Source organism: Trachypithecus francoisi, unplaced genomic scaffold (genome assembly GCF_009764315.1).
Source record: "Trachypithecus francoisi isolate TF-2019V2 unplaced genomic scaffold, Tfra_2.0 Contig00586, whole genome shotgun sequence".
Taxonomy (NCBI): Eukaryota; Metazoa; Chordata; class Mammalia; order Primates; family Cercopithecidae; genus Trachypithecus; species Trachypithecus francoisi.
In genome coordinates, this window is record NW_022680749.1 from 2,533,394 (window position 1) to 2,677,572 (window position 144,179).

Genomic DNA, 144,179 nt, shown 5'->3' on the forward strand with positions numbered 1-144,179 from the left:
AAAATATAAACTTCTAAAAATAAAAATTAATATTTTGAAATTTAACAAAACTTAATAAAAAGATTCACCATTAAACCAAACACCATGGAAGAAAAAATTATAAATCACAAGAAAGATATAAAAATTTTCTCATAATTAATCACATAAAGACAAATGAAAAATAGAGGGAAAAATGAGGCTATAAGATAAGAGGAATAGAATAAGGAAATAGTAAAATACAATACAGAAAGTCTGCTGTGATGGTTTTCAAAAGCTTGGAGAAAGCAGAGATTCATCAAGTAAAGTAACGATGCAAGAGTTACCATGTAGATGCCTAGCTGCTCTGTAACTATTTGTTGAAAAGTTTTTCTCCGTTTATCATCTTTGCTTTTTTGTCAAAAAGATCAGTTGGCTCTATTAATATGGGTCTATTCTGGGCTCTGTATTCTGTTCCATTGTTCTACTTATTATTTTGTCAATATCACACTGTCTTGATTACTATAGCTTTATAGTAAATCTTGAAGTTAGGTAGTGTCAGTTTAACTTTGTTCTCTTTCCATATTGTGTTAGCTATTATGAATATTTTGTCTCCCCATATAAACTTTAGAATTGGTTTGCCATATCCACAAAATATCTTTCTAGGATTTATATTTGGATTAATGAGTCTTCTTATCTATGAACATAGAACAGCTCTCCACTTACTTAGTTCATTTTTGATTTATTTCATGAGAGTTTTGTAGTTTTCCTCATGTAGGCTTTGTTCATTTTTTTTTAGACTTACATCTATCTAAGGTTTTTTTTTTTTTAATTTTGGTGTCAATATAAATATGATTGTGTTTCTAATCTCAAAATTAATTTGTTCATTGTTTGTATATAGGAAAGTAACTTACTTTTGTATATTAACTGTGTATTCTGTCACCTTGCTATAATCACTTATTAGTTAAGAGAGCTGGTTTGCAGACTCTGAGATTTTTTCCACAGAAAAGACTTATCTATGAACAAGGACAGTTTTATTTCTTCCTTCCTAATCTGTATTTTTTTATTTCATTTTGTTTGTCTTCTTGTATGTCTTAGTCATTCAGGATGCTATAAAAATACCGTAAGCAAAACTAAGTAGCTTATTAACAATAAAAATTTATTTCTCACATTTGTAGAGGCTGAGAAGTTCAAGATCAAGGCGCCAGCAGATTCAGTGTCTGGTGAGGGCTGACATATTGGTTTGTGGATGATTGTCTTTTTTACTATGTCCTCACATAATGGAAGGGGTAAATGAGCTCCCTTGTGCCTCTTTTACAAGGGCACTAATCCCACCCATTAGGCTCTACCTTCATGACCTAATCACTTCTGAAAGGCTCCAACTTTTAATGTCATCACCTTGAAAATTGGGATTTCCCATATACATTTTGAAGGAATGCAAACATTTAGATCACAGCTTTGTATTAGCTTAGACTTCCAGTAAAATGTTGGAAAAGAGTGGTGAGAGGGGTCATCCTGGCTTTTTCTTGATCTTAATGTGAAAGCTTCTATTTTCTCGCCATGAAGTATAATATTAACTATAGATTTCTTTGTAGATGTTCTTTATAAAGTTGAAGAAGTTTTCATCTATTGTTAATTTTGCTATCCATTTCTCATTGAACTTTACTCCCTTCTCATTTTATTTTTGCAACTGATACAAATGGACAATGGGAATAGGAGCCAGCATCAAAAATATTAAAACATAAGTACATGAAATAGAAGCATATGAAGTCAGCACCTAGATCTAGACTTTTCAAAAATGTGTTCCTACCAACACATATTTGTTTGCTTTATATATGATATTTATACAATATCTCACTGGTGGGAACAAAGTTGTGAGAATCCTAATTTCTTTCATTCATTTTATGTAACTTGTGCATCTGGAAAGTTAAAAGCTGACTACATTTTAATTCGCTTAAAGGTTAGCATAGCCTTCCTTAGTTTCTCTGCCTCAAAATGTCTACCCTAAGTTACATAGTAGGGCAAGAGAGAATTGATTAAGCAGTAGTATTCCTTAGTTGCTTTATTCGACAGGCAGGAGAATATCATTCGAGTGCTGACTTTAAGAAGAAAATGACCTTTTTCACCAAATCATACTTTAAGTTGTAAATTATCCTCCAGTTTGTAGAGAATGCACATTAGAGAGGAGAAAACAGAAGAGATAGCTTAAAGACCAAGAGCTGGAGCTGAAATTTCATGTAGCCAGTCTTGTGGGAAGAAAGTAGACAGCCAGAGTTTTTCAAACTTCATTGGAAGGAAGCAAGCGGTCCTGACAAATTGATTTTTCAACAATCTATACTAAAAGCACTTACTTTAAACAAATCCATAAACAAAGACTAGGCACATTCGGCCTCTAATAAGGCCTTAATAACAATGACTGAGAGCAAATTCAACACAACTATGTAGGGTACTCAATAGGAAGAAAATTGAATCCAGTTCAGATCAGAACGCTTTCCTCATTCATATTGGTTAAAGTTTATCCCAGGTGTTTGGTGAGGAACTGGAGACCGACTACACAGCTAACATAGATCCTCAATGGATCATTACATAAGTGCATGAACCTGTACTTAGCAATATACAGTCTGGAAGCCACACTCTTCACAAATTGTATGCACACTTTATCACACACACACATGCACATACAAAGAGACAAAATTCTTCAAGTGTTGTCACATAGACATGAGGGTACCGGGTAGAGACCACAGAGTCTGGTATCTAAATGTAGCAGCAAAATTAGGTAAGCACCCCTTCATGTGTAATCTTTATTGTTATTTTTTCCACGACTTTTCATATCTTGTCTGTGTGCTTGGTGTCATATAAATTTGCTGGATCTTTTAGAAATAGGCTAAGTTTGTCCAATGTAAAATAGCCAGCTACTTAAACAATATGTTGCATATAAAAAAACTGATTTTTTCCCATTTCTTTCTATTATTAGGTAGAAATAAATGTATAGTTATACAACTTATATATTCTTACTTAAAGCATATTTTTGATAGACTGATTTATAAAAATTGTTATATATTCTTAAGACAATTATGTGTAAATTCTTACTTAAATCATACAAATTGCTATACAAAGACAAATTACCAATTACCAATCAATTTTCAGAAAATAGAACTCTACTTGGAACAGAGTAGAAACATTAAGAACTTAATCTGTAGGACCTATGTTTATTACAGGAACACTTAAAATAAGAAGACAAAGTTGGGGGAAAAAACTCACCAGTGCATGAATGGACCTACAAAATTCAGGGGGAAAAGCTATTTTCAACCTCTTAGCTAAATGATCCTCTATTAACTCAAGGTGATTATAATGCTCATCTCTTTCAATTCATTGTTCCTCAGAATATAATTTTAAAGTTTAAAACTTTTATTCTGACTTATAAAAATAATATCCCGAATTTTTTGATGGTAGATTATGGCTTCACTTATTGTATCTTGCTGTTTATACACTGTATGTTTTCAACTTTTTATAAAAGTTGAAAACATACAATGTATGTTTTATAAAAAACACTATACAATGTATGTTTTATAAAAAACACAATCAAATTTCTTTTGTTGCTGTGATTTCAGAATGTTCCCAGGAGCACAATCACTCTAACTGACTCTCTCTCACATGCATAAGGATATCTCAGAACTTGTTATAATATATTTTTATTAATAATAAACCATGGGACCATTTTTAGGCTTCTTGAAAATCCAATTTGTAATTTTTACCTTATTAAGCCTTTCATAAGTGCAATTAGCACAATCACTCCTATTAACTCATGCTGCTTTTCTTGCTATCAGTAATCAAAGTAAGCCAAAAACATTTATAGAATATTATTGTCTTTTTTTAAAAAAATAATGTATTTCTACCTTTATAAAAAGATTGAGATGAAAATTTATCTTTATAAATGTGTAATATACGAATATGGCTCTATGAGAAATGTGAGAAGATACAGTTATAATACTGCCTGATGATAATGGTTATTTTACATATATAATACCTTGTATGATTCCAAACACTTTACATACTTAATAGACTTACTGCTTTTAAAAACTCTGATATATATGTAATTTTATCTATTTTTCCAAATGAGGCACTGCAAGCACAGAAAGGATGCCCAAAGTCATATAGCTAGTAAGCAGCAGAACCAGGATTCACACAGAGGCAGTCTGTTACTAGAGTCTTGTGCTCTCAATGTCTCAATGGCTACCTTACATAGCCTCTTTTTTTTTTTTTTGAGACGGAGTCTCGCTCTGTCGCCCAGGCTGGAGTGCAGTGGCCGGATCTCAGCTCACTGCAAGCTCCGCCTCCCGGGTTTACGCCATTCTCTCGCCTCAGCCTCCCGAGTAGCTGGGACTACAGGCGCCCGCCATCTCGCCCGGCTAATTTTTTGTATATTTTAGTAGAGACGGGGTTTCACCGTGTTAGCCAGGATGGTCTCGATCTCCTGACCTCGTGAGCCTCTTCTTCTTAAGATAGTCTTGATATACCACAGTTGAACATATTTTGAGAGTACGGGTAATATTTCGATACATATATAAAATGTGTACTGAGTAAATCAGGGCAATTGGGATATCCATCACCTCAAATATTTATGCACCACCTCTTCTGATGTGATCTGCATTCATACAATTCACTTCGCCTAACGTGATGTGAATGATCATGTTTCCTTTCTAGTAAAAAGAAAAATGTTATCAATGATAAAAGCAAAATTTAGCAAGATCTTTAGGGGAAAAAAGAAGGAAGAAAACTAAAATGAGATCAAAGAAGAGAGGAAGAGATAGAATGGCTAGCAAATTTACTTTGACATTCATTGGAAAATATATGATTATTTTAAAAATATTATAATGTAGAAAAATGTACCAACAAAAACATTACCATATTTTTGTACACCAAATTCTTTAGTGGAGAAATGTATAAAAAATCATTTACTTTTCTGATGTTGTGATTAACTATTATTTATATTAACCAAGAAATTAAAGAAAAACATTTTATAGTACTTACTGAAGATAACATTTAATCACAGCGATGGTGAAGGACAAATTAAAGAAGAGGAAAAACAACCCTCAAATCACTACAAGTCTTGATTTCATTAGAGGATTATTGTAATACTACTGGCCAACAGGTGCATGATACAAATATGACACATGAGTTTTCAGAATCACATAGAATAACAATTGTAGAAACATTCAGGAGTTATAAAAAATTGAAAACTATCTCTAAAACATCAATAACAGCAAAACAGCTAGATATCGTCTGAACAGGAATAAATAAATCCTAAGCTTCTGTATGAACTATCCCTAGTGTTTCAATTGAGTATTGAATATAATTAAGCTAGTATTTTGTTTTAAACGCTAAACAGCCTCTCAGATACTACACTAGAGAAAAATGTGTTTGCTAATCAGGTCTAATGTCTGATAAGAAGCCTCCATTTAGAGCTTTTTCTTTGTTTGAATAATTAGCATTCAGAGAATATATACAGGTAATTATTTTTCATTCTCCTGGCACCTCTATCCACCTTGGCGTAAGGGCACCTCCAAAGCTACTTCCGCCTGCCACTCCAAAATTTCCAAGCACAGACACATTTTTTTCTGAGGCATTACCTCTCACTCATCTCTTATTTCACACCATTTTGATAGTGCTCAATGTAAGTCTAGAGCTGATTGCAGCTATTTCCCACCTCATATAATATCACAGAGGGAAAGGTTTTCTGCCATAAAAAAGTGGAAATGAGGCCTAGATAGAAAAAAAAAAAACATTTTTCTTATGTCCCTGTTTTCTAATTACATGATTCATTAAATTCTAGTTTTTCCTAAAGTAGTCTCAGTTTTCTGTCACTTTTGAATGAAGGGGTAGGAAAAGAAAGGAGAAGATGATATTTTAATTCCAATGACAGAATTATTGAAAGGCCCTTGGCCAAAATAATATTTTATTGATCTTTCATCATTGTTTTGTTGTCTTTATAATCTAACATTGAGGAAATATGTTATATCCAAACTAAAAATGGCAGGAATTTAATCATAGCAAGATAAAATGTAGCATTAATTGCTACTCCCCCTTGACTGCACATTCTGAAAAATTTCAGGTTTCCACCAAATTCTGGGAAACCTCCAATGGAATCTCTGATGAGATACCACTACCACTCCAAACACTAGAGAATGCAGCTGAACTCAGTGTCGGCTTGTGCATCATGATATTTCGTTGCCTCATAATCCATAGAGCACATGTTTTAGATGCCATTAAAGCTGTAGTGTCTTCAAATAAAGTATCCAGGCTTCATCAGGGTATATGTCAAGCATAATCTGAAGAATGTGTTAAAATTATATATTCCTCATATTTTACCCAGACTTTCTGAGACATAAAATTTTGGGAGGTTAAATAGTTTTGTGATAAAGCTTCTTATGAGGCTGTAATAGATATTCACTTCTGATTAAGAATATTTGCCATATTTTCTTGCTACATGTTCCTCAGTAACGCGTAAAAAAAAAAAAAAAAAAGGCTAGCTCTACTCTTAAACTATCAAGAATCTGAAAGAAACTACATAACCTGGAGTTTGGCACAATAGTGACACTCAATAAATATGTATTTGTCTTAGTTCATTTTTTGCTGCTATAACAGAATACTACAGGCTGGCTAATTTAAAATACACAGAAATGTATTGACCCTTACTTTGGGGGTTCGGAAGTCCAAGATGAAACCTTTGGAACCTGATGAGAGCCTTCTTACTGGGTCTCAACTTAAAGAGAGGCACCGGAAGGGCAAGAGGTGGGAGAGGGGGCCACATTTATCCTTTTATGAGGAAGCTATTCCTTTAGCAAAGTCACGAAATCATTTTTGAGGGTGCTGCCTCCATGGCCCAAACACTTCCCATTAGGCCTCATGTTCCAACATCTCTGCACTGGGGATCAAGTTTCTAACACATGAACTTCAGGGGACACATTTAAACCATAGTGTTATACCTCTGGCCTCCAAAATGTATGTTCTTCTCACATGCAAAATAGATTCACTCTATTCCAATAGCCCCAAAGTCTTCAGTTTTTCCAGCACCAACTCAAATGTTCAATGTCCAGAATCCCATATAAGCTGGATATAGGTTCAACTCAAGGCATAATTTATCCTGAGGCAAATTCACTTTGGCCATCGAGTCTGTGAAATCAAACAAGTTATTTACCTCCAAAATGCAACAGTGGGACAAGCATAGGATATACCTTTACATTCCCAAAGGGAAAAACAGACAAGGAAAGGAGTAACACCCTGTTTCCAGGGTGGGATGCAGTGGTATGATCTTGGCTCTCTGCAACCTCTGCCTCCTGAGTTCAAGCAAGGCTCCTGCCTCAGTCTCCCGAGTAGCTGGGACTACAGGCATGTACCATCATGCTCAGGTAATTTTTGTATTTTTAGTAGAGACGGGGTTTCACCATGTTGGCCAGGCTGATCACTCCTGACCTCAAGTGATCCACCCACTTCGGCCATACAAAGTTCTGGAATTAAGGCATGAGCCACTGCTCCTGGTCCTGGCTCCTTTCTATAGGTACTCATCTCTAGCAAACAGTGACTTGACCAAACCTTTGATTTGCTCTCCTAAAGATGCTTTTTCACTCTTTACATGGCCATGTTGTAAATTTGCCAAATCTTTTCACTGTGCATCTGTTTTGATCATAAGGTGTGTCTTTAAATCATTTCTCTCTCCTCTCACATCTTTACCCTATGCAATTAAAAGTAGCCATGTAGCTCCTTCAATCTTTTGCTCATTAAAGATTTCTTCCACCTGCTATCCTAGTTCTTTTGAGCTCTTACTAGAATTGCCCTTCATGCTTTATTCATGGCAATACAGGCTTTCTCTGGCACTGCTTTTTCAAACTCTTCTAGACTTTCCTTATCACGTCATTCCAAAGACACCTATTTTCAGGTATTTGTTGTAGCAACATTCCACTCTCTGGTACCATTTTTTATCTCAGTCCCTTTTATGCTACTATGACAGAATATCACACACTAAGTAGTTTTAAAAGAATAAAAATTTATTGGCTAACAATTATGAATACTGGAAAATTCAAGATCAAGTTTCTGACATCTGGCAAGGGCCTTCTTGCTGTGTTATAACATGGCAGAAGGCATAACATTGGTATGATAAAGGGAGAGGAGGATGCCAAACTTATCCTTTTCTAACCCACTATCATAACACATTCACTTCCATAAGAAGGGTGTTAACCTCTATGGGGGGGTGGGTGCCCCTACGATCCAAAGACATCTCATTAAGTCCCACCTCCCAACACTGCCACATTGAGGATCTGACCTTTGAGAATACATTCAAACTATAGCAATGTTATATAAATAAATAAATTAGCTATATATTATAAGTCACCACTAAGGTGATTAAACTGCTTTTTTAATTTTTTAGCAACAAGAAAGCAACAAAATCTTGCTACTGTTAAGTGTTTCTATAAAATATAACACTGGCCCTAGAATAATGTAGCATCTTTTCAATCTTTTTTCAATCAAAATAAACTACTAGACTCTAAGCTACTTTTTAGTTTAACATGTATTTACTATTCACCTATTGGGATGATGCATGGTGGAGGAGTTGACAGAATTCAGGATGAACCAAGGGGCATAAAAATGGCTAAAATAAAGACAGTTCCTGCAGAGCTTATAATCATAACATTTATCCTCAGTTACTTTTATCCAAAATAGGCAGCTCTGGCCAGGCCTGGATGTGAATCATATGACCTAGGATGGAATGCACAGTGATTATTAACCACATCGCAAGAGAATGAATGTTAAACAACTGCCAAGGGAGAATGTTATGTTCAATTCAATTCAGAGAACTATGCGCAAATTATATCTCAGGGAAAGTGTACCTGCAGTAGTCTACTCACAAATCTGAGAAATAACTAATATTTCATTTCCCTTCCAAAATGGAATTTACCATGGTAAAATTTTAATCATGTAATTTGTAAGAAAATGATTCATATCTAAGACCACAACTTCCATCTCATATAATTTATTTTTTCATTCAACAAAGACACAGAATAGTAAGCAACTATTGGGTTTGCTTGTCAAGATACATAATCCATTCTTCCTTCTCATTTTTATTTGGGGAAGTAAACCTTCTCTTCTCTCAATGCCACCAGCGCCAAAAGTTAGGCCAGTACCAACGATTACAACATATTCATTGTTATATATAAACTGCAGCTGCTTGTGATGTTTGTCAGCATACTAAAGAAGTCTATATACAGAAGAAAGCAGAGGCAAGAGACAGAGGAGAAAGGGAGAAATGGACAGAGAAAGATACTATTTGAGGCTTTGGTTTGATTTTTATTTGTGCTTAGTATAGATTCCTGCCTTTAAATCTCTTAGTTATGTGAGCAATATTAAATTTCTCACTTGGTTGAAAGAATATTTGAAGTCCTGTTACTTGCAATAAATAGCACAAAGGTTTGGGGACTTGGCTGGATCTCAAAAGTAGTTCAGGATGTCAGTGTCTGCTTCTTGATTCCTGAAACTCTTTTATATAGTAAGTATTAAATTTGATACCTCTGGGGAAGATAATAATGTGAATTATTTCAATGATGCCACCAAATAGGGTATTATCCAAATGAGTACACTTTTAAAAGGAAAAAGCAACCTTAACAAACATTGCTTCAGAACAATAGGCACAAACCAAAACTATCCAAAGGGAAACCAAAATGTATAGTCAATCACTTTGGCACTTACACCTTTTGTTTTACACTCAGCATATGGAGATAAAACTTTTTCTATCACATGATTGTTATTAGGATCCAATGATATGCTGACTATGAACAAAGTTGAAAACCAAAGTGTTCCCTGTTACTTTTTATTTTACTGGATCTGATTTTAATAAAAAGCAAGAAATAGAAACAAAAATAGAGAATACATCATGAAAAGTGGCAGAGAGAGACTGTAAACACTGAGAATGATCTTTGATTGTCTTCAAGGCATCAGTAGTCTGTTTTGAAGACAATGAAAGTGCGTTGCAGGAGAGTATTGGCACAGCTCCTGAGTCTTTGTAATAATTACATTTTATAAACATTTCCCTCTGGGAAATTGATCATCAGACAGCAGGCATCCTGCACGCTTTATTACCCAAAGTAAACTCTGGACCACCAGTGATTCATATAACATTATGCCTTCTACCAGTGAAAATATCTATAAGGAAATCTTGCATTTTTAATTAGTTTTTACTTTCTTATCTAAAGATAGACTGGTGTGGATGGGGCAGGAAGAGGTCAGAATTTGGAACTGAGTAACCGTTCTGGCACTAATTACCTTCGTGAAACAACTTTGTAATCCTTGGTTTTTCAAGTAAAAACCTTGATTTTTCAATCCAAGGTTTCCTACGATGAAAGGGTCAGAAAACTGCAGTAGAGGCATACGAATAGATACTCTGTTGTCAAACCAAACGTATTTCAACATTTGGCTCCATCCGTTACCTGGGAGCATCATTTATGATCTCTAAACCTGTTTCCTCATCTGTGAAATGAGGATAGTAATAAAAACTAACTTCTAAATTTAAGTATTCAATGAGATATTACTTATAATGCATATTATATATACATAATAACTTTGTTTTTAAGCTCTTCAGGCCCTTTCCACCCATCACATTGTATTGTTCAATTTTATTGCAAAATGAAAAGTTAGTCTGAAGCTAAAGCAAATGATCATTATGTAGTTTTGATATATTCTTCATGTGACTATCAACCTAACAGGTACCTACTCTAGCTTCCTGACCTAAGAGAGGTGACTTATTTCTTATTACCTTGAAGACATGTTTCAATGTGCAGATTCATGACTCAGCATACATATATAGCTTTGGAATAGATCTAGTTAAATATCTAAACTTAAAACTAACATCCAGACAGAAACCACCTGTTCCATATTTTCTCCATCTCTTAATTCCATTCAAATTGAAATTTTTAGTAGAAATGGAATCAGTTGCCAAATTCATCACCTATTTACTATTTCCAAGAAAATTAATTCATTCAGTTTATGCTTATATAATATTGTTTAACAACTTAACTGAAGACAGTCCTCAATTTTTTAATGAAGTTGTTGCTTTTATTTTCTAGAAGTAAAGGGATTTTATGTTAAATAAGACTCATCAGCAGTTTCTTAAAACTGTCATTTTAGTATGGTTATATGATTAGTGATTATTTCATCTTCATTCTAAATTTTTAAAATTACATGAAATCTAGTGCAAATATAATGGCTCAAAATCATTAGACATGCATAAAACTAGCATAATGCAGGCTATTTGAATATTTTGTTCCTGTATTCCTCACCTATACAGCTTTGTTGATTCAACATTGATTCAGTAGATATTATGTTACTCAGAGCTGTGTGTGTATGATTTATCCCTAGTATATAGGACTTATTTTAAAGGGAGAAAGAAGAAAAAACAAACCAGTAAGAATTATGAGATTTTTTCCTTATTCTTCTAAGCTTGCTGTACAGAGCACACTCAACAATTTATAATTCTTTTCTTAAATGAAGAATTTTTATGGCACTTAAAATTGTAGGGACAAACACTAAATTATTGATTTAAAAATAAAATAAAAATTTAAAACAACGTGCCCCCCAGTCTAGAAGAAAGGTTACTTAAACGGACTCTACTTAAAATTATTTTTTTAAATTCATATTAAAAACAAGAAATTCTGAAACTTTGCAAAACACTCATACCAAAGAAGACCCTCAAACACTCAGTTTGGTTCCTTTGATGCTTTACAGTCCTTTTAAAATTTATTCTTATAGATATATACATTTGTAATGTTGTATATAAATTATGGAAAACAGTTTTCACCTATATCCATCAGCTTATGAATTATTTGACACCTAATCCAAAACTCATATAGACCTAAGAAAAATAGAAATACTGTGGTCAGACTAGAAAACCAAAAGCATCAAAATAATAAAGAAAAACTATCTGAAAGACACCAGAAAGAGTAGGGCTACTGTCACAACGAACAGATGCTGATAAAAAAGCTTAATCAAAAGCCGACAAAGGCATCACAATCACAGTGTAAATATGATCATATGCAGCTATGGCTGTGCAAAGATTTAAAAGTTGAGGGAACTGGCTTTGGAATTATTGAAGGTAGCCCAGCATGAGGAAGAACACCAATTTAGGAATTAAGAGACCAGGATTTCATGTCTAAGGTTAGGGCTAAATTGGAGTTTAAGCTAAGCTACTCATTTAATGTAGCTTGGCCCAGAATCCACACTCATCATACAATGAGTTGCATTTGGCATCAGACAAGCAAGTTGCATCATTCCTGAGCTAAAAGGAGAAGCCTCGGGGGTAGATAAAGGTTGATATGGGAAAGGATCCACTGCTTTTATCAAATTTTAAGGAGTCTATGATTCCTAAATGCTTAAGAATGACTTAATTTTTTTCATTCCTGATCTTAGAAATATTAATCCTATGTGAAAAGTTCATAACTAAACAATTTTTAATCTTTTAGCCATATTATGCAGTAAACTCATTATAATTAAACTGCATCATAAAGAAAAAGCAAGAATATCTGAAAGTCATTGAAAACCTGTGTAAGTAAAGGCAATATGCCATTTCAGAATCAATTGTTTTGTGCTGTTCTATGAAACAGTCTAGTTCAGTAAAATTTGATGTTTTCATAATTAACTGAAAACAGAAAATTAATGTTCGGTAAATGTTATGATTTTATTATTCACTGCAGCCATTGATCTTATTAGTTTAAAATATGTAAATAATAGGCATCCCATGACACTCCCAACAAATGTTTAGTGGATTTTCAGTTTGCAGTTACATCTCATCAAGAGGCTGACCTAGATTCGCAAATGTCTTAGAGGGTTTAAACAAATCTGTGCTCACCAGAATTGCGGGAGTCTCTGTGGCACTGTCATCATTTAATTCATTCTCATGGGACTCTTTGGACAGTGGGTTTCTTTAGGAGACATTTGACTAATTGGATGAGGCACTAAATTCATTGGTGCTTATCCAAAGCATTACTAAATCCTGCAAAATTATTTCTAAGCAACCACCCACCAGAAAACAAAAATCTGTCATTTTTCTAATTTGTATATAGAATCGATATTATATCATTTTCAGCTAGAGCTTTCAGATATTACCTGTCACTCTCATAACTTCAAAATGTACTTTTTTCATATTACTTACAGGACTACATAAATTATAGAACCCTTTGCTGCCTGAGGTGACAAGCAAAAGAAAGGATTTTATCACTATTACTATTTCACCCTTTGCTTTTCATATATCCTTGACCACTAAAAAATACTATTCTTTTACAGAATATAGCATGACATATATATTCCTTAATCTGGATGAAATTTGCTTTTTGTGCAAAGTCATCTATATGAGATGCATTTCATGAGATATCAGAGTGTAATTTTTAGTTACTGTATATTGCCCTATTATTTTTCAACTACACTTCAACAAGTACATTATTGCTTGATTGATATTTTAGCATATCTGTCTTACACACAATAAAGAAACTTACTTTTTCTTTTGAACTTCCTTTCATGTCACCCATCTAATTACACACATTATTCCCTGATCATGATATGTGTTCTGCTCACGTTGAGGGAAATCTTATAAGCACCATAGCCACAGGCTGGAGTTGGAGACACCGCTCCCCTTCCCCTCAGCTTCTCTACTCAAGAGCAGAGTTGGTTTAGGTACAGTCTTTCCAGGCCATTTATCAGTTACTCACATTTCTTACATTATACCAAGATCAATTATGAAACATGTTCTCCAGCCAAAAACCCTGGTGCAGAAATAATCTTCTGACTACGAATTGCTGCATTAGCGCTTTAAGAACTGTAAAGGTGACTTATTTCATTTCAACAGTAAAAGCATTTTTAATACAGGCTGTGTTCTCCCAGAGTATTGAAAAAGTACTAGAAGAGAAAAAGTCAAGTGAGGGGGAAATAAAGCATGAAAACACTGCTTTAGGAAGGATATTATCCCAGTACAGTTTTTACTAAAATGCTTTCCTTCACATGACAATACTCTTTTACTGGAAGCAAAGATGTAGGCTCCTCACTGGTTAAAAGCTGACCTCATTAATATGTCATTCAAGGTCCTATAGGAAGTGTCTTGAGCAAATTCCCAGGCTTTATTGTCTTTTGAAATTTCATATCATAAATCTTGATATGCACTCTCTTGCTTATGGATGATCAAACATACCTCTTGGTTTAATGGAAGAATGAACACTTATTCTATGCAACTCCTCCAACAAAGCATTTTGTACGTTTCACATATCTTTTATCTCTTTTCTTAAAATCTTGAAAATCCCCATTCTGCTTCGTCTACACGTAAACACAACCACCTTTCAAGATCCAGCACAAATATTACCTCCTTGAAGAAGATATTTTTACCTCATTAGAACTCACTCACTATCATGAGTACAGCACCAGGCCATGAGAGACCCGCTGGCCTGACCCAGACACCTCCCACCAGGCCTCACCTCCAACACTGGGATTACAATTCAACATGGGATTTGTCAGGGACATATGTTCAAACTATGTCAGTGGAAAAGTTCAATATTCATTATGTAAGTTTTCACTTTGCCCTGACTTCCACGTGGTCTTTAATGAGACTTTAAGACAACCCTCTTTTATCCAACAGTTATAGAGATCGTGGATGTTACCAATTCCAGGGCCTTTTGGGGACTGTATAATTAACTCAGGATTCAGCTTTCTTAGGCCTGTGAAGTCAGTCAATCCCTACTTCTGCTTTGCAGTTCCAAGTTGTCACCGATTTGTCCCATCTCCAGCTTTGTCCTTGTCAATATATATCATATAAAAAGTCCTTTTCTCTTCACTTTAGTGAGTTATCAGGACAAAAGTGTTTCTTTGATACCTCACCTTTATCAAGAAATCTTACTGTAAAATTCACGATAAGCCCATAACATTTGCAAGTAAGTTTGAGGACCTAAATCCATGACATTATAGCAGCGTGCCTCAGAAAGGCAGCATGGCTGCAACCATGCATTTCCCACAGCGCTCCAAAAAAAAAAAAAAAAAAAAAAATGTGGTAACCTCTAAGATGTAGATGTCAATCTTTAACTGAAACTTTTGAAATATCTATTTATTGAATAGTTTATTAGAAGACTTAATAAATACAGATATTTAGGATTCTTTTTTCTAGCAAGAGTAAGCATATTAGATTGGGAAAAGCTTGATTTACATGAAGCTTGTCAAATCCTGTACCCTACAGTATTACTCTTGAAAATTGAAACACCAGCTCTTAGTTCCAATTTTATTTCTTATAAAATGGAAGAGCATATATTCATAAACCTGAAATACAAAGTGCTACAAAATGTATAAAAGGTTGATAGTGCATTTACATGAGTTTCGAATATTTTTCATTTAGTGCAAACAGAAACTTCTGTGAGGTACATTTGTCACATGTTTTGGTCAATATCATTACTTTGAAGTTACGATTTATCTTCTGAAATACTATGCTGATAGAACTTCTAACCACAAGAAAGCAAATATAAAACCAGATTTTAGCTATGTGGACTTTAAAACTCTAGTCATTTCAGAAAAATAGTAATATCAATGAAAAAATAAAAGTTTCTCGCGCAGCAGTCATGTAAGACACTTTTTTAAACTTTCGTTTTCATTTTCACTTGATTTCTGTGTCTTGGTACACACAGTATAGTTAGCTTATAGATAAAATCTAGGCAAAACTCTAGACAAAAATATGCTGATATTTCAAATTACATTTCTTTTCCTTCTTTACTATGTGTCATCATCACTAGTAACATTCCTAATACAGAAAGTAAATTACTGAATATAATTTTCAACTATGATTTTGTGGTGAGATCTATACAGTATATTAATGAAATACTAAAAATAATTAAGAGGTAGGTATATTATATATTTTCTTGCAATTGCAAAAGTTGGTTTTAATTGCAAAGCTGGAAATCTCAGAATAAAATACTTGTCATTTGCATTGATGATATCTAATATTAGTGAAGATAAAATGGCAATCCAAAGGTTCTATGTGTTACCATAGGAACTTATAAAGAACATTTTCCATGGGATTCCTTTTTCTTGCATGTCAATCACATATTGCTTTGTAATGTATTAGCTTACCTAAGCTGGAATCACAGTCCCAAAGAATTTCCTTTCCTTTATGTTCTGAGTTGACTAAAAATACAATTGTTGAGATTTAGAAAGATGAAGCAGATTTACTCTCAGAATGTCATCATGATCAGTGACAGTAATTGTCAGATGCAGACCATGATGAGTTTCATCTTGTTCTCACTGTCCCATGGTCTACATCTCTCCTTTTTTTTCCCCAACTATCAGCCTTGATAGGAAAAGTGACCCCAGGCCCACCAATGAATGGAGAGGCAACAGTCTTCCATGGACTTCACCACTTCTCCTTTATGTTTCCACTCTGGGAATTCAACATTCCTGGCTTTGGGAACAAAAGTTAGTTGACTTTTGTCTGATCTTCAAATTCTATCTTCTGACACTGACACTTGCTTTTCCCACAGGTATGGGCTTTATTCTTTCAATAACTTTCTTTTTCCATTACCCTTATGTCCTAGTTGGTTCCGGCTGCTATAAAAATATCTTAGGCTTGGCAATTTATAAACAGTAGAAATTTATTCCTCATGATTCTGGAGCCTGGGAAGCCAAAGATCAAGGTGCCAACAGATTCGGTGTCGGATGAGAGTTCTTGGTTCACTGATGATGCCTTCTTGCTGTGCCCTCACATGGTAAAAGGATCAAGCAACCTCCCGTGGGCCTCCTTCATAAGGACACTAGTCTCATTCACGAGGGCTCTGCCCTCAGGACCTATTCACTTCCTCAAATTCCTACCTTTAATATTACTGCACACAGATTAGGTTTCAACATATAAATTTTGTGTGGTCACAAACCTTCAGACAGACCATAGTAGCTCAGAATAATTAAATTTCCCAATGGAACCCTAACAAATACAGATTTTTTTTTTTTTTTTTTTTTTTTTTTTTTTTGAGACGGAGTCTCGCTCTGTCGCCCAGGCTGGAGTGCAGTGGCCGGATCTCAGCTCACTGCAAGCTCCGCCTCCCGGGTTTACGCCATTCTCCTGCCTCAGCCTCCCGAGTAGCTGGGACTACAGGCGCCCGCCACCTCGCCCGGCTAGTTTTTGTATTTTTAGTAGAGACGGGGTTTCACTGTATTAGCCAGGAGGTCTCGATCTCCTGACCTCATGATCCGCCCGTCTCGGCCTCCCAAAGTGCTGGGATTACAGGCTTGAGCCACCGCGCCCGGCCAGATTTTTTTTAAAGGTACAAACTGTGTTTTACTCTAGCTGGGAAATAAATGTAATACATATTAACAAGTTACACCATCTGTAAATATTACAGAAAAAAATGTTTTGGTAGTTTGTAATTTATAATAGGTGTAAGGCTCTTTAAAATTTTGAAATAGCACACATGCTGACCCTATATTTTTCTAATTGTCAATTTGAACATTTTATGTTGATTTGTCCTTTATTTGCTTCTTGCAGTTTTGCTACTAAATGGTCATCTTTGTTATTATTTTTAAATTTGTTATGCTATGGCTAGTGTACACAGCCAGACATAAGCGTTCCCTTAAAAATTGATCCATATATTTAGTTCATATTACTAAGACAATTTTAGATGAATAAAAAATATGCCACCTTGTTGAAATTTCAGAAGTCAAAAATATATTACATGCACACAAGACATTATGTTTCTAAAAGATCTTCTAAAACCTTTGCTAGTTAGCATGCCATACTAGCATTCATCAACTGTTTCCTTGACTTTATCCCTAATTAATATGACAATTATGTGGTTTGCCTGCATTTTTTTCCTTCTCTTGCACCTAATTTCTTTCAGGTTCTGATGTAACTACTTTTTTTGAACTCTTGACCTCCACCACCTTTGTTTTTGGTAACGCTTGAAGGCCTATTCCTGCTTTATGCTACACCATTTTATTGAGTTATTTTTACAGTTTCTACGTGTCTAAAGTAATTATGTCTCCCACGATTCATAAAAATTTGCATTTAAATGCAGTTCCATAAGAGAAGAGCATTTTCCAAAAAATTTCGTTTTCTTCAGCTACAAAATTAAAGAACTATATTAACCACATAAGTTAAAGCATTTATTTAAATTTAATTTCATATTTTATAAAATGATTTTGATACATGACTAAAAAGTCATTACTTTTAATATATGATATATCAAACTAAGCCAGATCAGTGCTTTATAAATTTTATTTACTGTGGAGGGGTAGAGGGAAACAGCCCACCAAAAGAAGTTATATCCCACTGAAGACAGACCATCTTAAGTTTTTGTTTATAGAGAAAAGTAAATCTTTTGGCTATAATTGAAAAGTTATCAATTTTTATACTAATTTTACTTTTATCCCTTTTCAGTGGGCAGGCCTAGTAAATATATGCATGTGTACTTACATCTGCAGACAATAGGTGAATTCTAGATGCACCACTTCCAACCCCTACCTCTTCGCATTCATGCCTTTGTGTAACTAGCTCCTCTTGAATGTAGATAGACTTGTGACTTACTTCTAATTGACACAATATGGTAAAGGTGATGGGAAGTCAGTTACTCCAGTGATTATGTGATGTTATATAAGCCTCCATCTTGCTAGCAGATGTTGCCTTCTACCTGCCTTGAAGAAGCAAGCTGTCATGTTTTGAACTGCCAATGAGAAGTACATATGACAGGAAACTCCAGGAGGGCTCTAGGAGTTAAAAACAACTACTGTCAACAGCCAGTAGAAAACTAAAGCTCTCAGTTCTACAATGACAAAGAAGTAAATTCTGACAACCATCTAATGAAATAAGAAGCAGATTATTCTCTACTCAAGCCACCAGATGAGAATGCTTCCAGCCAATCAGGTAAGATCATGAAGCAAAGACCCAGCCTAGTCATCGCTGGACTGCTGACTCACAGAAACTTGAGATAATGTGTATTGTTTTAAACCTTTAGGTTTCTCATAAGCAGTCATACAGCAATAGAGAACGAATATACTTCCATATACACACTTCTATATCCATCCGTGAGTTCTTACTCATATCTTGTATTCCAGTCCTACAAGACAGATGATTCTAGCCTTCTTCCTTTCCTTATTTGTGATTTTTTATTTGTATTTCTTTTTGCATACAGTGAGAAATGCAAGTTTCATTAACCACAGTATATTTACTTACAAATTTATATACACATTGAGAAGTTTCAGAATGTCCATTTTATAAACCACATAAAATGTAAATGTATTACTAATTACAGTTTAATATTTGCATATAGTTATTTTTATCTTTAGCCTTAAAACACCAAATATTTTCTTATAAGGTTTACTAAGTTCATTTCTTCCTTACCTTGTTCACTGTGGTTATGTTAGTTTACTTGTAACACTGTTAGGATCAGTTTTTATATTTTGCATTCTATTTACCTTACATTCTGGTTGATATAAATTACTTATGTATATTTTGAATATGTGAAACATTATATAGTTCTAAGTGTTAAAGCTAGACAAAGAGGTTTCCATCACTCCCTCATTATTCCTACTATGTCATTCCCATGTCCCCGTTTTTGTGCCCCATTCCCAAGTAATTTCTACTAGTAATTCATCTCATTAGTTTCTGGATTATTCCCGTATTTCTCTTGCACAAATTAGTAGTCACAAGGGTATTTTCATGTATTTATTTGTTTCCAGCCTAACACTGACCATTTTGCACTTTCCTTTTAATTTAAGCTTAATATACCATGAAGTTTATTCCACCTCAATTCAGACATAGTTTCATTATTACTTATTTTTTGAGCGAGAGTCTCACTCTGTTACCCAGGCTGGAGTGCAGTGGCACAATCTTGGCTCACTATAACCTCCACCTGCAGGGGGTTCAAGTGATTCTCCTGCCTCAGCCTCCCCAAGTAACTGGGACTACAGGTGCCCACCAACACACCTGGCTACTTTCTGTATTTTTAGTAGAGACAGGGCTTTGCCATGTTGCCCAGGCTGGTCTTTAACTCCTAACCTCAGGTAATCTACCACCTAGACTTCCCACAGTGATGAGATTACAGGTATGAGCCACTGCATCTGCTCTATCATTCTTTTTTGTAGCTGTAAAGTAACCCACTGAGTAGATCTAGCATAGTTTAGTCACCTATTTTATGTATGAGTGCCTAGGTGGTTTTCATCGTTGTGGATTAAACAATACTGCAATAAATATCTATGTGCATAAGTATCCTTGTATTGTTAAAAATGTGTTCTCAGGGGGGTACTTTCCTAGAAGTAAGATTACTAAGCTAAAAGGTTATATACATACATAGATATTTTTAGGTATTATCAAATTCCTCTCCAGACGTATGGTGCCTGTTTTCTCTCAGATAATTTGGAAAATACCTACTTCCCTACAGCCTCACCAGTAGAATATTCTTGCAGTCTGATTAGGAGAGAAATTGTGTATATGTATGATTTTAATCTGTATTTCTCTAATTATGAATAAATTAGAATTTTAAAAGATTGGGGTATTTTCATAAACTTGTTGAGAATTATCTTATGTGTTTTTCCTATTCAGTTTTTGTTCCTTTGTACTTCATCCTTCAAATTATAAGATATATGTGTAAATGCAGATATATACACACTTATGTTAGCCCATAATCTTAACTATATGTTGCAAACATTTTCTTTCACTTTGACAGGTATTTTTTTGCTTTGTAGCTTAATTTTTTGTTATGCAAAATTTGCGTCTCTATATGTGGTCAAATTTATCAATTGTATGTTTGTCATTTGGGGGTCACAATACATAAGGCTTTACAGAACACTGAGATTACAAATCAGTTCACTTCTTTTCCTCCTAGAGCTTGATGATTTTGTGTATTTGATTTAGTTAACTAACATTAGGAATTTATTTTTGTGTTTTGAGGAGAGAAGCTCAGTTTATCTTTTTCTGAAAGGTTCAGTTGCTCAAGCACCATCTTACAGTTTATTCTTGCCACCATATCTTGAGATACCATGTTTATCATATAGAATCATGTGTCACTTAACAACAAATGCATTCTGAAAAAATGTGTCATCATTGGGCAATTGCATGATTATGCAAACATCACAGAGGGTACACACACAAATCTAGATGGTATAGCCTACTACACATATACATCTAGACTATATGTATAGCCTATTGCTCCTAAGCTACAAACCTATACAGTGTGTTACTGTACTAAATACTGTGGGCAACTGTAATACAACAGTATTTTTATATCTAAACATAGGTAAACATTGAAAGAGTACAGAGAAAATGAATTATATATGAGATTAGAATAGTACATCTGTATAAGGCATTTACCATGAATGGAACTTGCAGGATTGGAAGTTGATCTGAGCGAGTCAGTGAATGAGTGGTGAGTGAATGTGAAGGCCTAGGACCGTATTGTGCAGTCCTGTAGACTTCATAAACACTGTACACTTAGGCTACACTAGATTTTAAAAATTTCTTTCATCAATAGCAAATTAAAAACTGCTATCTGTAGCTTTTTTTGTATTATAAACTTTAATTGTTAACTTCTTGGCTATTTTGTAATAGCATAGCTTAAAACAGACATACAAGTGTACCTAAATATTTTGTATCTTTATTCTATGAGCATTTTTATATTTTAAAAATTTTTTATGTTTCAAACTTTTTTTTGTTAGAAATTAAGCCTCAGACACACACATTAGCCTACATATACACAGGTCAAGATCAACGTCACTGTCTTCCACCTTCACGTCTTGTCCCACTGTGAAGGGCCAATAACATACATGGAGCTGTCATCTTACAATAACAAAGCCTTCTTCTGGAAAGACTTGCTCGAGGCTGTTTTATAGTTCACTTATTTTTTTTAATAAGTAGAATGCATACAGTCTAAGATAACCATAAGAAATAGTACTGTATAGTAAATACATGAACTAGTAACATAGTTGTTTAATATCATCATCAAGTACTATATATTAGATACATAATTCAATGTGTTGTACTTTTATAGGCGTGGCAGCACAAAAGGTTTGTTGGCACCTGCATAACTACAAACACTTGAGTAACGTGATACAATGCAACCATTTGCTATAACATCACTAGGCAAGAGGAATTTCTCTCAACTCTATTATAAACGTATGGGACAACCATCATATATACAGTTCATCATTGATCAAAATATTTTTATGTGGTGCATGACTGTATTCAATTCCCACATGTATAGAGGCTCTAAGTGATGGCTTTCTGTTTCATTCCACTCTTCTGTCTGTTCATGGACCAGTACAACAATGTTTTAATGGCAGAGATTGTATGATACACTTTAATGTCTGGCATGGCTACTCTTTCTATGTAGTTTGGATTGTTCTGTTTTCTAGACTATCTGTGTATGTCTGATTTTCTCTATAAACCTTTACATTAATTTCTCTAACTTTATAAAAATGCATGTATGTATTAATTGGGATTACATTACATTCATAAACAAACTTAAAAAACCTTTATGTATGTAATGTTGATGTTTCCTATCTAAGAACAGAGAATGTCTTTCTATTTGTTATCAAAAGTCTTTAAAGTTGTTTCCATCTTTAAATTTTGAAAAGTTCTTATTAACTCCAAAATAGGTAATCTTGTTTTTTGCTATTGCCAATTGTTATTATATATGTAAATGAGGGCTAATTTTGTTGTTTCATTACCTTATCACTTACTTTATTCTTTTATCGTTAAATCTAGTTTTATCATTTTATTATTGCTTTTCTAGAGTTTTCCAAGCATATTATCACATTACTGGTAAATACAGATGGTGTTAACTCTTTAGCTATTATGCTTCTAATTTATCTTATCTAATTATACTGGTTCATACCTCTATTAAAATTTTAAATAATAACAGTGTGAACAGTTTTGCCTTGTTCCTGACATTAGGGGAAATGTCTCAAGCCTCTAGTGTATTTCCCCAATAATTAAGATTAAGGTATATGAGTTTGCATGTGTGTGTGTGAATGTGAATACACACACATATAAATTTTATAGTGTGTGTGTGTGTGTGTGTGTATATCTTAGTCTTAAAGCAAGTATTTTAATTATTATAACATGTATCATCTTTTAATTCCTATTTAATAATAGGAATAAATTATAATAATAATAAATAGTTGAATGTTTTTGTGAGAAGTAGGTATTGAATTCAGCACTTACAGAGGTAATTGTATTAAAGCTTACTTTAATTCTATTAATATCATATATGATATTCATTGAGATCCTAATATCAAGCCAACCTTGAATTCTAATAAATACTACTTGGTTAGGATATAGTCTATTCTTGATATGCTATTGAATTCTGTCTCCTAATATTTTATTTAATATCTTAAATTGATGTACATGAATGGTAATGGTTATAGATTTTTGTACAGCTTTATCAGATGTAAATGTAATGTTATACTTATTATGAGAATGGGAAGTATTATTTTTATATTCTATAGAATAATTTATTGGTCATTGAAATGAGTTAATCTTTTAAAAATTGGTAGAATTTCCATGTGAAATCATTATAGTCCTGTTAGTTTTTTTATTATTATTGATAGAATAATTCCCTAATTTTCCCTTTTAATATTTAAACAATGTCATCTTTGGATGGTTGTTTCCCTTCCTCAGAGCTTTGAGCACAAGTTAACTAGGGATAGGGCAGACCTAAGGAGAAATCTGTGTTGTTTCACTATTACACTGAAAAATTACTTTTAGATATAATTATACTCAATGTATTTTGCCATCTCTACAGAAAAGTTTATCCTTTATTTAAATACAGCATAGCCTTCTTCATACATGCCTAGACCATGAATTTACCTACTTGTCAGAGTTTAGGTTACTAAGTCTCTCAAAGTGTCTGTTCTTAGCTTTATTCTCAGAGGTTGTCATATATAGTCAGTGACTGCCTTTCTCCTGTAGAAGTCTGAGCATTAATAACTGAAAAATGATGTAGTATAAAACATCTAGATCTCAACTTAAACAAAATAAAAATATTCAAAATATATATTTATAGTTTTATCAACCAGCAGTACGTTATGTTATCCATTTTTTAAATCTCAAAAACATATCTCTTAAGTACAAATTGAAAATAAAAGCACCTTATAGATTTGGGCTCCATCTGAGGCATAGAAAGAATATGTTATATTTTTCAAAAGCTGTGTTTTCTTCCTACCTGAAAGTATTTCTGTCAGTGTATAAATCATTTAGGATATTGTTTTACTCCACTGGGTTGGTGGGGAAGAAACTAAGATGATTTGTTTATACCTCTTCATTTGCAAGTTGATATTGTCAAGCAAATACTAAGTTATCTGAGGAAAACAAAATGCAATAATAATGGGTAAAGTCAATTGGATTATTTACATGGTCCAATAGTAAGAGAATATATGAGAATATTTTTAAAATGTACTAATGCTCCTGTAACCTCGAACTCCTATGCTCAATCCTCCCACCTCAACCTCTCAAGTAGCCAGGACTACAGGCACATGCCACCATGCCCAGCTAACACCTTCTCTACCATCCTAGGACTCTTGAGAAACCCCTTCTAGTTCCTCAGAAACTTGTTATGTAGTAGGTGAGGATTTCCCACTCTTAAGCCAGTTACTTCTTTTGATAAAGACAAAATCTCAACCAAATTCTTGTAATCATTTGAAATCCTAACTTAATAACATATATTAAAACTAAAAATAATAGGAAAGAAATGTTAATTTGCTTTCCATACATACCTTTCTGCTATGAGGCCCTGAAGCAGTGTGCCTCAATCCTGAGCTGCTGTTGTCTTACTTTATTCATACAATCAGGGAGATAAAAAATTGTTTTGGAATGGGGAGAGTTATAAAATTGAAATAGAGGAGGTAGGTGCAAGGTAGGCTCATAATTTCAAACCAGAGGAGTAACTAGAATAGTGTATTTATGTATCCATAGATGAAGTTATGCTGGGCTGGACATGGTGGCTCATGCCTGTAATCCCAGCGCTTTGAGAGGTCAAGGCGGGCGGATCACTTGAGGTCAGGAGACAATTCTGGCCAACATGGAGAAACCCAATGTCTACTAAAAATACCAAAATATCTTGGCATGGTGGCATGCATCTGTAGTCCCAGCTACTCTGGAGGCTAAGGCAGGAGAATCACTCGAACCCAGGAGGTGGAGGTTGCAGTGAGCTGAGATTGCACCACTGCACTCTAGCCTGGGCCGTAGAGTGAGACTCCATCTCAAAAAAAAAACACCAAAAAACAAAAAACAAGGAGGAGGGGAAGGGGAAGCAGAAGGGGAAGGGGAAGGGGAAGGGGAAGGGGAAGGGAGAGAAGAAATACTGAAAAGCAAACAGACTTCCCACCCTCACACCATGATTAGACCAAGATTAGTGAGAGGGCATTGTGATGCCTTTTGTTAAAAAGCATAAGTCATTAGCATTCCTAATTCTTCAGGAACTTTTATTAGAGCACATTAAAAAAATGAAACCTGCTACCCAAAGCGCACAAATCTCTATCCAAACCCCAAGAACTTAAAAAGAAGTTAGGTCGTCCTAATCTACTCACCTGCCTGAATTCTATTTTTTTCTAAGATTCTGCCCTCTGAGAAAGCTGTTTTTAGAATTCAAACTTTAATAAAGTGGAGAAAATTAGATATGGAAAAGTAGATACAGAGTAGAAGTGATTATGCAAAAACAAACACTAAAGGATAAATTGAACAAGGTATAAGGTATTCATTTTATAAACTGTTCCATTGTGTCATGGAAAGTGAATCAGTTCCTCAATGAAGTGAGAGTGAGTTTTTTAGCATTTGGCAAGCTTGTTTTAAATTCTGACTGTGCTATTTAGTAGCTATTGGCAAATTAACCTGTTTGAGAATGAGTGTTCTCATTTTAAGTTCAAGTTAATGCTTATGTTGTAGTTTTGCTGCAATGTTTAAGTGAAGTAATGAATTTTGAAGCCAAGACAATGGCTTTACTCTTAAAATTATTATTAACATTCACATGTATAGCTTATACATAGTTTCTATATTCTGTGACTTGAGAGAATTAGAGACAATTTCAAACAAACATGGGCAATCTCGAGGTGATACACCACAGAGCACAGAAACAAATACCCCTATACTTATAATACCATTACTCAAATGCAGACACTAAAGGATCCAGATGCAGTTTTGATGCTTCATTGGCATGTAAATAAAGAGAAGCAATTTCATGAGCAAGAAAATGAGCCTATGTCTTAACGGCAAGCTATAGAGTTGCGAAGGATTCACCCTCCAAAAAAGCAAAGTTATCACTATATTGGCCACGTCCTGCAACCCACCTGCTCACCTTGGCTAGTTACATAGGCTGCTCTGACTATAAATAGGACAATGATGCTATTACAAAGGATTCATTTGAATCATTGATGTGAGAGGTGTTGAATCAAACAGCTTTCCTCAAGAGTACATGAGAAAATTAAATAAGGAGGATTTTGGCCTTGCTGTTTTAATAGCATGCTTTTCTTTATGCAAATATGAAGTATCATATATTTAGAAAATCATCAAATATCATCCACTCCTGCTACCTTCTCTAATTATAGTTCATGGCTTATGTGTTACATGATGCCAATTGAGATACTCTTCTGGTTTCTGCTTCACACTCTCCTAATTAGAACACCTATACTTATAGGACAGTTCTTCTCAGAGCCAGGGCTCATGGCTCATTCATAGGACTTATAGTAAAGCATTGTAAAGCAGCCTATTCTCATGTTCAAGCTTTAAATTTGGTACAGATCATTATTTCCTTTTGTCCTCATTATTACCCAGCTTGACCTTCAGTGTTATCTAACATGGTTCTTTATAAATATAAGCATATATTTGAATCGCCTACAGATTCTGATTCATAATGTCTAGTTTGGGTCTAAGACTGTTCATTTCTAACAAGTTTCCACATAATTTCCAGATAATACTGCTGGTCCAAGGATCACATTTTGAAAACTAAGCCCCTTCCCTTTGACTCTTTGTACTCTTAGCTGGCTCATGTAAGCTTTTGCTCCCCTTGGACAGCCACCATTAGACAGCCCCTTATTTTAGGCTTAATGAGAAGAGAGGAGAAGCCAACTCTTGCTCCTTTGTTTCTTTCACCCTTGCAAATTTTACATGGGTTAGTTTAATATTGTCTCAAGTCTAGATAATTTACCTCCAACACCAGTAAGAGCATGATCTTATTCAAATAAATGAAATTAAATTGAATCAATGAGTTGTTAGTTTTCAAATCTAAGAAAATCTAACATTTTCACTTTAATATCTGGTAATATAAGTGGATAATATGTACAAATTGACAATTTGCAGATATTTCATTAGTGGAATCACATATTTATTTTCAGAATACATTATGAATGAACACAGCTCCTCAAAGTAAAAGGAATATTTTGCTTAATGACTAAATATTAGTCTTTATGATTTAGAAAAATAAATTAAGAAATCCCTCATTACCTTTTACATTTCCAGATAATTCTGATATAGTTGGGGTTTCATGATATAAATTAAGTTCAAATTCAATTTGAAAATCAAAGACAAACTATAAAAAGGAACAAACTGATAAGACCTACTATAATTCTAGAGTTCTAAGTATCTAAAAATGTTGTGAGCCCACAGTTTAGTTGTAAAAAATTAAATTGCTCAGTATTTTAATGACTTCAGGCCCACAATTTAAATACACAAAAAATTCTATTGACATATTCTTAGCAATTATATGGGTATGCATTGTATTAAAATATTCTTGTAGGCAAAATAAACCATAAATTGTGACTCTATATATAAAAGTCAAAAATCAGTACACAAGTGAGTAAAGGTTTTAAAAAAGAAATGGAATAATACATATGTGAATTATTGTTCTATACTATACACATTATAAATATTCTAGCTCTTTCTAAAAGTTAATACCAGCAAATAAATTTTACAGAGTATTTATTTATTTACTTAATTTTGTTATCAGATGAAAAGTAAGCATAATTTGAAAAAAATATATGATAAGGGCACAAACTAATATTGGAAGATCAAGTGACACAATTAATTCCTATTTGTTACTTACCTGCAGCAATCCTCAATATATGTCTCTCTAAATGAGCACCTTAAAACTCTGTCAGTCAAGAAAAATCAAGTTGATTAGACATGATGAATTAAAGCAGAATGCTAGATTGTGTGTTGTAGTATCAAATAAAGAATACCAAAATGAGGAAAATACAGAGGAATAGAGGGTCTTAGAGATTAATGGAGGTAGAACTAAGGCATGTCTTGTAAGGTAGGAACCTGATTGTGAGTGGGCAGGATAAATAACAAAATAACTTTTTATTAATAGGGATAGTGAGATAAGAGTCTTGAAAAAAGAGCATCAGTGAACAAGATGTTAAGAATATTTTTAAGAATATAAATCCCTGGAATGCAAGGCTGGTTCAACATATGCAAATCAATAAACATAATCTATCACAAACAGAACCAATGACAAAAACCACATGATTATCTCAATAGATGGAGAAAAGGCCTTTGATAAAATTCAACACTGATTCATTCTGTAATCTCTCAATAAACTAGGAATTGATGTGGATCATATCTCAAAACAATAAGAACTATTTACAACAAACCCATCCCAATATATGGAATGGGCAAAAGCTGGAAGCACTCCCTTTGAAAATCAGAACAAGACAAAGATGCCCTCTCTCACCATTTCTATTCAACATAGTATGGGAAGTTCTGGTCAGAGCAATCATGCAAGGAAAAGAAATAAGGAGTAATCAAATAGGAAGAGGGGAAGTCAGATCTCTGTTTGCAGATGACATGATTGTATATTTACAAAACCCTATCATCTCAGCTCCTAAACTCCTTAAGCTGATAAAAAATTTCAGCAAAGTCTCAGAATTCAAAATCAATGTGCAAAAATCACAAGCATTCCTCTACATCAATAATAGACAAGCAGAATGACAAATCAAGAGTGAACTCCCCTTCACAATTGCTACAAAGAGAATAAAATACTTAGGAATACAACTTATAAAATGATGTGAAGGATCTCTTCAAGGAGGACTACAAACCACTGCTCAAGGAAATAAAAGGACACAAACAGATGAAAAAACATTCCATGGTCATGCATAGGAAGAATCAGTATCATGAAAATGGCCATACTGCCCAGAGTAATTAATAGATTCAATGCTATTCCCATCAAGCTACCATTGACTTTCTTCACATAACTAGTAAAAAAAAAAAAACTACTTTTAATTTCATATGGAACCAAAAAAGAGCCCATATAGCCAAGACATTCCTAAGCAAAAGAACAAAGCTGGAGGCATCATGCTACCTGACTTCAAACTATACTACAAGTCTACAGTAACCAAAACAGGATGGTACTGTTACCAAAACAGATATATAGACCAATGGAACAGAACAGAGCCCTCAGAAATAACACCACATATCTACAACCATCCAATCCTCAACAAACCTGACAAAAACAAGCAATGGGGAAAGGCTTCCCTATTTAATAAATGGTGTTGGGAAAACTGTCTAGCTATATGCAGAAAACTGAAACTAGACCCCTTCCTTACACTTTATACAAAAATTAACTAAAGTTGGATTAAAGAATCAAAGGTAAAACCCAAAACCATAAAAGCCCTAGAAAAAAACCTAGGCGATACCATTAAGGACATAGGCATGGGCAAAGACTTCATGACTAAAACACCAAAAGCAATTGCAACAAAAGCCAAAATTGACAAATGGGATCGATTAAACTAAAGAGCTTCTGCTCAGCAAAAGAAACTATCATCAGAGTGAACAGGCAACCTACAGAATGGAGAAAAATTTTGCAATCTATGCATCTGACAAACATCTAATGTCCAGAATCTACAAGGAAATTGAACAAATTTACAAGAAAAAAACAACACCGTCAAAAAGTGGGTGAAGGATATGAACAGACACTTCTCAAAAGAAGACATTTATGTAGCCAACAAACATATGAAAAAAAGCTCAGCATTACTGGTCATTAGAGAAATGCAAATCAAAACCACAATGAGATACCATCTTACGCCAGTTAGAATGGCAATAATTCAAAAGTCTGGAAACAGCAGATTCTGGAGAGGATGTGGAGAAATAGGAGTGCTTTTACACTGTTGGTGGGAGTGTAAATTAGTTCAATTATTGTGGAAGACAGTGTGGTGATTCTTCAAGGATCTAGAACCAGAAATACCATTTGACCCAGCAATCCCATTACTGGATATATATCCAAAGGATTATAAATCATTCTACTATAAAGACACATGCACATGTATGTTTACTGCAGCACTATTTACAATAGCAAAGACTTAGAACAACCCAAATACTCATCAATGATAGACTGGATAATGAAAATGTGGTACATATACAAGATAGAATACTATGCAGTCATAAAAAAGAATGAGTTCATGTCCTTTGCAGGGACATGTATGAAGCTGGAAAGCAGCCTCCTTAGCAAACTAAAACAGGAACAGAAAACCAAATACTGCATGTTCTCACTCATAAGTGGGAGTTGAACAATGAGAACACAGGGACACAGGGAGGGGAACATTACAAAATGGGGTCTGTTGTGGGGTGGGAGGAAAGGGGATGGAGAGCATTAGGACAAATATCTAATCTGTGTGGGGCTTCAAACCTAGATGACTGGTTGATAGATGCAGCAAACCATGGCACATGTATACTATGTTACAAATCTGCACATTCAGCACATGTATCCCAGAACTTAAAGTAAATTAAAAAATATAAATCATTCTACCAAAAAGACACATTCATTTTTCATATGTTCATCGCAGTACTATTCACAATAGCAAAGACACAGAATCAACCTAGGTGTGCAACAATGGTAGACTGGATAAAGAAAATGTAGTGCACCTGCATCATGGACTCTTACGCAGTCATAAATGAAGGAAATCATGTCCTTTGCAGCATCATGGATGTAGCTCCAGGCCATTATCCTAAGTGAATTACACAGGAATGGAAAGCTAAACACCACATATTCTCACTTACAAATGGGAACTAAGCATTGGGTACTCACCGACATAAACATGGGAACAATAAACACTACAAACTATTGGAAGTGGGAGGGAGGAAAGGGAGGCAAGGTTTGAAAAATTAAATATTGGGTATCATGTTCACTACCTGGGGGATGGAATCAACCATACCCCAAATCTCAGCATCATGCAGTATGCCCATGTAACAAATCTGCACATGTACCCCATGAATCTGAAATAAAAGTTCAAATTATAAGAAACAAGACTAATTTTATTATACAATTTTTAAAGAGATTTAAACTAGAGTGTTAGTTTGTGCACAGTCTTATATTCCAGGAACAATATTCCCTAGAGGAAATATCTAAATGTTTTTGTTTGTTTAGTCTCATATTATTGAAAATATTGATATAATATGAAAATATGCCTGATACAGTATTGCTTAACAGAGGCACAGAAAAGTATTCCTGGTCCCTTTACTGTTACTTTTAAAAATTGTTTAACAGTTTTGTAGAGCTATAAACCATGTAACAAAATTCTCCCATTTGAAGTATTCAGTTTAGTGATATATTGATATACTCATAAGGTTGTGTGGCTACCAATAAAATCTAATTTTAGAACATTTTTTCCATCTTTAAAATAAATCCAGTAATACCTTGGAATAGGACTCCCTCAATAACCTTTGATATTCCATGCTAGTGAGTAAAATATCTGATCATAGCCTTTCTGATCTCTTTAAGAACCAAATTCTCTTGCTCTTTCTGTTGAGTACTTAGTTGTTGATCTTTGGATGGGGCAGAAATCATGCAGTAACATCTGAGATCATGCTTCCTAGCAATGAAACAGAAAAAAATACTAAAAGAAAAAGTATGATCAGAGTCTCTAATCTACTTCTAAGCCAGATGTCACAAGTAAATTAATTAAGAACAGTTTTTTTTTCTCAATACTAAATTCCTATACAAAATATGAGGGTATAGATTTGACCAAATTACTAATTTTTATGTTTTATTTCTAGTTTTGTGTTTATTTTTAGTAATACTAATGATATTAGAGAGGTATATAGTGGTATAAATACAAACTTTTTCCTAAGGCAACATATGTTGCATACCAAGTGGCTAATATTATATTGAAGGAAAATTTATTTTAAATTGCCAACCTTACAAATGCATGAACCTCTCAGGTAAGAAATGTTATTGTATTAGTAACATTGTTAGTACTCTTACCATTTCCTGATATATTATCCTAATTCTGTAGGCTTCTTGTAAAGCATAAAATGAAGAGACTCTGGGACAAAAGAAAGCAGAGCAAAATTTCCCTTATGGCATTAAAGTTATCGCAAATAAGTTGTGTGGCTCGTTTTTTATAATTATTTAATTAAATTACTTTTGGATCTCATTTTTCCGTGGACAGGGATATGAAGGGCCAAAATATATCCTAGCTTGTATCAGGAATCATCCTGATTATAGATATCCATCCCTACCTAACCTGTTATTAGTAGCTAATAGCTTTTTGTGTTGCAAAGTAAGTATATGCACTATTGACCAACTGGTAATTTTTAGATGAAAGGGACCCTATGCAATTATTGAATAGTATTATAATATTTTGCAACCACTCATCGAAGTTGTGTTCCAGTGTCAAGTGATAAAATTTGGAGAAGAGATCTCATTGGTTATATCTAAATCAAAGGAGCTAGGAATTGAGCCTAGGCAGTGAGCCTTCCTTGTACTGTCTGTAAAACTGAAAGAGCATTTGAATCTGTTCTCTGGCTCTACTTCTGTGTGAGTTTGCTTTCAAAAACTAGCTCTTACAAAAGGTACCGTAGTGCTGTTCATGCAGAAATTGTATTCTTCATTTCTGTGTGCGTGATGTTAAAGAGTTTTAAACTCGATTGTTAGCAAAATCATATGAGTACAAAACCAATAATGGGTTTGGTTGCATGTTTTAGCAAAATCATAAGCAAATTGAAATCAGGTGTGCAATTTAAACCAAGGTATGACAAAGCAAATTAAGGATAGGATCTTTATAGCTATCATAGTTAAAAAATAATAGGTGTCTATTAACATGCTAAAACCAGAAGCCAACACAGAAGAAAGATAAACTTACAAATCTAGAAGATAAGCATTACAAATCATTGTGTTTGGTCATCTGGATCTTGTTTTGTGGGTATTGGGTGAATGCTATCTACCCCATGTCATTGTCCACTTGATTTTAAGATCAACTGAATGATTGCCTGATACTTCAGTATTCCTAAGAATCCTTCACTTGAAGTTTCTGGCTACAAAACTTTTCCAGAGATAAGAGTTGCATGTATCCTTAATTAAGACACCCCTTGGAGTTTTACTGCTATGCCAATTGTTAACAGTATCCAATAAAGTTTTTTTTCTTTGGAGTTTTAGGGTCATTTAATGATTTCCAGACATAAGGAAATGACATTAATATCTACCATTAGACTATCTGCCTTGTTTGGAAACATTTGCAGTATTTGACTATGGTTGCTTGTAAAAGGTTATAGTTCAAAATTTGAGATAACATTCCTAAGCACAGGGGCTCATTTATCATTAACTCATGATGGGGAAGATGATAAAGTGCAGAAAGAATTGATCACTTTTTCTTTAAAGCCAGTGATAAGACTCAGGCAATGAAAATTCAGGTGGCCCAGGTAAAATACGTGTGGTAGAAGTTGTTTTGTCTTACTCTACGATTTATTTTCTCTTATGAGCTTTTCTTTCTAATTGCACAACTTCTGCTATCTAGTGTAGGGAGGCTTTTTCCAAAGTTTCCCAGAACTAGTTAATAGGAGGAGCAGGTTGCATAAACAAACATATTAAGTAACCGTCATATTAAAGATGAAAATGTTAATTTTCTCTGGGAGTTTTTTGTAAATTAAAATATTCCAAATATCATGGAGATTATCAATTAGGGATGAGTAAAAGTGTTTCTAAAATGTATTTGACCATAAAGTATTATATTTCATGAAGAATCCTAGGGGATATAGATCCTGAAAAAGAGAGGAAAACAGTTCGATGGTTTGATCTGTTATAACCCATTCTCAACTTACCCATAACCCAAGACCGACTCAAGGCATGTACAAAGTTCTTGTGAGATTATTTTGGTCCACATCAACTTCTCCCTGAAATCATTTTCCAATATCACTTGGTTCATTCATTTTCTTGTAAAGAAGAACTAATTTAAAAGAATAAGCCCCTTTCCACTGATTATAAATTCCTTGATTATGTTGTATGGTTTAAGATTGTACTCACTCATCTGGATGCATATGGCATAGAATTCCATCTCTGTTCACAGACTGTCTTCTAGAGCAGAAGTCTTCAACTTTTTTGGCATGAGAGACTGGTTTTGTAGAAGACAGTTTTTCCACAAAAAATTAGATTGGGGAGATGGTTTCAGGATGAAACTGTTCTACCTCAGATCATAAGGAATGGGCAACATAGGTCCCTCACATACACAGCTGACAACAGGGTTCGCACTCCTATGAGAATCTAATGCCACGACTGATCTGTGGGTTCTTTTTGCTGTCTTTTGGTCCTGGATGGAATCCCAGAACTGTTTAAGTCAGATGACTGACTTTGGGTGATGCCAACTAATGCATCAGAACGCAGAGTCTAAAAAAATATCTCAAGCACCCATCTTAGGTTTTACAATAGTGATGTTATGTCTAGTAGCAATTGAGGAGAGAATAGAATCTTGTGGTCTCTGGCTACATGACTCCTAAACTGTAATTTCTAATCTTGGGGCTAATGTGTTAGTCTTACAAATACAGTCTGGTCCTCAGGAAAGAAGGGTGTTTGTTTCAGGAAAGGGCTGTTATATTTGTTTCAAAGTTAAACTATAAACTAAGGTTCTCTCGAAGTTAGTTCAGCCTATGTGCCCATGTTCAGGAATGAACAAGTGGCAACTCGGAGGTTAGGAGAAAGTCAGTTAAGTAAGATCTCTTTCACTGTCATAATTTCCTCACTGTTATATTTTTTGCAAAAGTGTTTTCAGTTAAAGCAGTATTGGGGTAGGAAAGGGATATAGGTTGAAATTCATCTTTTATAATTGAGTTTTGACAGCACATTTGTGCTCAGGAAACAGACCACATTCACACTCAAGTTGTCTCCAGCAAGAGAATATAATAAGCAGTGAAGACTTTGTAATGATTTCCTGTTCAGTCTATATGAGAGGACCAGAGCAAATCCAATTATTCAGAAACACTAGTGGTACCAGCCTTGATGTCAGTAATGCTTTGATTACATGATACAGTGAGAAAATAGTAGACGGTAAAATTCTGAGGTACAAGCAATAGGTGTAAATCATGAACTTCCTTTTTTAGCTGTTACCTGCTTAAATATTTTCAAGAAATAGAGGATCAGAGCAGAATGCACCAGACAGACCAGAGAAGAAATTAACTCAAGAATGTGATGAATCAAATGGAAAATAAAGTAAAACAACTGGTAGGAAGCAAAAGAAAAAAAAATTATTTTGGTCCTGCAGACCAGAACCAATAAAAAAGAATATAGCTCAGCAGAAAACAAAGGATGGCTTTTCCTGATTGAATTATCTAGTCAATAAGAGGCATTAGAAAAAGAACATAATGAGAGGAGGTGCCAGCTGGGCTTCCTGGGTCGAGTAGGGGCTCAGAAAGCTGTGAAACTCACTCATTTCCGGCATCAGGACTCACTTTGGTCCTGGATGACTAATATTGAAGATATATGCTTAAAATATTCCTAACATCAGAATTTGCACGTGTGTTTTCTTCCCCAAGAAAGTTATAAACAGCGAAAATTTTGTTGTAAGCTTCCTTATGTCCTCTCTCCCTTCCCCCCCTACCCTGAAACTAAAAGGAATGTTAAAAGTCTGTTTTTCTGTGACCAGCAGACCTTATCTATGCTCTCAATTCCAATTCCATGTAAACACAATTTGTAAAATCCTGCGAGATCCAGTCCCCTTTGCCATGCCGCTGCAAGGTCATAAAGTAGATAAAACCTAAGTTTCATTCCAGTTTTCCTCAAGATCTGAGACATGTTAATTGTCTTTGTTTCTCACTCTGGTAACATCTTCCCACCGCACGTATTTCTCGCCTTAGAGTTTAAAAGGTGATTAAAGAATCTAACACTGGCTACCCGTTCGGGACCCCTTCCACGCTGTGGAAGCTTTGTACTGTCACTCTGCTCAATAAAGACTACAGCTTTTTTTCTCTCCGTTCGATCAGTGTAGCTGTCTCACCTCAGGCTGCGGCTACACCAAATCTTTGGCATGGCTAAGGCAAGAACCTTTGGCGTTACAATAACAGAAATTTTATCTGGACTTGCCTTGATAAGCAATGATATGATATGATATGATATGATATGATATGAAAATTTCGGTTACTAACAAGCAAACAAGAAAGTAATCAAGTCCTACAATCACAGAATTATATTATAGAATGTATGAATGGAATAAAAAAAATTTAGAATTTATCCAACCCTACTTTCCACACATTTACAGTTCTCAGTCTTCTGTCCTACTATTTTTCCAGACTTCCATACTCATTAATGACTCATTTTCATATAGATAATTTTTTTGATGTAAGATTAAGTTGGTAACAATTTTCAAACATATTTTTCATAAAATTTAGAGCTACGAATTCAGAGAAGTGGCAGTTTTTAGTGAATTCAAAACTAAGCCAAATAATAGTTGGCAGGAAACATTAATTATTAATCACAAAGAATTTTTGGTTCAACTTCTTGAAGATGAGTAATAGTACAGTCATTAGGCATTGACTTATTCAATATAAGATGCAATACCGAGGCGGCAAGAGTAGAAGCTGGAGATAATTTGGGCAATGTCATTAATGATCAGTCTTAACCACAAAAACCTGCAAAGGAACTCGATTTCCAGGGCAATTATCTCTACTCAGAACTGTCTTGTCAGGGGAACAATGGGAGCTAGTTGTCTCTTTAGTCACATGTTCATGGCTGCTTAAATCCATGGCAGAAGGAAGGCAGTTCTTGCCCTGGAATAGTAACTATCTGCAGGTTGTAGTACCAATTGCTTCAAAAATCAATTGCCTATTCGCAGTCTTGTATAATAAGTTTCATCCCACTCAATCTGATCACAAGCCCTATTTTGTCCTGAATTATGAAACTGTGGCCTCCCACATAGCTTACACATCTAGAGGATGATTGCCCACCTATTATCATAACCATACTGCTATTCTCTGTTCAGGTTGGATCCGTGAAAACAGAACTCAGATTGCCAGTTCAAACACACATTCACTCTTGTTTGAAAACCTGACCTTTCCTGACTTGAGGCTCCACACAATAAACTTTTCCTGTCATTGTTTTCGAGCAAATGGAATAACTGTTGACTGAGACTCATTGTTGATAATAGGACCCCTCTCTAGATCAGTAACATTAATACTTTAAGCATTTTTAAAAATCAGATAAGTATTAGCAGCAGCCAATCATTACCCAAAAGTTCTTCATGAGAAGCCACTGTGTGGTGCATATTAAAAAGGCCAAACCCCAGGCCAAACTTAATGTATCCAAATATGTATGTCATCAGCTTGTTGGGATTCATAGGCAGATGGAGAATAATTCATATTTGTACTCCAACTATAGGCAAGATGCTGAAGATTGTGTGGTAAAAATTGGTAGAAAATTTTTTTTACATGAACCAAAGTAATTAAATACCCAGAGAAGTATAAAACAATGGCCGCTAGGTGCTCAGGCAATGCGATACATCATTCAAATATATTAATTTCTCAAAATAAAGAAAGTATTTCCTGAAAACAACATCTGGCATGAAAATAGCATACTGCTCACTGTCTAAGTAATGCAATTAAGTAGCATGTTAATCTACACAATCAGACTATCATTATCTTGAACAAATTTAGGGATATGAAAAATGACACAGGTTTGTCATTTAGCTCTTCAGCCTTCCTCAGTCTAATGCTGAATTTCTTATTTTTCTTACCAGCTTTATTGAGGTATATTTAACCAATAAAAATTGTATATATTAAGGGTGAATTTGAAGCTGAAGCTGGCTGTCAGATTTTGGCTAAAAATATCAAGGCTTACATTTGGTGTTTTCCTAATAATTTATTCAGTTTCCCTAGTATCAGTGCTAGAGATATAGTAAAACAGAAAAAAACAGACCTTTGCTCTCCTGGATGATATGGTATAGTAGACAAACTACAAATGAATAAAGCAATAATGAATTAATTAATTATTAGGCAACAAATATTTTGGATTGAAGTCAGGTAAGGGAAGATCTTGCTGAGGAAGAACCTTCAGAATGGGCTAAAGCTTAAAGAGTGAGAAGAAGCCAGCCAATATTTTGAAAATGAGGTTGTGGACTATTAATACTTTAAAACATGGCTTCTGCCATTTACTGAAATATCTGCATACAAGAAGACAGGACTAGAGTATGCACCAGCCAGAAACGGAATGACTTCATCTCACTTCTTTACACAACTGTTCTATGGATCCTTTTGCATCCAAGAGTAGAACTCAAGATCCCCCTTCTGCACTTACCTACCTTTCCAGAAATGGTTTTGAAACAATTTGGCTAGGAGGTCTTCCTACTGACAAGTAAATAAGCCTCTAGTTTAATTCCAACAAGTGTTCACATTCTGAAAGCAGGAATAGTAAGAGAAAGCAAGGTAAAATACAAATTTTAAGAGAGATTTAAATTTACTGGACATTTTTAAAAATATGAGAAGTCACTGTAAATAGAGTATTATAACTGAAAGGAGATATAAACATTTGAAAAGTAAAAACTGTACATGTTTACTTCAGTTTTAAGGTTTTATAATTTTTTGCATCATATTTACCATTAAGGAGGGATGATTATTTTATTCTTAATCCCCACAACTCCCAGAGATGTACAAATCTATAAATTTTTACCTATATATTTATTAGGCTTTTATATACATCCTAGGGAACTATGTGAACAGTTTATGGGACATAAGGTATGATAAAGCGAAGGAAGGCTTTTATGCCAGGCATTGCCAAACTACAACTGTAAACAATGTAAGGATCTTTGCCCTCCTACAGTAAGTGTAAGTTTAGCAGTTTCCCAATTTTTACCAGTATCCTATTATGTTTCCTGTGCTTCATGCAATTTTTTAAGACTTTGTTTCAGTTATTCTTGGATCCTTCATTTTACCTTCTAGGATAAAGCTGCCAGGTGGTATTTGAAACTAAAGGTTCTCTTCTAGATTTGGGAAGTGTTCAGTGGTTTCTAAAGTTTCAGTAAAACAAATCTCATCTTGTTGGATGTGTTTGTGGTTTAGTGCCCACAGATTTCTGGTAATGGCGAAGAACCTCTTGCAATAGAAAGCAAATACCCAGGGAAATGATTGAGAGACCATCGTCATATGAATGGTTAGGGGAAAAAAGTAAAAAAAGTGTGGAAAAACATGATGAGACACCCTGAAGTAAGAGAGAATTTAGCATGTTCAACATACCAAAAGAAGACTAGTGTGACTGGAGTATTGTCAAGGGATGGAGGCTTGCAAGATGTGGGGTTGTACCTCTTGATTGGCTCTGTTATGTGCAGGGCAAGGGAAGGGCTAATAGAAAACTATAGCCTGGTGCACACATTACAAGGTCTACTGTATACTTTTGAGGTAGGCAAGTGCAGAAAAAAAGGAGAACAGTATTTCTTGGTTTATCTCTCCAACTCCCTCCCCCATAAAAACAGACAGAACTCAAGTTGCAAAACAAAACAAAACAAATAAAGGCAACAAAAACAAAAGGGCATGTATATGACAAAAATATGTGATAAGATAGTTTCGCAAACCCTAAAATATGAGCAGGTTGGAGACAAATTAACTTGTCCAGAATCATCAGTATCTTGAGCAACTTCTATCTTATTCTTTTGACCACAGGTGGCCTCGGTAAATAACACAGCTAGGTTAAACATTTACTAATGATACTATGGAATAAATGAGACAGAGGGAAAGAAGGACTTGTAGAAGACTTCTCTGCTGAATAGTGTTTGAATATGTTTTAAAATTGATCCAGAAATATGCCCCATGAGTAGACTGATTGCAGCCAAATAGATTCAGAGTGGGAAGCTGAGGCAGCTCACTTCCACTTCTCCATAAGCTTGTTTCACTTCCCTATAAGCCAGAAGGAGAAATGCGGGATTGGGCCATTCATACAATCTTTGGTTCCATCTACCTGACTTGAAAGCTCATACTCTCACAGTTTTGAAATAAAGGGGGAAAGGTAGTCAATGGTAAATGTTTAAGATGAGGAATTTGTCAAAGAAGGAGAAAACCCTCATGAATATGATGCAGAAGGAGGTAAACCTTACTTTTCTTACAGTTTTCCTTTTCTTTTCTAGATTACTTTCCCTACAAATACTTTGTTGTCTGTACTACATGAAGCAAGTTTCTCATAAACTCATTCACATTAACATTTTGGAAAGCCATAATACCAAGGAAAAAATCAACAGTAGAAGTTCTGGCACCTACATAGATATTTTTGAATTAAGTGTTGTCTTTGACATCATGGAGTTCACTATGAAACCCTCCTGGAATGTAAATCACCTTCCTATAAATACTAAGAAGACAGAAAAACACAATTTTAGAGTCTGGAACTTTTCAATAAAACGTTTTATATGGTCTACGATTAGACTAGGCAGCATAGAGTAATGGTTAAGAGCACAGACTCTGGGCCTAGATGGCTTGATTAGAAATTTGGGGATTGTTCTGTAATAGTTGTGGTACTGAATCTCTCAGTTTTGCCAACAGTGAAGTTAGAACAATTACAGGGCACACCTCACTGTCATTTATGAAAATTAAATAAGATAATATTTATAAAGCACTTAAAACAGTGCTATGCAGGTGATGGTTAAAATATCAACTGGGTGACTATGTTGACTAACAGCACTGGCATGAGTTTTAGCACCTCAGTAGAGTGTGATACTATTTTTTAACCTCAATATAAAATTTTTTTATTTATATATAAAATCGGATATAAAAATCAGTTATCTCAAATTTTCCATCTAAGTCATGATTTTACTGTTGAACAACTAAAAGTCATAAAGAAATTTTGTTCATAATGCTACCAAATGCCCCCAAAAACAGTGGGCTAAGAATCAGGAAACCAAGTGTTTGTACAAGCATAGTCCTGATCATTTGTGCCTTTATGAGCAAGTCAGTAACCCTTCCACATGGAATAACTTATCTGTAAAATAGGAACGGTAATCATTTGGATTGCCAACTTCCAAGGAGACCACAAAAATAATTTGAGAATCATGTGAAGTTGGGGTTAATACCTACGACAGTAAATAACAATACCACCCGAGCAGAGTTTTAGATTTCGAAAGGAATAGGGGTCAGGGACAAATATTTATAGGGTTTGAGGATTAACCTATAGTGGTTTAAGTGGGCTTGTCAATGGATATCTGAGTGGGATTTGGCAAAATCATGATACAATAGTTTGGGATTAGTTAACACAGTGAAGTGAGGATCTTGATAAGTCTTAAAAAGAAAGACAACTCCTTGATAAGCAAACAGTTTTCCTATTAGAGCATTTATTGCTCTGAAAAGAGGCTGCTTGCCCAAATGAACAGCTATTGTTTTGAAAAAGAGAACTATTTGAACAGTCCATTTCCTGTATACATTGATTTTTAGCAAGTTATTGCAGCAAACAAGATATTTACTGGTTTACCATCTATCTTATCTTCCTGGGCACCAAAAAGTGTCACGCTGATGAAGGAATCCTTAGTTGTTAGTTTCATAGGTAAACTATGGATGCAGAGTCTCAAATCTCACTTGTTTAAAAAGGAAAATAACTTTAGAAGGCAGAACCACATAAAAATAACAGAATTGCAGTGTAATGGAACTTTAGCTATCACCTCATTCACATCAGTCTCATCACACTCCAATTGATGGTGAAGATGAAACTCAGAAAAAGCAAATTATTTCCCCACACTCTATCTCTAGAGTGACACGGTCATGTCACCCCCAAGTCAAGATTCTACTGATGGGTCCCTGACCTCATTATCTAATCAGAAGACATCATCTAAATTTAAGCTCACCAGACAATGTTGCTGTTCTTAAAGTTTCATTTCTCCCTAACTTCTATCAAGAGACAAGCTTCAAAATATTTATCTAGAACGGATCAAAAGTAAATTAAAAGCACAGCTGTGTGCAAATGGAGCCATATGCATGCAAACCTATCCAACAGGCAAATTCAAAAAGATTTTATAAGCCAGAGAATTAGATTAGTAAAATTTGCATTCAAATTAAACATAAAAATTTTCTCCACAATTTCATCATTTCTTTACCAACTAAAGAGCTGACCAACATGCCAAAGTTCGGCATATTAAGGAGCTTCCTTTAGCCCCAAATTGCCTACCAGCAAAACAAAGCAATTTGCACTCTGGCAGATTGTTTTACAAAATTATAGGAAGGAAAATTCAAACCACTAAATTATGCCTAATAATGTAATAGTTAAGTTTCCATCTTGATGATAATTAAGCTGATTATAAACAACCATGTGCTCTTGAGTATATACTTAAGGAAAGCCCAGCTTTTGTTTCATAATGCTGTTATGTAATTAGACCAGAAATGCATTTGATTCTAATCAGTTCTTCTTTAGACTCCTACTGTATATCTAAATGAAGGTTAAAATATTTCTATCTGGGGTATTTTTAAAAATTTGCTGTTTCTTTGTTTTTTAAACTTTGAGTGATTGATAAAGAAGTGTTGAGTAAGACACACTCTATTCCCCCCAGAGTCCTCATACATAGCAGTTAGACATAGGGTTCTAGATCAGCAGGTATGCTGAAAATTGTTTTTTTAAGTATTAGCCATGTGACTTTGGAAAACGTACTATTCTACCTGTTTCTTAGTTCCCTCATTTGTAAAATGAAGTTTCTATTGAAATTTTACATGAGAGAATACATGGAAAGCACGCAAGTATTCAAAAAATGTAAGTTATTGTTATGCGTATTAAAAGCTTTTATAGCAAAATAAAAATAAGTCTATGAAAAGGAGCATTTGCCAGTTATGTAGCACATTATACTGTAGTATTATGAGTTCCTCTGTTTTAAAAGCTCTACAACGGTTTTTTCAATAGATATGCTTCCAGTTTCCTACTTCAATAAATGGAGCATTGGCATGTACAATTCAAACATTTTCTGTAGTTATGAAATGAGTAAAATATCTGTCTTGCTGGTTTCTACATTTATTTTTATGAATATGTTACTTAGTGTTCAAAGGAGCTGTTATCAATGGAAGCATACAGTTTTGAAAGTATTACTTACTTCTAGAGGTGCAGTTTACAGTGCCTGACCTCCTGATGAGCTATGGACAGCAGTGAGGTCTCTGACTTCATTGTTACTTAAGACAGTCTAAACTTTTCATTTTGGCATTTACTAAGAGATATATACTAGGTGAAGTGTGTATACATACATATATATAAAATATATATAATATACATAATTATGTATGTATGCATGCATAAAATATTATATTTGTATATAATATACATATTTAATATGATTTTTACACAATATAAACTATAATGGCATATAAGAACAATAAGTTATAAAAGATCATTTTATATATTTTGATAAAAGCAGTTAAGTCATTTTGGCTTCTTTCCCTGCCACATTTTAGCCTATGCAATAGTGCCACATTTTAGCCTATGCACTAGTGCCACATCTAGCCTACGCACAAACACACACACACACACACTTTCTCAAATACAGCATTCTACCTGAAGAAGTAGGAAAAATTAGGAATTCTACCTGAAGAAGTAGGAAAAGGTCAGACTTATCTTTTAAAATTATTTTTTAAGTCAAAAGACTGTAACACCTTTAAGAAACAAAGTCCATCAGCTTCCCTAAGCTGTACTCATATGTTTTGAAACATCCATTAGCACAGCTAGAACATGAATTTTAGAAAGGTCAACATTAAAAGCAACTAGAATAAATGTCAAGTCTGTAGTCGAATTATGATAAGCCACTAAAAAACGGTTTATCTCACCTGAGTCTGACATTGTACCTGAGCTTGATTCTTTGAATTTCTAGATAAAACCATTTAAAATTCCTAGGTCTCCTTAAATAGTAAGATGGTATTCTCAATTATATTCTTATGGGGATGAACATAAAAATATATTTTACAACTATTAGAGCAAGATGAAAAGCAACAAGGTATAAGGGGGAATTTGAAAGCCAACTGCTTCCTGCAGTCAAAGTATGACATATCAGAATTTATTTAGATGAGCAGGTCTAGGGGACCCACAATGGCACATGCCATTGGATCATGGGATCTAGAATATGTGTCTGGAGAAGCTTTCAGAAATGACCAAATTACTGAAAACATTAAAAAACAGAGGTTATAGTTCCATCTTGCTAATGAAACCATTTTGCTTTCCTGTGTAACAACATATTTGTTTAATTTGGAACAGAATGTGGCATTGATATATGAATTCTACCGTTCAGCATTCTCGCAGTCAGATGGGTAGGCTCTGATAGCACTGAAATACAAGTGTAATGAAAGCATCATTTTATTATAAAGGTAATAATCTATAGCTACATACATCCAGCAAAGCAAATCAGCTTAAATAGACCCATTATGTTTTCCTTAAGGGATATTCCAATTACCTTTTGAAATATTTAAGATTTAAAGAAAGCCAATAAATATCAGTATTCAGAGCCTAGGAAGACATATCTATAAAATGCTTCTGAAAGCTATTACTCTTAAAAATAAGATCCTTGAGCTTCATTTTAGAAGAAAAATACTTTCTTGATGTGAAGTGTCTTGAAGTCTCAGTTACATCACTCAGACCTCGAAACACATTGGAAGGTTCACTTCTAATAGGTGATTTCAACCTAATGACTGTCCACTCTTTTTCATTTGCTCATTGCCACTCTACTCACACTAGTGATCTAGGACTTGAAGTCTAGAGGCTTTATTAAAGACAGAATAAGAAAACACATTAAGAATACCATGGCAGGTATAAAAGACTAAAAAGAAGAATATTCTATATGAAGGATAAATTACTGATTTGTTTCATATCTATATTTTATTTTTTAAAGTCTCAGATTTACATAAAGGAAAGATACATGTTTAAAATAAATAAAACAATATCAATGTTACACTTACATGAAAACAGTCCGAGTTTAAGAACTACAAAGTTAAATGAGAACTTTGAAACTTTAATGCACCAAATGAAAATGGGTTAAAATAAATCTATCAATGGCATTCCTCATCATTCAGAAATAAATATCTTTAATATTCCTTTTTAGCAGAGTGATGTCACTTCAATGATTTCCAAAAGAATCCTCAAAAGATAATCACTCATTAGCCTTTGATTATGCCAAAAGTTTTTTTAATCTTACTCATATTTAAAGGCATTAAGCTCTGTTTCTTGAATCAAATAAGCACTTCTTTGGTATTTTGTGTTCTAACTGGGGATAGACTTGACTAAAAAAGCAACAAGTGCTGGATTTTAACTGAAAATGAGTATTGCTTTTCTTCTCTCAAGTGCCATGGATTGTAACCAGTAAATATGAAATGTGTCACATAAATGCAACAATACTAGTGTTAAATTTTAATCTTTGCTAGTGCAGTCTTCTAGAATTTTCTAAACTTGTGACTATCATATAGCTTCAGTGTCAGTAAGACACATCTTCATTACACCTCTTCCTTGGATTTTCATGAAATTCTAGTTTTTGCTCCATTGTGTTGATTGCAGTGAATTCACTTTATTTGCCCTAGCTTCCAGGGCTTTGGTTATTTGCCATTGAAAGAGGCAAAATAAAAGATTATTCCGCAAAAGAAAACTATCAGTGGTTTTCATTTTCAGCAGCCTAAGTTATTTATACTTTCCTTTAAAATGAATACATATGAATATGGAATTGTGGTTCTTACATTTTTATCGGTATCTAGGTATACCCCTAACAACACATGGTACAACTTCCATGCTCATTCTCCACCAAAATACCCCCAAAACAGAAATTTGGGAGCTTGCATTTTTAGAATAAAAGTGAGTCAACAAGTTCTCAATGAGGTAAGCCATGAATTTGTTTGGGGCATTCTAATAACCTAAGTACAGATTTAAGGGAAAATTATTTTGACTAACCTTTCATTACTACTAGAATTTCTAAGAATGTTTTCTATGATTTGAGGTTGAATTCACACAAAAACTAAATAGTTAATATGATTATCTAATAGAGCAAAATGGCAAAATTAGAAAGCGAGTACAAAGAAAAATACAAGACAAAATTATGATAGCTATATGGTTAATTGGAGGTCTCATTAAAAAAGTGAAAAAAAAAGGTAATTGTAAATTGACAGATGTTGATGAATACTCCTCCCTCCACCACACACATAAAACAGGGGTTGGGGAAGGGAGAGATTTCATTCATTATTATAATTAATAACTGTGTTTTACTAAGAAGAAACTAAAAGGTGTTGAAATTCTCCAGATAGAAACGTGGTTTGACAATTCTGGTACATATACCTAGAAGAATATTATATAGCCTTTAAAAATGTTGTCTAAAAGGAGCACTTAGTCAAATACAAGATTTAAAGCCAACAAGTCAAATTCAAATTGTAGATCTGTAAGTGAATAAACATGTGATCATGATCAGTTCATTTGACCATTATGGATCCTAAAAGCAAAGAATAAAATTTATCCCGATTATTGTACTAAGAACTGAGACACTGTAGGGGTCGGAACAAGATGGCCGAATAGGAAGAGCTTCAGTCTCCAACTCCCAGCGCAAGCGACACAGAAGACCGGTGATTTCTGCATTTTCAACTGAGGTACTGGGGTCATCTCACTGGGGAGTGCTGGACAATCGGTGCTGGTCAGCTACTGCAGCCCGACCAGCGAGAGCTGAAGCAGGGCGAGGCATTGCCTCACCTGGGAAGTGCAAGGGGGAAGGGAATCCCTTTTCCTAGCCAGGGGAATTGAGACACACAATACCTGGAAAATCGGGTAATTCCCACCCCAATACTGCGCTTTAAGCAAACGGACACACCAGGAGATTATACCCACACCTGGCCGGGAGGGTCCCACGCCCACGGAGCCTCCCTCATTGCTAGCACAGCAGTCTGCGATCTAACCGCAAGGCAGCAGCGAGGCTGGGGGAGGGGCGCCCGCCATTGCTGAGGCTTAAGTAGGTAAACAAAGCCGCTGGGAAGCTCAAATTGGGTGGAGCTCACAGTAGCTCAAGGAAACCTGCCTGTTTCTGTAGACTCCACCTCTAGGGACAGGGCACAGCTAAACAACAAAAGGGGAAGCAGCAGAGGCCTGTGCAGATACGAACGACTCTGTCTGACAGCTTTGAAGGGAGTAGTGGATCTCCAAAAACGGAGGTTGAGATCTGAGAACGGAGAGACTGCCTGCTCAAGTGGGTCCCTGACCCCTGAGTAGCCTAACTGGGAGACATCCCCCACTAGGGGCAGTCTGACACCCCACACCTCACAGGGTGGAGTACACCCCTGAGAGGAAGCTTCCAAAGGAAGAATCAGACAGGCACACTCGCTGTTCAGCAATATTCTATCTTCTGCAAACCTCTGCTGCTGATACCCAGGAAAACAGGGTCTGGAGTGGACCTCAAGCAATCTCCAACAGACCTACAGCTGAGAGTCCTGACTATTAGAAGGAAAACTATCAAACAGGAAGAACACCTATACCAAAACCCCATCAGTACATCACCATCATCAAAGACCAGAGGCAGATAAAACCACAAAGATGGGGAAGAAGCAGGGCAGAAAAGCTGGAAATTCAAAAAATAAGAGCGCATCTCCCCTGCAAAGCAGCGCAGCTCATCGCCAGCAATGGATCAAAGCTGGTCAGAGAATGACTTTGACGAGATGAGAGAAGAAGGCTTCAGTCCATCAAACTTCTCAGAGCTAATGGAGGAATTACGTACCCAGCGCAAAGAAACTAAAAATCTTGAAAAAAGAGTGGAAGAATTGATAGCTAGAATAATTAATGCAGAGAAGGTCATAAACGAAATGACAGAGATGAAAACCATGACACGAGAAATACGTGACAAATGCACAAGCTTCAGTAACCGACTCAATCAACTGGAAGAAAGGGTATCAGCGATTGAGGATCAAATGAATGAAATGAAGCTAGAAGGGAAACCAAAAGAAAGAAGAAGAAAAAGAAATGAACAAAGCCTGCAAGAAGTATGGGATTATGTAAAAAGACCAAATCTACGTCTGATTGGGGTGCCTGAAAGTGAGGGGGAAAATGGAACCAAGTTGGAAAACACTCTTCAGGATATCATCCAGGAGAACTTCCCCAACCTAGTAGGGCAGGCCAACATTCAAATTCAGGAAACACAGAGAATGCCACAAAGATTCTCCTCCAGAAGAGCAACTCCAAGACACATAATTGCCAGATTCATCAAAGTTGAAATGAAGGAAAAAACGTTAAGGGCAGCCAGAGAGAAAGGTCGGGTTACCCACAAAGGGAAGCCCATCAGACTAACAGCAGATCTCTCGGCAGAAACTCTACAAGCCAGAAAAGAGTGGGGGCCAATATTCAACGTTCTTAAAGAAAAGAATTTTAAACCCAGAATTTCATATCCAGCCAAACTAAGTTTCATAAGTGAAGGAGAAATAAAATCCTTTACAGATAAGCAAATGCTTAGAGATTTTGTCACCACCAGGCCTGCCTAACAAGAGACCCTGAAGGAAGCCCTAAACATGGAAAGGAACAACCGGTACCAGCCATTGCAAAAACATGCAAAAATGTAAAGACCATCGAGGCTAGGAAGAAACTGCATCAACTAATGAGGAAAATAACCAGTTAATATCATAATGGCAGGATGAAGTTCACACATAACAATATTAACCTTCAATGTTAATGGACTAAATGCTCCAATTAAAAGACACAGACTGGCAAACTGGATAAAGAGTCAAGACCCATCAGTCTGCTGTATTCAGGAGACCCATCTCACATGCAAAGACATACATAGGCTCAAAATAAAGGGATGGAGGAAGATCTACCAAGCAAATGGAGAACAAAAAAAAAGCAGCGGTTGCAATCCTAGTCTCTGATAAAACAGACTTTAAACCATCAAAGATCAAAAGAGACAAAGAAGGCCATTACATAATGGTAAAGGGATCAATTCAACAGGAAGAGCTAACTCTCCTAAATATATATGCACCCAACACAGGAGCACCCAAATTCATAAAGCAAGTCCTTAGAGACTTACAAAGAGACGTAGACTCCCATACAATAATAATGGGAGACTTCAACACTCCACTGTCAACATGAGACAGATCAATGAGACAGAAAGTTAACAAGCATATCCAGGAATTGAACTCGTCTCTGCAGCAAGCAGACCTAATAGACATCTATAGAACTCTCCACCCCAAATCAACAGAATATACATTCTTCTCAGCACCACATCACACTTATTCAAAAATTGACCACATAATTGGAAGTAAGCACTCCTCAGCAAATGTACAGGAACAGAAATTATAACAAACTGTCTCTCAGACCACAGTGCAATCAAACTAGAACTCAGGACTAAGAAACTCAATCAAAACCACTCAACTACATGGAAACTGAACAACCTGCTCCTGAATGACTACTGGGTATGTAACAAAATGAAGGCAGAAATAAAGATGTTCTTTGAAACCAATGAGAACAAAGATACAACATACCAGAATCTCTGGGACACATTTAAAGCAGTATGTAGAGGGAAATTTATAGCACTAAATGCCCACAAGAGAAAGCTGGAAAGATCTAAAATTGACACTCTAACATCACAATTAAAAGAACTGGAGAAACAAGAACAAACACATTCAAAAGCTAGCAGAAGGCAAGAAATAACTAAGATCAGAGCAGAACTGAAGGAGATAGAGACACAAAAAATCCTCCAAAAAATCAATGAATCCAGGAGTTGGTTTTTTGAAAAAATCAACAAAATTGACAGACCACTAGCAAGACTAATAAAGAAGAAAAGAGAGAGGAATCAAATAGAAGCAATAAAAAATGATAAAGGGGATATCACCACCGACCCCACAGAAATACAAACTACCATCAGAGAATACTATAAACACCTCTATGCAAATCAACTAGAAAATCTAGAAGAAATGGATAATTTCCTGGACACTTACACTCTCCCAAGACTAAACCAGGAAGAAGTTGAATCCCTGAATAGACCAATAGCAGGCTCTGAAATTGAGGCAATAATTAATAGCCTACCACCAAAAAAGTCCAAGACCAGATGGATTCACAGCTGAATTCTACCAGAGGTACAAGGAGGAGCTGGTACCATTCCTTCTGAAACTATTCCAATCAATAGAAAAAGAGGGAATCCTCCCTAACTCATTTTATGAGGCCAACATCATCCTGATACCAAAGCCTGGCAGAGACACAACAAAAAAAGAGAATTTTAGACCAATATCCCTGATGAACATCGATGCAAAATTCCTCAATAAAATACTGGCAAACCGGATTCAGCAGCACATCAAAAAGCTTATGCACCTTGATCAAGTGGGCTTCATCCCTGGGATGCAAGGCTGTTTCAACATTCGCAAATCAATAAACGTAATCCAGCATATAAACAGAACCAAAAACAAGAACCACATGATTATCTCAATAGATGCAGAAAAGGCTTTTGACAAAATTCAACAGCCCTTCATGCTAAAAACGCTCAATAAATTTGGTATTGATGGAACGTACCTCAAAATAATAAGAGCTATTTATGACAAACCCACAGCCAATATAATACTGAATGGGCAAAAACTGGAAAAATTCCCTTTGAAAACTGGCACAAGACAGGGATGCCCTCTCTCACCACTCCTATTCAACATAGTGTTGGAAGTTCTGGCTAGGGCAGTCAGGCAAGAGAAAGAAATAAAGGGTATCCAGTTAGGAAAAGAAGAAGTCAAATTGTCCCTGTTTGCAGATGACATGATTGTATATTTAGAAAACCCCATTGTCTCAGCCCCAAATCTCCTTAAGCTGATAAGCAGCTTCAGCAAAGTCTCAGGATACAAAATTTATGTGCAAAAATCACAAGCATTCTTATACATCAGTAACAGACAGACAGAGAGCCAAATCAGGAATGAACTTCCATTCACAATTGCTTCAAAGAGAATAAAATACCTAGGAATCCAACTTACAAGGGATGTAAAGGACTTCTTCAAGGAGAACTACAAACCACTGCTCAGTGAAATCAAAGAGGACACAAACAAATGGAAGAACATACCATGCTCATGGATAGGAAGAATCAATATCGTGAACAAGGTTATTTATAGATTCAATGCCATCCCCATCAAGCTACCAATGAGTTTCTTCACAGAATCGGAAAAAAACGGCTTTAAAGTTCATATGGAACCAAAAAAGAGCCCGCATTGCCAAGACAATCCTAAGTCAAGAGAACAAAGCTGGAGGCATCCCACTACCTGACTTCAAACTATACTACAAGGCTACAGTAACCAAAACAGCATGGTACTGGTACCAAACAGAGATATAGACCAATGGAACAGAACAGATCCTCAGAAATAATACCACACATCTACAGCCATCTGATCTTTGACAAACCTGAGAGAAACAAGAAATGGGGAAAGGATTCCCTATTGAATAAATGGTGCTGGGAAAATTGGCTAGCCATAAGTAGAAAGCTGAAACTGGATCCTTTCCTTACTCCTTATATGAAGATTAATTCAAGATGGATTAGAGACTTAAATGTTAGACCTAATACCATAAAAACCCTAGAAGAAAACCGAGGTAGTACCATTCAGGATATAGGCATGGGCAAGGACTTCATGTCTAAAACCCAAAAGCAATGGCAGCAAAAGCCAAAATTGACAAATGGGATCTCATTAAACTAAAGAGCTTCTGCACAGCAAAAGAAACTACCATCAGAGTGAACAGGCAACCTACAGAATGGGAGAACATTTTTGCAATCTACTCATCTGACAAAGGGCTAATATCCAGAATCTACAAAGAACTCAATCAAATATACAAGAAAAAAACAAACACCCCATCAAAAAGTGGGCAAAGGATATGAACAGACATTTCTCAAAAGAAGACATTCATACAGCCAACAGACACATGAAAAAATGCTCATCATCACTGGCCATCAGAGAAATGCAAATCAAAACCACAATGAGATACCATCCCACCCAGTTAGAATGGCAATCATTAAAAAGTCAGGAAACAACAGGTGCTGGAGAGGATGTGGAGAAATAGGAACACTTTTACACTGTTGGTGGGATTGTAAACTAGTTCAACCATTATGGAAAACAGTGTGCGACTCCTCAAGGATCTAGAACTAGATGTACCATATGACCCAGCCATCCCACTACTGGGTATATACCCAAAGGATTATAAATCATGCTGCTATAAAGACACATGCACACGTATGTTTATTGTGGCACTATTCACAATAGCAAAGACTTGGAATTAACCCAAATGTCCATCTGTGACAGACTGGATTAAGAAAATGTGGCACATATACACCATGGTATATTATGCAGCCATAAAAAAGGATGAGTTTGCGTCCTTTGTAGGGACATGGATGCAGCTGGAAACCATCATTCTTAGCAAACTATCACAAGAACAGAAAACCAAACACCGCATGTTCTCACTCATAGGTGGGAACTGAACAATGACATCACTTGGACTCGGGAAGGGGAACATCACACATCGGGGCCTATCATGGGGAGGGGGGAGGGGGGAGGGATTGCATTGGGAGTTATATCTGATATAAATGATGAATTGATGGGTGCTGACGAGTTGATGGGTGCAGCACACCAACATGGCACAGGTATACATATGTAACAAACCTGCACGTTATGCACATGTACCCTAGAACTTAAAGTATAATTTAAAAAAAAAAAGAAAAGAGTTCTTTCTATAGAAAGAACATTTGCCCTTTAAAAAAAAAAAAAAAAGAACTGAAAATACTACATAACAATAGCATTAAACTAAGATTCAATAGACATGGGTTGTGGGATTATGAATATTTTTATAAGGTATAATTACTTTATGTCTCTAAGGCTTGGATTTGTTTTTACATATTATATGAGTAGTGTAAGGAGAGAGTGAATGTTTTTTCTCTGTTTCAAACATTTATAAAGAAACAATATCCACCTCACACTGGGCCATACACACTTGGCATACAAAAACTGTTAACTATATTAAATAATAAGGTTATTGTAATTCACTTTAAGGTTTGAAAAAGGGGAGATAGAGGAAAGAAACAAATATGATCGAAGAGGCCAAATTTAAAAACCTGGTGCTCTTGTTAAAACCAAATTAATCACAATACATATTGCTTATTTTGACAAGTATGCCAAATTCCTTGAGCCAATAACTTGAAATGTTTTATGCAACACTGAAATAATATTGTGCATCCCTTTTAGCTATCTTTGCATATATATATATATTTTAGAATCTACAATAAAAATAAAATTCACTAAGCCAGTAACATTTAAAATACTTGCCAGAATCCAATTATTCCTTCTGCATCCAAGATATTAAACTCATTATTACAAGCCTTGATCCTCTGGTAATACTATTAGTGAAGCTCAAAATTTTATCCTGTAGCAAAATTCTTTCTGATAAGAAGTTGAAGTTGATTGAAGTCAATGGGAGTTGGGTATGAGCACATGATGTCAGTCTTTGGTCTCAGATAAGACTCTATTTCCTCTCCACCTGAGGAGGTTTCTTCCCTGCTTTCATCTTAAGGCAAAGTGCTGAATACTGATGAAGTAAGCCTTCATCTAACCTCAGTGATTAATGTTTGGACAACTCACTTGGATTTTAAACAGAGTTTGGATTTGAATTTTGCATCGGGTCAGCCAATCTATCAAAACCAATAATAGTTTCCTTTCCACAGACAGAACATGCCAGTGAATTACCTCAGGTCCTGACGAGTTGCCTTATTGCGATATGACTTGTGTATTTTTAGTACTACCCTAACTACCTTTATGAAGAATGTGTATTGAAGTTGTTACCAAAGATAAAAGGGATAGAATTGAGTAACATTGAAAAAGTACAGAAAACAACAATAAATGGACCCAATACCACATTAGGAGAGATGAATTCAGGCTACTTTCAATCTTATAATTTAGTTTCCTAAAGGATCTATACAAAGGCATATACACACACACTTACCAATATTGTGGGGGTTCTTTCTCCTAACTTAATAGGAAATTTTAAAAATTATCTACATATCCTTTATTTTTTACAAAGAAATCATTTGTTTAAAAGAGCCAAGAGATATAAAATCATGGATAATTTGAAATGCATTTGTTTTCTGCATGTCAGGTGAATAGATGTATTGATGTATTGATGTTTGGGGGTATGGGAATATGGGTTATTGGGAACAAACACAGAGAGAGGGCATATGTGTAAATATACTCAATTGAAGTGCAGGATTTTTCTTTCCTTTTCTATCGTCCTCTAGTTCCCTGAAGTAACCCAGGACCCTACTGAGTGCACAAACACATAACCTTCAGAACACTAAATAAGATTTCTCCCAGTCATTACTCATTATGCCTCAATTATCCTTTATCATCAGATTATAAGCTTCTTATAATTCACAACCAAAGAGGAAATGAATTAGTCTGTTTTCACACTTCTATAAAGAATACTATCCAAGACTGGGTAATATCAAGGGAAGAGGTTTAATTTACTCACAGTTCTGGAGACTTAATAGGAAGCATAGCGAGGAGGCTTCGGGAAACTTAAAATGATGGCAGAAGGCACGAAGGAAGAAAGCATATCTTCCATGGTGACAGGTGAGGGAGCAAGTAATTGAAGGAGGAACTGCCAAACACTTATAAAACCATCAGATCTCGTGAGACTCACGCACTATCGTGAGAACAGCATTGGGGAAACCACACCCATAATCCAATCACTTCCCACTAGGTCCCTCTCTTGACATATTGGGATTACAATTCAAGATGAGATTTGGATGGGGACACAGATCCAAACCAGATCAGAAACATTCCATTCCCCCTACCACCCACCGCCAAAAAAAATAGCTCTCAGGGTGAGGAAGGCCTATTATTAGGAAAGTTGTGTCTTCCAAAGTCTCAGCAACTAAAATTGAACTTCTTTCCTGAGTTTCCTACCATTAAGGAGTGATTCTCAACAGGTGGTTCCTAGACCAACAGTACATATTGGAGTTACCTGTGGACTGGTTAGAAATGTAAATTTTCAGCCAAGACCTATTAGTCAAAAACTATAGGATTGGCTCAGCAATCTGTGGTTTAACAAGACCTCCAGGTGATTCTGATATCTGCTAATAGTGCAGAACACTGTCTGATGATGGAGCTGACAATTAACATTGAGTGGATGCCGCCAGGCGCAGTGACTCACACCTGTAATCCCAGGACTTTGGGAGCCTGAGGCAGGTGGATCACTTGAGGTCAGGAATTAGAGATCAGCCTGGGCAATGCAGTGAAACCCCATCTCTGCTAAAAATACAAAAATTAGCCAGGTTTGGTGGCAGGCACCTGTAATCCTAATCCCAGCTACTTAGGAGGCTGATGCAGGAGAATCACTTGAACCTGGGAGGCGAAGGTTGCAGTGAGCCTAGATCACACCACTGCACTCTAGCCTGGGTGACAGAGCGAGACTCCCTCTTAAACAACAACAGCAACAACAAAATTGAGTGGATGCTTGGGATAAGCAAGAAGTACATGCATTCTAGGAGAATGTGGTGCAAACAACAGAAAACTAACTCACAAAGGCTTAAATAACAATAAAATATGCCTATACTTGCAAACTATAAAAAAAAAAGTCAAAGCTGGCTAATCTGTTGGCTCAGCAATACCAAGGATCCAGTTTCTTTCCATTTATTATTTCTGCCATTCACCTTCATCTTGTCCTTTGCCTTCAGACAATTAAAAATAATAGCCCAAGGTTCAAAGATGCAGATAACACTCATTGTGAAAAATAATAGGAAGAAAAATCATATTAATGGTGTTGTCTCTAGTTAATGGAACTATGGATTATTTCTAGTTTCCTCTATTTATCATTTTGTGTATTCAAACATATTGCCAAGAATATATGTCACATCTATACTCACTAAAAGGAGAAGAAGGAGGAGGAAGATGAGGAGAGAAGGAAGGGAGGAAAAAAGAAAAGGAAGGGAGAGAGGGTAGAAAGAGGATTTAAAAAATCATTTTTTTCTCCTATACATTCCTCGGTAATATATTATCCTTGGCCTTCAGTAAGTCCTGTGGAAAATTGTTAGTATAGCCTATGGGATACAAAACCTAAATCTATGTGCCTATTTTTTTTTTATTATTATTACACTTTAAGTTCTAGGGTACATGTGCACAACTTGCAGGTTTGTTACATATGTATACATGTGCCATGTTGGTGTGCTGCACCCATTAACTTGTCATTTACATTAGGTATATCTATGAGCCTATTTTAAAACAGACTGAACATTAGGATGTGAAAAATGTTTGGGCCCTGTTCCTTTTCACTTGGGACATTTATTTTTATTTGACTATTCATCTAGCTAGTGGAATAATCAATAATTAAGAATTATTTGCAAAATTTTTAATTTTTACATTTACATTTGATAACCAATAGTCTTTCTTTATGTATACCAAGATTATTTTACACTCTTATTTCTTCTGTTTTGATATATAACAAAATTAGCATCTAGATAAGCATTCATGGATACCTCATGCAATTCAGTATTTATGTTCTTATATGTCAATTGTCCAGTAGGATTTCTCTAATAATAGAGGAGAATATAATAGGCTAGTGAATCATAGACAAGAATAAAGAGACAAAATATGTTATGCTGTGTTTCATGTAGAAATAATACCTCTTTCATTAAATTGTGATTTCATTATTACTATTACTACTATTATTATTATTGCTTCATTCTTTACAAAGAGAGACACCTATTCTCTTGTCAGGTCAAAATAGTGGAGGTTGAGACAGTATGCTGTGTAGTTGGGCCATCTCTGGACTTTGTTGCAGCTTTAGTTCAATTCAGTTCACCCCATTTTGACGACAGGATCAAGATGCTTTCCTCAGCAGGGCTTGGGATCTGAACACTGGTGAGTTTCCAGCAATGTGTAAATGTTTCACAGGTGAGCTCCCTGCCTTATGAATTGTGAGAAATGTATCACTTCTTTTGAACCTGATTGACAGTATTTTTAGGTCACTGGGATGTTCCCTTTGAGCTACACCCCTGCCCCCTACTTCCTGCACCTTGGGAGCTCTCTTTCAGTCCTGTTGCCCCATGCTTGGCCCTGAGGGGGTGGTTAGAACTGTAAAGCAGACCATGCTTTGTGAAGGCAAATATTTCCTCAAAGAGATTCCTCTCAGTTTATTCTTCCCTTTGTCTTCCTTGGCTGGAAGCACAGAGTACCTAGAGGAGTTTCTCTCAGATCTCCTTGGCTGCCTCCATTTGGAGGACAGTACTCCCAGCACTCACTGAAACCTGTGGGAAAGTGCTGGGGGTAGGGAGTGCAGATCTGTCACTCTGGACCATATGCTGATTTTTCCCTAGCTTGTACTACTAAGGAAGCCATATTTCCCTCTGTTCAGTCAGGGATGAGCACAGCAGTGGATGACTTCTCTCTTGTGAGCTTCTTGCCCCTTCCTAAATTTACTTCCTTTCCCCCCTCAGCTGTCTTTGATTCAAGAATAAAGTATAATTATGCCATTTAAATTGTTTGGGTTCCATAAAAACTCCAGAAGAAAATCTAGGCAATATCATTCAGGACATTGGCATGGGCAAGGACTTCATGACTAAAACACCAAAAGCAATGGCAACAAAAGCCAAAATAGACAAATGGGATCTAATTAAACCAAAGAGCTTCTGCATAGCAAAAGAAACTGCCACTAGCGTGAACAAGCAACCTACAAAATGCGAGAAAATTTTTACAATTTACCCACGTGACAAAGGGCTAATATCCAGAATCTACAAAGAACTTAAATTTACAAGAAAAAGTCAAACAACCCCATCAAAAAGTGGGCAAAGGTTGTGAACAGACACTTTTCAAAAGAAGACATTTATGCAGCCAAAAGACACATGAAAAATTGCTCATCATCACTGATCATCAGAGAAATGCAGATCAAAACCACAGTGAGATACCATCTCACACCAGTTAGAATGGCGATCATTAAAAAGTCAGGAAACAACAGATGCTGGAGAGGATGTGGAGAAATAGGAACACTTTTACACTGTTGGTGGGAGTGTAAACTAGTTTAACCACTGTGGAAGACAGTGTGTCAATTCCTCAAGGATCTAGAACTAGAAATACCATTTGGCCCAGTAATTCCATTATACACCCAAAAGATTATAAATCATGCTACTATAAAGACACAGGCACACGTATGTTTACTGCGACACTATTCACCATAGCAAAGACTTGGAACCAACCCAAATGCCCATCAATGATAGACCAGATTAAGAAAATGTGGCACATGTACACCATGGAATACTGTGCAGCCATAAAAAGGATGAGTTCATGTCCTTTGTAGGGACATGGATGAAGCTGGTAACCATCATTCTCAGCAAAGTATCGCAAGGACAGAAAACCAAACACTGTGTGTTCTCACTCATAGGTAGGAATTGAACAATGAGAACACTTGGACACAAGGCGGGGAACATCATATACCAGGGCCTGTCATGGGGTAGGGAGATGGGCGAAGGATAGCATTAAGAGAAATACCTAATGTAAACGATGAATTAATGGGTTCAGCAAACCAACATGGCACATGTATACATATGTAACAAACCTGCACATTGTGCACATGTACCCTAGAACTTAAAGTATAATAAAAATAATAAAATAAATAGTTTGGGTTACTAGAGTGAGAGTGATAGTCTCTTATGACCTTCTCCATCCAAAATGGAGTAAGCCTTCACAGTGTACTCTTTATTAAGAAAAGTTCTACTCTTAAAACTAAAAGTTGGTCACAAATCAGACCTACTCCTCATTTATCCCTCAACACGAAAAAATTAAGATAAGAAAATCTGTGAAAATAATCAAACGAGTTAAAGATAACAGATATCTGGAGCTTCCGGAGAGCTGAACATGTGGAATTTCTTGGAGGATGTCTTACCCAGAGGAGGGTGTGGAACCTCTATGTCCTTTCCTATACCTTGGCCTATGCATCTCTTCATCTACTGGAGGATATAAAATGATCTTGGCATCTGAAATAACCACGGTGTCTCAGGTGATGTCAGAGAAACACTCTAATGGGAATAGTGCTGCCCAGAAAAATTTGGTAACACAATAGAAATGATTTATATAGGATCATGCTACTTGGCAAGTGAAAACAGGAGATCCATACAAGCAGGGAGCCCCTTTTTTCCTATGTCAGCTCTCCACTGACAGACAAAGAGCTTCTTAGTTTGTGGATGGCACTTCCGGGGTGAATGGACAGTATTCTATTTGGAAGGGTGCCACTCTAAACAAGGAAAGTAAAATTGAATCATTTTGGTGGGCTGAATCGCATGCTGTTTTCCAAGTGGTGGCGGAAGAATTGAACAGTGGTAAAAGTCCTTGTGTTTGGGTTTTTACTGACTCGTAGGCAGTGGCCAATGACCTGACCGCATGGTCAGACAATGGAAATCTAGCCTTTTAAAGGGATGTTTATAAGGGGCACAGCACTAGGGAAATTTGAGGGGCATAATAAGGTAGGACATGTGGATACCCATAAGAAGAGTGCTCTTCCAAGTTCTGAAAGTGACTGAAATTGACAAGCAGATATCCCCATGTGCTCATTTGAGTGGCCACCTTGGTCCATGAAACAAGTGGATATGGGCCTACTGCAGCAATACAGAGATGGACTGAGTCTAAACACCAATAAGAACTGTTCTGTTTGCCAGCAAGAGAGACAGACCGCCAGTGTTTCTGGAGCAGATTTTCTGGTAGGAAAATACTGAAAAAACCTGCTAAGTGAGACTGATGCTGGTAGCCCTTGGGGGCCACAAATGGCTCTTGACAATAATGGACACTGATTCTGGACTGGGCTATGTTTACCTGTTGGAAGATGCAAATGGTCAAAGTGCTATTAAAAGAAACAAAAACAAAAACAAAACAAAACAAAACAAAAAACACTAGAACATAATCCCAGCACTTTGGGAGGCTGAGGTGAGCAGATCCCTTGAGGTCAGGAGTTTGAGACCAGCCTGGCCAACATGAAACCCTGTCTCTATTAAAAATACAAAAAAATTGGCTGGACATGGTGCCGTATGCTTATAATCCCAGCTACTTGGGAGGCTGAGTCAGGAGAATCACTTGAGCCTGGGAAGCAGAGGTTACAGTGAGTCGAGATAACATCATTGCACTCAGCCTGGGTGACAGGAGTGAAACTCCATCTCAAACTAGAACAGAAACTATTGCACAAATTTGGACAGCTGACTGTCATTTATTCAAAGCAAGGAAATAAGGAACACACAACAGCTGATAGTGTCTAAAAATGGGCAGAGAGATCTCTTCAGAGTAATTGATAGAGAAGTGGAACAGGCAATTAAAACTGGTTTTATAAGGTAGGTGGAGATGAAAGCATGAAGGTCTGGCTTACAAGTCTTCACAAGTATGTGTGCTCATGGAATGTCTCCTTCATTTTTCTGGTTGATCTGGGGAAGAATGGATGAGGAAGGATGCTGGTATTGCTATGCAATTCTTAACAAGGCAGGGGTATGCTGGTATAAATGTTATACTTTTTGTTTTCTTTCTTTCTTCTCACATCACCTCAACTTTTTGTCTTTCCTTCACCTGATGCAGTGATCCTAGGATCAGAGCTGCAAGTGCAGGTAGAAGCAGAGATGATTCCTAAGCAAGAAACTCTGTTTTTAAACTGTATGCCAGAATTCTTAAAGGCTTGATGGAGGTGGGATGTGCAAAAATACGGTTAACAGTAAATGAAGTTATACTGCCTGGTGGTAAAAATAAGCCACTAGTTTGGCACCTATGTAGCCTTACCCTACCTAAATGGGAGGGGACTGAGAAGGAGGCACTATCCACACTGGTATTGGTTCCTGTAATCTAGATCAGCACACTGGTCCTTCCTATATCCCTTCCAAAATTTATTAATGAAAAGAATAAATATTATCTGAAGGTAAATCAATAAATAATGGTTATGAATTCAGGGCAATCTAATATTACATTAACACCTTGAAAGAGGCTCAGAGAAAGAGATAACATTGTCTCTTAGATCAAACATACAAGTTTCTGAGTGGATGAAGCTACATGTTTGCTGAAACCACTCTTGCTTTAGATGGAAGTGATACCTGCCAACCGCAGTGTCCTCACCCTGGGAGACATTTATATAATATGGTGGACTAGGCTAACGATAAATGTAAAAACATGTTTTGAGATTTATATCCTTTTAATGTAAGGCATAAGGGCTCAATGGATGAGCTGGGTGGGGACAGTGATATTGTAAAATATGTATTTGGTCTTTGATCAAGTTTCCTGTCCTACAATTCCTAAAATCCTTGGAATCTCCTGAGTAATGTCTTTTTGTTTTTGTTTTAATTTTTTGTAGACATGGGATCCTGCTATGTTGCCCAGGCTGGTCTCAAACTCTTGACTTCAAGTGATCCTCCTACCTCACCATCCCAAAGTGCTGAGACTCCAGATGTGAGCCACTATGCAGGCCCAGTGATATCTTTTCCCATGCTGATGATGGACTGAAGGCTGGCAGCCTCTAGGTGGCATCAGGATGGGAGTTGGTCAACAGAAAGACCATCAAGGCATTTGTAAAGACTTGGAATTTTGAGCCCACCCTTAATCTCCAGGGAGGGAAGAAGAGCTGAAAGTTAAGTTAATCACCAAGGGACAGTGGTTTAATCAAGCACATCTGTATAATGAAGTCTCCACAAAAACCCGAAAAGACAGGGTTAGGAGCGCTTTCAGATAGCTGAACACATGGAAGTTCCTAAAAGGTGACACATCCAGGGGAGGACATGGAAGCTCTTGACCCTTCCCCTAGACTTAGTCCTATTCATCTATTCATTAGTATCTTTTGTAATATTCTTTATAATAAACCTATATATTAAAGATTTCTCGAATTGTGATTTCCAGGTGAGCTAATGTTGACTTTACTGAAGTTGGATAAAGACTAGGCAGATAAAGAGGAGAATAAAAAAAGAGGAAGGGGAAAAGGAGGAGGAAGAAGAGAAAAGGAAGGATAGAAAAATGAAGATGGACACTGGTTATATGTCAATCAGTCATGAACATGGCAAAGATGTTTGACTTTTGTATCTCAACTCTGGGACAAGCATAAAGGCCACAGGCATATGCATCACCATTTCACCATGTTCATGAAGGATATGAATTAACAAGCACTATTAATGATTCATATGGGTAAAATATATTTGAATGGGTAAAATATATTTGACTGTAAACTTTAAAAATGAAAAATATGGGCTGGGCATGGTGGCTCAGGCCTGCAATCCTAGCACTTTGCGAGGCCGAGGTGGGTGGATCACGAGGTCAGGAGATCAAGACCATCCTGGCTAACAAGGTGAAACCCTGTCTCTACTAAAATTAAAAAATAAAAATAAAAAAAATTAGCCGGACATGGTGGTGGGCGCCTGTAGTCTCAGCTACTCGGGAGCCTGAGGCAGGAGAATGGCGTGAACTTGGGAGGCGGAGCTTGCAGTGAGCCGAGATCACAACACTGCACTCCAATCTGGGCGACAGAGCGAGACTCTGTCTCAAAAAAAGAAAAGAAAAAGAAAAATATGTACACTTTTAACAGACTCACCCACTGATTTTTGGCAGAGCTTTTTATGTTCACAGGATTTCAAAGGGTAGAAAGTAAAACCATATGTTTCATCACCAAAACAACTAAAAAATACATATGGAACACAATAACTCATCATAGTTACTAACTCACTTATATAGTAAGCCAGAAATACATCAATGTGACATTTCATGAAGTGAATGCTGCCTACAACATACACGTGGCATGTTCAAACTACTTACACCTAAAGTAGCAGAAGTTAAGAAATACAAAAGCAAATTCTCAAAATATATCATCCACTGAGACGGGAAATACAAGCAGGTCCTTTTTCTGCTGCTTTCTGTCAAAGGTAAGACAATGTGAAGTTCAACAGCAATATTATTCTAACTCTATCATTTATCATTTTTGACTCCCTTCACTAATGCAATTCTTTTTGAAACAATGGAGTTAGAATGGGAGTAGAGGCCAGATCTGAAATCCTGGCCAAATGTCTACTTGCTTTTCTGCCTTTGTTCACACTGTTCAACATAAAAATGTAGGTATGGCCAGGTGCGGTGGCTCATGTCTATAATCCCAGCACTTTGGGAGGCCAAGGAGAGTGGATTGCCTGAGCTCACGAGTTTGTAACCAGCCTGGGCAAAAAGGTGAAACCCCATCTCTACTAAAAAAATACAAAAAATTATCCAGGTGTGGCAGCATGCATCTGTAGTCCCTGTTACTCAGGATGCTGAGGCAGGAGAATCACTTGAACCCAGGACAAGGAAGTTGCAGTGAGTCAAGATCACGCCACTGCACTCCAGCCTGGGTGACAGAGCAAGACTCCATCTCCAAAAAAAAAAAAAAAAAAAAAAAAAGTAGGTAAATTAGTTCTTGGTGACACATGGTAATTCAGTTATAAGGAGGAAAATGTTCAGGAAAGAAGTGACTTTCTTTTAGGTGTTAAGTTTGAGAAGCAATTTTAGGTTTTTTTTCATACTGTGGAGGCATTTTAGTTTTTCAAGAAATGTCTTTAATTTCAGCTGGTTTCCTGTGTCTTAACTTATTTTCTTGGCTATTATTTTATATATGTTAGAAAAATCTGTAGAGTTGTTCTTCTCTATTTAATTTACACCTTGGCTCCTGGCAGCAAATTTGATGAAACACTTAATAGTATTTCCCACTTACTTGGTTTTAAATACAAACCCAGTTTTAAACATATGTGGTAGTTTCTCTCAAGTGGTATGTTACTTCATCTTACTTAATAATGACAAAAATGAAATGTGATAATTAAGCTTAATCTCTTACTGACATTAGTCCATATAGCACTTTAAGAAGCCATGTTGCAAAAAAGAAAACATCTTATATAGCAAGTAAAGAAGTTTTACTTCAGTACACTCCAAAGACTGTGTGCTGAAATGCCAGCATGTACAAGGCCCTGTGCTTTAATCCTCAGATATTAACATGGGTGCAACTTAAGGGAGTATATCACATCTACTCTAATATATGATAAGTTGTAATTGCCCAATTTGTTTTTCCCATCTGCTGCACAGACAAAATCAATTCACTGAGATCATGGTATTACAATAAAAAAGAGTTTAATTGACATGAAGCGAGCCATACAAAACATGGAGTTATTTCTCAAATCAATCTCCCTGAAGGCTCAGAGGTTAGGGTTTTTCAAGGCCAGTTTAGTGGGCAAGAGGCTAGGGATTAGGTATTGCTAACTGGTTGCGGATTCCATCATAGGGGTGTGGAAAACTGTCCTTGTGGGCTGAGTCGGCCTCTAGGTAGGGGGCTACAGGACTGATTGAATTATGAGTCACAAGTCCAGACAGGACCCATTGGTTGCCAGAATGAAAAAGTCTGCAAAAACATCTCAAACAGGCCGGGCACGGTGGCTCAAGCCTGTAATCCCAGCACTTTGGGAGGCCGAGACGGGCGGATCACGAGGTCAGGAGAGCGAGACCATCCTGGCTAACACGGTGAAACCCCGTCTCTACTAAAAAAATACAAAAAACTAGCCGGGCGAGGTGGCGGGCGCCTGTAGTCCCAGCTACTTGGGAGGCTGAGGCAGGAGAATGGCGTAAACCCGGGAGGCGGAGCTTGCAGTGAGCTGAGATCTGGCCACTGCACTCCAGCCTGGGCGACAAAGCAAGACTCCGTCTCAAAAAAAAAAAAAAAAAAAAAAATCTCAAACAACAAATCTTAGGTTCTACAATAGTGATGTTTTCTATAGGAGCAATTGGGGAAGTTATATATCTTGTAATCTCTGTAATAGCTGGTTATTGATTAACTATGTCTGCATCTTAGTGAAATTCAGAGCCCTCTCATAATCCTAAGCTTGAGGATTTTCATTAGATTTACAAAGGTGGTTTAGTTTTGGAAAGGGCTATCATTATCCTTGCTTTAAGTTTAAACAATAAACTCTATTCCTCCCAAGGTTAGCTTGGTCTCTGCCCAGGAATGACCAAGGACAGCTTGGAGATTAGCAGCAAGATAAAAGTATACGAAGTCAGATTTCTCTTACCGTCATAATTTTGGACAGGCAGGTTCCAAGTCACTTGGGAGACACCATACAACTATAAAATACAGTCTTTACGATAAAAAAAAAATCCTAGAACAATTTTGAATAAATAGAATAGTCACATATGAAGTAGTAAAATAACAATATAAAGCCATTTTAATATTAACAGAATAAATATCCAGATGGGTAAAATTTATACTAATTGCAATTCAACATTAAACGTTTGAAATAGGTTGCTTTAAAGAGGGCTAAAATTTATATAATACAACTTTTATGAATGAATTGTAATAAATGGATATGATACTAATACATGAATAGAGAGGGGAAAAGGCATTCTACTTATTCATCAGCCCTACACCCTACAAAAGGGCTCCTCTGAGCTACCAAATATTATGGCTATTGGTGATATATATCTAACTTTGAGCCACCAAACTTAAATCTCCTCACTGGACTCACTGGAAGGAATTTAAGTTGAAGGAGGACACAAATCATATCTATCTTTGTCATTATTGCAGCCCCAGGATTTAACTCAGTGTCTGGCATATAACAGATGTTTAAGATTTGTTGAATGAATGAAATCTTAATTTCATAAAGGACTTTCCTGCACATAATGCAAAAGTAATTATTTTAGCAAAAAAGCAGTATAATGTAACACTGTTTTATTTAATCTATATTATTTTCTTATTCTCTTTGTGCCTTAGTTTCCCACTCTATTAAGTGAAAATAATCCCATTATATGCCTTATAGGGTCATTAAGTAATTTAAATTAGTTACTCTATGTAAAATGCTTCAGAATGTATCTACCACACAGAAAGAACTTTATATCTGTTAGTGTACGTCAGCTAAGGCTGCCATAACAAAACACCCCAGACTAGGAAGCTTAAAAACAGAAATTTATTTTCTCACAGTTCTGGAGTCTGGAAGTCCAAAATCATGGTGTTGGCAGGTTTGGTTTCTCTGAAGGCCTCTCTACCTGTCTTGCAGATGGCTTCCTTCTCACTATGTCCTCACATGCCTTCCCTCTGTGCCCAAGCACAAACATTCCTGGTGTCTCTCTCTTCTTCTAAGAACACCAGTTGTATTGGATTAGGTCCCCACCCTTATGACTGAATTTAACCTTTATTATCCCTTTGAATGCCCTATCTCCAAATACAGCCATGTTGGGTAATTAGGAATTCAACATATTAACTGAGGGTAAGAAGGGGGGGGTGCAATTAAGTCCTTAGCAGCTAGTCTCAAGTTTATCATTTCTAGGAAGAGAGAATTTTTTTTTTTTTGGTTAGCCAGTTTTTTAATTTGCAAAAACTCTACATGGATAATACTTATAGTGATGCCTTACCTTTGGCAAATGAGCAAATGTTCTAGGCATTGCTTAAGGTGAAGAAAATAAAGACTATACATTCAGCAAGGGGAAACTAACGATAAACATAAACTTAATAAACAAAAACTTTATGTATATGTTAAACGTTTGTAAGTATTAAAAGTGATGGCAAAAACCATGATTACTTTTGCACCAACCTAATAATATAGAAAAAATAAAATTGTGACAAAAAGGATTAGAAAGAGTGACTGATAGACAACTAAAAATGTCAGGGTAGGTTGGTCTCATTGACATGGTGATTTCAGCAAAAAATTGAAAGACACAGTGGAGTTAACCCAGCAATATCTTGAGGAAGAATGTTTCAGACAGAGGGAAAAATGAGAGCAAAGTGCCACAGGGAGCTTGCCTGGCATGGTTACATAGTCACAAGGAGTCTGGTATGGCTGGGGCTGGGTAGGCAATGGTAAGAGTAATAGGAGAGCATATGGGAGATGTCATAGGAAGCTAGATCACATAGAGCATGTTGACCATTTCAAAGACTTTAACTTTACTCCAAGTGAAGTTGCAGGATTTTGAGCAGAGGAGTGACATTAAAATCAAAACTTTATGTAAAATAAGTTTAATTTTATTTAGTAATTAAAAAAACATGATGGAGAAATTGAGTCCCACATGGGTGGGCACTAGGATTCCTCTAATGGAGAGTGTCAGATCTGCAACAAATACTTGAGTAACTGCTTAAGTGGAACACGTGGCCCTCAATGGCATAGGTACTGTGTGACACCAAGACTTCAGAGTAAGAGGAAGCTGCTTGACATTTAGGTGGAAATTTACAGCTCCTGGAGCAATGAATAAGAGAGTATAAAAGTCAAGAAATAGGAGCAGAAAAAAAATAAGAGAAAGCCGTGAGAAAAGAGAAGGTATGCCCTGGATTATGTAAACCCTACTAAGGAACCCTGCAAACAATTTACTAGATCCAATTAAATTGTTTGATGTTCAGAATATTAGTTTTCTATTGCTGCTGTGACAAATTGCCAAAAATAAATGGCTTAAAATAGCCCACAATTCATTATTGTGTGGTTCTGTTAATCAGAGTCTGACATGGCTAAGATCAAGGATCTGAATGGGCCAGGATTAAGGTGTCATGAGGGCTGCTTTCCTTTCTGGAATCTCTGCAGGACAATTCACTTATTTGCCTTTTCCAGCTTCTAGAGACCACTTTGCTTGACTTATGACTGCCTTCTTCCATCTTTAAAGCCAGGACCATTTGGCAAAGTCCTTCTCACACTGTCATCTCTCTGTTTGTCCCTTTCTACTTCCTCTTACACATTTATGGACCCAGAGGACTATATTGGGCCTACCTACCTAATTCAAGATAATCTCCTTGTCTTAAGGTCAGCTGATAAACAACCCTATTTCCACATGCATCCTAACTTCCTTTTGCCATGTAACCTACCTATTTAGAGATTCCTGAAATTAAGACATACACAACTTTGGAGGGACATTATTCTGTCTACTACATTTGGTATAAGTGTTTTTTATAAGAGAAACTCAATAAAAGGCTAGGAATATAATGTGATAATAATAGTTTATTGAGCATCATAAGATGCCAATAATGATGTTTGATCTGCATTACGTCTCTTTTATTTTTCCCCTCAAATTCTGTGATCTGATAGAATCATCCATATTTTTAAAATGATAAAACTGAACTTAAACAAGATTAAATAAATTGTCTAAACTCGCATAAGTTGCTTGGCCTGCACTAGTATATAGATAACTAGCTGGACTCAAACTCACAAAGACTCAGCCAACCCTTTACTCGGTTATATTTTAAATGACTGAAAAATGCCTAAGCCATATTGTTAAAATTATCCACACTTGACCACAGTTCTTCTTTACTAGATATGTCCCATAGACCAGTGAGAAATGTAGGCAAGGAGCAATAATTAATTTAGCATTGTTTTTTCTTTTTTGTTGTTAAAAAAGAAATGAATTTCCTTCTAAGAAATGTTTAAATTTCCAAGAAAACTAATGAATTACAGGTGAATCCTTTCAAAATGTACTAGAAGATAATCCAGCATAAAACTTATTATTTGTCTAAGAATTCAGTAATTACTCAGTTGGTAATTATTGGCTAAGGTTTGGGAGAAATGACTCATTAATTTTTTATTTGCAGAAGCATGCAGCTTCATAGTTAAGATCACAAGTTTTGGAGTCAGATCTCTGGGGTTTGAACCTACATTGATGCATCATAGTCACATATAGGCTATAGCTTATATTAGGGTTCACTCTTGGTGTTGTACATTCTATAGGTTTGCACAAATGTATAATGACATATATCCACCATTATAGTATCATACAGAATAGTTTCACTAATCTAAAAATTGTCTGTGCTATATCTATTTATCCCTCCCTAACAGCTGGCAACCATTTAATCTTTTTACTATCTTCATAGTTTTACCCTTTCCAGAATGTCATGTAGTTTGATTAATATAGTTTATATCATTTTTAGATTGGCTCCTTTTGTTTAGTAATATGCATGTAATTCCATGTCTCATCACAGATTTCATAGCTAGTTTCTTTTTAGTGTTGAATAATATTTCAGTATGGATTTAACACAATATGTCTATTCACTGAGTGAAGAATACCTAGATTGTTTCCAAGTTTGGGCAATTATCAATAAACATGCTATAAACATTCATATGCAGGGTTTTGTGTGGACATAGTTTTCAAATTATTTGAGTAAAGAAATATCTAGGGCCAAAATACATGAATTTTATTGTAAGAGTATATTTAGTTTTATGAGAAACTGCCCAATTGCCTTTCAAAGTGGGTGTGCCATTTTGCATTCCCACCAGCAATGAATGAGAAGTGCTGCTGTTCCATATCCTTGCCAGCATTTGGTGTTAGTGTTTGGGATTTTTGCCATTCTTAAGTGTGTGTAATGGTATCTTATTGTTGTTTTACATTTTGATTTCCCTAATGACATATAATGTTGAACATCTTTTCATATACTTATTTGTCATCCATGTATCTTCTTTGGTGAGGTATCTGTTCAGACCTTTTGCCCATTTTTTAATTGGATAGTTTTCTTACAGTTGACTTTTACAAATTTTTGTATGCTTTGGATAACAATCCTTCATCAGATATTGTCTGATATCGTTTGGCTCTGTCTCCACCCAAATCTCATCTAGAATTACACAATAGCTCCCATAATCCCCACAGGTCATGTGAGGGACTCTGTGTGAGGTAATTGAATCATGGGGGCAGGTTTTTCTCATGCTGTTCTCATGATAATGAATAAATCTCATGAGATCTGATGTGATTTTTTTTTCTTTTTAGATGGAGTTTTGCTCTTATTGCCCAGGCTGGAGTGCAATGGTGCAATCTCAGCTCACTGCAACCTCTTTCTCCTGGGTTCAAGAGATTCTTCTGTCTCAGCCTCCTGAGTAACTAGGATTACAGGTACATGCCACCACGCCTGGCTAATTTTTGTATTTTTTAGTAAAGACAAGGTTTCACCATCCCGGTCAGGCTGGTCTCGAAATCCTGACCTCAGGTGATCCGCCCACCTTGGCCTCCCAAAGTGCTGGGATTACAGGCGTGAGCCACCATACCTGGCTGATCTAATAGTTTTATAAAGGGTGCCTGGCCAATCCGATGGTTTTATAAAGAGCAGTTCCCCTGCACACGCTGTATTGCCTGCCACCATGTAAGGCATGCCTTTGTTCCTTCTCTGCCTTCTGCCATGATTGTGAGGCCTCCCTGGTCATGTGAAATTGTGAGTCCATTAAACCTCTATTTCATTATAAATTACCCAGTCTTCATAGCATTTCTTCATAGCAATATGAAAATGGACTAATACATTGTCTTTCTTTTGTTAATGTTTTCTCTGAGACTACTGGCTTGTATTCTCATTCATTTGATAGTGTCTTTCACAGAATAAAGTTAATTTGTATTGTTTTTAGTACTAAGTTTGTAGTAATTTGTTACATCAGTAATAAGAAACTAACACAGCAAATTATTTGAAAATGGCCTAATTAAAATCCCTATTTAAACACCCTATTGTGTCAAAGAGTATCTTCTTAGCTTAACTCATGTGCACATTTCTCTGTTTCTCTGCAGGCATTTCTCGGCCAACAGTGTCAATTTTATGATGAGATGTTATATAGCAAGAAGAATGCTTGAGGTTTGCAAATTTATTCTTGTCTTCCTTTTGCTTATCTTGGCTATATTTGTAAATTGCTTATTTACAGTATTAGTTTTGTTCCCAGACATCTTTGGATATCCTCGCTAATTTAAATTAGCTGTGCTAATTTTCATTCTGTACAAATGCAAAAGGAAAGAAATTTATCTGGACTTTATATCAAAATTACACTTTGAAGTAGCACGGCCTACATTCCTAACCTTCTATTTTAATCTCTACATTGTTTGTTTCACTTCTCAAATAGCATATTTATACTTCTGGTACAGAATATGCCAGAAATTCAAGTTTCTAAAAAAATTATTTGTTTTCTGTATGTATTTTTAGTTATGGAAAATGTTACTATTAGATATACTTTTTGGTGCATTAAAATGGTTTGGTGTGTTAAAATACTTTCAACCATAGTGAATATTTTAATGTTTAATATATAATAAAAACAGCAATAAAAATAACTGTCACTTAAACATTACAACAGCTGGAAACACATGAGAACCCAAGCAGAGATAAAAATTAGACACAGTATATCTAAATGTATACTTTTTATTTACTATAGCAGTAAAATCTTATAATTTCAAGAAATACATGATTAAGACCTGGAAAAATACTTAAGGACACTTTCTGAGGCAGATCTGGGCAATTTTGTGAATTGAGAATTTGGTTTCCATCTCTATATTTCCTCTTACTTTCTTATCCCTTTAAGGTACCTTTTGGCATTCCCTTGACATGTTTTCCTGCAGGATAAAAATCTGACCCTGTCACAGCTGTGCTTTAAAACATTACTTATCCTAAATTATATGCAGAATGCTGGACTCTATACAAATTATTAATAGTTCTAATCTACCCAACCAACCTCGTTTTTTACCACTGTTCCTATCTTTAACCTCTACTCTCCATAATATAGAGTGACTCACTCACTCTTCCCAGAACACACGCTGTTTTCTCATTCTTCCATGTACCCTCTTGAATGCACCTCTTCTCTTGTTTTCCTGGTAAATTGGCATTAAATTGAACATCATTTGTCTAAGATTTTATTCTGTGAAAATTTCTTGATCTTTCCGAACATAATTAATGAGCATCTCCCTTAAATTCTATAGCATTGTAATCTACTCTGTTAAATTGTACTTTTACATAGTGCTGTTTACTATTTAATAACATGTTCTACCCCACTAGATCATTATCTCCTTGATATCAATAACTATATATATTCATATTTGAGTCTGTAATACCTAACAGTGGATCTTCTACCTCATAGACTGTCATTAAATGTTTTAAAAACTACTTGTACCTCCAGACTTTCCTCCCCCAATCTCATATTTGAGGTGTCATATCTAAAATATGAAACAAGATATGTGAACTCAGCACTCCACAGCCTCTCTCAAGGATGTCTTACAAGAGATTCCTCCTTAGGTTCATTCTATTTAATTCACTTTATATGTTCCTCTCCTTCCATTAACATCCAATAGGACTTGTACACACTAACTACACAGGTTTTCTGAGTGAAATATTTCCATTTTCTTTGACTTAGCTTCTCTATTTTGACTTTCATTATTTTTATGTATTATTATTATTGTTATTATTCTTATTAATAGAGACAAGATCTCACTGTGTTGCCCAGGCTGGTCTGGAACCCCTGGACTGAAGCAATCCTCCTGCCTTGGCCTCCCACAGTGCTAGGATTACAAGTGTGAGCCCCACCTGGACTCTATTGACTTTCAAGATGACAATTAGCTTAATATATAAGCAGTGCTTGTTTTCTAATAGAGGAAACTAATTAAAATCTCAAGGTTTTTCTTCTCTATAATTTTGTGCATGTCTTTTAACAGTGGCATTTTTTGAGGTTCTGCTATTGTTAGTATTGCCAAACCCATTTAGTTATTCTAGTACTGAGAGCTTCTAACCTGGCCAGGAGAGTCACATGGTGACTTGTGCATGAACTATTTGGAGTAAGCAAGGTCTTTGTACCATTCAAACAACAGTAAGTAGATGCCTATTCTGTACTTGTGGAGGCTTCGATAAAGAAACTCAGTGTCTGAAGGAAATTGGGTCAAACTGAATAAAAAGGCAAATTTGGCATTAGAAAACAAAATACTATGTTGACTTATGCAAAAGGATATAATATGCAGAAATACCATTGTTTTGTTTGTTTGTTTCTTTGTTTGTTTGTTTTGAGATGGAGTCTCGCTCTGTCACCTAAGTTGGAGTGCAGTGGCACCATCTCGGCTCACTGCAACCTCCGCCTCTGAGGTTCAAGCAATTCTCCTGCTTCAGCCTCCTGAGGAGCTGGTAGTAAAACCAAATAATTCACTGATTTTCATACAATTAGAATTTTAAATCGCTTGAAATTTAAAAATTGTGAGGGATTACTTGACAATCAGTTTTGCTCAAAACATCACATTTTTCTAGAAAGACTGGAAGAAGGTGAGCCTGAGAAAGACAGCAGGAGTTACCAGTGAGATACTTAACAAGAAATATGGCTTGCAAGGAATGTCAGCCTTATCAGGTTCAGAAATATTTGACCATTCTAATAATAAACAATTCCCTCTAACACTATTGCTTCACATTCTGGCTAGGATATACTGTTTTTCCGAGCCTGCTTCTCCTTTCCCACTTAAAAGTAGTTCTCATCCAAATAGGAAATACATTATAATTTCATAAGTCCTCTGTAACAAAGGTCACGTTAAAACTGAAATTAGATCTCAAATTAAGCTGTTTATTTAAACTCTTCTCCCTTTAGCTTTATAGAGATGGTAAAGGTCACAGCTCTTGTTTACTTGATGGGTTTTAATTTTATTTAAATTAACCTCGAAGTCTTTTGTTCAAATTAAAATTTCATTTGGTTTATGCAAAGTTTTATATTGCTGCTTTAATTGATTTTTTTTTTTTTTCCTGTAGCTATTACTCTTTGACGCTGCTTTTATCCCGTGTGACTCTGGACTCATTTGAAATTTAAGAGACTGAGAAAACTGTTCCATTATACTAGGTGCAGATTCAATCATTTCTTCTAAAATCAACTACATTCCACTTCCAACCTGTTTCCTCCTTCCTGAACCTTCCACATATTTTTGGTAGCAATTTATTCCTCATATATTTAATAAAGGAAGTGATAATTTTCCTTTTTGAAGGACTCTGAGAGGAGAGCTGAAAAATAATCTTTCAGGGAAACTTCATTTTTTGTTTTGTTTTGGTTTTGTTGTTGAGACCGGGTCTCACTATGTCACCCAGGCTAGAGTGCAGTAGCTTGATCATAGCTCACTGCAACCTTGAACTCCTGGGCTCCCACCTCAGCCTCCCAAATAGCTCGGACCACAGGTATGCACTGCCACAGCTTAGATAAGTCATAAACATTTTTGCAGAGACAAGGTCTTACTTTGTTATCCAAGCTGATCTAAAACTCCTGGGCTCAAGCGATCCTCCCACCTTGGCCTCCCAAAATGCTGGGATTGCAGATGTGAGCTACTGCACCTGGCCAGCTTTCCATTTTTAAGATGATTTTAAGATTATATTAATAGTGAATAGAGGCAGTGGCTCTCACCTGTAATCCCAGCACTGTGGGAGGCCAAGGCAGGTGGATAACCTGAGGTCAGCAGTTCAAGATCAGTCTGGCCAACATGGTAAAACCTTATCTCTACAAAAATCCAAAAATTAGCCAACCATGACAGTGGGTGCCTGTAATCCCAGCTAATTGGGAAGCTAAGGTGGGAGAAACACTTGAACCCAGGAGGCGGAGGTTGCAGTGAGCCGAGATCACGCCATTGCACTCCAGCCTGGGTAACAGAGTGGGATGCCATCTCAAAAAAAAAAAAATAGCGAATAGTGAAAACAAACTAGTAAAATGGGAACAAACATCTTTTCCCAAAAGACAACATGTTGTCAAAGTTAATGGAGAATACATCTCTGACCACATTTATAAGTTACGAAAATACAGTTTTTATTGTTTTAAAGAAGCCTTGAGATTAATTTCAAATAATTCTCTACTCAGAAAAAAATGTTCATTTAAAATTATTTTTACGTTTTCTAATATTTTATGTCTCTTTTTTATTCTCTTAGGATTTGTGAGGCTTATTATTTGTGTGTGTGTGTCTGTGTGTGTACACATGTGTAATAAGTGAAATGAATATAAGTTTTAGCCTTATCGTCTGCCTGTCAGTAACTGTTCAGCTAATGTTAACCCCCCTTCTTAAACCCTCACTTAGTCCTCTTTTTCTCAATGACCACTCAGTTGGCTCCCATCATAACAACTGCTCTCAGGTAGTAATAATGGTAGTGTTCCTTCATATAGTACTAAAATACAACAAATATTATCCTATCTGCCTTACTCATTTAACCCTCACAACTACCATACGTGATTGGTACTTTCTTTTATCATCTTCATTTTATAGAAGAAAGCAAGTCACAGGGATGTTAAATAATTTTCTTCCTAAAGTTAATTTATGTTTTCTGTCATTTTCTGTCTAGGCAAAAGTCTATTCATTGTATATGGGGAGAAAAGATTCTTTCAAGTGACACTGTCTTTAAGTGGAAATGGGATACTAGAAACACATCATATTTAATGGCTGTGTGCGTATCGCTCTCAGGATGTCAGCAGTCTTTATGTTTACATGACTAATTGGGGAAGAGTTTGAAAAATAAACCTCAAAATCACATAGTTTATTCAGCTAAAATTAAGAGCTTAATATCAAAAAAATATGACAGATGACTATCATACATGTCAACAATATCTGTTAGCTCAAGGCACAGACTAAAAACTTAGAATTACCTTTCTTCTAATTCTCTACGAAGTTATCTTTGACTATAATTTCCACAAAAGGGCATTTCTTTGTGTAGTCTCTGCCTAGGGTATTCTATTACCTCAAAAAGCGTTTAATAGCAAAATACAACCTTTCATTCCATTACCAATAACAATTCTCCTTTTCAGAAATATACCATCTCTACCTCTTGAGTTCTTGCTATGGCTAATATCAGAGAATTTATCTACTGCTCTCATATTATACGTGAAGTTTTTCATCCATAATGTTTCGTTCACTGTTCATGACCTTGACCCACCTTTCTGAGGAATCCAGGAAACCTCCAGACTAAATCAACATTACTTGTTTCTGAGTTAGTTTTACAACTTCCATATCACTCTATAGTTACTAAAGGCTGATAAGAATTGAGTCCAAAAAGACAATAAGTAGAACTGAACAGATTCAAACCTGACAGCGGTATGGCTAGCAATGGGCCCACTCCATACCAAACCAAATGTTGTAAGCAAGCACCTTGTTTTGATTCAGCCTGACAAACAGCCATTGAGAATTTTCTATCTGTGAAAAAGGAAGTATAGAACTCCTCTTCTATCCCTAGCATGTGGAAGCTACTGACTTGTTCTTTGTTCATACAGCTTTGCCTTTCCTAGAATGTACTATAAATGATATCATTTGGGTATCAAAGAAGTAACCATATTATAAAGAAGCACAATCACTTACTCCCTTGAGAAAACCCTACATTTTTCTGCACCTGTTTTCCTCACGTAAACTATATCATAGAACTATGAAAATTAAATGAAATAAATAATATTTTACATTTATTCTGTGGTACCTACTAGGCAATCCATCCATATATATAAGAGGAATAAATGTAAACAAGTTACAAATTTGTAAAGCTGTCGGTTATCTACATTCATATTTTCTCTCCCTTCTGCGTCCTCTGTCTCTTTCTCTTTCACTTTCTCACAAAGCAAGTGCTTATGGTAAGCTGACAGAGTGGGTTCAATGTCGCTGCATTATATTAAAATTCTTGAGAAGAGTCCCCACTTTGAAATGGGTTAAAGTGTCTCTAGAGGGCCATTTTTGTATTCACCTGTGCCTGTATTTATTTTGTGAAATTCAGATTATATTGTAAGCATGGGTTTTTACACTATCTTTTTCACTTAAAACACATTGTAGTAAAAATATGAATAATTATCCCCCATTTTTATATATTCTTCCATAAATAAATTTTGTTATTTCTTAAATTTACATGTAGTAACTTTTTTTGGCATACAGTTCTGAGTTTTGGCACATACATAGATTCACGCAAAAAATCACAATCAAGAAATAGAACACTTTCTTCACTTCTCAAATTGTCCTTATGCTATCTTTTCATAGTTCACTCCTCTTCTATCCCTAGCATGTGGAAGCTACTGACTTGTTCTTTGTTCATACAGCTTTGCCTTTCCTAGAATGTACTATAAATGATATCATACATGAAACATATAACCTTTTGAGACTGGTTTCTTTTACTCACTGTGATGTATTTGAGATTCATCATTAATACACACTGTGCATATTAATGTGTGTTTCTTTTAATTGCTAAGTAGTATTTCGTTGTATGGATATACCATAGCTTGTTTATACATTCAAATATTAAAGAACATATGGGCTCTTTCCAACATGTAACAATTATGAATAGAGCTGATACCAACATTTGTGTAGAGATTTTTGTGCAAGTATAACTTTTTATTTCTCTAAGATGAATACTAAGGAATGGGCTTGCTGGTTTACAGCAGATTTTGAGATTCCTAATATCCATGTGTTTTCTTCTCATCTTTGCTTTATGTAGAATCTCTTTCTTTATGACTCACAACACGCTTGAGCTAACAGACATTTTTCTTTCACGCCAGGCCCCAGTGTACCCATTAGCCTGTCTTTATTTTATTTATCTGCTAGGAAATTTGGTCAAACTATTTATGAAGGAAACACAATTTGTCAATAGGGCTCTAAGAATCCAAAATGTACAATCAATATTTGGTTAACCTAGCTCCAGTTTACACATCTAACAAGTAATCAAGCTAATGTTCAAATCCAGTCTACCTTCAGAGCACCCACACTTAAGTACAGAATATTGATTTTTTGTTAATAGTGATCATTATCATAGTGAAGCAGATTAACTCAGAAAGATGCATATGTTTTATTAGTTTACATTTCCTTAGAAAACTATAGATTATATAATGTTGCAGGAAAATTTTTACAGTCAATATGTTCATCTTTTTTCATATAGACTTCGAAGTTAATTCTACTTCAAATTTTCCCTCAGAAGTAATTTAATAGACTGTTACTCTTAAATGCTTCAGTAATATCATGATAATATGACTGATTCAAAAATGAAAATTAAGATTTTCTTAACTATAAAGGGCATGCTTATTGGTGCAAATTGCAAAAATAGCTTTTTTCCGCATCTCTATCCTTAAAGACATTGAAGCTCAAGATCATTGATAAAAAAACTCCTTTTGATTAGCAAGCAGTCCCTGGCAAGTATAACTGAGACCTCTTTATCACCATAGTGGCATAACACCTCCTAAATATTTAATATCATTACTAAACTTCGCCAGCCTGTTTTTCAAAACATTGTAATAGTGACTTGTGAAAACAGAAAAAAAATCAATATATTTTGATGAGGTATGTTTGTTGTGGGGAGTCTGGAAAGGAGAAGAAGTAAGTGTGTACTTTATGTTGCCAAACAAACACTGGGAATATACAAAGAAAAGAACTGCAACTCTCATAAGCTTCTTGGAAATTCATTTCAGTCAGTGTTTGCTTTTCAAAAAGCCTATTTAGAAAATGTTTCATTTATAAGACAGCAATTAAGGTTGCAAAAGCATTAGCTGATAATCTATCCATCCACATAGATCGCTTTCCAAGTGCATTCAAAACAAAATTTGACTTTTACTTGGCTTTTCAGAGCAAGGTTTTATGACAGAGTAAATCTCTAGCTAGCAGTTTCTACCATTCATTGGGAAAATGATTCATACTTAAAAATATACTCAAAGCAAGGCTCCTTACTGGTCAAGAACAAATAGACCATGGCAGGGCTATCACAGGATTTCAGCAGTGTTCTGTCTGACTCATTATACAAAACCACAAGGTATAACGGTGAGAAGTAAAACATGGCCTAATTTTCAGAGGCTTACACAGGAAGGGTGAGTCCATGGATCGAGAGGGGCACACCTCTCTTCCCTTTCAACTGGCTGTATCTGTGCCTGCCCTGATAGGAAGCCTCCCCAGTGGGCCAGCTTTAAGGTTTCTAATCTATTTAGGAAAGAGTATTAATACAAATAAAGATTTGCATCAGCTTAATTTGTATAAAACAGTCAGGTTAGGCTGAGAGCAAAATTCACTGATCTCATAAATAGAAACTTGTAAGTTCAAAAGGATTTAGTATCCTCAAATTAGAATCTAGGGAAATAGCTCACTTTAATATTAGTAATTTTCAACCTTTTTGTCTAGTAGCTTATGAGATAAACTTGCTCCAGTATTATAGATAATCTTGTCCCTTAAAAATGTCCTTGAAACGGTATGTGGATTGATTACTGTATTACATATGAGGTGAAGATGATTAGAGTTAACTAACCATCATTCTCAGCAAACTATCGCAAGAACAGAAAACCAAACACCGCATGTTCTCACTCATAGGTGGGAACTGAACAATGACATCACTTGGACTCGGGAAGGGGAACATCACACATCGGGGCGTATCATGGGGAGGCGGGAGGGGGAAGGGATTGCACTGGGAGTTATACCTGATGTAAATGATGAGTTAATGGCTGCTGACGAGTTGATGGGTGCAGCTCACCAACATGGCACAAGTATACATATGTAACAAACCTGCACGTTGTGCACATGTATCCTAGAACTTAAAGTATAATTAAAAAAAAAAGAAAGAAAATTATTTAACTGCTACTGCATTTCTAGACAGAAATTCTAGCAAAGGTTTCTACCCCCACAGTGGTGAATTTGGGATGATTATAACCCACTTGAAAATTTATGATTGAGAGGTGTTATTTCTTTTTCTAATTTTGAGTATCATTGCAGATACTGAATTCCCCCTAGAGACTACCTGTAGATTATCATTTAAATTACTCACGGAATTACATATATCAAAGCAATAACTAATGTTATTTTTAACATTTAGCATAAATGTTTATATCATTTCAATTCACTTGAATAACGAAACATTCAAAGTATAATAAACATAGCTTTAGATAGAAGCAATTTCTTTTTATTATTATTATTATTATACTTTAAGTTCTAGGGTACATGTGCATAACGTGCAGGTTTGTTACATATGTATACCTGTGCCATGTTGGTGTGCTGCACCCATCAACTCATCAGCACCCATCAATTCATCATTTATATCAGGTATAACTCCCAATGCAATCCCTCCCCCCTCCCCACTCCCCATGATAGGCCCCGATGTGTGATGTTCCCCTTCCCGAGTCCAAGTGATCTCATTGTTCAGTTCCCACCTATGAGTAAGAACATGCGGTGTTTGGTATTCTGTTCTTGTGATAGTTTGCTAAGAATGATGGTTTCCAGCTGCATCCATGTCCCTACAAAGGATGCAAACTCATCCTTTTTTATGGCTGCATAGTATTCCATGGTGTATATGTGCCACATTTTCTTAATCCAGTCTGTCACAGATGGACATTTGGTTGATTCCAAGTCTTTGCTATTGTGAATAGTGCCGCAATAAACATACGTGTGCATGTGTCTTTATAGCAGCATGATTTATAATCCTCTGGGTATATACCCAGTAGTGGGATGGCTGGGTCATATGGTACATCTAGTTCTAGATCCTTGAGGAATTGCCACACTGTTTTCCATAATGGTTGAACTAGTTTATAATCCCACCAACAGTGCAAAAGTGTTCCTATTTCTCCACATCCTCTCCAACACCTGTTGTTTCCTGACTTCTTAATGATTGCCATTCTAACTGGTGTGAGATGGTATCTCATTGTGGTTTTGATTTGCATTTCTCTGATGGCAAGTGATGACGAGCATTTTTTCATGTGTCTGTTGGCTGTATGAATGTCTTCTTTTGAGAAATGTCTGTTCATATCCTTTGCCCACTTTTTGATGGGGTTGTTTTTTTCTTGTATATTTGCTTGAGTTCTTTGTAGATTCTGGATATTAGCCCTTTGTCAGATGAGTAGATTGCAAAAATTTTCTCCCATTCTGTGGGTTGCCTGTTCACTCTGATGGTAGTTTCTTTTGCTGTGCAGAAGCTCTTTAGTTTAATTAGATCCCATTTGTCAATTTTGGCTTTTGCTGCCGTTGCTTTTGGTGTTTTAGACATGAAGTCCTTGCCCATGCCTATGTCCTGAATGGTATTACCTAGGTTTTCTTCTAGGGTTTTTATGGTATTAGGTCTAACATTTAAGTCTCTAATCCATCTTGAATTAATCTTCGTATAAGGAGTAAGGAAAGGATCCAGTTTCAGCTTTCTACTTATGGCTAGCCAATTTTCCCAGCACCATTTATTCAATAGGGAATCCTTTCCCCATTTCTTGTTTCTCTCAGGTTTGTCAAAGATCAGATGGCTGTAGATGTGTGGTATTATTTCTGAGGAATCTGTTCTGTTCCATTGGTCTATATCTCTGTTTTGGTACCAGTACCATGCTGTTTTGGTTACTGTAGCCTTGTAGTATAGTTTGAAGTCAGGTAGTGGGATGCCTCCAGCTTTGTCCTTTTGACTTAGGATTGTCTTGGCAATGCGGGCTCTTTTTTGGTTCCATATGAACATTAAAGCCGTTTTTTCCAATTCTGTGAAGAAACTCATTGGTAGCTTGATGGGGATGGCATTGAATCTATAAATAACCTTGTTCACGATATTGATTCTTCCTATCCATGAGCATGGTATGTTCTTCCATTTGTTTGTGTCCTCTTTGATTTCACTGAGCAGTGGTTTGTAGTTCTCCTTGAAGAGGTCCTTTACATCCCTTGTAAGTTGGATTCCTAGGTATTTTATTCTCTTTGAAGCAATTGTGAATGGAAGTTCATTCCTGATTTGGCTCTCTGTTTGTCTGTTACTGATGTATAAGAATGCTTGTGATTTTTGCACATTAATTTTGTATCCTGAGACTTTGCTGAAGTTGCTTATCAGCTTAAGGAAATTTTGGGCTGAGACGATGGGGTTTTCTAAATATACAATCATGTCATCTGCAAACAGGGACAATTTGACTTCTTCTTTTCCTAACTGGATACCCTTGATTTCTTTCTCTTGCCTGATTGCCCTAGCCAGAACTTCCAACACTATGTTGAATAGGAGTGGTGAGAGAGGGCATCCCTGTCTTGTGCCAGTTTTCAAAGGGAATTTTTCCAGTTTTTGCCCATTCAGTATGATATTAGCTCTGGGTTTGTCATAAATAGCTCTTATTATTTTGAGGTACATTCCCTCAATACCGAATTTATTGAGCGTTTTTAGCATGAAGGGCTGTTGAATTTTGTCAAAAGACTTTTCTGCATCTATTGAGATATGGTTCTTGTCTTTGGTTCTGTTTATATGCTGGATTACGTTTATTGATTTGCGAATGTTGAACCAGCCTTGCATCCCAGGGATGAAGCCCACTTGATCATGGTGATAAGCTTTTTGATGTGCTGCTGAATCCGGTTTGCCAGTATTTTATTGAGGATTTTTGCATCGATGTTCATCAGGGATATTGGTCTAAAATTTTCTTTTTTTGTTGTGTCTCTGCCAGGCTTTGGTATCAGGATGATGTTGCCTCATAAAATGAGTTAGGGAGGATTCCCTCTTTTTCTATTGATTGGAATAGTTTCAGAAGGAATGGTACCAGCTCCTCCTTGTACCTCTGGTAGAATTCAGCTGTGAATCCATCTGGTCCTGGACTTTTTTTGGTGAGTAGGCTATTAATTATTGCCTCAATTTCAGAGCCTGCTATTGGTCTATTCAGGGATTCAACTTCTTCCTGGTTTAGTCTTGGGAGAGTGTAAGTGTCCAGGAAATTATCCATTTCTTCTAGATTTTCTAGTTGATTTGCGTAGAGGTGTTTGTAGTATTCTCTGATGGTAGTTTATATTTCTGTGGGGTCGATGGTGATATCCCCTTTATCATTTTTTATTGCATCTATTTGATTCCTCTCTCTTTTCTTCTTTATTAGTCTTGCTAGCGGTCTGTCAATTTTGTTGATCTTTTCAAAAAACCAACTCCTGGATTCATTGATTTTTTGCAGGGTTTTTTGTGTCTCTATCTCCTTCAGTTCTGCTCTGATCTTAGTTATTTCTTGCCTTCTGCTAGCTTTTGAATGTGTTTGCTCTGGCCTCTCCAGTTCTTTTAATTGTGATGTTAGAGTGTCCATTTTAGATCTTTCCAGCTTTCTCTTGTGGGCATTTAGTGCTATAAATTTCCCTCTACACACTGCCTTAAATGTGTCCCAGAGATTCTGGTATGTTGTATCTTTGTTCTCATTGGTTTCAAAGAACATCTTTATTTCTGCCTTCATTTCATTATGTACCCAGTAGTCATTCAGGAGCAGGTTATTCAGTTTCCATGTAGTTGAGTGGTTTTGATTGAGTTTCTTAGTCCTGAGTTCTAGTTTGATTGCACTGTGGTCTGAGAGACAGTTTGTTATAATTTCTGTTCTTGTACATTTGCTGAGGAGTGCTTTACTTCCAATTATGTGGTCAATTTTGGAATAAGTGCGATGTGGTGCTGAGAAGAATGTATATTCTGTTGATTTGGGGTGGAGAGTTCTATAGATGTCTATTAGGTCCGCTTGGTGCAGAGATGAGTTCAATTCCTGGAAATCCTTGTTAACTTTCTGTCTCGTTGATCTGTCTAATGTTGACAGTGGAGTGTTGAAGTCTCCCATTATTATTGCACGGGAGTCTAAGTCTCTTTGTAAGTCTCTAAGGACTTGCTTTATGAATCTGGGTGCTCCTGTATTGGGTGCACATATATTTAGGAGAGTTAGCTCTTCCTGTTGAATTGATCCCTTTACCATTATGTAATGGCCTTCTTTGTCTCTTTTGACCTTTGATGGTTTAAAGTCTGTTTTATCAGAGACTAGGATTGCAACCCCTGCTTTTTTTTGTTCTCCATTTGCTTGGTAGATCTTCCTCCATCCCTTTATTTTGAGCCTATGTATGTCTCTGCATGTGAGATGGGTCTCCTGAATACAGCAGACTGATGGGTCTTGACTCTTTATCCAGTTTGCCAGTCTGTGTCTTTTAATTGGAGCATTTAGTCCATTAACATTGAAGGTTAATATTGTTATGTGTGAACTTGATCCTGCCATTATGATATTAACTGGTTATTTTCCTCATTAGTTGATGCAGTTTATTCCTAGCCTCGATGGTCTTTACATTTTGGCATGTTTTTGCAATGGCTGGTACCGGTTGTTCCTTTCCATGTTTAGGGCTTCCTTCAGGGTCTCTTGTAAGGCAGGCCTGGTGGTGACAAAATCTCTAAGCATTTGCTTATCTGTAAAGGATTTTATTTCTCCTTCACTTATGAAACTTAGTTTGGCTGGATATGAAATTCTGGGTTGAAAATTCTTTTCTTTAAGAACGTTGAATATTGGCCCCCACTCTCTTCTGGCTTGTAGAGTTTCTGCCGAGAGATCTGCTGTTAGTCTGATGGGCTTCCCTTTGTGGGTAACCCGACCTTTCTCTCTGGCTGCCCTTAAGGTTTTTTCCTTCATTTCAACTTTGGTGAATCTGGCAATTATGTGTCTTGGAGTTGCTCTTCTGGAGGAGTATCTTTGTGGCGTTCTCTGTATTTCCTGAATTTGAATGTTGGCCTGCCCTACTAGGTTGGGGAAGTTCTCCTGGATGATATCCGAAGAGTGTTTTCCAACTTGGTTCCATTTTCCCCCTCACTTTCAGGCACCCAATCAGACGTAGATTTGGTCTTTTTACATAATCCCATACTTCTTGCAGGCTTTGTTCATTTCTTTTTCTTCTTTTTTCTTTTGGTTTCTCTTCTCGCTTCATTTCATTCATTTGATCTTCAATCGCTGATACTTTCTTCCAGCTGATCGCGTCGGTTACTGAAGCTTGTGCATTTGTCACGTATTTCTCGTGTCATGGTTTTCATCTCTGTCATTTCGTTTATGACCTTCTCTGCATTAATTAGTCTAGCTGTCAATTCTTCCACTCTTTTTTCAAGATTTTTAGTTTCTTTGCGCTGGGTACATAATTCCTCCTTTAGCTCTGAGAAGTTTGATGGACTGAAGCCTTCTTCTCTCATCTCGTCAAAGTCATTCTCTGACCAGCTTCGATCCATTGCTGGCGATGGGCTGCGCTCCTTTCCAGGGGGAGATGCGCTCTTATTTTTTGAATTTCCAGCTTTTCTGCCCTGCTTCTTCCCCATCTTTGTGGTTTTATCTGTCTCTGGTCTTTGATGATGGTGATGTACTGATGGGGTTTTGGTATAGATGTCCTTCCTGTTTGATAGTTTTCCTTCTGACAGTCAGGACCCTCAGCTATAGGTCTGTTGGAGATTGCTTGAGGTCCACTCCAGACCCTGTTTGCCTGGGTATCAGCAGCAGAGGTTGCAGAAGATAGAATATTGCTGAACAGCGAGTGTACCTGTCTGATTCTTCCTTTGGAAGCTTCCTCTCAGGGGTGTACTCCACCCTGTGAGGTGTGGGGTGTCAGACTGCCCCTAGTGGGGGATGTCTCCCAGTTAGGCTACTCAGGGGTCAGTGACCCAATTGAGCAGGCAGTCTGTCCGTTCTCAGATCTCAACCTCCGTGTTGGGAGATCCACTGCTCTCTTCAAAGCTGTCAGACAGAGTCGTTCGCATCTGCTCAGGCTTCTGCTGCTTCCCCTGTTGTTTTTTTAGCTGAGCCCTGCCCCCAGAGGTGGAGTCTATAGAGACAGGCAGGTTTCCTTGAGCTGCTGTGAGCTCCACCCAGTTCGAGCTTTCCAGTGGCTTTGTTTACCTACTTAAGCCTCAGCAATGGCGGGCGCCCCTCCCCCAGCCTCGCTACTGCCTTGCGGTTAGATCGCCGCAGACTGCTGTGTTAGCAATGAGGGAGGCTCCGTGGGCATGGGACCGTCCCGGCCACGTGAGGGATATATCCTTCTGGTGTGCCCATTTGCTTAAAGCGCGGTATTGGGGTGGGAGTTACCCGATTTTCCAGGTGTTGTGTGTCTCAGTTCCCCTGGCTAGGAGAAGGGATTCCCTCCCCCCTTGCGCTTCCCAGGTGAGGTGATGCCTCGCCCTGCTTCAGCTCTCACTGGTCAGGCTGCAGCAGCTGACCGGCACCGATTGTCCGGCACTCCCTAGTGAGATAACCCCAGTACCTCAGTTGAAAATGCAGAAATCACCGGTCTTCTGTGTTGCTCGCGCTGGGAGTTGGAGACTGGAGCTGTTCCTATTTGGCCATCTTGCACTTACATTTTTTACATTGCATCCTTATTAAATTACCACAAGTATAGAAACCTTATTTAATACCAACAGCTACCACTACTGTAGGTAATATTATTACTGACTTTTGCAAATTAGGAAAACAAGACTTAACATATTTAAGTAACTTACCTAAGCTTTCACTACTAATTTTTGTTGAGTTCAATTTAAACAGTGGAAGTAGGAATTCAGATACACACCTTTAACCACTCACTATGTGGTTGGCTGAGCTTTTAACTCTCCAGCAATTAAATGTCAAACTGCTGGTCAAACTGAGATGACACTTTGATACAGTCACAAAGAAGATTAAATACTAATTGCTACAATGATGCCTAACCTGCCCTTGACAGTGATTCATTATACTCTGCCTCCTCCTGTACTTTGCTTTCTATAAAGTATCATTTTTATCTTGTCTCTCATAAATTTCACACAAAGGTAATAGTTATAGTTAACATTGACAAAACTCTGTACTGTGAGTGATCAAATGATCAATATTGAACTACATAATCCGTAAATATGACAATTTTAACTTTAATAGTCTACTAGTAGGAAGGAAAAAAATTGAACATGAGTACAATATCTTATCCATACAATGATTACTACTAAATTTAATAATGTGAAAGAATTCAATGCCATAATTGAGCATTTGAGAAATGATAACTATTATTTCTATTAACTTATAAATGGACTTTGGATTTCAAATGCAGTTATAACTTAGAATAACCAAAACATTTCATGCTGGTTTTACTCAGAATTTAAAAGGCACTAATAGTAAAGAATTGTTTGGAGATAAAGAGCAGCTTAGAGATCTTTAACTGTAATATGAATTAAAAATTAGAGAAGAAAAATATCTATAATCACAAAAGATTATCATCTTTTCACTCTTTTCAAAAGATGTATTTCTTATTTGATATTTGAAGTTAAATAATAAATTCACCTTTGTCTTGATTGCAAGAACAACTGTTTTAATAGATTATGGAAGTTTCTATATTTTACTTTACTGTGGTAAAGGGTGCCACATTTCTAATTTAAACACTTCCTTTTAAGGAAAGGATGAAGGGGGAAAGAGAGAACAGAAGGACAGGAAAGAACAAAGCAAAATAATCCAGCCTTATTTCCATAAAATACTAGAAAGTTTATTTTGTAAGAAAAAAAATAAAAGAAACAGGGACTAGTTCCTTAGTCTATTTTCTGCTGCTGTAACAGCATACCACACACTGGGTAATTTATAAAGGAAAGATGTTTATTTGGCTCATGGTTCTGGAGGCTGGGACGTCTAAGAGCATGACAACAGTGTCTGCTAAGGGTCATCCCATGGCCAAAGACAAAAGGCAGAAGCAAGTGCATGAGGTACAGGGAGGCACCAGTAGCTGGACTCATTTTATTTCTTTGTTTTTATTTTGTGGGGACAAGGTCTCACTTTGTCACCCAGGCTAGAGGGCAGTGGCAGGATCATGGCTAACCACAGCCTCTAATTCGTGGGCTCAAACAATCATCCCACTTCAGCCTCTAAAGTAGCTGGGACTAGAGGCATGTGCTACCACACTCCGCTAATTTTTTAACTTTTTGTAGAGACAGAGTTCCCCCATATTGTCCAGGCTGATCTCAAACTCCTGGGTTCAAAGAGTCCTGCTGCCTTGGCCTTCCAAGTACTGAGACTACAGGTGTGAGCCACCATGTTCATCCTGGTCTCACTTTATAACAACCCACTTTTATGATGAATAACCTGTTCCCATGTTAATGACATTGATTAATTCAAGAGGATTCTGCCCTCATAACCTAAACGCCTCTTGTTAAGCCCCATCACCCAACACTGTTGCATTGGCAATTACGTTTTCAACACATGAACTTTTAAGAGATGCACTCAAATCATAGAACTGAAATATGATTTTGTTTTTATTTCTAGTTTGACTGAAAATAAGAAACATAAACAAGAGCACATTCTTCTAAAGAAACAGAAGACAAAGAGATGGAAATACACAAGAATCTCCAAAGTAGTTCAGAATCTCCAAATTAGTTCAGATTTTTATTGTATTATAGTTAAACAAGAGGACAAAACCAAAACTTTATTTATTTTTTTATTTCCATAGGTGTTTAGGGAACAGGTGGTATCTGGTTACATGAGTAAGTTCTTTAGTGGTGATTTGTGAGATTTTGGTGCACCCCTCGTCTGAGCAGTATACACTGAACCCAAACCCAATTTGTAGTCTTTTATCTGTCACACCTTCCTACCCTTTCCCAGATTCCCCAAAGTCCATTGCATCATTCTTATGCCTTTGTATCCTCATAGCTTGGTTCCCACTTATAAGTGAGAAAATATGATGCTTGATTTTCCATTCTTGAGTTACTTCACTTAGAATAAGTCTCCAATTTCATCCAGGTTGTTGTGAATGCCATTAATTCATTCATTTTTGTGGCTGAGTAGTATTCCACCATATACATATATATATATATATATATATATATATATATATAGTGTGTATATATGTATATATGTGGTGTGTATATATATATATACATATATACACCACAGTTTCTTTATCCACTTGTTGATTGATGGGCATTTGGGCTGGTTCCACATTTTTCCATTGCAAATTGTGCTGCTATAAATTTCTATAAAAATTTACATGCAATATAAGAATAACATAGATGTCAACAATATCTTATGTAACAAATTTAAGTAATGTCAATAGATTCTATGTTCAGCTTGGTCATAAATGAACTTTTGACCCTGGGAAGTCATTGTACATAACTAAGCCTCAGTTCTACTGCAATAAAATAGGGTATGATGGCAGAGGACAATACATCTCTTAAATTTCTGAATAACTCTGAAAAGATAAAGCAAGAAAAATTGCTGTAAAGTTTACATTATCATGTCTATTCTCCTAGATTATTTTATCATAATATTATATTTTGCTATATCATAAAATTTTCTATCCCTTGCTCCTACTGGCAAATATTCCTCATTCAATAAACTAAAATTTAAACAAGCATTGATTAATTGACTAGTCTGGGTGCCTGAGACTGTCAAGAAACATAAGAGATTCAAAAACAGAGTGGGCTGAGTGCAGTGGCTCATGCCTCCAATCCCAGCACTTCGGGAGGCAGAGGTAGTCAAATTGCTGGAGCCCAGGAGTTTCAAACAAGCCTACGCAACATGGTGAAATCCTGTCTCTACAAAAAAAAAAAAAAAAAAAGAAATTTGGCATGGTGGTGTGCACCTGCAGTCCCAGCTACTCGGGAGGCTGAGGAGGAAGAATTGCTTGAGCCAAGGAGGTGGAGGCTGCAGTGAGCTGAGATCATGTCACTGCACCCCAGCCTGAGCGACAGAGCAAGACTCCATCACAAAAGAAAAGCAACAACAACAAAAATGAAATGAAAAAACCCAGAGTGAATAACATTTTCCAGTCTCAATGTTCTGACCATAACTCTTAGAAAAATGAGAAAATACAAATAAACATAGCAATTAATGCAGAAGATAGTAACCAAGTATCAAAATAATTGGCAGAGACAAATGTAAAAGTCTGAAAAGGATACACTGTGGTGAGATTGTTTCAAAGTATTAATTGGTATGTTTACCTCCTGCCTTATTGACTACCCTCAACCATTAGTAGCTGGCATTTTGTCTTTCTGATTTTACCCTCAATGCCATTTTAATGAGCTGCTCTAGTTTTATCTTATAAAAACTGTTGATGGTTCATTGTGCTTGAAAATTATACTATTACCCTATTGACTTGGACCACCGACTTGCATAAGTAGCTCAGGGAAATCAAAAGAAGTCATGTCCATCTTTTTGAAATATATCAGTTACACATGCATGTGTGTCTGTTCTCCAGCCTACAAGTGAGGCTGAAGGAATGCATGCCTTCTGGCAGATATTTAGAAAATGCTGATGCACCAACATAAAAATTTATTCTGTTTTTTTCTGACTCCCAATGGTTGCTTGACTTATATCAGCAATGGATGATAAATAGCAGGAAAGGAATAGTCAGACAATCATATGTCTCTCCAAACTAATTGAAAGATCTGAGATTCTCCAAACAAAAATACTAATTTTTGTTCTGACTCTGCAATCTTCGCTAATGATGCCATTGTGTTCTTAGACTTGTCAAAAAGTGGGCTAGATTTCAAGAATAACTGTACTCTGAAAGGAGGATATATTCTCATCTTTCTGAACTGATTTAAATTCATATAGCTGGATGCAGGAAAAAAGGGTAATGAATTATCACATAATTTTTTCAAACTTTTAAATGTAATTTTAAAAAAATTGTTTTAAACACATAAAAACAAGTTCATAAATTATCTGAATAAGGTAGAAGGTGCATGAGTGAGACAATAAAGTTACCTCAAATAACTTGAAGTTTAAATGACCCTCTGAACAAAATTGTGCACAAACAAAATGCTTAATAACACATGGAGTAAATAAAGTGATTATCATTGCATGTGGGATGACCAAAAAATTGTGAAACCTCAGTAAAATTATCAAAATATTCCAAGTGTTATCTCATGTAAGCAGAGTTAAAATGCATTTTTAGTAATCGGAAACCTCATCATCCACATTGCATTCTGCCTAAATAAAACATACATAAATAAGAAAAAAAAAAACCACACAGAGCCTAAAAGTTAGAAAAAGGAAGCTCAACAGCTGCAAGGTGTCATGGTTGCTCTGAAATAGTTCAGACTGAAAGACACCAAATCTGATAGGCAATACACAGCCCTTAGCAATAAGAACTTGGTTTACAAAAAGAAATATATAATTGAGTATCACCATGGTCTAAATGAAAAATCCCCTGTATTAGTTTCCTTTCCTCTACTTGCATCCTACAGTAGTTACTAAGCAACCTTACATTTATTAACGTAGTGACATGAAAGATATATCCTAAAAAGGGACTCTGAACACTGTAGTTAATAGAAAAGAATAATCTTCATTGTCAATTAATACATTGGGTTTACTGTTTATTAACCAGGATCTTGTAAGCTTATTTTTAATGTGAGTTGGCATCTTCAGTCATTATGGAGTGTTCTAATAGACCAAAAAATGAATCATAAATAAATTATGCAAAATATTTGCATGCAGTGGTACTATCCTATCCTAATAAACCAAATTCATTTTGGTCAACATACAATATATTTTACTGAAATGCAGTATATATATAAAATATTCACAAATCCACATAAATAGACTAAGCTTTATTAAATTTAATATGCTGAATATGTCTCTGTAATAAGAAGTCAGAAACAGAAAGCGATTGTCACTCTGAAGTTATCACCTCAAACTTTAAATGATAAAAGTTGGAGGTGACTGACATCATAACTACCCTGATTTGACCTTTATACAATGTACGCATGTATGAAAACATCACACTATATCTTATACAGGTGTATTATGTGTCAATCATGAACACAATTTTTAAAAATCAGAAGAAAGTTAAAAATAGAAGACATAAATTTTTACTAGGTTATGAAAGATTACATCATATTTTCAAGCATTCTTTTAGTAACTTTTGTTAGAAAATTATAAAATTCCTAATTTCATTTACCATGAATGTAAATGAAATGTAAAAATTCATCTACAGTTAACAGTGTTTAAAAGATCACCTTAATTTTTAGAGCATAACTGTTAAAAAGTGAGTTTTTTAATCTGAAAATAAGTGCTGGGGACAGTTACGCATAATACAGGAAATGAAAGTTCCCAAGGGATTTTTATCCCATCTTTATATGATCAAAGAATGCATTTCCAAATCAAACTCAGCATTTGTAACTATGTTCCTGTAATTCTTAAAACAAAACACAAAACAAATGGTTTCTGAAGTCAATCTAAAACAATTGTGACCCCTCTTGTTTATAACTATTTGCATATTTGGGTTTTCATTACAAAATTCAGTATCATTATTAAATAAACATTCTTTAGTATACACTGACAATGACCACTAAGCTCCATATCAAGACATGATCTGAAAATAATGCTGCTTCTGCTTTTGAAGAAATAGAGTATCCAGTAAATTGTGGGAACAAAAAGTGTAAGAGCATTGATTAAGTAGCACTTTGCTTTTCCTCTAAGTTTTCTCGTAAACTAGCCAAGGGCATTTTACCTATCTCTCACTTCCATTTTGTATAGTTTTATGCATTATGGGTAAGAATAGAGTGTACAAATAATACAATGATATTTATACAATGATATGTTAACATTAAAATAATATTTTAAAAAATGGTTTGCCCATAGCAGAAGCAACCATTAGATTGATTGGCTCTTTTAAGTTACCCTAGAAGGTTCTAAGGAGGGAAATGACACAATCTGGATTTCATTTTATTAAGATAATTCTCACTATTGTATTGTGTATAGAGCCCATGGACAGGATAGCGTGGAAACAATGATACCCTTAAGGAAGCTGATGCAGTAGCACAAGGGAGAGATGATAGTGTGTAGTCTGGATAGCAGTAAAGGTAGCAAATGCAGTCAGCTTCCAAATTTACTAAAATGAAAGAGCAGAAATAATTTTGAGAAATAATCTGTCAGATTGCATATTGAGTTATGAGAGTAAAACATGACACAAGAGGGACCCCAAACTCAATCTGAGCAGTTGGAAAAATAGGACTGCCAATAATTAAGGAATAGGGGAATGAGGGGGAATGAGCAAGTTGAGGTGGAATAACCAAATTTTGTTTAAATGTTAAATTTGAGATGACTTTTAGATGCTTAAGCAGGGAATTCTGGAAACATGTATATGTGAAATCTGACTTTCAGTTAAAAGTCATTAATGTATAGTTGATATTTATATAATGACTGGCTAAAATTCCAAAGAGATTAAATATAGACAAAGAAGAGCAGAGACCCAAGGACTGAGATCTGTGCCCTTACAATATTAGAAGGATAGTGAGAAGAGAAACAAGGTAGATAACAGCAAGAAAGAGCAGCCGGTGAGTCCAGAGTCAAAACAGTAAGGGTAGGGCACCTGAAATGTAGTTTTAGAAAGAAAAGAGTCATCATCAGTATCAAATCTTGCTGATAAATCAAGGAGAAAGTAAGAAATGACTTCTGGATATAGCAAACAGTTTCATAGAAGTGCTCGTTGTGTTGAAAACCTATTTAGAGCATGTAAAAGAGAGATGGGGAGGATCACAGGAATAAGGACAGTGAGCAAAGCCACCTCTTTTGAGAAATTATGCTCTAACAAGATGCAGAGGAATGTGGTAGTGATAGGAAAGAGAAGTGGGGTCAAGAGCATTTTAAAGTTTCTGCTGAGAAATCTGCTGTGAATCTGACAGGTTTGCCTTTATAGGTTACCGGATGCTTTTGTCTCACAGCTCTTCAGATTCTTTCATTCATCTTGACTTTAGATCACCTGATGACTATGTGCCTAGGCGATGATCATTTTGCGATGAATTTCCCAGGTGTTCTTTGAGTTTCTTGTATGTCAATATTTATATCTCTAGCAAGGCCAGAAAAGTTTTTCTCAATTGTTCCCTCAAATAAGAGGGAAATCTTTTACATTTCTAAAAGTTTGGAAAAACTTATAGATTTATCTCTTTCCAATTAATCTTAGGCTTGGTCATTTAACATAATCCCATATTTCTTGGAAGCTTTGTTAATTTTTCTATTCTTTTTTGTCTTTGATTGATTTAATTTGAAAGACTTATCTTTGACCTCTGAGGTTCTTTCTTCTACTTGTTCTAGTCTATTGTTAAAACTTTGCAGTGCGTTTTGTATTTCTCAAAGTGTATTTTTCATTTCTAAAAGTTATGAATTGTTTTCCCTTATAAGATCTATTTCTCTGGAGGACTTGTCATCCATATCCTGTAATGTATCTTTAACTTTTTTTGTTGTTGTTGTTGAGACCGAGTCTTGCTCTGTCGCCCAGGCTGGAGTGCAGTGGCATGATCTCGGCTCACTGCAAGCTCCACCTCCCGGGTTCACGCCATTCTCCTGCCTCAGCCTCCTGAGTAGCTGGGACCACAGGCGCCCATCACCACTCCTGGCTAATTTTTTTTTTTTTTTGGTAGAGACAGGGTTTCACAGTGTTAGCCAAGATGGTCTTGATCTCCTAACCTCGTGATCCACCCGCCTCAGCCTCTCAAAGTGCTGGAATTACAGGCGTGAGCCACCTCACCCAGCCCTTTAATTTTTTTAAGTTGGTTTTCACCTTTCTCTGGTATCTCCTTGAGTAGGTTAATAATCAACCTTATGAATTATTTACCTGTCACAGCCAACATTATACTAAATGGGAAAAAGCTGTAAGCATTCCCCCTGAAAAGGAGAACAAGACAAGGATGTCCACTTTTACCACTTCTGTTTAATATAGTACTGGAAGTCCTAGACAGAGCAATCAGAAATGAGGAAGAAACAAAGGTCACTCAAATCAGTAAAGAGGAAGTCAAACTGTCACTGTTTGTTGATAATAGAATTGCATACCTAGAAAACTCTAAAGACTTATCCAAAAACCTCCTGGATCTGATAAATGAATTCATAAAGTTTCAGGATACGAAATAAATGACACAAATCATTAGCACTGCTACACATCAACAATAACCAAGCTAAGAATCAAATCAAGAACTCAATCCCTTTTACAACAACTACACAAAAAGTAAGATACTTAGGAATATGCCTAACATGGGAGGTGAAAGATCTCTACAAGGAAAAACTACAAAACTGCAGAAAAAAACTATTGATGACATAAACAATGGAAACACATTCCATGATTATGAATGGGTAGAATCAATATTATGAAAATGATCATACTGCCAAAAGCAATCTACAGACTCAGTTCAATTCCCATAAAAATACAAATATCATTCTTCACAGAAATAGAAAAGAAGTCTTGAAAAGTCACATGGAACCAAAAAAGAGCCTGCATAGCCAAAACAAGACTAAACAAAAAGAATAAATCTGGAGGCACACTAGCTGACTTCAAACTATGCTACAAGACTATACTTACCAAGACGGAATGGTACTTACAGAAAAATAGGCAGGTAGACCAATGGAACAGAATAAAGAACCCATGAATAAAGCCAAATGCTTATAGTCAACTGATCTTCAACAAAGCAAACAAAAATATAAAGTGGGAAAAGGACAACCTATTCAACAAATGGTGCTGGAATAATTGGCAAGCCACATGTAGAAAAATGAAATTGGATCCTCATCTCTCAACTTATACAAAATTCAACTCCACGTGGGTCAAAGACTTAAATCTGAGACATGAAAGCATAAAACTTCTAGATGATAACATAGGAGAAACTCTTGTAGACGTTGACTTAGGCAAAGATTTCATGACCAAGAATCCAAAAGAAGATGGAACAAGAACAAATATAAATAGATAGGAATGAATTAAACTAAAAAAGCTTCCTCATAGCAAAAGAAATAATCAGCAAACAGACAACCCACAGAGTGGGAGAAAATCTTCACAAACTATGAATCTGACAAAGAACTAATACCCAGAATCTGCAAGGAACTCAAAACAAATCAGAAAAATAAAATCACATCAAAAAGTGGGCTAAGGATATGAATAGAAAATTCTCAAAAGAAGATATACAAATGGCCAACAAACATGTGAAAAAGTAGTTAACATCACTAATTATCAGAAAAACACAAATTAGAACCACTCATTGTGAATGAGCGTGAATTAAAACCATTCACATTGAGTGGTTTTAATTTGTATTTCTCTGATAATAAGTGGTGTTAACCTTACTTCTGTAAGAATGGACATAATTTAAAAATAAAAAAATAATAAATATTAGAGTGGATACGGCAAAAAGGGGAACACATTTACACTGCTGGTGGGAATGTAAACGAGTACAACCACTATAGAAAACAGTATGGAGATTCCTTAAGGGACTACAAGTAGAATTACCATTTGACCAGCAATCCCACTACTGGGTATCTACCCAGAGTTATATAGCATGGAATATTATTCAGCCATAAAAAGAATGGAAATAATGGCTTTTGCAGCAACCTGGATGGATTTGAAGACCATTATTCTAAGTGAAGTAACTCAGGAATGGAAAACCAAATATTTTATGTGTTCACTTATAAGTGGGAGCTAAGCTACGAGGATGCAAAGGCATAAGAATGATATAATGGATATTGAGGACTCAGGGGAAGGTAGGAGGGTGATAAGACATAAAATTGGGTACAGTATGCACTGCTCGAGTGATAGGTGCACCAAAATCTCAGAAATCACCACTCAAGAAGTTATCCATGTAACTAAGAACCGCCTATTCCCCAAAAAGTGTTGAAATAAAATAAATTTTTAAAGAAGACCGTTTTTAAAAGATGATAAAGATAACATGTTTATGCAAAAAAGAGAAGCAAGAATAGTTGGAGCTGATTTCCTGGGTACACAAAATAAATGAAGTGTACTGTATACACAAGTGGAGGCATTAGCCTGAGATGGGATCATGAAAACTTCATTCAAAGTAATAAATCATCACCTGTGGGGAAGGATGGAGAGAAAATATTGAAGATTTGAAAAGGTACTAGAACATCCAACAGAGTGAAAGAGTAAATTAACTAGGGAAATATAGTGAAATATAAACTCAAAGAACCCCCTTGAGTTTAGTGATAGTTGACGCTAAATAGTTAAAGTTCTACCACACAGCACTTATTGTGGGTTTTTCACTAGTCTTGCCTAGTGACACATATAGAAACACAAGGAAGGCAAATATTTGTATTTAATCACGGTTGACATTTTACCTTGATGGCTAATTTATTTTTTTTCATTCATATATTTAACTCCTGAGTGCATATTTTCATAGTGCCTACAAAATAAAGCACATATTTTAAAGGTAAATTACACTGTATTTGTAATTAACTGATTTTTGTTTTTTAAATAATGATTCACCTTAGGGATACTTTGTAATACTTTGTAGCTATACAATGCATCCTGAAACATACTGAGCTCTCACCTTTCATTCTTAAGGTTTTAAAGAATTTATATTATTATCATTTTTAATTTTCTCAGCTGAGTCTGCTCCGTTTCCAAGCCACAAATTAAACAGACCAACAACAACAACAACAAACTCAAGGAAGTGAATATTCTTTCCTTTCTTAATTGTTTTAAAATACCCTATAGTATACTGTAAATACCTGTGAAGCTAATGTCATTTTATTATCAGGAGAATGAAATGTTTAACCCCAGTAGAACACATTTATCTTCAAATATTCTTCAATGACTTCTAGATTGCTCTGCTATTCCTTCCTTGCCTAGTGATAATGGGTTAAAGGCAGCAGGAATTGGCTATATTCTAATTAGGGAATATCTAGGGGAAATATTCTCAAATACATCAGGACATCAGACATTACTGAGTCTCACTGCAGCTACTCCTTCAAGAGCAATTGAGATCAAAGATCTTCAAAGCTCCTTCCTCTTTCACCCATGAGATATTAAAAACCAAGGTACCGTATATTCTTAACTCTGAAGGTCATTTTACAGTTTTAGTTTGAATGTCAAGTTATAAAAATAGGACAAACAGTTTCTTTGTAACCCTCGGCTTTGCTTAGAAATATCAAATTGACTTTAGATGGTTAAATTTACATGGCATATCAGTTATACTCAGTATATGGATGAATAAGGCATCATGATAAGAACTTGAACCCAAATAAAACCCACAAAATTATATTTACAAAAGGAAATACTTACTATATTCACAGTTTCCTAATAATTTTTTTTGCCTTACTTTTCTAAAGTTAAAAATAATAGCAACAGACTTCCAGTTTCCATTTCTACCTGTAAGGAGATTGAAAGTTGCCATTTCCATCCTAACAACAAGTAAAAAGCTGAAGAGAACGAATAATCAACCATTCTTCTTGTATCCTTAAGAGAAGTGAAGACACATAAATTGCTGTCCCCAAGATTGTGGAGAAGAATACAGGGAGTCAAGGAATGAAAACTTACATAGGAACCAACATTAAAGTAGGAAGATCTGAACAGTAACTGATGACTCACTAGAGGCTCAGTGTGGGCAAGTCTAAGAGGTTAAAACTCCAGGGCATCCAGTTGTAAAGCAGTCAGTCCCCCATGTTTTGTGAGTTTTATCTCTAGTGGTTTGAGCATGTTCTTATAGTGAATATAAGAAAAAAATATCATGTATCTGGCAGAAGAAGAAAAATCAATTTCCAAATTCACCAGAATACTCTATTCTTCTTAACATGGGCTTCCCTCAAGAGAAACTGTAAGCTGAGTTTGACCTACTGGGTTTTTTTCAGAACCTGACTGATCTAGGAGAAGTAGCCCACTCTAGCCCATCTCTAGCCACTCAGTTCCACCCAAGGAACAATGTCTGAAAGCACTTGTGAAGTTCACAGTCCAAAGGCCCAGACTCACTAAAAGACGGAAATCTAACCTTGAGACTCTAGAACACTTCCTTTCCCCCACACTTTACCATAGCATTCACAAAAACCTTTTTATAGCTATTTCTTTTGTCCAGTACATCATGTCTGTCAATCAAGAAAAAATTACATGGCAGGTTAAAAGACAAAAAAAAAAAAAATGCAACTTGAAGGCATCAGAACTTTACTAAGGTTATTGGAATTATCAGATGGGGAATTTAAACAACTGCAATTAATATACCGAAGGCTCTAATGGATAAAGTAGACGGTATAAAAGAACAGATGTGTAATCTTAGCAGAGAGACTGAAATTCTAAGAACAAACCAAAAAGTAATGCAAGAGATCAAAAACATTGTAACAAAAATAATGTTTTTGATAGGATTATTAGTAGACTGAACACTGCTAAAGAAAGTATCTCTGAGCTTTAGGATATACACGAAAAAATAAAAACTGAAGAGCAAGGAGAACAATGAAGAATAAAAACCACTAGAATGGAATATCCAAGGACTGTAGGACAACTAAAACAGGTAGTCATATATGTAATGGGAATAGCAGAAGTAGAAGAAACAGAGAAAAAACACAATCATATTTGAGATAATAACAACTGATAATTTTCCCAAATTAAGTTCAAACACCAAACTACAAATTCACGAAGCTTAGAGTACACAAAGTAGGATAAATGCTGAAGGTGGGCTAAAAATAAAAAAGGAAAACCAAAGCTATACTTAGGCATATCATTTTATAAATACAGAAAATCAAAGGAAAATAATCCTGAAAAAAGCTAAAGAAAAAAACATTACCTGTAAAGGAATAAAGTCAAGACTTATATCTGACTTTTCCTCACAAGCCACGCAAGTAAGAAGAGAATGGAGTAAAATATTTAAAGCATTGAGACAGAAGGAAAAAAAATTGAATTCTGTTCCATGCAAAATTATCCTTCAAAAGTAAAGGAGAAATAAAGACTTTCTCAGACAAACAAAAATTGAGGAAATTTATTCCAGTAGACCTGCCTTGCAAGATATGTCAAAAGGCATTCTTTTGAGAAAAAGAAAATAGTATAGGTCAGAAACTTTGATCTTCACAAAGAAAAAAAGAAGAAACTGGTAAAATAAAAATTTTTATTTGCCTTATTTTTAATTTATCTAACACATAGCAGTTTTCTCAAAATAATAATAGCAACAATGTATTTTTAAGTATTATGTATATATGTACATGTACTAATTTGATTATGTATGCTTCCATATATATCACATAAACACATATAATAATATATATTACATATAATCTTATGTATTTCTATATATAAATGAAATAAATGCCATCAGTGATACAAGGAACAGGAGGAAGCAATTAGAATTATTGTATAATTATAAGGTACTCACATTACTTCTAAAGCAGTATTGTCCATTTCAAAATGAAGTTAGATTTGTTGTAAATATATACTTGAAATTCTAAAGAAATATAAAGTATAACTGATATGCTAAGAAAGTAGAAAAATGGAATTTTATCAGATGCTCAACCAAAACAGTAAAAAGTAGGAAAAGAGTTGAAGAAAAAAATAAAAATGAAAAACTAGGTCAACAAACAGAAAACAGTAATAAATATGGTAGACATAAATTCAAATATATAAGTAATCATTTTGAACACAAATCATCAAAATATACCAATTAAAAGATAGAGATTGTGAGTGTGGATCAAAAATTAAGATGCAATATACTTGTCTACAAGAAACCCACTTTAAATATAAAGACAAATGTAGATTAAAGTAAATGGATGAAAAAAATATATACCATGGAAACCCCAATCAAAAGAAAGCAAGACTAACTATATTAATTTCTGACATAGGAGTCTTCAAAATAAGTAGAGTAATTAAGAACAAAGATAGACTTTGCATGATGAAAAAGGGCTCACTTCTCCAAACAGACATAATAATCTCAAATGTGTACCTGCCTATTAAGAAAGTTTCAAACTCTGTAGGGCAAAACCTGATAAAACTGCAAGGAGAAATGGAAGAATACACTATTACAGTTAGAGACTTCAACACTCCTCTATGAGAAATGAACAGATCCGGCAGGCTAAAACCAGCAAGAACATAGTTGAACTAAACAACATCATTAATCAACTGTATATAATTGACATCTATAGACTATCTACCACCCAACAACATCAGAATGCACACTGTACTCAAGCTCACATGGAACATTCACCATGATACACCACAGTTGGCACCATAAAACATTATGCTTTAGGCATTCACTTCTATTCAGTAAACAGTCACAAAGAAAGTGACCAAATTTCAACCCAATTCAGCACTACACAAGAAGAATCCATCATTCTAGAGTTTAGATGGCATCAAGGGAGAACAAATCAGGTCAGGGATAGGACTGGTAGAAATGTTTCTAGGGCTGGCATTATAGAGTAAGTGTAAATAGGTCAAAAAATAAGTGAAGAAGTTGAAAACCAGAAGTTTAAGGAAGGAATCAGGAGGTAAGCAAAGTTAAGAATGCCATGAGGGCAATTTATTACAGGAATAAATTTGGTTTCATGGATCAGAGCAGATAAGGACCATATGGTTAAGCATAAATAGTTTCATCTATTCTCCTATGCATTTGTGGGGACAAAGAAGTGATCCTGACCCTAGAAAACAAATCACTTGCCTCCATTCATACATATGATAATTTAGAAGGAAAACTATAATACTAAGTCTTTCCTCATAGTTTGCTCAGGGATTGTAGTATACTCATTCAAAAATACATGTAGAAATATTCACCACTTACAACGCATGTGCCTCTTCTAGAGGCAAGAAAAAAACATGATGTTGTTCACGAAGGAGGTCACCATCTAGGGAGACATTAGGCTCTCTATGCTAGTACAAAAAGCAAAGCAAAGGTTGATTTTTGGAAATTTTGAAGAGGTAGACATGGGCATTCTATAAGTTGATCTCTTAATCAATTGGACATATTTAACAATAAAATAAGCAGTGTGAAGAGGTTTCTATCTTTGGAAATGTATAAAGGCTACAGTATGCTTTGGAAGGAGCACTTGAGGGTGGAGCTGATGAAGAATAAACTAAAGAATCACCCATTTCTCTTCCAACATAGACTGCGTGATTCTTTAACTTCCCTCTCCTCTTTGTTTCACCAATGTCTAAGAATTTCAAAAAACACTGATTAATCGCTTGCAGCAAATCTAAAATTACTTCTCAGAATTATTTAATAAGCAATATCTAGACATAAGTGACTCTCATTTATAAACAAAATTTCTTTGCTTAAAAAACACTCAACCCTTAGAGAATAAGAATGTAAAGCTGAAAACACAAAACAGAAACACACCTAAATTATAAAGCATTTTGTTTGGCATATTTTAAAATCCATTATTTGATGGATAGATAGATAACAGATAGATAAATAGATAGATGATAGATAGATAGATAGATAGATAGATAGATAGATAGATGATAGATAGAGATAGATAGATGATAGATAGATATACTTCTTTATATAGATTTTACATTCATCCCATCAGGTTCTATAATATGGTAGATTTATTTAACAGAATTTTTTTTCTGTATTTTGCTTTGCCTACTCTATCGTATTTAATCTCCCCTTTTGGTTTATCATGCAGATAAGATAAACATTACTGTTACGTTTATCTTTTTTTCCCTAAATGTGAAACTACTGAGAGTTTTGCTTAGTTTATCAATATATTTAATGTCATACAATGGTTCCTATTGAATTTTGATAAAGGAAAGCTGCTCAGGCAGGTGATAAAAAATTTTCTGGAAAATGTCCTTCTCTAGTAGCATATATAAAGAAAGTACATCTTTCACAAAAGAAAATATAAAAAACTAGAATATGGGGTTAAATAAACTCATCTTGGGAGTTCTTTACTGTTCAGTTAAGAACATTAGGTTAAATTCCTTAGTTCTAGCTGTTATAGTTTAATCTGTGCTGATTTAATCTTATTTAAGCTAGAGAATATCACTAAACACCATAGTTCCTTAATTATGCCAGACATTAATATTATGAAAAAAATGAGAAGAGATTTTTTTTCTGTATTGAATTTTTTTAATCTTTATGAGCTAAAATTTATTCTGAGAATGAAAGATGATTATGCTTGGATAGTCTGAGTCCAGGCAGTCACCTCCACTTTTCATCACTTGCTGTTTATCATCTAATATTGTTGCCTAGAGCAAAGTCTTTGTACTGGACAGACTCCAATATATGCCTCAGTGACTCCTGCACCCTGGTATTTACACCCTTGTGTAACTTCCTCCCACGGACTGTGGACTGTACCTAGTGACTTGCTTTTAACAGATAGAATATGTCAGAATCATGGGATGTAACTTCCGAAATCTTGCTTTCTCTGTTAGTCCCTCTGAGGGAAGCCAGTTGCCAAGTTGTGAACTGCTCTATGGAGAGGCCCACGTGGCATTGAAATAACGTCTTCTGCAACAGCCAACAAGGAGGGTCTTAGGTCTGCCAGCAGCCACATGACTGAGCTTGGAAGTGAATCTTCTGAGCCCGCCAACAACCCGTGTAAGTAAGCTTGAAATGGATCCTTCCTCTTTCAAGACTTTAGATGAGAGCAGCTCCAACTAACAACTAGATTTGAGCCTTGAAAGAGATCTTAAACAGGAGGACAAGCTAAGCTATAACTAGGCTCTTGATCCAGAAAAACTGTGCAATAACAAATGCTTGTTGTTTTAAAATGTGAAATTTTGAGGTATTTTATTACCTGGCAACAGTTATCTTATACAGTCCTGAAATCTACATCTATATAAAAAGGTTCTCCATTTTATTCTGACCTAGAAGAGCCACTACTTTTTGCAGTCCTTTTGGCAAATGCTGGTATACGTACATTCTGAGTTTTCTGAAAAAATGAATTTTTTTCCCTAGACTTCCTAATCTCTCCATAAATAGCTTCCACCATGTTCTGGAAGTTATAGGAGGCAAGAGTATACTATAAAATCCCCTTAATTCATTTTATTCTATGTACATTTTTTTCAGTGTTTTGCCGCCAACTTCATGAAATCAACTTTGGCAATTTCTGCCATTGCTGTTCTATGCTCTGAGAAATCTTCCATGTATCTCTCTTATCCACAATGCCAATAAATCTCATTCTTCATACTTCTTGACACTTAACCTCTAATAAATGCTTTTATCTACTTTCTAGTAAAGTAGTATCAATCATATTCAAAGATTCTCTTAGGTACACCACATCATATGCTTAACCCTTTATGTTTAGTTCTAGTTGCCAATCCTTCTTATATTACCTTAATTTTATTCAAATTAGCCTTTTAAAAAATTTATAGAATAAATTTATGAATGTAAAAAACATAGGAAGAGACACAGTCCTTTCTTCTGATCCCACCTTTTTTTTTTTTCATTTCCTGATCATGGCCTATCCTTATGGAACTTTAGTAATTTATGGTACTTTAGTAATTTATGGTTTATATATTTTGGTCTGTGTTATTTCCGAATATTAACTACCGTAACATTTATTTTAGCTTTCACCTTTTAGTAATGCATCACCGCATTGCAATTTATATTGTCTGTCCCTCTAATCTTCTCTTGAAGCTCAATTTTCTGAATTTTAGACATACAGGTTTTTATTAATCCAGCCTACCTGCTGATAATGCCAAGTTTCTACATTTGAAATACATGCTCTCAGGTCTACACTTCCCAGAGTTTCAGAGTTTAAATGCACAACAATCACCTTCTTGTCAGATACAAATGTCACTATACCTTTTGATAACTATGCCACAGTGTTATGACTGGTCTATATTCTGGTCTGCTTTTGTGTACCTCCTCCTGTCTTATTGATTCATAATTTCTATAATTCCTATTCAGAAACTATGCTTCTATATAGTTATATGTGGCATTTTTTAAGTGAGTCACCTTGGGATTTTTACATGCATGTCTGTGAATTCGTTATTTTAGTAAAAAGAAGCCAGAAAGAGATGGGGGTGAATGGAGAGAGAGAGAGTGAAAGAGAGAAAAAAAGTCTACACCTATTTTGAAGAGTGCCTCTTCTCTGCTCTGAAGAATAATGAGGACCAGTGAAGTTACGACTAAAGAACAAAACTTTAGGAGGTGGAAGAAAATATTTGTTCCAGAACATAGGAACAGGATAACTTTAAGACAGCCAAAAGAGCCTCACATGCATATACAGAGTTCTAGGATCCCAGTCATAAGTTCCTGCTAACTAACCTGAATGGCTCAACACTACATTTCAGCATATTACTCTCCCATATCCTTACCTCATTTCCCATGTTATTAGAAATTCAGAAGGAATTTGAGAATTTCTTTTCTTCTGAATGATGTTTTTGAATTCCATATTGCCAGAAGAAATACACAACTCAATGATCCCAACCCTTACTCATGCATCCACTGAGAGTCTATGTAAAATGCTGTAGTACATACTGGGAAGAAATACAGGGGTATGAAAAAAATTGTGTGCCCTATTTGACCTTAAAATCTATATAAAGGCAAATTAAACACAACTCTATTTCCCATACTTCAGTAGCAGAATTCTAATTTCTTGACAAAATCACATAATTGTACTAATCAAGAAATTATCCAATTTAATACTCAGATTTCATATATGTAAAAATTGAAAACCAGAGGTTAGGTGACTCATCCAAGGAAGGCTACAAATTTAGAAACAAAGGAAATAGATTCTAGAAGCTATGTCATCTGGAAGCTAGTAGAGTTTACGGTTTAGGAAAGTAAACCTTCAATTTGACCAAACTCAGATTTAAAGTACAATTTTGATTATTAGTATTGCTTATCTTAAAATCATTTCCTCACCTGTAAAACAGGATGATATTACTCTATAGCTCGTAAAAATGCTGTGTGAAATAAATGAGATGATACTTGTAGAACACAACTGAGCTTGGTACCTTGCCAACATTCAATAAATATTAATTGCCACCAACTTCTAATATTAGTCTGACTTCCAAGTCAATGTTCTACCTAGAAAACAAACAAGTCTCTTGATAAGCTTAAAATTTCTAGGCTATTTTATAGATAATAGATGGAAAGAATACTGTCCCTCTTGCTCATTCACACTTTTAGTACTTAGCTAACTAAAATTTGAATGCCTTACTGCTTCAACCATTACACCTCAGAGTGGATTTGACAGATAAAACAAGACAGGCCACTACATTTGAATTTATTAGAAATTCACTTTTCACTGGGTGTCTTGAATTTTTCTTTATTAAATCTGGAATCCCTACCTCAAAGACTACTCAAATATAATGGTACCAATACATCTTCCAAATTTCTGTCACTGCTATGTAAGCACAAGCAATTTCAGTCAAATATCAGTTAAAGATCTACTTAAAGTTTTTCAATATTATCTCAGATATGCTTTCTCAATATTTCATTATTTGAATAAATTTAGGCACAACAAACTTAGACCTCAGTGTGTAAGCATATCCTTAAGCTACAAATCTCATTTACCAAGATCAATGGCTTTTTTTTTTTTCAAAAACCAATATTAGTGATTCAGAAGAGATTTTTAGCTCATGATGTCCTTTTTATTTCCCCCTAAGAGCTATAAAGGTGGATAAAATTAAAGATAGGAGGTTTAATGCTGCTTGTTGAAAGCATTTATTTTAGAAAACTTTTAATTAAGTTCTTTCTCTGCTTCTTTGAAATTGATGTAAATGATTTTTAAAGCTAAATAAGCCCCTTGCCAGATTGATGACCCAGGAATGTCTCAGTCAAGGACCTGGAAACCACCTCTTGAAATGTAATCATCAAGGAAGACAGTGCCCCTACCTCCCAATTTCTGTAGGGGGGTAGGAGTCTAACTTTGGCCAATGCCTTGCTCAAAACTAACTCTTGCCATAAAGATATGGGAAATGTATTTTTTTTCCTTTGGATAAAGCAAGTTAACAAACTCAGATGACCACCCCAATTACCAGGGGTGGTCATCCATGTGAATGGTGACAAATGGCGCTGTCAAGTCCTCTTGAGAACTAGATATTGTTTATCTCAAGAACATGCATATAATAGGTTATATCTGCTTTGCTATATAAAAAGGAAAGATGTCTTTTTGTCTTTGCAATCTTTTAGTGGATTGCTTGTGCTGTGTATCACATTCTGGGTTAACGTTTATTCAGTAATAAAATTGCTTTCTTTCGTTTCTACCCTGTGGAGAGGTTTTCTGAAGTGAGAGGGGATTTTGTTTTAAATTATATTTCTCCAACACTTCAATTCCAGGTCACAGTGAATCTGGACTGGTTCCTCTGGTTTGTAACAGTGATTTTTGGTTTAAAAGTCAAAGAGAGGATGGCATGTAAATTTGTTTCCAAAATGAATAAATAAAAAAGAGGTTTTCACAAATTAATGCTAATTTTCTGCGTAGTCTGGTCCATTCACACCACAGGAATAATCTTCCGCTTCCTTACTTTCTATCTCTGTTTTTAATAAAAAGTTTCAAGGATATAAAATATCTCTTGCTCAATAAGCAGTATGGACAAAGAAATACTGTAAATGATTTTGAGATCCATGTGTAAATATCTATTGGTAACTGAAATTAGAAAACTCTTCTTGAACTAATCAAGAAATGAAGTGTTCAGCAGATCATGAGCCAAAAAAAGTAATTATTTGCAACGAAGAAAATTTTTTTAAAAGACACTAAATTTTCTGAACATTTCAGAGAAAATTTTTTTCTTATTTACCAAAGTTCTTTATTTTAATGGTTTCTTCTACTCCACATATAAAACAGGTATAACCTTGCTGAAAAAGCTTATATAAATAACAAATATTGATGATATTCTTGAAATCATGTTTTGATAATGGTATGTTTTACTTAGAACAAAGCAATTTCCACAACTTTCATTCAGAATCCTCCAGACAAAACTGATTTTTGCTCCAGTCTTCTGCTAATAGCAAAACAGTAGGTTGTATGAAACTTTCTAACTTGAACTAGTAAAATATTTGAAAATTATTGGTATAGCCCCCAAAATTGTAATGATATTACACTTCAATTTGCCCATGTGTGTTTCTATTGTCTACTGTCAATAGCAACACAAATTTTAAAATACTGCCACTTTCATCATTTTCTCAGCTTATATCAATTAATATAAAAAGCTTTTCTTCATCTGCCTGCATTGTGGTCCTCCACATTAAATAGCAATCACCTAAAATGCAAAAGAGCGATCATTATAAATTGACCTAACATTCATTATGGCACGATTCATTCTCTAGGAGAACATCATAACAGCTCATAGATTTGGTATGTAAATACTAACCTTTGTTATTTTTCCAAAGGAGGGGTATCAGACTATGTGATATATATACATATACATATGAATATATATTTCTTCTCCTTGAAATAAAAGTTGTACAATTTTATTAAGCTTTTATTTTATAAAAGGCAAAATCAATAATCTATGTAGCCAAGTGAAAGGCAATTTCAAACAATTTTATGTGAAATTAAATTTTTATAGCTTTTTTTCTCTCCCACAAGTTCTAACAAGAAAAATAGTATCCTCTCAAATGTTAAGACAAATATTAAATGTCGAATCTTGGCAGGCTTTCAAATACATGATATAAAGTCTTGACTTTACACTTGTATAATTGTCTAACCAAAAATATTGCTTTATTCAAACCATAAGGCAGTTTTTAAGTCAATATATTATTGGCATGCCTTAAAGCTAAAAATATGTGGTTTCTCTTTTTAAGCAATTTTATATAATGACCTGAGAATTATAACCATTTTCAGTGTTATTATATGTCTGTTACTGACCACTGATGTGAAAATAATGATAGGATCATTGATTTATCTATATTATTAATGGCTGTCTCCAAAGATACGCAAAGAGCTGAACAAATGAAAAGTAATATCAGTAAGCCAACTATTAGCTGTCCCCAAAGTAATTTCTGCTCAGAACAGGTTTTTACAAGTAGCTCAAATTGCTCACATTTTAAACATAATAATATTAACATCATGTCCACTGTCAAGTTTAACTTGACATATTTTAATTTTTAAAGTTACATTTTCTGAAACGTTAAAGTTGCTTTGTTAAGTCTTTATATTTGATTAATATGTTTATGAATATATAATTTTAGGTTTAAAATTATTTTCCCATATTACTTTGAAGGGATTACTACCACTAAATTCTGGTATCCTATATTGTGAACTACCTCTTCTTTGTGGATGATATTTTTTTCAAAGTTTTTCAGAATTATGTTCTTTACACTTAAGAGTTTGGAAACTCTACCCTACCAAGTCTAGAATTGGATTTTTGAAAATTCTCTTTTAGATCTAAACTTGTGTGCCTAGGCCAGGCACAGTGGCTCACACCTGTAATCTCAGTACTTTGGGAAGCCAAGGTGGGCAGATCACTTGAGCCAAGGAGTTCAAGACCAGACTGACTAGGCAACATGGTGAAACCCCGTCTCTACAAAAAATACAAAAATTAGCCAGGCGTGATGGCATGCACCTGTAGTCCCAGCTACTTGAAGGCACAGGTGGGAGAATTGCCTGTGTCCTGAAGGTCAAGGCTGCAGTGAGCAGATTGTGCCACTGCACTCCAGCCTGGGTGACAGAATGGGATCCTGTCTCTAAATAAATGAATAAATAAAGTTGTGTGCCTTTCTTCAACACCAGGAGGTATCCTGTCACTTATTTAATTAAGTCCTCACTTTTATTTTCTTTGTTCTCTCTTTTAGGATCTCTAATTGGTAGAATCTTGTACTTTCAGAATAGACCTCTCAAAATTATCTTTTCCTCATCATTTTCAACTCTTCGTGTTTTAGATTGATGTTCAGAAAAGTTTCCTAAACTTAAAATGTAAACTCATATAAAACATGTTTAAACATTAGCAATTATATTTTTAATTTTAAAGAAATCCTATATATGACTTTTTCTTAGCATATTATGCTTTTTATGAATGCAATATCTTCTCAAATAACTGAGGGTAGGAATTAGGTTGTATTTCTTTTCAGTTTTGCCAGTCTTATATGTTCTCTAAGGTAAGTTATTCTGTTTTATTTTAACTTTAATCTTTCTTGTATGCCTGAAGATCTCACACTGTTTTCATGTTATAAAGGAAATTTTAAAAAAAGATTATTCTAGATATCTGATTTGTGTTTCACTTGCTGTGGTATAAGTGGCTTTGTTTCCCTTGTATACCTCTTCTCTGAATGGAAAAGCTGGAGGGAATGTCCGAGAACACATGGGAGGACTCTCCTACACAGGGAGGCTTACCTTAGATGCAGGATCAGGAAGATAGCTGACAAGTCAGCCGGCTCCTACCACCCCAGGCACCACCTGAGGAACTATTTACTCTAAGGTGGCAATACCCAAGCTAATATCCCTAGTTCTTCCAAAGAGGTTATTTAAATCTCTTTAGTGAGAAGGACTCTTGTTCTTTTTAATCTGTTTGTGTTTGTTTTTGTTATGTTGCTTTTAATGCAAGGGCCAGACTGCATGAAGAAAGGAGGAAAGGGAGACTATATAAGGTAGTTAAAGCACACAGCTACCTTTGCTCATAGAGTTTCAGTTAATCTCATTCTTACTAGTCCCACCTCTTACTCCTATGGTTTGAAATCAATTTACATCAAGCCTAGATCTTCTGTGGGGTTCCTGAGGAAGATGGGCTCCCATGCAACATCTTTACATGTACTCTCCGCTGTTTCATCAATTAAGTTGTCTTTATGGGATCCATGTCTTTGGAATTTTGGCACCATTCTCTAGTATTGAACTTCCTTCAAGCCAAAATGGTGCAAAAAATACTTTGTTTACACTATTATTGAAGTATGTTAATAGGCAGGAGGTCCAATCACAACATTAGCCCCAGAGACTCAAGAGTTCCTCAGATGCTGTTAAGTCATCTGATGAATGGTGAGGATGGTTAATTCATCTGTTAATTCATCTGAGGACAGTTGAGCCATGTTGTTTTCAGCCATCTCATATTTGCCCTTGAAGAACTGTAGTGAATTCTAAACAGTCTTGTCACTTTAGTAGAATCTCCAGTTCCAAGTGTCTCTAATTTATTCTAAGGAAGTTATTTAACCTCACCGTGCTGAGTTGTGCTCCCTTATTGTGGAACCACATATTGCCGTGTTTTCAACACAGACCTGAATGTTAGCCTTATTTGTACCTCTTCAGGTACAGAAAAAGTATAACAACTCCAAATGAATTTTTATCAAAATAATATAATAAAGTATCACTATTTAGAGAAAAATTACTCAATTCATCCAATAAACAGCCACTTGACCCTATAATATAGTTATTGAAATATTATGTGGTCAGTCCCAAAAAGTGAACTTTCTTGCCTTCTTCAGTGCGGAAGATCAAGTTCACATATGGACTAAGGAAAAGAGGGTCTCCTCACAGTGATGAGAAGTCTGCAAAAAAAATTATCTAAAAAGAATAATTTTTTTCTGTTACAACTCTCAAAATTTCAGAGAATTATGTGACGGCTGCATTTGGAACCAACTAGAGCTGGACTCCATATTGTCTTCATCCCTGGATCCAGCATGTGGGAGCATTCTATCTGAAGCATCGCTGGTCATCAGGACAGCAGGAAAATGCAACATAGGATCATGTGCTAGCTCTTAAAGGTTCTTCCATTTCTCAAGAAAGAGGATTTATGCATTCTGTGAATAACCTTTAAAATCCCTTTTATTCCAGAGATTCTGTGTTCTACAAGTTGTCCAAGGTCACACAGCTAGTAAGAGGCTATAAAACATAAATGTCGCTTCCAAAGAACTGACCTCATTTACAAGAAGAGAAAAACAGACTCCAGTTTAATCTAATATTCTAGTGTTCAGGTGACATTATTGTAAAATTCAAATGTTAAAAAAGTTTTATTATGTATCACTGTACAATCAGGATACAGCAAGATTCTGTTCATTTGATGACTGAAATGCTATGGATTATTACTGTTACCATATCAACTTTTCCAAATATCCTAGAGATTGCTGTACTGACGTAGTTATGAATAAAATATAGACCATTTCATTCATTCCCCAGAAATAAACATTTTCTAGAGTTGCATAATAAATAAACAAATGTTCTAAGAGAGACTTAAAAACCAGTATTTAAAAAAAAAAAAACCTCCTTGAATTGAAGACCTATATTGAAGCCTTCCTTTCTGAAGACATTTTAGGATACTTTGTAAAGAAATAATTCATTACCTGATGACACTCCTTTCTTATCACATGCTCCTAAGGGTTTTATAGCTGTAAACACTGTGTAGTGATATGATTCTAACATGGTTATTTCACAAAGTGATTTGAAATTTTACCATTTTTAAAGTAAAAATGTAATAATAAACATGGGAATTAAACCTAATTTTATTCTGTAGATGTAGCTTACATAAAAAAAGAAAAAAGAACCCTGATTTTAATATTAAAGTTATTGTACTTTTAAAACATTTCTCATTTTCATTTAATAATTCACAATTAACAAAGCTAAGTCATTTACAAAATGCAGAATGATACATATTTGCTTATCTTAGATGTATTGATTTATTCATTATTCATATTAGGAGCCAGGGAATAAAGACTTTAGAACTAAATAAAATAGCATTTTGAATACATTTGGGAACTACATAAAATGGCATATTCATCTTCTGGCACAAATAAAGATTTGGCGATTTAGGTGTCACAGGCCTGACAACTAATTAGAAGCTCATCCAGGGCAGCTCATCCAAGGCAGCTTAAAACATCAATTTGCTTTTTTTCTTGTAAATTTGTTTGAGTTCTTTGTAGATTCTGGATATTAGCCCTTTGTCAGATGAGTAGATTGCAAAAATTTTCTCCCATTCTGTAGGTTGCCTGTTCACTCTGATGGTAGTTTCTTTTGCTGTGCAGAAGCTCTTTAGTTTAATGAGATCCCATTTGTCAATTTTGGCTTTTGCTGCCGTTGCTTTTGGTGTTTTAGACATGAAGTCCTTGCCCATGCCTATGTCCTGAATGGTACTACCTAGATTTTCTTCTAGGGTTTTTATGGTATTAGGTCTAACATTTAAGTCTCTAATCCATCTTGAATTAATTTTCGTATAAGGAGTAAGGAAAGGATCCATTTTCAGCTTTCTACTTATGGCTAGCCAATTTTCCCAGCACCATTTACTCAATAGGGAATCCTTTCCCCATTTCTTGTTTCTCTCAGGTTTGTCAAAGATCAGATGGCTGTAGATGTGTGGTGTTATTTCTGAGGACTCTGTTCTGTTCCATTGGTCTATATCTCTGTTTTGGTACCAGTACCATGCTGTTTTGGTTACTGTAGCCTTGAAAAAACAAACAACCCCATGAAAAAGTGGGCAAAGGATATGAACAGACATTTCTCAAAAGAAGACATTCATACAGCCAACAAACACATGAAAAAATGCCCATCATCACTGGCCATCAGAGAGATGCAAATCAAAACCACAATGAGATACAATCTCACACCAGTTAGAATGGCAATCATTAAAAAGTCAGGAAACAACAGGTGCTGGAGAGGATGTGGAGAAATAGGAACACTTTTACACTGTTGGTGGGATTGTAAACTAGTTCAACCATTATGGAAAACAGTATGGCGATTCCTCAAGGATCTAGAACTAGATGTACCATATGACCCAGCCATCCCACTACTGGGTATATACCCAAAGGATTATAAATCATGCTACTATAAAGACACATGCACACGTATGTTTATTGTGGCACTATTCACAATAGCAAAGACTTGGAATCAATCCAAATGTCCATCTGTGACAGACTGGATTAAGAAAATGTGGCACATATACACCATGGAATATTATGCAGCCATAAAAAGGATGAGTTTGCGTCCTTTGTAGGGACATGGATGCAGCTGGAAACCATCATTCTTAGCAAACTATCACAAGAACAGAAAACCAAACACCGCATGTTCTCACTCATAGGTGGGAACTGAACAATGACATCACTTGGACTCGGGAAGGGGAACATCACACATCGGGGCCTATCATGGGGAGGGGGGAGGGGGGAGGGATTGCATTGGGAGTTATACCTGATATAAATGACGAATTGATGGGTGCTGGCGAGTTGATGGGTGCAGCACACCAACATGGCACATGTATACATATGTAACAAACCTGCACGTTATGCACATGTACCCTAAAAAAAAACATCAATTTGCACCACTGTGTAACCAAATGAAATGCTTTTCAAGCTGGTCACTAGCCCGTGCTCCAGTAAATAACCCTCTTCAAATCCAGATCATTGCAAACATTTAAAATGTATTTGGGGAGAGAAACACTTTTGGAATTTAAGTTGTTAGAAACCATGAAGTCCAGAAGACAGTGCAATGACACATTCACAGTACTCATAGAAAAAGACCTGTCGACATGGAAATTAAACAACACAATTCTAAATAACTAATAGGTCACAGAATCAATTATTAAAGGAGTTAGAATATACTTTAGAAAAAATAAAATACAACATAATAAACTTGTACAATATTTTTACAAAGCTGTACTAATAGGAAACTTATTTTTGTGAAAGTCTATATTAAGAAAGAAGAAAGATCTCAAAAAACACAAATTCCACTTTAAGAAACTGGAAACATGTTTGCTAAGTAAACACAAAAAAAGCAAAGCAAATAAAGAAATATAAAAGCAGAAATAAGTAAAATACAGAATATTAAAATAATAGAGGGAAACAATGAAACCGAAAGGTAGTTCTTTGAAACAATCAACGAAATGACACACCTTTAGCTACACAGCCCATAAAAAGAGAGAGAGAGAAGGATTGAATTACAAAAATCAGAAATTAATGAGGGGCTATTACTGTAAAACTTACAGAAATAAAAATAATGATGAGAATACTATGAAAGAAATTGATAACAAATTAGATAAATAGATGAAACAGACAATATCCTAGAAAAGCCCAAATCACCCAAAAGGATGCAAGAACAAATGAAATTTCTGAACAGACCTGTCACACATTAAGGGAAATTAATTAGTACCCAAAACTTCTGCAGTGTAAGGTTTAAAATTAAGGCTCAATACTATGTGCTTCCTTGGTATTTGGTAAACTCTGGAGACCCTTCAATGATACGACTGCGATTTCCCTCCTCACTCTACTCCTGGAGATAAAGTCTCTAGCCCAACAACTTTCACTATCAAAGAGGCAGGCACATTTCCTGCTTATTCCTGAGTGCTGAGTTTTGGTTTGCTTTTGGCCTGTGGAATTGTTCCAGCAAGCCAATCCCATCCTTTCTAGGAAGCCAGGGAGCACCTCACCCTATTGATACTATAGCTGCTGGTTGCTTACACTATTCCTGAATGTAATCCCCTTGTGGTCCTGCATGAGGTGAGATGTCCTTTTCCCTCAGGATGTCGGTCTATCTGATTACTAAACTGCTGTAGATCTCATTTTCCCAGTGTTAGGTCTCATGAGTTCAGCTACCTCCAAGACACTAGAACAGGAGTCTAGTCCTATTCACCAACAAGGTGAACAGGAAAAGCTTAAAACATCTTCCTACAAAGAAAAGCCTGCGAAGTGATGTCTTCACTGGCAAATTCTTTAAAATATTTGAAGGAGAAACAACACCAATTCTTCACAACTCTTTCCAAAAATATTTGTAAATCATATATCTAATAAGGGACATATATCCAGATATATAAAAATATTTAAAACTAAAAAGTAAGAAGATAAGTAACCCAATTAAAAATCGAGTAACTGATTTATAGAAATCTCTCCAAATAAGATATGCAAATGGAAAATAAGCACATAAAAAGATGCCCAACATCATTAGTCATTAGAAAAATGCAAATCAAACCCACAAAATACCACTTTACAACTAGTAGGATGGCTACAATGGGGGAAAAAGGATAATACAAGTGTTAGTAAGGTTGGGGAAAAATTAAAACCCACATACATTGCTGGTGGGAATGTAAAATGGAGCAGCTGTTATATAGTCCAGATATTTATAAAAAATAAAATTAAATTAAAAACTCAAAAGTAAAAAACAATATACTAGCAAAATTATTTGAAAATATTAAACACAAAGGAGCAATTTCTAGTATATGCTTCTTCAAATTAACAATTTGTTATTTCACTTTTTTGAAATTAGATTTGTACACATTTAAAATATTTGTTAAAATCTAGTACTGATAACATGTAAAGAAATACTGTTCTTTGGAAGCCAATTTATTCTATTTTTCAAAATGTGAAATGCATGTGTGACCTATAATCTAACAATTCTGTATCTAGGATTTTATACTGTAGGAATACTCACATATTTGCCAAAGAAAAACTTTTTTTGTTTTTTTGAGGCAGTTTCCCTCTGTCACCCAGGCTGGAGTGCAATGGCAGGATCTCCCCTTATTTCAACATCTGCCTCCGGAGCATAAGAGATTCTCATGCCGCAGCCTCCTTAGTATCTGGGATTACAGGCATGTGCCATCATAGCTGGGCTAATTTCTGGTTTTTTTCCGTAGAGACTAGGTTTTGCCATGTTGGTCAGGCTGGTCTCAAACTCCTGGCCTCAAGTTATCTGCCCCACTTGGCCTCCCAAAGTGCTGGGATTACAGGCATGAACCACCACACCAAGCCCACAAACTACTCTTTATAGCATTGTTTGAAATAGTAAAAATATAGAAATAACTTAGATTCCCATTAAAAAAGGACTAGTTACATGATATGAACTTCTATATCAGAAGCAAAAATAGAATGGCATAGACTTATATTTACAGACAGAAATACCTTTAAAATATATCATAAAATAAATAATGTAAGTTGTATAACTATATATGATGTAATAATAGTTATGAAATATGTATATATGTGTTAATATGCATATACATACATTTATACATAAGTATGTGTGTATTAAAAGGCATAGAAAAAAACTGATACATGTTTCAAACTGTTAGCAGTCATTCCTTTATAGTACGCAGAGTGAGAACCGGTAAAGGTTGAGGTTTGTTTATTTGATTTTACTTTCATCCATGTTAAGTCTTTTGATTGGTTTAATCTTTTTAAGGATCAGCAAGTTACAGGGTAATTCACAAATTGAACACACAGGAAAGATGAGTTCTACCATCTCCTCTCCCTGAGGTTCCTTCCCACTCAGGTAAGACAAGGGAAGCAATGAGTATATACCAAATATCTTACACATTTACACACATGGCCCAGTAAGTAATATTTTGCAGATCTGGGGAACCTAAGAATACTCCAACATACCGGATCAGCATTCTCACTTTAATTTCCAACCCCAAGACCAGCCCTATGACTATACTTAAAACAAATAATAAAATAAAATAACAGCATTTATTGTGACCTGATGATCTAAATTTAATCAAAACAATAGGAACAAATATTTTAGAATGAACTCTATTTGCAACAAAGGACGCCTTAAACAAACAAGCAAACAAAAATGGCATTGCCTCCTCAACAATTTCTCCCTTCATTGATCATTTCTCTAACAGTTGGAGACACTTTATACCAGAGCAATATCTCATTTTAGCATAATGTAACCTAGTTGTTTTCTTGACTGCTTTAAAACAATCTCTTCCACATCATCTAATGCAAGGTTCATATGTTAATTGAAACCAATGATATAGCTCATTATTTGCATGTTTATTTGCTTATAGAGCCACCCAGGCACTATTTTGCAAGTATCCGAAGTGAGGTTTGGGCTGTGGCATCACCTTCTGTACTTTGTGGCCCTGGTCATGGTATGCCATGGTGAAAGCTCACAAACACTACACTCTGGGTATGCTTTGTCACTTTTCTCAAACTCATCCCTAGACTTCTCACCCTTACTCTCTCTTTCTTTACTGTATTTGATTTTACTGTGGTTGTGTTAACACTTAGTCATCAACAGCAGGTTGATAACCTTCAATAACCTTGATGAAAACATCTGTTCAAAATTTTAGTAGTCTGCAGTTTGCAGCCCTTCCTTATTTTAAGCAATTTAAGCATAAAATATACAGTTCTTTTTAAGTTTTTAATTTTTTCCACATTATCTCCTTACTATTACAAGACTTTCTACCAAACATTTATTTTTAATATTTATTTATTTTTAGTATTTGTTTTTAATATTTTATCTTACTTTAAATATGCATGATATCTAAATGTATGTAATTATACATTTAAATATTCTATAAATAACATTTAATCATTATAATATGCAATTATATATCCATACATGTAATTATTATATATACATATACATTTTTTATTTGTAAAATGTCTTGTAAATAATGAATTGACCTGAGAAAAAACAAAATTTTGCGGGAATTGCTTTAATAAGAAAAAACTGGACTGTTAAAATTTGTGAATTTTTAAATTTATATTCATATACATTTAAAGTAAAATAAAAATTAAAATTAAAATAAAAACATACACACTGTATATATATCATGATATACTTCTATTATTAGCATTATGATAGCAAATTCTTATAATCAGAAACAAAAGGAAATTTTTCATTTTGAGGCAGTAAGTTTATGTATATTATTTATAATTTGATATTAGTTTTGAGTGTAATGTGTCTGGTTCTTAGAAAATAAAAGCTCAGTAGATAATTTTGTGCCAAGTTTGGAAACTAACGATTTATACAAAGAGCTAGTACTAATGTTAGAAAACTTTTGATAGTACCAAGTTTGAAAACTAATGATTTATACAAAAATCTAGGACTAAAAACAGAAGAAAAGAGAATGTATTCACAGGGAGAGGAAGAGAGGGTAAGTTCCCAAATTTTTCAACATTAGAAAACTCATCATCAACTCCCAAAGGGACTGCTATTATCTCACTATTTATTGGCATTATGTTAAATCATTCTAGTAAGCTTTTACTTGAATTATCTTTCTTAATTCTCACAACATATGCTGAAAACTATTATTATTCCCAAATAGAGAAATGGAGGCTTGAAAGTTTAATAACTGAAAGCTCATACTCTTAGTAATGGTTAGAATCATTCTTCAAATACTGCTTCTCTGGCCTTAGGACCTGAGCTTTTAAACATATTTGAAACTAACTTTTGACAATTTGGCACAGAAAAAACACCAAAAATTTGGATTCAGAAAATCTAGCTATAAATCTCAGATTTTCCACACAGAACATTGATGAGCAACTCATTAATGCCTGACCTTAAGTTTCTCGATTCATAACATAGTATAATATGCAATTAGACATGAGAGAATCTACCCCTGAAAGTAACTGTGGCTGCTCCAACAGACTCTGAGGAGTCTGTAATTTAACATAAAAAAGTTTCATTCTGATTCCCTGAATTCTAAATTGGCATCCAAAAATGGTGAGTAGTTCTCCTCCATGTGTGTATTAGGGACCCAGGGTCATTTTACCCTGTGATTCCATTATCCTCAATTCATAGCTCATAACATAGCTCTAAAATTTGCCCCTATGCTAGACAAGACAAAACAGAGGTTCTTAAGGGTATGTATCACCCAGGCAAGTGGCCACAGCTTACATAAGAGACACTGGAAAACACAGTCCAATTTCATACTCGGGAAGAAAAGGAATCAGACTGGCTGATTAGCTAACAATCTCCCCCTGTAAATATGTATTTACATATACAGACATTATATGTAAAATTACTATTTTAAGTATTTAGTCTTAGTCATTGCCATTCCAGACCTTCCATTCTTGAAGAAGCCTTAGCTTTAAAGAAACGCATGTGGGGCTGGGCGTGGTGGTTCACTCCTGTAATCCCAGCACTTTGGGAGGTTGGGGTGGGTGGACCACCTGAGGTCCGCAGTTCGAGACCAGCCTGGCCAACATGGAGAAACCTCATCTCTATTAAAAATACAAACAATTAGCTGGGTGTGGTAGCAGGCGCATGTAATCCTAGCTACTCAGGAGGCTGAGGCAAGAGAATCACTTGAATCCAGGAGGTGGAGGTTGCAGTGAGCCGAGATCATGCCATTGCACTCCAGCCTGGGCAACAAGAGCAAAACTCCTTCTCTAAATAAATAAATAAATAGAAACACATGAGATACATGAGCATTAACCTATGTGTCTCGTTATTATATAGAAGAGGGTTGGTCTGTGTTGAACCAAACATCTCAATATGAAAAACCAAAAGATCCTCTGGATAGTTTATGACCTTCAGGAGACAGCTGCATGCACCCCTTCAAAGAAAAACAGATTTCTGTATCTAAACTAGTAGTGGGAAAATCACTTTAATCTAGAGAGAATCCCCCTGCAGGAGACTATGCTATCTGAAATGTTTTTCTTTTTTCTTACAGAACATCTTTCCATTTCAAGCCATATAAGATCTAATTCAGGTTTGGAGAAAAAAAGAGAGGAAGATAAATTTTAATTTTGCATATAATTATCTTTGAACGAAAAAAGCATGCTTCCATACTTTACATATGTTTTATCTCTTTCTAGATCCTTTCACTTTTTCTATCTTACGATGTTTTAAATTCCTCTATTAGAATACTTATTCATTGCATTTTAATAATTAATTATTACTGACCCAAAGTGCAGGGTATATAATTTTTAGAAATTTATACCAATGTCTTTAGTTGTCATGCATATTTTTTTTATTTTCATAGCAAAGGCCTTGTTCTGTTGACCAGGCTGGAGTACAGTGGCATGATAATGGCTCATGCCTCCACCTCCCGGGCTCAAGTGATCCTCCCACCGTAGCCACTGGAGTACCTGGGACTTCAAGCACATGCCATCACACCAAGCTAATTTTTAAAATTTTTTGTAGAGATGTGGCCTCACTATGCTGCCCAGGCTGGTCTCAAACTCCTGGGCTCAAGTAGTCATCCTGCTTTGGCCTCCCAGAGTGCTGGGATTACAAGTATGTGAGCCACCACTCCTGGCCTTGCGTGAAATTTATGAAGAGTATAACTACTCTGCATTGTAAGTGAGACATCTCTTATTTCATCATCTTTAGATATATAAATTACCTTGATTATTTGGACAAATCAAAGGATCAGAGGCAACAGAACATAACAGTTAAAAGAACAGACTATAGTCTCCCTCCCTGAGTTTGAATGCATGACCTTCGGAAAGCTGTTTCACCTCCCTATGCCTCAGTGTCCTCATAGTAACTAGAAATAAAATTAGTGTAGATTTCATAAGATTGCTGTAAGTTAATATTTGTAAGTTGCTTAGAATAGTTTCTGGTGACAGGTAAGTGGTTGTCATATAAATAAAATAAACTAGAAATTTAAACTAGAGAAACTGAGATATCGAGAGAAACTCCAAAATCTAAAAATGTTCTAATGTATCTAATAACTAATATTCAAGAGATATTAGTAATTATTTTATCATCACTTTGTAAGTGTATGAATTTGGATATATTAATTACTATTTTTATACCTAATTTGCTTCATCTGTAAGAAAATTATAAAAATAGCTACCACTTCATTGGATTATTACAATAAAGGAACTGAAGTTTAAAGGCTTTAACTAAGTGGTGCTTGAACAGTTGAAAAGACATGGGAGAGGGGCACTGATTACATAATAAAGGAAGCATTACATGGTTATTTGAACATATGAATTACCCAGTAAATGGTGATGAGGCACCTGAACAATAATATAGGAAAAAGAATTGGAATTCCACTATTACTTCTTATGTCAATATGAACCTATATATAAAAAGTGAAATACTTAAAATATTAGGCAAAAAATAGAAATGAACAAATTATATAATCTCACTAAATACATAACATTACAAAGAAAAAATGTATTTTATTCCAGTAACCTAATAAAACTTATGTACCAGATCAGAAGAATATCTGTTGGCTTGTAAGCATGTCATATTATTCTCAGATTCTACAAATCACATCTTCTGCCTTTTCGGAATTTTTATTTAGCACATGTTTTCAAATAAATTAACTTGTGAACAACTATAAGCAAGACCAAAAGATGCGTTAAATCAGGAGTTCAAGTCGTGTTTTGTCAATTCTAGAAAACAAATGAAATTAGACTAAAAGTTGTTGAGAATAATATTAATTTCTATTTGTGACACATTACCCAATGACACCAGGCTATACTTGCTTAAAATTACATAAAAATTTTACTGTTCCTTAGGAAATAAAGAGAATTATTTACAATGAGTTGAATCAAACATTTATGCTGTTTCCTACTTCTTGATCCACGTAATTTTACATATCTACTATTAGACCCAGACATAAAAATGGCTCTCTAGGTTGTCCTTGCCAAATAACAGGAAACTGCAAAGCTGCTACGTAATCCCATTTGTCAGCATCTTTTATGATCCTCTCAGACACTGCGTTTCATTTATTTTAGGATTTACTTTGCTGTGTCAATTTGGATGCTAATTTAATTTTCTAAATAGTTAATTCTGAGTGATTCCTCAATTAACTTGCCAGATTATTGAAATATGAATTATGCCATCAGGGAATGCTGTCTACGTGAACAATCATGTTTTTGAAGCATTATACGGTCTGTTCATTCTGGCATAACAAATACAGCTTATTGAGTCATCAAACTTTTGGATGTTATTAACTTAAAATATAAAATCAAGAATCTAGAGTTTTGTCCGTTATGACAAAAGATCCCATAATGAATGTTAAGAAATGGCAACACCATGCAAGGTTGCAGCGGTTTGGTTAAATATGCCAAGTTCTTCATAATCATCTATATATCTGCAGATACTTATATTACTTCCATCTTCCCAAATTAATTTCATTTATATTATTTGATTTTGCTAAACTACGCTTATCCTAGATACTTTATTCTTATTATTTTCTCTGCCTGAAAAATGTACTTAGAATCTTCTGTGTTCTTTTTATTCTTCAGGTCCTAGCTCATTTTTTATATTAATATAAAACCTCTTCATTTTAGAGCAATTTTAGATTTACCAAAAAATTGCAAAGACAGTACAGAGAGTTCTCACATTCTCCATACCCACTTTTCCCTATCATTACATCTTCCATTACTGTGGTACATCTGTTATAGCTAACGAACTAATACTGACACATCATTATTAACTGAAATCCATACTTCATTCACATTTTCTTATTTTTTACCCAATATATTTTTTGTTGCAGTTTCAGGATCTCATCTCAGATACCTCATTACATTTAGCCATCGTGTGTTCTTTGTCTTCTCTTGACTGTGACAGTTTTTCAGGCCTTTCCTGTTTTTGATTACATTGCTAGCTATGAAGAATCATGGTCAGGTATTTTATAAAATATTCTTCACATGAGATTTGTCTGTTGATTTTTCTTATGATTACTTCAGGGTTCTGGGTTTTTGAGAGGAAGATGACCAAGATAAATTACCAATTTCATCATATACAAATGGAACATAATATTGACATGACATCACTGTTTATGTTGACCTTGATCACCTGCTTGAGGTAGTTTGTCATGTTTCTCCCCTGAATAGCTATTCTTTTTTTATATCTTTTCCTTACTGTACTCATTGGAAAGAGGTCACTACAAGCAGCCCACACTTAATACTAATGCAGCATAATGTCTACCTAAGTTATTTGTAATTCTTCTGCACAAATTTGCCTCTTTTCTTCCATTTATTTACTTATTCAATTATTTATATCAGTACGGACTCATGGATATTCATTTTATACTTCTGTTTATAATCAAATACTACAATTACATATTTTGTTCCTCAAACTGTTTCAGCTTTGGCCATTGATAGCTCTTCTGGTTGGCTCCTGTGTTCCTTTGACACACTCTCAGTATTATGAGCTTATTTTTTATTTGAGAACTTTCTTCTTTCAAGGTCATCTTAAATAACTTTTCTTTCTCAATCCTGGAATCAGCCATTTCTCTACAAATTCCCTCATTCCTTTTTTTAAAGAAAATATTAAAAACCAAGATTTAGGCACTTGGTGTGGTCACTGATACTGGAATGTCATTGCCTCTGGGGTTCTCAACTGACAGAGCAAGGAAATATATGTGTGACTACTAACTCATGTATGCATACATATCGATAAACATGTCTAGGTGAAACTATCTCTATTGAACTAAACATAAGTTTATATGTGGGCCCCTAACTGGAAAAATTATATTATCACATGAATTATTCTAGCTTCCACTCAATACTTACCTATAAACTAACATTCCAAAAATGAGAAACCTGGCTCTCACAATTCACCATTTATGTATTTAATTGTTCAATCATAGCACATATAATTATATACATGGCACATATATATAATTATAGATATAGGGTTGTTTATACACTATTACATTATCATACAGATTAGCTTTACCACTCTAGAAAAAAAAACTCCTATGCTTCACCTATTCAGCTCACCGTTCCTCTCCTAGAAGTCCTAGAAAAACACTAATCTTTTTACTATTTCTATAATTTTGCCATTTACAAAATGTCATAGTTTAATAGTAAAGTATGTAGTTTCTTCAGATTGACTTCAATATAATTTATTCATGTCTGTTTGTGGCCTATTTTCTCTTTTTATTGTTGAATCATATTCAATGGTAAGGATGTGAGAGTAGGTGCCAGCTGGGCTTCCTGGGCCGAGTAGGGGGCTCAGAAAGCTGTGAAATGCACTCATTTCCTGCATCAGGACTTACTTTGGTCCTGCATGAATAATATTGAAGATATACGCTTAAAATATTCCTAACACCAGGAGTTATGCATATGTTTTCCTCCCCAAGGAAGCTGTAACAGTGAAAATTTTGCTGTAAGTTTCCTTGTGTCTTCTCTCCCTCTCTTCTTTCCCCCTCCCCCAAAACTAAAGTAAAAGGAATGTTAACTGCCCATTTTTTCTGTGACCAGCGGATCTTACCTATACTTCCAATTCTAATTCCTCGTAAAAATACTTTGTAAAGTCCTGTAAGATGTTACCTCCTTTGCCATTCCCTGCAAAGTCATAAAGTAGATAAAACCTAAGTTATAATTCCAGTTTTCCTCAAAATCTAAGACATGTCACAAAATAATTTACTGCCTTTTGTTTCTCACTCCTGTAACAAGCTTCCCACCTCACGTATCTCCCGCCTTAGTGAGTTTAAAAGGCAATCACCCAAACCAACAGTGGCTACCCATTCGGGACCCCTTCCACCCTGTGAAAGCTTTGTACTTTCACTCTGCTCAATAAAGCTTATAGCTTTTTCTTGCTCTTGGTCCATGTCTCTATCACTCACCATGGTCAGCTTCCACACCAGTTCTTTGGTGTAGCTAGGCAAGAGCCTTAGGCGTTACATCTTGGTGAGCCAGACAGGAGACTCCAGGAAAGGCATCTAGATCATCACACAGTGAGCACGATTGAACCTCTCTCGCTTGCTATTCAGTCCTGTACTTCCTTAGACTTAGGAGGCTAAATACCGGGCACCTGTCAGCCACTTAAAGGTGAATAGCACGGCCACCTGACTAAAGACACGGGTGTCAGGCTGTCTTGGAAAGGGCTCTCTAACACCCCCGACCCCTTGGGGTCAGGAGCGTTGGTTTGTCCGGAACCAGTTCTAACTCTTTTGCTTTCCTTGGTGGTCCCGAAGTACACCTGGGAGTGCTCCATAGAAGTCTTGTTCTCCCAGATATCCTGGTTGAGACCATGGCCCCACTAGAGGCTCCCCCTGCATGGGTTACTGAGCATGAGATAGCTACATCTTCTGACTCCTGCTTCCTGGGTCCTATTGTCTGCCAGTTAAACTTCTTTCCTCACCTCGTAAGCAAAGTTATTCCAGCTAGGCAGGATCAAGATTCCCTGTTTAGAAGTCTTAAATTCTTGGGGTAGTGCCCAGAAGATCCCTGTTCATGGTGCCCTCCAAGATTTAGGCAGGTGTCACCATTTGATGGCTCTTTTGGAGGGCCAGTTCCCCACCATAGTGTATGGTCCCCCACATCAGGACAATTTAAAGACAGGTCTGTAATTTTCATATGGATAGTAGAAGCCTTAGGGCATTTTCTCCATTACTCCCCAAACAAACTTTCCCCTTCCTTGGGGCCTCTCAAGTACAATCTGAGGTGCACAGGCACGGGTCTTAGAGCCGTTGTATTGCTGTTTCAACCATTCAATAATTGGTATTGGATGGAAGAAAACATAGTCAGTTGGGACACAGGATACTGGTACCGCTTTGAGAGGGGGGGCTTACTCTTTTGATGGCAAGTGGGGACAGAAGGCTGTTCTGTACAGCAGCTGTTCTCTCAGCCCTGACCTAGAGGACATCCATACCCTCTTTAAGCTTACTAAGCCTCCTGTCGCTAATTCAGAGATTTCTACTTGAAGGACAGTTTTGTGGCCAGGCCCACATAAATTGGGCCTCAGCATGCAAGCATCATTGGTGCCTCTGACCCAGGCCTTGCCACTCTGGAACAGGTAGGATGCATTGGCAGAAGGACCACAATAAATCAAACAGTCCTTGTGCCCCGTTTAGTGGTCAATGGCTGCACAGCAGGGGAAAAGGGAAGTTTCCATCCCTCAGGTAAGCATGGTTAAATCCGGTAGACGGAGAGCTCAGGAAAAGTAGCCATACGCTTTGAGCATAATTGGACCTGACCCTTAGGGAACGCTCTAAGGGAAGATGAGTCCCAGGATGAATCAGGGGTGCGGGCATCCCTGTGTTTAAAATTCCAGATGGGCACCACACCTTCAAAACCGGACATTTCCTTAAGATGTATCCTGAATAACCAGGACAAATTCAACATTGAAACCTTAAAAAAGAAGTGGCTGATTTTCTTCTATACCACTGTCTGGCCACAGTATTCCTCACGAAATGGAGAAACTTGGCCCCTGAGGGAAGTATTAATTATAACATCCTTCTACAACTAGATCTTTTCTTAAACAGGAAGGTAAATGGAGTGAAGTTCCTTATGTACAGGCTTTCTTTGTCCTTTGTGACAATACTGCCCTGTGTCAAGTCTGCAAGCTTTGCCCAAATGACCGAGGCCTACAGTTGCCTCCATACTCAGGGCCTCTTCCCTCAGTCCCACTCTCCTCCCCTACTGACTCTCTTCCATCCGGCCCCATCAAAGTGTTAAAGGCACACTGGAAAGAAAATGTAAACTCTGCAAGCCAGGCACCCAAACTATGTCCCTTACAAAACAGTAGGAAGAAAATTTAGACCCATTTACGTGCACGCCACTTTCTTACTCTCAGATTTAAAACAAATAAAGGCAGATTTGGGGAAATTCTCTCATGATCCTGATAACTATATAGATGTCCTGCAAAGATTAGGGCAGTCATTTGATCTAACATGGAGAAATATCATGTTACTTCTTGATCAGACCTTAAGTCCTACTGAAAAGGAAGCAGCTTTAACAGCAGCCCAGCAATTTGGGGATCTGTGGTACCTTAGCCAGGTAAATGATTGAAAGGCCCTGGAAGAGAGGGAAAAATTCCCCACAGGGCAACAAGCAGTCCCCACTGTAGACCCTCACTGGGATACTGACTCAGATCATGGAGACTGGAGCCACAGGCATTTCCTAACTTGCATTTTAGAAGGGTTGAGGAAGACTAGGAAAACACTCCGAACTACTCAACGCTATCCACAATTACACAGGGAAAAGAGGAAAACTCCTCCGCTTTTCTAGAAAGGCTAAGGGAGGCCCTAAGAAAGTACACCTCCCTAACTCCGGATTCCCTGGAAGGCCAACTTATTCTAAAGGATAAATTTATCACCCAAGCAGCAGCCGATATTAGGAGAAAATTCCAAAAGTGTGTCATAGGCCCAGAACAAAATTTGGAGGCATTATTAAACTTGTCAACCTCGGTGTTCTATAACAGGGACGAAGAGGAATAGGCCAAAAGGGAAAAGCAAGATAAGAGAAAGACTACAGCCTTAGTCATGGCCCTCAGACAGGCAGACCTTGGTGGCTCAGAGGGAACCAAAAGAGGAGCAGGCCAATTGCCTAGTAGGGCTTGTTATCAGTGTGCTTTGCAAGGACACTTTAAGAAAGATTATCCAAGCAGACACAAACCGTCCCCTTGCCCATGTCCAATATGCCAAGGCAATCACTGGAAGACACACTGTCCCAGAGGATGAAGGCCCTCTAGGCCAGAAGCACCCAACCAGATGATTCAGCAACAGGACTGAGGGTGCCCAGGGCAAGCACCAGCTCATGCCACCACCCTCACAGAGTCACGGGTAAGTTTGACCATTGAGGGCCAGGAAGTGGACTTCCTCCTGGACACTGGCACAGACTTCTCAGTTTTAATCTCCTGCCCCAGGTGACTCTCCTCAAAGTCTGTTGCTATCCAAGGAATCTTAGGACAGCCTGTAACCAGGTATTTCTCCTGCCTCCTCAGCTGAAATTAGGAGACTTTGCTCTTTTCACATGCCTTTCTTGTTATGCCCTAAAGTCCCACACCCTTATTAGGGAGGGACATATTAGTCAAAGCTGGGGCTATTAGCTACATGAATATGGGGAACAAGTTACCCATTTGTTGTCCCCTCCTTGAAGAAGGAATCAACTCTGAAGTCTGGGCCTTGGAAGGACAATTCGGAAGGGCAAAGAATGCCCATCCAAGTTCAAATCAGGCTAAAAGACCCCACCACTTTTCCTTATCAAAGGCAATATCACTTAAGGTCTGAAGCTCACAACAGATTACAGGATATTGTTAGACATTTAAAAACTCAAGGGTTAGTAAGAAAATGCAGCAGTCCTTGCAACTCCCCAGTCCTAGGAATACAAAAACCAAATGGTCAGTGGAGACTAGTGCAAGACCTCAGAATCATCAATGAGGCAGTAATTCCTTTATATCCTGCTGTACCCAACCCTTATACACTGCTCTCTCAAATATCAGAGGAAGCAGAATGGTTCACTGTTTTGACCTCAAAGATGCCTTCTCCTTCATTCCCCTGCACTCTCCCAGTTCATGTTGCTATTCCGTTAATCAGTCGGAAATCATTATTGAAAATGTCAAAGAAATAAAAGAACAGATGAAAAGTAGGAAAAATAAGCTTAAACACTCAGGACCCTGGAATGTGTTTAACCGATGGATACCTTGGCTCCTCCCCTTTCTAGGACCTGTGACAGCAGCCCTACTATTACTCGCCTTTGGCCCTTGCATTTTTAACCTCCTTGTCAAATTTGTTCCCTCCAGGATTGAAGCCATCAAGCTACAAACGATCTTATAAATGGAACCTCAAATGAGCTCAACTCATGGCTTCTACCGAGGACCTGTGGATCAACCCACTGGTCCCTCGATTAGCCTAGAAAGTTCCCCTCTGGAGAACACCAAACTGCAGGCCCCTTCTTCACCCCTAACCAGCAGGAAGTAGCCAAAACGACTGCCGCACAGTTTCCAACAGCAGTTGGGGTGTCCTGTTTAGAGGCAGGACTGAGAGGAGGTGCCAGCTGGGCTTCCTGGGTCAAGTAGGGACCCCAAAAGCTGTGAAACTCACTCATTTCCTGCATCAGGACTTACTTCAGTCCTGGATGAATCATGTTGAAGATATATGCTTAAAATATTCCTAACACCGGGATTTGTGCATGTGTTTTCCTCCCCCAAGAAAGCTATAAACAGTGAAAATTTTGCGGTAAGTTTCCTTGTGTCCTCTCTCCCTCTCTCCCTTCCCCTTCTCCAGAAAATAAAGAATGGGCCGGGCGCGGTGGCTCAAGCCTGTAATCCCAGCACTTTGGGAGGCCGAGACGGGCGGATCACGAGGTCAGGAGATCGAGACCATCCTGGCTAATACGGTGAAACCCCGTCTCTACTAAAAAATACAATAAAACTAGCCGGGCGAGGTGGCGGGCGCCTGTAGCCCCAGCTACTCGGGAGGCTGAGGCAGGAGAATGGCTTAAACCCGGGAGGCGGAGCTTGCAGTGAGCTGAGATCCGGCCACTGCACTCCAGCCTGGGCGACAGAGCGAGACTCCGTCTCAAAAAAAATAAAAAATAAAAAATAAAAAAAAAAATAAAAGGAATGTTAACTGCCCATTTTCCTGTGACCAGAGGACCTTATCTGTGCTCCCAATTTCAATTCCTTGTAAACATACTTTGTAAAGTCCTGTAAGATCCTGTCTCCTTAGCCATGCCGCTGCAAGGTCATAAAGTAGATAAAATCTAAGTTGCAAATCCAGTTTTCCTCAAAATCTAAGACACGTCACAAAATAATTTACTGCCTTTGTTTCTTGCTCCTGTGACAAGCTTCCAGCCTCACATATCTCCCACCTTAAAGAGTTTATTCTCTTTTTTTTCCTTTTTTTCTTTCTTTGTTTCCCACCTTAAAGAGTTTAAAAGGCAATCACCCAAAACCAACAGTGGCTACCTGTTCCGGACCCATTCTATGCTGTGGAAGCTTTGTACTTTCACTCAGATTAATAAAGCTTACAGTTTTTTTCTCGCTCTCGGTCCATGTCTCTATCACCTGCCGTGGTCAGTCACCACACCAATTTGCTGTGGCTAGGCAAGAATCTTAGGCGTTACAGATACACCATAGTTGTGTTTATAAAAATTCACTTATTGAAATACATCTTGGTTGCTTTCAGTTTTTAATGATCATGGGGGAAAAAAAGCTGCTGTGTACATCCATATGCATATTTTTGTGCAGAAAAACACTTCCTTTTTTTTTTTTTTTTTTTGAAATGGAGTCTTGCTCAGTCTCCCAGGCTGGAGTGCAGTGATACCATCTCTGCTTACTGCAACCTCCGCTTCCTGGGTTCAAGTGATTCTCCTGCCTCAGCCTCCCAAGTATCTGGGACTACAGACATATGCCACTACACCTGGCTAATTTTTTTGTATTTTTAGTAGAGACAGGGTTTCACCGTGTTAGCCAGGATGGTCTTGAACTCGTGACCTCGTTGTCGGCCCACCTCAGCCTCCCAAAGTGCTGGGATTACAGGCGTGAACCATGCACCCAGCCAGAAAAACATTTTCAAATCAATTGGGTAAATACCTAGGAGCATGATTGCTGTGTTGCATGTTAGTACTATGTTTAGCCTTGTAGAAACTGCCAAAGTGTCTTCCAAAGTGATTGGAATATTTTGCATTCTCACCAGCAATGAATGAGGGTGACTCTAGGCAATTGATAAATAATAAGAATTTTTGGATTTTAAACATTATTTTCAACATACAGCAGTACCTTTTTATTGTTTTAATTGTAATTATCTAAAGACAAATGATGAAAAAAGTTGTATGCTTATGTGCTCTCTTTACATCTTTTTTGGTGAACTGTCTGTTCAGATATTTTGCTCTTTTTGAGTTTTTGTTTACATAATGTCAAGATTTAATTAATTAATTTATTTATTTTTTGAGATGGAGTCTTGCTCTGTTGCCCAGGCTGGAGTGCAGTGGCGCGATCTCGGCTCACTGCAAGCTCCGCCTCCCAGGTTCACGCCATTCTCGTGCCTCAGCCTCCTGAGTAGCTGGGACTACAGGTACCCACCACCATGCCTGGCTAATTTTTTTGTATCTTTAGTAGAAACGGGGTTTCACTGTGTTAGCCAGGATGGTCTTGATCTCCTGATCTCATGATCCACCTGCCTCGGCCTCCCAAAGTGCTGGGATTACAGGCTTGAGCCAGATTTAAATGTTCTTTGTATTTTTGAATACAAGTTCTTTTTACGAGATATGTATTTTGAAAAAATACTTTTTTCTAATCTGTCATTTGTGTTTGATTTTTTTAAAGTGTCTTCTGCAGAGTAGATGTTTTAAATCTAATACAAACTAAATTTTTATTTCAGTGACAATGTAACCAGCAGTGAATCCATACAGGTCTGCAGCAAACTTGAGTCCTTGCTTCTTTGGAGGAAAGAATTTGGCCAAGGGGCAGAAATAGGTTTAAGGCAGCGGCAGAGACTGAGGCAAATTTTAGAGCAGGAGCAAAAGGAAGCAAAGTACATGTAACCACCCAATGGGTTCATCTGGCCCACTGCCTATACAGAGCCAATTTATCAAGACAGAGGAATCACAATGGAGAAAGAGTAATTCACACAGAGCCGGCTGTCTGGGAAACAAGACTTTTATCATTACTCAAATCAGTCTCCCCAAAAACTCAGGGATTGGAGGTTTTAAGGATAATTTAGCAGATATAGACTTGGGAAGTAGGGAGTGCTCATTGGTTGGGTTGAGAATGAAATCATAAGGTGTTGAAGTGAGTTCTTCTTGCTGACTTCTGTTCCTGGGTAGGACCGTAGAACTGGTGGAGCCAGATGATTGGTCTGGGTGGTGTCATCTGCTGCATCAGAATGCAGAGTCTTGCAAAATATCTTAAGTACTGATTTTAGGTTTTACAGCAGTGATGTTATTCCCAGGAGCAATTTGGAGAGGTTCAGACTTTTGCAGGCAGAGGCTGCATGGCCCTCAAACCATGACCTCTAATCTTCTAGCTAATTTGTTAGTCCTACGAAGGCAGGCTCATCCCCTGGCAAGAAGGGGTTTTATTTTCTTTCAAGAAAGGGCTACTATCAATTTTGTTTCAGAGATTAATCTATAAATTTCTTCCCAAGGGTAGTTCGGCCTATGCCCAGGAATGAACCAAGACAATTTAGAGGTTAGAAGCAAGATGGGTTGGTTAGATCTGATCTCTTTCACTGTCATAATTTTCTCAGCTATGATTTTTGCAAAGGCCATTTCATACACTTTGAAGAAGGGCCAAGCTGGTAACTGGAGAGATACAAGTGCCCCATCCAGCCTTTGGCTTGGGATTTTTATAATTGGCTTGGTTCTGGGATTTGCGTTTCTCCTCCCTTGAGGCAGGCTGTTGCTCACCTGACCCACGCCCAGTGTCAGTCAGCACTTGGGAGGGTGACTGCATGCATATTGCATTTACTGAGGTTGTACACAGTGTTCTCTAGGGGTGATTTTCCTGTACCAGTCCATGCCTCCAGAGGAAGGTCATACATTTGCCATTTTACTTCTCAGTACACATGCTCGAGCCTGCTCGCCCTGCTCCTGAGATCTTACTGGGAAACTACTGATCACCAACTCCGGGTATTTTCTCTCTCTTGGAATACTGTCTTCCCCCGGGTGCTAGCTGCAACAAATTATCATTTCAGAGAGACAGTTTAGCAACTGCCTGACCATCACCTGATGATCACATGACATTCCTTGGGGTGGTGTGCTGGGGTGCTCTCCTTCCTGCTTATGTCTGCAACCACATACTCTAACAATGAAACTTTCAGTATTGCATCTTCCGTGTATTTCCCAAAATGCTGTCTATATCCCTATGGTAAGAGATGTTCACTACACCCTTTTTTTATTACAAGCTGTTTTTATGTCTTCATTAACCTATACATTCATAATTCCTTTGCTAATACTAAAACAGATTTGATGTATATGTCTAATTAGCATGTTTAAATACAGAGCATTTATAAAACTGCCATGACAAGCCTATCTCTGCTTTTTTTTTCCTTTTAATCTTCTTTCGGTTAAAAGATTTTGTTAAATCCCTCATCTCTCTATGGAATGAAAGTATTTCCATTTCTTGTGGCTTAAGATCTGTTATAGACCACTTTAAAAATAGGACAACAGGTATTAAGAGATACTTTTCTGACTACTCCCCTATTTGCCACACAGAATTATGTAACTAGTATTACAAGAAATTCTGGCCATCAAATAAATAGAAATATTTAGGGGTATCATTAGGAGTGGGTCAGGACTGGAATTTGTTGTAAGGTTTTAAATATCAAATTTAAAAAATCACCAAATGAAATGGCTATTAGTGCTGAGAGGTACTATTAAAAGGTACAGGGAAGTAGAACAAATTAGTCATAAAGCACCATCTCAAATAAAATAGTTCCTATGAAAATATTATTAAGCAAAAGAAGAGCTAGAGATTTGTCAAATATACATTTTATTATTTTTTAACACAAAGTATTAAACGCATTTATTTAAAAGAACAAATACTATTTAAAGGTATTTTAGAAATACTCAACATGAATATATGAATTTTAAATAATGTTGATAATTATTAAATTATAGAAATATGTGTCTGAAGGTTTTCTGAGATATTAAAGCCCCCATGGTATAACTGGTCTTGGTATTATTGCTTTATTTTATTCTGGGAATTCTGTGCTTGATGGGAATGTGGATTCAATTGAAACAAATGTGTACTGTATATGTAAGCATTTATGACTATTGATTGTATTTTGGAAAACTTTCTAGTTGATACTAAATGAGTGAGAAATTTCCCTATAATGCCATATAAAAATCCACTACAAATCTACCTCCCATGCTAAATTGGAGCTAACATATAATGTTGGACTTGCAGAGGAATGATTCTTAGAGCTTAGGTTTGGAATCATTTTTATTGCAAAAGGATAATATTGAATCAGCACAAGCTGTTCTTGTTAAATACGTTCATAGAATTCCCACAAATATTTCTTAGTTTTTGAAGACATTTCATGCATATGGAATTTATTGCACTGTGTGAAGGCATTCTCATTGGAACATTTACATAAATCAATATATAAGGAGAGATTCACAGTTACAGAGTATAAATAATCAAGCTCCTTGAGTCTCACAGTTGTATTAAATACAACAATAATTAAAAATAAAATCAAGAACTGAAAAAAAATAATTACTTTAAAAATTTTGGTTTGAGCATATCAGTAAAAATTGCTGCAGTTTCTATTGATAGTGATTTAATATTAAACCCAAAGTACTAGACAAAAAGACAAGGGTCTGAAATCTCTAGTCTACAAAACTACACCAATTTCATGTACTTGCTATTTGGTTTTAGACGCACAATCAAATATCATTGCCAAAAATCGAGAAAGAAGGAAGAGATCTGGAAATCAAACTAAATTTTCAGCATGGCCTGGGAGAAATTACCAGCATTGGAATTCATAATATCTGGTTCCCCGTTCCAACATTTACTTGTTGTGGGACCTTGGGCATTAAACTGAATCTGTGACTCCATCTGTCAACTCTAGTTTAAACTATCTGTATCACATGGATGGTACGAAAATAAAAGAAGAAAACTACAGATGAACATATTTTGAAAATGTTAGTAGATTATTGTCTTAGTCTATTCCTGCTGCTATAACAAAATACTTAGACTGGGTTAGTTGTTAGCAACAGAAATTTATTTCTCACAGTTTTGGAGGCTGGGAAATTCAAGATCAAGGTGCCAGCAGATTCAGTGTCTAGTGTGGGTATGCTCTCTGCTTCCAGAATAGTGCCTTCCTGTTGTGCCTTCACAGGATGGAAGAGGGTAGAAGAAGCAAACAGTTCCCTTGTATTCCTTTTATAAGGGCACTAATCCGATTCATGAGTGTTTTCCCCTCATGACTTCACCTCCTAAAGGCCCTTCCTCTTAACACTAACACATTGGTAGTTAAGTTACATTTTGGGGGCATGCCAACATTTGGCCCATAGCAACTACCCAATCATAAACCAGTAGCAATAAAGATACTGACCCTGCCTGGTCTGGCCTTTTTTCACCCTTATAAATCCTGTTTCATACCACATTGCTCCCTGACCTCTGGTTTTAGACACACATGCCTTCATTCTGCTTCTCAAATCACATGTCCTCCTGCCAATGACTTTTGCACATATTTTGATCATCATATGACAGATGATCATTTGATCATCATATTTTGCTCATATTTCTATACCTGAAACATACTTTATTTCTGAGTCTTACCATCATGATCCAAACCCTAGCTCTCAATAGTCTTAATTTAGCTCTATTCTTCCTTCAGATATGAGCTCAGATTGTACTTTGAAGGTATACTTTCCCTGATCTGCTACTGTCTACGGTTAGATCAAGCTCTATCATTTATCCTAATTACACCAATTCCTTTCCTTCAAACACTTGTCACAGTCTTAATATTTTATTCTTTTATGATTATCTTATTTATTCTGTCTGCCCTCATTGTTACCTTGAAAATCCATGTGGTCAAGGTTCATGTCACTTTTTTGTCCAACATTGCATTACAAGTCCTTAATGTGGCAACTCATACCTATTAAACCTAAAAAAAATATATATTGTTGAGTGAATCAATTGAATAAAATATCTTAGTTCATTTGTGCTGCTATAAAAATACCTGAGACTGGGTAATTTACAAATACAGCTTTGGAGGCTGGGAAGCACATGATCAAGGTGCCAGCATTAGGTGTATGATGAAGACCTCACCAAGATGGCCGTGAGCACACTCTCTCAAGCCCTTTTATATGGGCTTTAATCCTTTCCACGAGTGCCCTACGCTCATGATGTAATCACCTTCCAAAGAACCCACTTCTTAATACTATCATCATTGGCCATTACATTTCAACAAACGAATTTTCAGGGACATATTTCAGACCATAGCAGTACTGTATTAGGATTCTGAAAAACAGAACCATTAGGATAGAGAGATGATAGATAGATAGATAGATAGATAGATAGATAGATAGATAGATAAAGAGATTTATTTGAAGGAAATGTCTCAAGTCATTTGGAAGACAGGAAAGTCTGATGCTCATAGGACAGGCTGGAAATTCTAAAAAAAAAAAAAAGTTGATGCTGCAGTCTTTAAGTTCATAGGCTGGAAACAAGCAGAATTTCTATGTTGCGGTCTGGAGACAGAATTCTTTCTTATTCAGGGGAGCACAATTTTTTCTCTAAAGGCCTTTAACTGATTGGCTAAGGTCCATCCACATTATAAAAGTTAATCTGCTTTACATAATGTCTACTGATTTAAGTTAGTCACATCTAAAAACAAACACAAATTTCACAATAATATCTAGACTGGTTTTTAAAAAAGCAACTTGGCACCATATCCTAGCCAAGTTTACACACAAAATAAACCATCACAGGCAGAGACCCCCACATGTTTCAATCTCTCACTTCCTTCAATTCTTGGCGAGTACTTTCCTGACCAGCTTATTTAAAATTGTAACCTACATACCTCGATGCCACCTTTCTTCAAATTCTCTTTATTCTCATTTTCCATTTTACATATTTTTTCACAGAATTTATTGCTAGTGGACATAAAATATATTTAACTTATCCACTTAGATATCTCCAATAAAATGTAAACTCTAACAGGGCAAGGAATTTTGTCAGTTTTATTTACATAGAAATGTCCTTGATGTTTGATAGGCTCTTAATAAGTACTTGTTGAATTAAGTAATTGAATACTGCATAAAATTTGATTATTGGAACCCCTACTTACTAGTTGCACAAATTTAGGAAGTCACTTAATGTTCTCAGGTTTTGCTTTATTCATGTGGAAAAGAGTTACTGAAATATATTATTTGACTGTACACTAAGTATAGTTCCTGATCCAATAGTACTAATGCTAGAATTACCATCATTTGATACCAGACATACATTCAGAGACCTGTGACACTGCTTTGAATTCCTTTTTATTTGACCATCCCCAAATTGACTCTGCCCCAGTCTGAACAAGGGGAAAAAAATAGACCTTAATACCACTGATGGTCAGTTGATAGATAATCAAGAGTTAATTGATAATAAATAGGTTTTGGCTTTTCTGTTTATTGGAATTGTTTAGATATGTTATTCTTATGGTGTAAGAAAGTCTGTCTAAAAAGGTGGTGGTAAGATTACTGAACATTGAAATTATTATTTTAGATTCAAGAGGATAAGAGAAGATACAGAGGCAGTATTATAGAGTTGTTATAAATCCAGACCTGAATTTAGATTTTCTAGACTCAAATTCTAGTTTCACTACTTACCAGCTATGTGATTTAAATACCTTAAGTAAACTCTAAACCTCAGTTTCCTCAAATGTGAAATGGAATGATAAATGCATCTACCTCATAGGATCACTATAGATTTTAGGACAGATGATGTTTGGAAGGTACTTAGCACAACATTTAGCTCTAAATAGTTAAAAAAAAAAAAGTTTTTCTTCTTGTCATTGCTGACATTACTCTGTCAAATGATCATCTTCAAAACTGAGGAAAAAGTCAGGACATAAATTCAGTTACTCTGAGGGTTTTTACCACAGTAACATCCTTACCTTAAGGAACACTCTATATTGCCTTCCCCCTATAAAATATTGCTGGTATAAAATTAAACAACCTATTTATTAATATTACACTATGTGCCAAATCCTGTGTTCTGTACATTAGTGTATGTTTTGAAGGTGGGTGTACCATGCAAAAATATTTGTGACATAGTCACTTAATGTAAGAAGTTCCTATGAAAATGTATAATGTAAGACAAGATATGATAATGGGATATGAGAAATATATTTCAGGCATAGTTAGTAGAACTGGATCAGTTCCAGAAACTTCTTTTAACAGATAAACTGGGTTGGTTTCACGGAAAAATTTTCAATCAACAAAGACAGAGATGTAATTCAAGCACCCCACAGTGAAATTAAAATTATTTGACAATATAAATGTTAAAGGCTGCAGCTGTTAAATTTCATAGAAGCAATTATTCTATCTGATATCTTGAAAGTGAACTAAGTCACATATTGATACCCCATTGACATGACCACAGACCATGGCCTCCCCAGGGATTCTGCCAGGCAGCAGCAGTGGTCCCAGCCTTAGCCAGTAAGCCAAAAATAATAACTCTCCATGAGTTTATGTTTGGAATTAGTTTTAGATGGAGGTGAGAATTTATCTATTTTTTTGTTTCCAGTCTCAGAAATAGTGCACTTAATCTCAACATTCCTGGTTAACCATGCACAAAGTTGGCAGATTTATTGTTCTATCTATGTGCTTTGGTTTCATTTGTTATATAATTTATTATCTGTTTAAATAAAAGAAAGTCACCTTCAGAATTTAGGAAATGAAGTATTAAATTATAAGCTTTCATATCAGAACTCTAAGAAAAATATTTTAATTTTTTACTTATCTTTATTGAATAACTTAATCCTTCAAGCAATGATAAATTTTTATATTGCTCTTAGAAAGATGATTAATGATATCTGTTAAAATTTTTTAAATTACATCATCATTAAAACAATAATGTCATTACTGAGGCATTATCTTATATTTAGAAACACTAATGATTAAAGACGTAGGCACAGGATATTATTTATTATGATTATTTTTATTAAAATAAGTAAAATTGCAAAAAGTAAAAAAAGAAATTAAATACCCATCACTAAGTGAATTAGTGAATAAATTAATAAATATATGTCCATATCAAAAGATACTTTGCAGCAGCCATTCAGAAGAGGAATTTGGACCTCTATTACCAGCAATTTGATGCACTAAACCAATGTTAAAAACCTTTTACTAACAACTCCAATGATAGGTGGTGATAGATGCTGAATTAAAAATATGTTTTTCTTTTTAAAAGCTATTATAGCTTAAAATGAAAGAAACAAAAAGCAAAAATTCAAGTACCAAAACAATGATCATGATGAAAGCCAAAGCAATAGGTATGTGAGCTGGTGTTTCTGCAGCCATGAAAGAGTTTTGGACTCAGTAATGTTGAGAAGGTTAGGTTTCAACCTTTACCTCCTCCAGGAAGAGGAGATTAAAGCCCAGATACACGGGAGGTATGGAGTTACAACTCAAGTCTCTGAAAAAATAAAGACTGCTGGAATGGATATAATTCTAGATAAAGAATAAATCAATAATTTGATATACGAACCCAAAAAGTATACAATAAATCTAATATTTCTTGTCAATCTGAGTAGAAAGAAACTATCCCATGGAAAAGTGAAATCATACCCCACAGACTTTAGAGTCCAAATGTACTCTACCCAGTTGTCGTAAAGAAACCCCAAGTCAAAAAGCATTATTAAAAACTTGTGCCAAACAAGTGATGCCCCCGGACAAAATTAAAGTCAAAATTGTCCTAGCATGATACTTCAGAAACAAACATCATGTGGAATCCTATAAAAAAAAAAAATGTGTACCTAAAAATAAGCTCACAGAAAACATTTTTAAATATGTAATGAAACAAAACACCATGTGTAGAAATAGAAAATGCAACAAATAAAAGGATTAGGACGCTCAAAAAATGAAGTACAATAATTTGCATTAGGCTAATAAACAATTATGTGCAATGTTATTAGCTATATACTTTCAAAGTATAGAACCCACAAGGAAGAAAAAGAAGACGTTAGACAAAACCTAATGGGGTCCGGCATGGTGACTCACTCCTGTAATCCCAGTACTTTGGGAAGTCAAAGTGGATCACCTGAGGTTAGGTGTTCAAGACTAGCCTGGGCAACATGGCAAAACCCTGTCTCTACTAAAAACACAAAAATTAGCTGGGCACAGTGGTGCGTGCCTGTAATCCCAGCTACTCAGGTGATTGAAGCAGGAGAATCGCTTGGATCAGCGGGGCGGACGTTGTGGTGAGCAGATGTCAGGCCACTGCGCTCCAGCCTGGGTGACAGAGTTAGACTTCATCTCAAATAAAAAACATAAAAATAAAAAAATAAAAAAAAACACACACACAGAAAGAAAGAAAGAAAGAAAGAAAGAAAAAAGCTAATGAGCCTGTTACAAATACTTTATTTTGTTTTATTTTTTTGAGATGGGTTCTCACTCTGTTGCTCACTCTGTCACTGCAGCCTCGATTGCCCAAGCTCCATCATGCCTGGCTAAATTTTTTTTTTTTTTTTCAAACAAGGTATCACTATGGTGCCAAGCCTAATCTCAAACTCCTGGGCTTCAAGTGATCCTCTTGTCTTGGTCTCCCAAAGTAATGGGATTACAGGCATGGGCCACCACACATAGCATGTTATACATATTTTAAACACAGAAGTTAGAGCTGCACTAGGAACTTGAAGGTAACAAAAAAAAAAAAAAAAAAAAGGAAGAAAAGAAAAAGAAAAAGAAAAAAATAAAGAATTTTTTTTTAAGAAAAGAAGCATTAAATGACCAATGGGGATTCTTGTTCATCACATTTCTACACTGCTTAAACTTTATTTATTCTGGAATTCTCATATAATGTAAGTTGCACAAGTATAAATTTCTTATATAATAATATATATTGCACATAAATACTTAAGTAAGAGGTACATCTTATAATATTTTAGGTACACCGATATAGCTCCCTTTTAAAAAAAAATACATACCAACATACACACAGACACACACAAACACACACACACCCATTAGCTCCAGACATACCTACAACCCAATGAATACAAAAATACTGATTTCTAAAAGGAGGCAGTGTATTCAAGTCATATTCTTGTCACTGTCTTTTTCTGTTTCCATTTCTTAGTTCAGATTTCCTTCTTAGCACTTGTAAGTATCAAGGATGAATAAGGGGTCACATAATTCATTTCATTAAAGATGCAATTAGATATTTTGCTTTCTCATTGTGAGACTGATTACTCTGACTTTCAGGCAGTTGAGGGTGTCTTTATTTGGATTTAAAGCTAGTGCTAGACCTTTAATGAAGCTGTTAACCAACCTATATCCAATCTTTTAATTTTATGGAAGATAATATTCTTCCACAGACAAGAGTAGGAGCCATTCTTTCTTAACAGGATGCTCTAGCAAAAATTATGTGAGAGTCTCTGGAATCACATCCTGCTGCTACTAATATTAGTATCTATGTATTCAATCATTTTATCGATGCATGAGTCTGACTCAGCCTTCTAAAGCTTTTGCAGAGTGAAGAACTAGTTTGATCAAAGCACCATTTCTTGTGATAGGTTCTTCAAACTTATTTTCACTAATAAATAATCGTTTTTCAGGAAGAAGTTTGCCAAAGCATAGCTGCAGAAGTTACAGACTTTGGTCTTTAAGAAGACCAATGCACACTAGGCATTCCTCCTATAAACGCATTTTTTTTCTATAGCTTTGAACTGTTATTCACTTAGATTTTAGTGACTTCAGTGTTATTCTTTCTATACAGATGCCAAGCCTAGATTTCTTCTCTTGTTTTAAATCAGGCAACATCTTTTCTCATAATCATTACCTCCATTTACGTTTATATCCACTTGAAAAATGCAATACAATGTTAAGCAAAGTGAAATAGAGATTACTATGCCATCTGGGGAAAGAATAAATCAGTATTTCTGTCTGGAGAGACAAAAAAAAGGAGTTTATATAAGTTACATAATTTAACTTAATGAGGTCACCAGACACAAACTACAAATAACAATATTTCAAAAACCACAGGTATAATTCTTAAAAGATACGGCTATTTTAGCCTCTGGAAAGAGAAGCAGAACGTTGTTAATTATAAACACTTTTTCTGGGACAATAATGTTTCTGCTATGGGTGGCTTCAATTAGATTTGGGGAAAACATTCTGTACTTCCCTTTTAAGAGATGAGTCATGTAATTGAAACTTCTCTATTTCTTTTCTGTCCTCATTGTTCTCCAGAATTAGGAATAGTAACAGTCCTGACATCTTGGATTTCCTTATCTAGAAAATGCAATATCTTCCCTTCCATTTGTCTTAAAATATTAGTACTGTTCTTCCTTATTGACAGGTGGGTTCTACGGAATTTGTATGAGTTATAAAAAGCTATGCATCGGGATGGATGATTTTTTAAAAACGGTCTCCCATAAGGTTACTGCAGCACTTGAAGGAACATGGCTTAGCAAGCAGTTACCTTTGTGCAATGCAAATATTCTTGACTAGTACTTGACTGCCTTGTTAAGATTTATTCAGTTTCACTACTTATTAATTGTACTTATGATTGACATGGTGAATCAATTCTGTTGCTTTATAACTAAACAGTTGCTTTATAACTAAACTTTATAGTTATAGTTCTGTTTTATAGCGACTTCTGTAGCTTTATAACTAAATAGTTGCTTTATAACTAAACACCACAAAATTAGCAGCTTCAAAACACACACACATATTATCCAGAAGTAGATCAGAAGTCTGAAGACTCCTTACCTGGGTCATCCACTCAGAGACTTACAGGCTGACAGCCAGGGCTGCATTTTCATCTGAGGCTTGAGGTCATCTGTAAGCTCACATGGCTGAATTCACTTCCTTGAGGCCAAAGAATGGAGGCCTTCCTATTTAAAAGACAAGAGGGAGAAACGATCAAACAGGCTCAAATGAAAGCTCTAGAAATGACAAAATAACTCAATTAGATATACAATGAATGAGATTACCAGCAGACAAAAATAAAAAAAAAAGAAAAATATTAAACTGAAAAGCAAGTCAAAATAAAATGCAGAGATTAAAGGGAAAGAGATGTCTAAAAAAGATAAAATAAAGTAAAAAACAAAATGGACTTAGTGACGTGGAATAATGGCCTATCATATTGGAAGGAATGAAGACAAAGGGATTGGGCATAATTGCTAACCATTTTCAAAAACTGTTGAATAATATTAGTTATGAAGTTAGTAAGAAGATAAATGTTAAAATACATCAACTAAATATATTAACGATAGATTCAAGCAGCATTATAGGCCAGGCACAGTGGCTTGTGCCTGTAATCTCAGCACTCTGGGAGGCCAAAGCAGGTGGATCACCCGAGGTGAGGAGTTTGAGACCAGCCAAGCCAACACGGTGAAACCCTGTCTCTGCTAAAAATACAAAAATTAGCCAGGCATGGTGGCACATGCCTGTAGTCCCAGCTAAAAGGGAGGCTGAGGCAGAAGTACTGCTTGAACCCGGGAGGCAGAAGTTGCAGTGAGCTGAGATTGCACTACTGCACTCCAGCCTGTGCAGCAACAGAGCAAGACCCCATCTCAAAAAACAGAACAAACAAAACAAAATAAAAAACCTTGCACAAGATACATATAAAATCATAAGAATCATAAATATTCTAGAAAATGTATTAATATGAAAGACAAAAAAATTAAGTGAAACCAAAGTAAAACATAAACATATTACTTCACAAATAGCAGAATAGCAGCACACAAACTGCTGACTTCTCAACAGAAATCATTGTAGCTGGAAGACTATAGAATGATGTCTTCAAACCACTGAATGAGGATAACTGTTATTATAAAAATTTTACATCCAAATTGAGAGAGGTGATATTGAAAGACCCAAGTTAAGAAAAATACTAAATACTAAATAGTACTCTTCGGGGAAATGTAGAGGTATAACACAGGTTATATTGATTAATCTGAATTAGTCTAAATAAATATTGACTGTAAAATAACAATAATAATATTTTGGGGTAGTAATTACATAGTTTTGTAAAACAACTTTTAAAGAGAAAGGATTAAAAATTAATAAGGTATTCCACAGGCCTTGAATTTTCCAAAAAAAAAAAAATAGTAATTTTAGAAACATAACAAATCTTAAGAATGTGCATTATAATCTCTAGGGTGACCAATAAACTAAAAAGGCGAGTCTACATTAATGGTGAAAGACAAAATTATTTCCTCAGATCAAGAACAAGGCAAGCATGCTCGTTCTCACTATTCCCATTTAATGGTGTTCTCGATTTAACAATCATCATGATGTGATACTCAACATGAAATGAATAAATAATAACCTGTTGTTGTATCCATGAGAAAGGTAGTCTCATAAGAGAGAATCTTAATTCAGATGATTAATAAATTCCTAAATTTAGAAACATGACTTCTTTGAATTGAACCAAATGATGAATGCCCCAATAGGACCTTTTCACTGTTTGTGGGCAGACACTGTGGTATATACTTCTCATCCATCATCTCACTGAACAGTAATAACTTCAAGTATTTTAAGATGACAATAGTAGATGTTTAAAGAGGTTAGAGAATTTTTCCAAGGCTACAACAAATAATAAGTCAAATAATTCAGATTCAAGGTAGGCAGTGTCATTCTAAATTCTGAATCTTTAACCACTATCATTTTCCTGAATCTACTGTCCTTTATTATCACTAGGAAATTGGTTCAATTCAGTTTACACATTTTTAAATTTGGAAAGTATATCTTCTCTAAAAGTGGTGAGAAATAAAAGAGAGTCAAATCTAAATTTAACTGTATTTCATCAGTTTAAATGCCCTTACATACACTGTTCATTCTCATAACCAAGTGCCTTCTTTAAATGCCAAGAATATGCCTACCAGTGAACCCAAACTTGAAGGATTTATCTTAAATATATAAAATTAGAAGAGTAAACAGTTCAAAATATTCCTAGGCGTGGTTAGAATTCAGAGAAAACTATTCTCTCTAGCTTGTACAATTTTGACTTGACTCTCTCTTCCTCAGCCCATTCTTTCAATATCTAGCATTGTTGAACTGAAACATCTGCTGGCTTCTCCATCATGCCTCACAAAAGATAAATATGGGCTAACATTTGTCTCTGAAGTTGTTTTAGCTAATCGCCTCAACAGGAAGAGAATTTCAAAGAGATTCTGCCAGATTTCCTAT